The sequence below is a fragment of the Aplidium turbinatum genome, chromosome 16 (genome assembly GCF_918807975.1).
Source record: "Aplidium turbinatum chromosome 16, kaAplTurb1.1, whole genome shotgun sequence".
Taxonomy (NCBI): Eukaryota; Metazoa; Chordata; class Ascidiacea; order Aplousobranchia; family Polyclinidae; genus Aplidium; species Aplidium turbinatum.
The window spans coordinates 10883589-11027767 of NC_137487.1; the positions used below are offsets into that span (position 1 = coordinate 10883589).

A 144179-nucleotide genomic window follows, 5' to 3' on the forward strand; every position below is an offset into this window, starting at 1 on the left:
CTCTGCATTTCGCCATACGAAGAGCAGAACCCCATCTGACACAAGCTATCCAAAAGAAACCGCGATCGATTTAGATGGTGCAGTTGCACTGAAAGGCTGTCTCTGTAGTCGGCTACTGGTCGTTAACGGATGGCACATTTGTCTTGATGTCACTCTTTATGAGCCTGGCAGCTGCTTCAAGTAATGCTCTCTTCTGTGACTCTTCATCACCTTCTTGGTTTGTGCTTGCGAAGTATGACCTGAGGATGCTTCCCGATTTCTCTCTCAGCGTCACTATGTCCTCTAAACCTTTTCCTTCTGCAATAATTATGGAGTTTCCATACCGTTTCTTCAGGTGACTTTTTAGGTATTGATTGCCATAAGGGAGGGAACCGTCCTCAGATAAATACTCTTTCATTTTACACCTTAGATCAGAAACAGTCAGCTGTTCTTCATCATTCATGGCTAGGTACGCACACATCTTTGTGAAGGCTTGCTCTTGATCCTCATTCTTTGGCCTTCCAGCTTTCCTACGCTTTGAATCGCGATCAGTCTGAAACTGCAAGGGGACATCACGGCTACACCTGAAATGGCTGCTACATACTTTGTGATATACGCAGTCTGCAGCATGTAGATCACCACAATAGTATTCAATTCTACCTTTGACTTTTAAAGACCACTCATCATGGCGGTTTTCACTGCAATCCAATATTGCCTTTGCGAAGATATCAGTTTTCACATAACTATAGTCTTCACTTCCATCATGAACATTATTTCCGCAGAAAAGGCAATCAGTCTTGGTATTGAACAGACCCTCAGAGTCCCTAGTAGGCTACCGGTACTTCTTTTATAAGTGCTGGTGGAATAAATCTTTTCGACTTTAACAACGATAACTTTGCTTGCATTGTGATGCGACTATGCACGCATTCATGTGATTATGATGTCACAAACACAAGAACAATAAAAACTTGAATACCACCATCTACCCAATACGCAAAATTATTTAGAAATATGCCGTACATTTCCTTGAAAATGACCCCTTTTTGGGGGTCCGATTTTGGTAGACTTTTAGTATGTTATTTAGTATGCCCATTGGTAACAGAATCCGTTGAAAAACCTTTTGTATCAATTTTTTTGGGGTTAGGTGCCTTTTTTCCGTATATTGACTCGTCTAAGCGTCTTTGCCGAGACACAGCCGCAAACTCTGGAGCGGTGTCGAACCGAACTTCTTTGCGAACGTCGCGCAAACGTTTTCACCACTCAATCATGCAGTTGCTACATTACTATAAATTGTTTGTACTTAATTAGAGTTTTATAATGTTAAAAAGTTTACTAAAATTTTAGACAACAGTTAGTAGGCTAATAATTTAATAAAATTGTAGGCCTATTTGCCTAACCAAAAAGTATGGTATTGGGGATTCCACTTGCGCTGTAGTCCAATTTAAAATCAATGCGTGTGTGTTGCAAACTTGTGATGTGATTATTCCTATTTCGACAGAAAGTAATATTTGCCAAAAATACGGTACCCGGTCATTTGGTCGACAGGACGTTTGGTCGACAGACATTTGGTCGACAGGACGTTTGGTCGACAGGACGTTAGGTCGACAGAACGATTTATTTTAGAGTTAGGGTTAGTTAACTAACCATAACCCTAATCTAACCCTGACTCTAACCCTAACCCTAAAATAAATCGTTCTGTCGACCTAACGTCCTGTCGACCAAACGTCCTGTCGTCTGTCGACCAAACGTCCTGTCGACCAAATGTCTGTCGACCAAACGACCGTGCACCAAAAATACATAGGCCTATGCTGTCTCATTCTGTGTCAATATATTAATTCCATAAGAATAAAAGAAGCCGAACCAAACACAAACATTAAGTGGCTAGAAACCTGGAGTGACCAAAAGCATAGGGAAAGCTAGGACAAAAACATCAAGTAATAAACGGAAAAGCTGCAAGAAAAAAATATAAGTATAGATTCTAAATGAAATGATAACATGTTTAGGCTACCTACTTTAGTTGTTAACTCAAATTTTTTTGAAATAAAATTTATCAATGCGAGGTCCTTTTGTTCAGTGGTCCCGTGCAGTAGGCTATAGCGCTGAGCCGGCAGTAGTTAGGCCCATGGGCTAAGGTCCTGCAGTAAATTCAATTTTTTTCTAAAAATAAATAACTTAATTGTAATACTCAGTCAAAAAGTAATTTTAGTACAAAATGTAAGACTAAAATGCGCGATTGTTCGATCAAAACGTTCAAAAACTGTGCTTCACTACCACGACTTCAGTTCTTGAACTGGTTTGTTTTCAACGTCACGCTTCATTGGTTGGCTGCGGGAAAGGTCTATTGCAATTAGGTAGGTACATTTGGTAAGTTGCAGGCATCGCTATGTTTGCACGCATGATATCACTACTTTTGTTGTGCCGCTTTGGTTAGTGTTCAAAAAGGACTTCTACATTGCATCTTATTGTTCATCAAATGGACCCCAAATCATGATACTTTTAAGAATATCGCACTATATCCAAAGCAGATGAGGTGGTTTCTTTAAGTTTCCAGGCCCCCGTGGAAAGGTTATGGGCCCCAAAAATCATTCGAGCCGGGTGCAAAAGTACTCCTGGAAAATTTTTACGATTGCGAAAGTCAATTTACAGTCGACTCCGCTTAATTCGGACACTTTGGTTCCGCTCACTTTTGGCCGAATTAAGCGGAGAAACGGCTTTGTCCGAATTTAGCGGAAAACCAATTGTTCGTTTCATGGTATGCGTAAAGGCAGACAACGTATTAAAAATACCGTATTGTTGCGTAATAAATGAATTGCAGCTGCGCTATACTGCAGTAATTGGCACTGATGACATAAAACGCACAAGAATTATACCTTCTGGTTAGTTGTATTGTACAGTATTTCGATACCAAGCGATTCAACGAATATATTACCGTGTAACACACACATATAGGGTTGAAATAGTAGGCTACAGTAATTCTTCAAATATTGTGTCATGTGTCCGAATTAAGCGGAGAATTGTCCGAATTAACGGGAGTTTTTTACGTGCAATTTTTACTTTTGTTCCGTTCCCGAGCATTTTGGTCGAATAAAGCGGTTGTCCGGGTTATTCTTTGTCCGAATTAAGCGGAGTCGACTGTATTACATAACCTTTGACAGAGTCACGAAACCCTCGCTTCATCTAAGAAAATGATGAGAGTCGGTGAGCAGTTCGGCCGCACCCTTGCTCAGATCTGGTATTTGAAGAGCTGCAAGTTAAGAGGGATCTACCCAAAGACAGTTGAGAAAAAATAAATATTTTTGTTTTGAAAGTTGCTACATTTGAAATGGCTAAATTGATTCTTGCAAAGTTGCAACAAAACGATGTTATGTTTTGCTTGAGTTGACTTTCCTGATTGCCGTTGGTTGCGTGTTGTTTTTGATGGTGGTTTTTCACAAAAAAAAAAAAGAGTTAAAACAGAACATATTTTAAACGCATTTTTGTGTTTCCTTGCCTTTTGAACAATGGGAGTATTAAGTTAAAAAAGAAATGAATGTCTTTTAGACACGCCTCACACTTCATCTCCAGTGATTGGGCAGTTTGAAGAGGACTGCATTTACGCTTGACCGCTCTTCAACAACAGCGTCTCTAACTAGGCTATTTGCCAGTTGGTCACTTGACCAAGTGATACGAAATTCTGAAGACATTTTTTTTAAATTAACTAATGCATTTTTTGTTAACAAAACCAGTCTTCTCTTAAAAGGTATGAACGAGTTTTTAACAAAACTCACGAAGTATGGTAGCCTAGGATAGGCTATTTTCAAGATTTACTCAAACCTTTGTGGATAAATTTATTGCTCAAGGGCAAATCATTTTTGCTACAAACACAACCAAATTGAGTTTACAGATTGGAAAGAGCCCGTTTGTTATTGTCCGCTATTTTTATTGTGGCTTCAGAATCGTGATGTGTCCAGAGCCGTGTAAACCGCCCCCGTGCCCCCGGCCGGAGGAGGGCACGGCCGTTTAGGAGCCCACTTATTTTAGTCTGTGTAATGTTTTTTGGCAGTTTTAAAAAAAAGCGAAACCTACTACACAAGCTCGATAATCATTAAATGAAATCATGCAAGGCCCTATTTACTGTTTCCCAAAACCCAGACTGGGGGCCTACCTCTGTCTAATGGCCTACGCATAAATTTAGGTGATGCGGCGCTTTCCGGCTTGTAATTTGACATGATGTTATTTTCTTCTACTTTGCAAAATTTTTTCGCTCCACCACATTTTATTCACCTGATCGGAGACATTGGCCATGCATATAATTTTAGAAGTAAATTAAGTCAATAAATTTTTTTTGTGTCTCACAAAAAACAAACAAAATTGTGTAATATTTAGAAATAGATCTTGCGCACTCAAATAGCTTAGTTAACTAACAATTAAATTGATAAATTTCAGTGTTAATAGAGATAGGTTATCAAGTGAATTGTGCCATGAAAATACTATAGGTGAAACAAAGGTCAGGCAGTGCCGGTCTTAGGGTTTTTCGGGCCCTGTGCGGAATATGCTTTTGCGGGCCCCAATGACAATAATCTAATTCAGTGGCGTAGCTACTAGCTAGGTACTTTGAAAGGGGAGGCGTGACGGTGGCGGCGTGATCGCCAAAAACGACAACCAGCGGCGGGGGGTGTGGGGGGCCTACCCCAGAAAATTTTGAAAAATTACTTTGAATTTGGGACATTCTGAGAGCATGTTCAACAAAAATTTAGGTATGAATATTACTGTGAAATGGTGCTGTCCGGTGGCATAGCAAAAGGATAAGATCATGCTTTCTTTGGCATTTTTCGGAAATAAAGCTATGTCTCTACAGTATGTTGAGTCTGGATGCAACCTATTTCGTCCCCTGAAATCGTGTAACAAAATTAAATTTCGACTTATTTCGTCCCCTGAAAAGATCGAGAAATTTTGAAATGTTTGCGGCAACTCCGATCAGCGATTTCGGCTATGTCGTTTTTTTTTTCGATCTTTTCAGGGTACGAAATATTCAGGCGACGAAATAGGTTGAATTCGTTGAGTCTCTATATTTTCTTGCTGCGAATTCCTTTGCTGAATTCACTTGTTGAATTTTTCCTTTGAAAATGACAAAATTACTGCATTTTCTGAGTAAATTGCGGGCCCCCTAATTTGCGGGCCCTGTGCGATCGCACGGTTTGCACATCCCAAAGACCGGCACTGGGTCAGGACACCTCAGCTAGATTTTTGAAGTTCTAGCCTGCTGAAAGGCTACAATAGGCTATACTAAGTTATACAAATTAAAAAAAAAATATTGAAGTCCTACTGTCATCTTATTCGTGAGTGAAAGTTTTTAGAAATGGTAAGCTAACTTAAATCTTAAACCAAACCTTCTACACAAATCCGATTTTACTTTGATGAATTTGGTTAGCCTACATAGAACTAGCCTACATAGCGATCTATGGTTACCTACAAAGTGTGTGTCTTGAAAAATATTACTGCACCAAAAATGCTTAAAAAGTGAAAAATTTTGTTGCGTAGTTTTATGTTTATGTAAATGTAATAAACTTGAAAATGTTAAACTTGATCACGTTGCTCGGCTTCGTATGCCTATGGTTCAACAAGACAAACTCTCTACCGAAGCTCTATTTGCAAAAATGTTCCGATAGGAAAGCTAGCGTTAGTTAAGTTAGCTTTGTGTAAACCTAAACTACTGGTTTTCAGATTCAGAGAATAGGCCTACATACTTTCTATCGGTAATTCTAAAAGTAATAGGCTACAGATTTCTTTAAAATATTTTTTCTGATAAAGAATAATAAATGAAAAAGATTTATAACAAAAATGAGGACATAAGTGCAATTCGTCAAAGATTCTTATTTTTTTCTGAATTGGCAAACGAATTTGAAAGCTAATTAGCCTACAGTTCCTGCTGTATTGTCACGAATATGATATATAGGCTACTGGACGTTCAACTCGCTATATAGGCTAGTTGGCTAACTTTAGCCTATTTTGCGCCATAAACCTTAGGGTAAAAGGTTAAACCAGTGGCGTACGCAGAAACTTTTTATAGGGAAAAGGGGTGTGAGAATGAATTACATGGAGTTGCGCCAAAGAGAACCATCGTATAACCTGCTTTTACTGCACGGCAAAAACAAACTACGCTTATGAAAGATTAGAAAATGTAGGCTTGTAATTAAATTACAGTAGGCCTATATTCATAATCAGAGCTGCAAGATTGTTCAGTAAAGCCTTTCTTGTCGAGTAGTTAACAAAAAGAAATTTCCTTGGAGATACTTCAGGATCGCATCACAACACTTGTTAGTTATTGTACGGTAGAGATTTATTGTTACTCTCCATTAGAAAAAAGTTGCAGACAAATCTTCAAATGAACACGATCAAAATTAAACTAATTCACACTAAGTCTGTTGCGATAGGCTTATTTTGTTAAAAACAAATTTGATTGCTTTTGCTGAAACGTGATCAAATCACTTTCAACCAGGGGTGTTTGAAGCAAATCAGACAAAGGACTTTCTTGGTTTAAGACGTTTAAACTCCAAAAGAAAATCAAGACAAAGGAATTATTCCTACGGTAGGCTATGCCACAAAAAAAGCAAATTTTTTGAATGCAGCGTTTTGCATGAAACTTTCTTACGCGAAACTATGGTTTATAGGCTACTGTAGCCTATAGGCTATCTTGGTATCGCAACCAGAGCCGGATTTGGCTGATGGGGGGCCCGGGGCACTTTTAGATCGGGGGCCCCGTGCAAAAAATTTTTTTCAAGCCTACGGTGCGAAAAACCACCTCTACGTCTACAGTAGCTTCAGTCCAGTACTGCACAGCATTTTGCAGAAACTTTAAAGGCCAAAAGGAAAAAAATAACACAAAATCACATTTTTTTCCACATAGGGGGGCCCTTTAAAAGTCGGGGGGCCCGGGGCAACTGCCCCCTCTGCCCTCCTAAATCCGGGCCTGACCGCAACCACTTTGCATGGAAGCTCGCTCATTTTACACTTCGACGCTTTCTGCTTTTTAACAATTTCCTGCATTTTTTTTTCAAGCGAATTATGAAACCAAATTGCCACGATGTCCACATGAAAGAAGGGAAAGGATTTTTCCTTCGAAATACAACGAAGTTTTGTTGTAACTTCGGTCTGAAAGCTTTTCAACAGAAAACCAACTCACCAAAATCAGATCTCATTGAAAAGAGTTGGTCACGTTGAAAGTAAAGCGAGTAGTTCCAACACAAGTGAAAATTGTAGCGCATTAAAAATTATAGCCTATTAGGCTAGCCACAAGTGAAAATAGACTTAGGCCTATCAAGCTTATTTAAGCGGGTGGTATACCTGGGTCTACACTCTAGGCCTACAGCAGGGGTCCGCAAATAGTGGGTCGCGAGACCATCCACTGTGAGTCGCAAAACAGTTTAAACTTACTAACAATACATATGGAAAAAATAAATACAATCATATACCGTACTCTGTGATGTGGTAAATTGCATACAATTTTGTACAAGAAAATTTACACTTTCAATGGTAGTAGCCTAGTCGCCGCTTATTAAGCTTGTAGTTAATAGGTCCATCCGCTTATTAAGCCCAATTTGGTCCATTCCGGATTTACTGAAAGTATAGGAGAGGCAGAGAATCGTCCCTCGCTTAATAAGCCCAAAATTGTCCGGTCTGGATGTGGGCTTAATAAGCAGAGACGACCGTATTGGAATTGATATTAAATTGCAAAGTATTTTGCGCAAATTTATATGCTTCCGAAAAGTTTGGGTCGCGAAGCTTTAGAACGAATGATTTTTGGGTCGCGCTAACAAGTATTTGCGGACCCTGCTCCACAGTAGCCTAATATTGCTTCATACAACCCAGCTACGGTATTGTTCGAATTAATTGAAACTGTCAAGAAGATAGATTGAATTTGTGTATACGGTATTTTGTTTATTACGATAATTTAACAGATAGGCTATGTATAGTTAAATACTTAATGTGGCCTCTACCTTCTTTCAATATTGCACGAATACGGTTTGGCATGGATTCGATTAGTTTTTTGCAGTATTCTACAATTTTTAGGTCTCGAAACCACATCTGATTGATGACTTCCATATGGTGTTTTTTCAAACATTTCAAACCAACCTTATAAAAAAATATTTAAAAAAAATCTGTAACCTCAAAGTGATTGGGGGGTACGTGCCCCTTAGACGATACTGCTCAAACATATCCCATTATGATTGTTGGCAGTTTCTATGCCTGCCGAGACCACAAGAGAAAACAACGTAAAACAAGGAAAAGCTGTGTGGTTAGCGTCCAACCTGTTTGCGACGAAGATTCACATGCAAAGACAACGTCTGTCATTTGTGAAAATGAATAAAATAGCTTCCTAAATTATCGTTGAAACTGTAAATAAGGTGTTTTGTTTATTTTTGTTAAAACAGAAAATTACTCCTTCAAAGATAAAAATTATGTATTTTTTCTCGCAGTAATTCCATAGAAAATACGCGAAGGTACAATTGCAGTTTGTGACGAGGCAATCATAAACGGTACAAAATTTAGGTCATCAAAAAGTTGACCTTTATTCATCATCATGTGCCGTCTCCTCAGGTTGGCTGACATTTGCTTCCACACGCCACGTTCTTCCGCTACTCTTTTTGCTTCTCCGATGCTAGACAAGTCAGCGCACCGTTTTACATCATCTCCCCAAGTTCGTCTCATTATTGAACATTTTTGCGGTATCGACGAAGGCGAGATGAGTCAGTTTTGCAGCTGTGAATCGAGCAAGCGTAAAATGGGTTTTGGACTGAGAACAACTTTTCAATGCCTATAATTCCATACTAAAATTAGCTTGGTAGAAAGTAAGATCTTTTGCGTCCAGGAAAAAAAGTACGCAGACCGGCAGTTGAGAACCAATGGTCCACCCCACTGCTGAAAACTGTGCACCTGTGTGCATTACCCTTAGACATTACAAACGCCGCAGTTTGAGAACCTCAGGCTTTATGCAGCCTATTCCTAGCAAATGCAAAAATTATAGCGAAATTCAACATCGAAAGCTTTGCACAAAATCACATATATCATTCGGGCCTATTAAAAAAAAGCTACAGCCTAATAGCCGAGATATCGCATTTTGTCTAACTGCATAGGCTAATAATAATCACATATGGAAATCGGATGTTTGCATCAATGCGTGAGACCCTAGTAGCAGGTTTGCAAGATTAATTGCAATATTCTGTGAGTCTATGTAGGCCTATGAATGCTGCAAAGTCACCCACCAAACCACCAACAAAACCTTGCTTGGTCAATGATCATTTGGAACGTTGCAGTGGTATACGTGCTCAACAAAGCACGTCATGTCAGAGTTGGATCGGTATAAATTGGTAATTCGTCTACTCCTCTTTCCGTTACTGATTGAAAGTCAGGCTGCAAATGAGTTCGATATCAAATTTGATTTATTTGTCTGCAAAAACACAACGTAACTCAGTTATTGAAGATTGGTCATCTGGAGAAGTAATCACAATAACTACCACTATCAGAAAAAGAGCAAATTAAAACACCAACAAATTAAGAATGTTTATTGTTTATACTAAAACATCAATGCACCATGGGTAACAAAATAACATCACTTCGCTTGACAGTCAACTATTTATGTTTTAAAACAGGAGTGGGCAAACTACGGCCCGCGTGTAGCTTTTGTGCGGCCTGCGACAACATTCACAACTGCTCTGTGCATCCAGCCGGTCACCACATTAAAAATTGGTGTTTTCTTTCTGGTCGGGTGGATGATGCAATTTATACTGTATTGATCTATTTACAATTTTCTGCGCTTTTGTGCAAGTTTATGTTTTGGCTGTGTGGCTATAATACGTAGGCCTAGCCTACTTCGTTCAGCAAATTCAAGTTTAAGTTGTCCTTAGATTAAAGACGAAACACACTTGTGGCATTCTTTGAATATAGTTAGCAGCTGCTGCAACCAGAGGTCAAGTTTACTCCAGTTGTGTGAGGAGTGTCATGCTGTATGGCTCTGAAACGTGGTCTACTTTAGCAAGCACCGTCAAGCGCCTACCACGTAATGACAGAGCGATGGTACGATGGACCTGCCTAATCAAGCCTGAAGACAACATCCAGTTTGAGACTCTTCTATTAAAGCTCAAAATAAAAGACATCAGTGAAGTCCTCCGATTAGGCAGACTGAGATGGCTTGGTCACGTTGATCGCAGCTCAAGCTGGATCTCACAGATCAGATGTGTCAACATCGCAGCACAGCGGGGTCAAGGTAGACCAAAACTTTCTTGGGAAGAATTTGTAAAAACGTGACCTTGTAGGCCTGAACATGGACTCTGCCAACCCAATAAATCGCGAGGTGTGGAGGGGAAGACTTTGTTCTCGACAGACAGGCCACACCCTCGACATGAGGATTAATTCATGGCCTGTACAATCAAAATTGGTTGATTATGATGAGTTAAATACGCATACGTCTGATATGAGAATAGTTTGAAAAAATACGAGTTCAAATATTTGAAGTTAAGTTCGCCTACTCTTGTGTTACTGCATGAGCATCGTTGCGGCTCACCTCCCATTACCATTACTACATTTAGCCCGCGCATGTAAAAAGGTTGCCCACCCCTGTTAATCTACACATGAAAGTTGCTTTTCAGGGGCTGTGCGATTTCATTCACATAAGGTCATTTTTAAACTCTGTTACTAAAAGTATTTCAATTCAATGTACGGTGCATTACATAAAAAACATAAATTTATGGTAAATCAGCAAATTAAATGCGTCATTATTATACATCCAAGTAAAAAAAAGTAATGAAAGACTTTCGATGAATAGGTGGCAAATTGACTAAACCTTGGATTGAAAGCAACAACTATCGCAGTTGGTGCGTTTGGCATGATCGAATGAATCGGTGTCGCATTGCAACAGAAGCCAAATTAAAGCAGAGCGCTGAGAGTAGACTTTACATGATGACGTCATCCTCACACACTGCAAGTCTGAACACTTGCATGTGCAATACAGCACAGCAACTATCATAGCAATTATGTTTGTCCAACACAGCGAATCATCAATTGAAAGTAGCTCAACGCAATGGATAAAAGGACAAAATGGGCAAGTTTGAGATCTTTGGGTTCACAACCCTCTGGAAGGCACTCACAATCGTTCTAATAAATGAAACAGAGACAAAGCGAGTTATAAATGTCGATTTCGTCCGATGTGGTGGCGATTGATGAGTCATACAAGCATCCAAGTTGAATAATAATCGAACATTCGAACTTTAAAAAACTTGATGCGCACTTCCAAGTTGAAAAGTTACCACACTATCACTTGTTGAGAAGTTTAAATGAAACACAATCGTACTAGGGTATAACCAATTACAACGACAAAATAAAATTTATTAAACAGCTTAAACTTCAATTATGTTAAAACTACGATGTCTACGGATATATTATGAATAAAACTTCGAATAAGAAACAAAAAGTAAAATTAGAAAATTTTGAAAATTGTTAGTACCCTAAACAGGCCAACATCGCAAGCTTAAACGTAATGCTACGAAACCGTCCTGAAATGACTACGGTAAGCCTTACAGCAGCAAATATAGAGTTAATTACTCTCGGTCTAAGCATAGGTCAGCTTCATAAAGATGACATGATGAAAATACAAATGAACTTCACTTTTTAAAAGAGCAAGTGGTTGGTGGCCAAGTGCATAGTTTCAAACAAACAAAATACAGCTACTGGATTTTGATCAATCGTTCGCTGATAGCAAAGCAATAAAAGTGCAAATGCACGAAGGAAGAAATTATGAAATAGTGCAAAGAAGGTGTTTAAGTGTTTAAGGCACTGTTTCACACCTGATTCTAAATTGTTTTGAAAATTTCATTGCAACCCACAAAACGCGATCCAATTCCGCGTCAGTCATTGATATGGAAAACGCAACAAAGAATCAGTGAGCACAGCTGTTCGCTTGTTCCGCCATAAAAATATGCTGGATCATTTCGGAAAACCTGGGACAAAGTGGAAGTCTTTGTCCATGTTTTCCTGAAAGTCAGCCATCTGGTCTGTTCTGCTTGTGTCCAAAACACGCTTTACCTGTAATAGAACATCAATGATATAGTTTTCTTAAGTAGCTTTTCCTTCTGGAGCATCAGTTGTTAGTGCGGCATGCGATTAGAATTTTACCATATTATTAAATTCTAAGTTGTTTCTTGTGTTGTTACCTAGTACCATACGATACGAAAAGTCACACTGTAAACCTTAACATTACAAAGTTGAATCTCAATGGCAAAACGGATATTATCGACAACAGGTTCAAAGCAAATTAAACTAAAAAAAAAATAACTTGATTCTTCAATAACTCAATCTATGAACACCATACTATACAAAAGAATGGTGGCTTAATCATTCCAAAGCAAAGGTGGTTTAACGTTCAATGTTTGTGCTAGCATTACCAGGTTGAGAAGTTGATGCAAAAATTTTTCCTTAGCGTATAGCCGAAACACATTGATCAACGCGTAGGTGAAGTGAGTGACATGAGCAGGAGTGGCTGCAAATTGATAAAAAAAAACATATGAAACTGTCAGTTTAGGCCGAATTTAAAACGCAAAAGTGAATTGTTCTTTCATCTACTTGGAGACTGATAGAAAAAATACTTTCACACGTTAAGTTAAAAACATATAATGTATCCCGGTAGTCGACCATTGAAACTGATTTTGTTTACAATAAAAACACTTACAGCTTGCAAGCTATGACACAACAAAATAAGCGCGATCGGGTAAGACCTTGAGTAAGCGGCAACAAGTCCAGCTCGCCCGGCATCGTCAATGAAAATCTTCCACAATAAATACACGTGTTCGTCAGTCTGTGTGATGTCACACATTGACACAAACTTTTAAAAACTTGCATCAAAAACCACTCATTTGAAAAAAACTAAATCTGAAAACACAAATGGCAAATTATTAGCTGCAAAATTTCATTTTAACCACCTGTCTCACCGTAACAAGATTGCTACAGTGACAATTCAAATGTGGTGGCTTTTTTTTGCCGGGCTATGTGCTTCAAGTTGTAGCCTAATCTAAGTTAACAAAGTTTCACCTTCTTTTGTGGAATACACCACCATGATGTGATCGGTTTTGCTCCTTTGCGAAGGCATGGCACCGTCTCTAGTTCCAACTCTTCTGGTTTGCTGCTGTGGTGGGGATTCATCAGTGAAAATGCGATTCAGGACATCTACAGGATGAAACAAACAATTCACAACTACCCTCTTCTTGTCACAAACCAAAGGGTTGTTTTTTACTTGGAAATTTACATTAAGGGATGCAAAACTACATCCACGTTTGGCTTATATGCCTAAGTGGAAAGGTCATGTTTTCAGAGTTTTAAAATTCTGTACTTTTTATGGCCGATATAGACGCATTAGCAATAGATAGTATTAACAAAAGCTAAGGTTTTTTGTTAAAAGCAAGCTTGTAACAAAGGGTAATGTAAAAATGTCGAATTGTGAGTTTTAGTGTGGCGGACAAGCGGAGTTTCGCACACCACAATGCAATGTCCCAAGTTTTACGACAAGATATTTTTCATGGTACTACTGTATATAAAAAAATGTATTACTTTCTCGATCACATTTCATTTCGACAACTCCGCTCCCTTTGCACTAGATCAACTTGAGAATGCTTTTATTTTTCAGTATTGCCATACACAGGAAGAAAACTACACACCACTTTTACAAACCAGTCAAAACTCGTATGTACAAATATCACAGCAAATAATGGAACAAAATCAAGCCAGGCTCAGACTCGGTCACAACAAGTGATAATTGTCAAGCAAGGAAAGACAAATGTTTCACACCTGTAGGCGTCCAGTTTTCTTCCTCTTTGTGGTCCAAGTCTGGCTGACGAGTTTCTTTTGAAAAACAGTAAAAAATTTAATGCTTGATAACTCACCAAAAATTGCCTACAGAAACGAAGATAGTAAATACAGACGTAGAGCTTCGGCATGTGAGTTTGTAAATTGTAGTTGGACAAACACTCATTGAGAAAATTTGACACCCAGAAACATAAAGTTCTCTCAAGAGCAAAATTTTCTCCCGTTTTCTGTTGTAGAAATATTTCTAGTTTTCCTCTTACGTTAGTTCGTCTTTAAACTTTCTTTTGCAACTTGCATTTCATATTATTGCAACGTTCCGCGAATTGTCTGATGATTAAGGGCCGGATCGAACGAAAATGGAAGACGCCATACTCGAGTTTCACCCTTGTTTGAGACCATCAGTGGTTAATGTCGATGTGGTTTGAGCGGTAATTGAAACCAATCTTGAGAATTTTTACTAATTTACAGTGGAAAGTTAACTTGTTCATATAATATTGATTCAGAAACAACCAAACCAACAAATTAGTCCTGCAGGCGTTAAATTGATGTCAAGAAGAATTGATTTGCTGGCTGGGACTGCTGAATTCTGCGTGGCTGTTGAGTAGTGTTGCCAGATGCCACTCAACTTTACAGCAAAATTATAGTTAAAAAGTTATCTAATTTGCATCCTTGGAACTAAAGAAAACTAATGTTTGTACATTTTCGTTACTTACATAATATCATATTATCTCAAAAATCTTAGAGTAGTTTCACATCTTAACCAGCTCATTAAACTCTCAAACAAAAATTAACCCAATTTAACTGAACTGGCAACTCTAATATTGATCCTTCCCAGAGCGACGTTGACTAGATCTAATTCAGTTTGGAAACCGACAACGACAACGTGAAAAGAGGTTTCTAGACGAAAAATTTGCTCTTGAGAGAACCTTTGCACAAACTCTCTACTATTGTGTATACCAACCTGCAATTTACAACTCGTCTCCCATATTACCTGTATGCTCTCTATTCATTCTGCACATTTCAAGAAACAGAAGTTTTGGCATCGCGGACAAATTGTCGTTTGATTTGAGCTCATCCACAACATGTTTGACTGGTACATGGACGTCATCAGAACCAAAAAATCCATCCACACCGTTTCCTACAAACAAAATTTCTAAAATGACCAAGTAAACCGAGAAATGTGTTGTTCCGCAAAACAGCAAAGAAGGCTGACTCGCAGCATTGACGAAATGAATGTATATTAATACGAAGAAAATAAATTTTCTCGGGTCTACACAAAAATGAAAACAAACAACCGATAATGCTTAGTTCCAACCGTGCTTCTATTTTTAATGGACTGTGCGGTTCTCACATAAATGTATCTAGATTTACCGTATACTGCGAAGCCAAAGTGAGTGATAAAAAAATCTTATAGAATTGATTGTAAAAATCTTTAGCCACAGACTGAGAAAGCTCCATCACACTTCAGCACACTTGTAGATGTTTTGAACAACATAAAATTGACCTTTTGAGATTGACTACCGTTTAGAACCATTTGAGTTACTGAGATTGACAGCGTGAAGTTACCGCTTCACAAGAATATACTTTGACGAATCCTTCCTGGAGGCAAGAATTATACAACAGTGACAAGACAAAAATAGGTGCAAGGTGAAGTGTTGTTGATCAGAGAGTTGAAGATCAGATCAGAGAGTTGAACCAGTATTTATTGATCTTGTCATTTCTTTGTTTGCAAAGTCAGCTGCTGGTCTAACTGATCCATCGAGGTGGACAAAAACAAATCACATTTCAACAATGCACGGCAACAGATAACAAAGTCAAAGTTGTCCAAAAGTGTTTTGTTTACATTAGATTTAAAGACACAAAACGTATCTTGGTATTCACCCAACGTTTGCAGACATGCAGCTGATACAACTTTTATTGGTGTACTTACGTCGCTCCCCATGGCTCAATATAAACACCACACAGAAGTCATATTTACAACTGTTTTCTTCCTGGTCAGGCTCGGACACTTCATGCAAAAATGAAGTCAATCGAGTCTTCATGTCCTGTCAATGCGTACTTGTGTGAAATTTGTGTTGTCATCGTGTCGTTTTTAGATGATACCACCTCATCGGCAAATAAGGCTCAAACGACGACAATCACAAGTTATACGCGACGCCTTTTTGGTAGGTATACTCTATATAAGTGTGGTGGGTTCATCTGAGAGTTGAAGAGGCGCTAGGCATTGCCGAAAGTTGTAAAAAAGTATACAGGTATCATTGAAAGTTAACTTAAAAATATGTATTTATCAAACCCGCGAGTTGCAACCGAGAGTTAAGATCTTACACGCAGAAAGTTGTGAAAAAAAAAAACTTATGCAGAATCAAGCCGTCTGCAACAGCATATAATCCATCATAAAAAGTTAAAATGCAAAAAGCAGTTTCGCCTGGCATCATCTGTTACAATAATTAATAACGCAAGCTATTCAAGAAGATGCAACTATGATTGTGTGATTGCTCACGATTAAAGAAAATGTTTGCCACAAGCAGAATTAGAATGTACTTTTACTTACACAGGCTACGTAAGTAGTACCGTGTGAAGTGTGTACGTATACGCTAAAACAACGTTTCGCTTACCGCAGCAGAGACATCCATATTGAGATAGACTTTACATCCAAGCCCCTTGAAAAGCTTTTCTAAAAGTTCTCCTTCATGCTCGCCATCTCGAATAGGTTTCAACGTTTTGAAGTTAACGTTGTTCAAAATCAAAACACATCCTTTTGGTTTGTGAACAATGCGATAAACCTAATTGCAGTTTTGAGATTAGACACAAACTGTAGACCACATAGTAACCAGGACTGGGGTAACATTCTAGAAGTCACAGGACATGACAGAAGTGGGGTTCCACTTTAAGCAAAAGACTTGATAAAATAGTCATTGAACAACAAAATTCTGTGAAATCATTCTTTTCATTCACATTTAAAATTGAAACTTGCATTCCATTTTCACCTACAAGCATGCAACGAATTTGAGGGCATTTCTGTTGAGAGTCAAGCAAAGCTGTCAGATGTGTACTGGTGAATAAAAATTTAGAATTGAAGATATTTTCAACACTACAATTTAAACAATTTACAGTTTTCTGGGCGCGTCTATTGCTTGGGGGTTACGACTGAAAGCATGAAAGAGGAATGGGATAAGAAATAAAAGATTTACCAGAGTAAAAAATAAAAATAAAAACTTGCGTCCCATTCCATGGCATGCTATGCTTAAATAAGAAAGCAGTTACTGATAAGTTTATATTACATTCAAAACTTGACAATCCATACTTGCAAACAATTTTGTCATTTGTCAATTTTGCCAGCAATTGGTGCAACTTGTAAAAAGAGAATTTAACAGAAATCATCACGTTTAAGTAATTTATCTTTGGCTCTTACTCTCAAATAGTCCATAATACAAAGCCACTATGTTTCAAATAGGCGTTTTTTGACAACCTAAAAGACTTAGAATAAAAACCAGGATTAGTATATCATCTTACATTTGGATCTTTACAGAGCTCTTTATAGGTATCCTTCGAGGCTGGAAGGACATCAACATTATTCTGGTTGTAAGATAAATATTTAGATAAGTCTTCATCGCCACCATCCACAACATCCTCTGATAACAAAAAGTAAATACGACTGAGGATAACTTAGAATCTCAAACAGGCAGGAAACTGAGCAAGATAACTGATAAGCCTTTTCTGAAGGGAATGTGTTATGACAATAAAATGAAGCACTGAGTAGTTATGTGGAATCGGACAGTATTGTTTGTACTTTAAACATTTAACACCTCCCGTGTGATTGTAAGCAAAGAAAAATTTGAGAAATCACTTTAAAAAATGTTAACTGTCGTGAAAACTGATAAATGGTGATATGTTGATAATCAAAATGTAAATCTTTTCTTCTGGTTATTTTCATGGAAGTTACATTACTCATTTTCATGTTGTTGTTCTAGATTTGTGTAACAATGGTAAGACCAGTTGGGGTAAATTAACATACTTTTTGTTTTTATTTTTATCTTCTTCATTTGATCTATTATTCCTCTGGCTTCTTCTCGGCTGGCATCTACCAAAAAACAAACTCAACCATTGGAAACTTGTAATTGGTTTTGCTACGTCAGAACTAATGATGCGAATCGTTTTACGCTTATTATTTGTTAAGTAAAAAAAAAGTATTTTATCGGTGGCCGATGTGGATGAACGGTCTGCACGATCTGTCTTCGAGATATTGACACCGGGTTCGTCCGTCATTTTGTATAATTAAAGCTGAACTCGTTCTTATTAAACTGTCACTTCCACGAAGAAATAGAAATTTAAATGAGCGATTATTGCTTTTACACTGCGTACTGATTACTGCTACTAATTTAGTTGTTTTTGTTCTTTTAATTTACATACTTTTTTTTATTAGCAGTCAAAGCGCTCGGAGATAATGCTCCAGGCAGATAGCAAAAACGACAGTGAGACATTGATTGAGGACCTTGTAAAAACTTTAAAAACTTACAAAACATGAAAAATCTACTGACTACGACAGCACCGTTGACAAACTTAAGTGAATGTAATCAACATAAACTAAGCTGAAAACCAAGAAATACAGTGAGTATCAACTGGAGACGTTCATCGGTTTGTATTAGTTTTCGTGTTGTTCATGTTATTTGCAATCAGTTCATACAGTTTTCAAGCAACGCCGACTTTTAATAGACATTACGAAAAACTGTAACGCGAAAATGAAGACAGAGCTAAAAACCCTAGCTGCTGATTAGCCTGTTATAAATGATACAAGCAACACTGTGTGCGCACAAACAGGTGTCGGTTTACACATGTTACTCAAAATACCTGCATTGTTAGAGCTCGTATGAGCCAAACTTATTGCTACTAATTCCTGTACGACTCCTTTGTCTCCAAAATTCCAAGTCTTCGCTATAATGTAAAAGCATTTAGAGCTATCCCAGCCAACACAGCTGAATTTTTTCGGACCACATGTCGCGTTGCAAATGAATACATCATAATGTCAGTAAAAAAACGTAAATGGCAGTTGATAAAGCGTAAAGTATTTATGACTCAATTCTCATTTAAAATATGAAAGGTAAAACTTACTGCTTGTTGAGCTGTCCAAATACTCTTGAGCTTGGTTGGAATGTTTCGAAGTTTCAGTGGGAGCGTCTAGCAAAACATGTATGTACAAAAGTAAAAAAAATATAATGGTAAAGATTAACACAACATAACTTACAAGCAGTCAATATAGAAAATTGAGTAGCTGATCTAAAAATCATTTTTTTCGGTGGGAAGCACCAGAATTTTAACGAAACAAAAATTTGAACCACTTGCCTTCGTTTTTTTTGTTACACAACAATAACAACACAGATAACAAACACAAAAATATTGTACTCATCAGCACATCAGCAAGATGCATGCAAGTTCTAGTTCACAATCTATCTATGTCATGTGGTTCCATTTCAATTGGTGTTTTTTCAAATTCTTAGACTTTACGGCGATCACTCGCTCTGATTGCTGAGTTTCTTTCACCGTTTGAATAAACTGGGAAATTGTCGGGTAAGCTTCGGCATATTTGCATCGATAAACAACATAACGTGCGCATAAAAGTAAACAATTCAACAAATTAGCATTCACAGTTCCAAACAGAATCAACTGGTCATTAGCTATGACAGGGTATCTCAGTTTTGCTGATATCCAAGAAAAAACATCTTCCCAATAATTCTTTACAACATGACATTCGCAAAACAAATGAAAGGTATTCTCCGTAGCAATTTTGCAAAATGTACAGAGGTTGCTCTCCTTCAGACCAAACGCAAACAACGCGTCATTGGTCACAATTGCTCTGAGGTTCAACTGTATTTGGAATGCTCGTAGTTTGCTCTCTAGCGTGCAGTAGTGTACAGATTTGTAAATGTTTTCCCACCGCGTCAGGTTCCAATTCATTCCAGCAATGTGCTGCCATCTGTTTTGTTGCTTTGTAGGAATTAATTTGACTTTGTCAAGGTAAAAGTGATATGCAGTTTTTGTTGACTCGCATATTGTGTTTAGGTTGGATGTGAGTGTGGTAATGTTGGTGGTGTAGTTTGGGCGATTTAAATTGCCGTTGTCTCTATCCCAGGAAGGAGGTAATGATGAGATGAGTTCGATAAATTTAATAAATGTTTCGTTGCTGGGTGTCAAGTTGTAAGCTGAGCATATGTCATCGTAAGACTGGTACTGTCCGTTATGGTCTAGCAATTGGCCAAAAAAGAGAATTTGCGCCTTAGCTAATTCTTTATTATACAGAGATTTCCCATTGAGTTTTATTGACTTATTTAACCATAGGGGCTGATGCAAAGTCTCGGCGTGTGATGCGTTGTGGTGACAGTATAATATTTGCAGAGACTTCATGCAAGCAGAGGTTGACTGGAAGGGTATAATATTTTTGATTTTTTTGTTTATTGAAGTAAAGGTGTTGGTTGCTAGACACATGAGCATGGTTGGGGCTACCAAAGCTTGTTCAACAATTTTCCAAGGAGCAGAATAATCTTCATCGAGCAGTTTGCTTATCCATCAAGATTGGAACGCATAGATGTAAAACTGTATGTCTGGCATTCCTATGCCTCCTTCATGTATATCACAGCAAAGAGTCATGCGACTTACTCGTTCCCAAGACGAACCCCACAGAAATTGGAAAAGTTTTCTGTTGATGTTAGACAAAAGTTTTTTAGGCATCGAAACAGGAAGAGCGTTAAGTTTATACATCAACGTGGACGTCAACAAACTTTTAATGATTGTTTTTTTCCCCAATAATGTTAAGCCTCGCGAAGACCATATGTTTATCAAAGTTGAAATTTTCTGTAGACAAGGGTCAAAATTTAGAGTGCCAATAGTTGTCGGTGATGCCTGTCTGACTGGGACAATAATGCCAAGGTAAGTAAAATTGTTTTCTGCCCAAATTAGGTTCGGGCAAGCTAAAGGCTTGCTATTTCCAAAGTTTGTACCAATGTGAAAACCTGTAGATTTTGTTTGATTTATTTTACACCCGGAAAGTGAGCCGAACTTGTCAAACAATGTTAACGCATTACTTATCGTTTCTTCGTTACCATCAGTGTACAATAAAGTGTCATCAGCCAGTAAAGAGATTTTTATCTCATTGTCTAGCACTTTAATCCCCTTTATATCGTCATTGGATCGCACCGCTATTGCAAGCATCTCTATGCATAGGGCAAAAATTGTCGGCGATAAAGGATCGCCTTGTCTCACGCCTCGCTGAACATCAAACTTTTCTGAGAAAAAACCATTGTTGGTAATTACGCATGTAGGATTTTTATAAAAGATTTTGACCCACTCTATAACTTCGTTTTCAAATCCAAACGCTTTCAAGCATTCGAATATGAAATCCCATTCTAAGGTATCAAATGCCTTATAAAAATCTATTGAGAGTATTGTTCCGGGTATGCGTTTGTGTTCAGCGTAATCCATTATGTTAAACAATAAACGAATATTGTCTCCAATATATCGACCAGGAATGAAGCCTGATTGGTCACGAGCGACAAGCGCATTTAGATGCCGTTTTACTCTGTTATTGATTACTTTGCTAAGAATTTTGTAATCAGCATTCAAGAGGGTAATAGGTCTGTAACTATCTGGCAATAGTGGGTCTTTGTTTGGTTTGAGCAAAAGTGTTATAACTCCTTCGGACTGGGTAGGCGTTAATTGAGAATGCTGTTTTGTGAAACAGACAGATTTCATAAACACTTGCTTTATTTCAGGCCAAAACACCTTGTAGAACTCGATAGAAAAACCGTCTAAACCAGGAGATTTATTCTTTGCCATTTTTTTAATAGCACAAAAGCATTCATCTTCTGTGATTTCATTAACCAGCAAGTTGTCTCTGTTTACAGTTGGGATGGACAACGAGGAGAGAAATTTTGATTTTTTGTGTCATAGAAAATGTACTTTGTGTTTTATATAAATTTCCATAAAAACAACTTAGAGTTTTAAGAATTTCTTTTGGGTTAGTCACGTGTGAATCATTCGATTTTAGACACGTTATCGTTTTTTTGACGCCTTGTCGTCTTTCCAAATTTAGAAAATACGCAGTGTTTTTTTCTCCTTCCTCGGCCCACCTGGCTCGACTTCGAACAATCGCTGCGCGGGTGCGAGCTTCCGCAAATTTATCAAACTCAAGCTGCAGAGCCTTCAATGAATTCAACAACTCATCGTCGGGGCTTGCGTCAGAGATTCGTTGCTTGATGTCTTCAAGTCGTTTTTCAATGTCGGTTTGCTTTGCCTTTAATTGTTTTGATTTATAAGCACTATATTTGATGATATGGCCACGCAGACCGCATTTTAAGGCGTCCCACAGAGTGTTGGGATTAACATCTGGTGTGTCATTGTGACTAATGAACTCCCGAATGAACTCTTTTGTTTCAGTTGTAAACAAGCGATCGCTCAGCAGAGAGCCATTAAATTTCCAATATCCTCTCCCGCGCTGGTTTGGAGATACGTTCAATAATAAATTGACTACGCTGTGGTCAGATTTTACGCTTGATTGAATAGAACAGCTTTCGCACTGTTGGGTTAAATTCTTTTGATACCAGGAAAAAGTCTAATCTAGAGGCAGTGAAGGGATTTGCTTGTATTCGTGTAAAAAGCTTTTTGTTTGGGTGCTTAAGTCGAAATATGTCAAGCAGTTGTAAATGCTCCATGTGGTGAAGGAGTGTTTGACTGGAACGGAAGTTATTATGTTTTCGGGCACCTCCTTGCTTATCCAAATTTTCGTTTAAAACGAGATTGAAATCTCCACCTACGATTAAATTTTCGTGATCAATGCTTTCAAGAATTGAAAACAGGTTGTCGTAAAATTGCGGTTGGTCAAGGTTTGGGCCATAAATGTTGAATAATGTGAGCTTGCACTCTCCAAATTTGATATTGCAGATAACGTATCTTCCATTTGTATCTATAGTTTTGTCCGTAATGCTATTCAATTTGTCTGAAAAGCGTTTCGAAAATAGAATTGCGACACCTCTACTAGCTGAAGTACCGTGACTGAACAACACTTGACCCCCCCATTCCATTTGCCAACGCTTTTCAACGTCAGGCGTGCTGTGGGTTTCTTGAAGGAGAGCAACGTCACAAGTCTTATTTTTCAAATAATTAAAAACAATTTTTCGCTTCATCGTATCCCCAAGGCCATTTACATTATAAGTGACAATCTTTAAGTTTGACATAGCCATTTAAATTGTAATAAAAGTGCAGCACATAAAATCGTTAATATCAATCTTGTTTTTGAAAACACTGAAAACCGCATTGACACAGGAAAGGTTCCTTATCACATTCATAAACATGAAATTCTTCACATTTACAGTACAAAATAATTTTATTGCATTTTATATTTTGGCAAACTTTACTTTTAGATTTTTGTGGCAAGGTGTTCAGCGTGTTACAAAAGCAAACAATGCCTTGCTTCTTACATATACCACAATCAAAAGTGTTACCTTTTTGGGTCTCTGGAACTAAAAATGAAGTTGTAGGGTCACAGCATGCTTTCATCACCTTGAAGTTAGTTGAGCAGCTGGGGCAGTGGTAGGTCGAAGAGTTGTTCATCATCTTCCCTTCTACCTGACAGTGTGCGCATTTCATAGTCGTTTCTTGGCGTCTGTTTGTCAATTTGGAGTTCGGTTTTTTGTTATCTGGGCTTTCCAGGGGTCGTTTTGTTGCCTTCGTTGTATGAGACGTTGGGATAATTACTTCTTCAGGGCTTTTCATGATATCAGATTTTTCTTTTAACGGTAAGGATGGAAATCGTCCGTTGGATTTCTTTTTTGGACAGGTTATTAGCTTGTGACCTGTATCTCCACATATTTTACAGGTTAGCTCCTGACCAGGGTAATCCACGTACAGTTCTTCTCCATCAACATATATGTAACTTGGAATCGGTTTATTCTCTAAGTCTTTTTGCTGCATTTTGACTATTCTCAAACCTGTCAGCAGTCCATTTTGATCTTTCACGCAGTTGATGGAAATGGGCTTTCCAAAATTTTCTTCTAGATACATGGCGATATCTTGATTTTCTAATGGGATTGGCACCCATCTAATTTTCACATCGATTTGATCGTAGTGGTACAACCCCACTTTCAAGATTGCATCTACCGATTGAAGTGCACTGTGGAGATTGAGCACGTGCTGTCGTTCGGTGCAAGTAACCTCGACAAAACCTTTTCGTTCAGCTATGCCGACAATATTTGACTAAATTCATCCAATTAAAAACTAGATTTCTGTAGAAGTTAGAGCCACAAGCTTTGGTTTAAAATTTCATATCTTTTAAGGCCAGGGAAGTATCTTAATAACTTCGACAGTATTTTGACGAAGTCTGCCTTGTCTCGTATGGTATCATACTGTATAAGTCTTTCAGGAAAATTTCGAATCTCCACCTCCCCACATAGTAAATGGCCTACACAAGGCACATTTCACCTCATACGTTGACTACCTGTTTACTCTTATAAATGGTTAGTTTCTTACACTCATGCAAAATCTACTACCTTGTGTTTGTACATCCACATCGTCCAGTCGATTTGTCTCGTCATTGTCTACTTCAGTTACAGAGGTTGTTGTTAAAGATCTCAAGTTCTGTCCTACTAACTCCTTTTTCTCTGCAAAATGTAAAATCGTAATGTAATGTAACCGTAATGTAAAATCGTAATGTAACCGTAATGTAAAATCGTAATGTAATCGTAATGTAAAATCGTATTGTATCGCTAATAAACGCAACGTCAGTGAGTCAGCCTCCATTTCATTAACAAAAACTCATTTTGTTCTCACTGAATTTCAGAACATCTTCAGTTTTAAACATCAACTTTCAATTCAAACTTTGAAACTAAACTTCAACGTTTGAAACCCGAGAAACTTTCAATTGCACTGAGAGCAAAAATTTTTTTTTTTTGTTAATAACACTGAACTAACAAGGCCGGTAGGCTAGTGTGATCCTGGGTTAAATCACACTGATCAACACATAATTTAGTTCCTGGAATGTTAGAGCTATTTTGGGTGCATTTGGGATGTTAATTTTGAAAATGTGGCATCACTCCCGCGACATATACAGACCTTATAGAAATGACGTTTTATACATTGTTTCGTTCTTGATGTCTTTGCCTACTTTGAGTGGGCAAAAATAGTAACATATAATTATATTGATGATATACAAACACCATGCCTTAAAAACGCTCAAAACAATTCCAGTCCTGTTGAGGTAGATCAAAACTAGGCATAATCCAGCGTCACAGGTCCACGTCTTTTAGGTGCAGACAGTTAAGTGCCTGCCAAGTAGACGCACACACTGTGGCGTCAGCATACTTAGGTTCGCGCACTGTGGCACTCGGTCAGTCAAGACATTGCCCTATCATGCTTTTCATATTTACATACATAGGCGTCGATTTTTTTCTTAGAAGAGAGGAATACTGGGTGGGCGAGAGTTTTCAAACAGATTTCATTGAATGTGTGTGTTCGCAAATTCGCAATGGTTAGTCTTTCTAACGAAGACTGCGTTTAGCGTCGCTGCAGCAATTAAGCTTTAATAGGTTTGATGTTTGATTTATTGCGCCTTGCGATCTTATGAGTGCAGCTAAACTAAACAAACTTCTTTTATGTTTTCTTTGCGACCCACAAAGCGCGTGACTCGTGACCTGTTATCTTTAAAGTGGCGCCTTCGGATTTGTTGCAAAATGTTCAGACAGGTGACTGCTGACTGTGCGGATATTGCGGTTTTGTACCGCGCCAAGCTTACGTACAACAGGCCTCGAAATTCACGGCGGACAACCGAACATGTCCGCCGTCACAGCATGTGATGTCCGCCGGAAGTACCATCTAGATCGGTGATCGGTCATATTTGTCCGCCGAGAAATGACGATATAAATGGTCATTGCATAGCACGAACATTTGTTGCAAGAATATAATTTCCCGCGCATTGTAGCACGCATGTAGAAAATATAAATACTGTATCTCTTAGCTTCCGTTGAAGCAGAAAAACTTTCGATTTTTACGTTGCTTCAACGATTGGTGACATTGAATCAGCGTAACAAAGATGAATTCTTCGCTAAAAAGCAATGGGGGTACGGGTACTTCGACACTGATCACGCGCAACTAAGTTCAAGTCTTTCGTCACAATGTCTGGCTTTGATCTCCGAGTAATATTGATGGCAAGGTTGGTTATAAAATTAGATTATACGAGTAGGCTACTACAGCAAGATGCAGCAAAATTTGTTAAGTTTTGATATTACAGTAAGGAAGAAAAGGCCCAGGGAAAATTCACTTTCGCTCACATGACACACAAAAATTAACCCAAAGAAAAAAGCCTAGTGAAACTTTGCACAGCAGAAAATAGTAACGTTAGTGTAGAAGTTTTCCGACTCGTGTCCAGAGCATTGTGACGCAAGAAGCCAAACGAACTCGTTCGGTGGAAGTTAATCAGTTATGCGGCGCATTATACAGCTACACGGCGCTTTGACTCTTGAAATTCTAAAAAGCCTTCTAAACTGTAGTTAGGCTATAGTTCTCAAATGGCGAAGAATTATCAAGATAAAGTGATTAAGTATGACCATCGACGCTAAAACTGGTGCGTCCGCCGTAAGACTTAATTTGTCCGCCGAGATAGCAGCTCAGACCGGACACATTTGTCCGCCGTCAACAAAAACGAATTTCGAGGCCTGGTACAATGTGGTCATTCAAACACGCAGCACGAGTTCAGTTGTAAAGTAGTCCTGAACAGAAAAAGGTTTATTCGACCAACTTTTTCATATTCCCTTACGCCAGTGGTTCTTAACCTATGGGTAATTACCCACATGTGGGTAATTTCAGGATAGCAGGTGGGTAATCAGCTGAACCAGAATATTTAGAATTATAGATGTAACAAACAATGTCACAGCTGTAAGTGGTAAAGTTGCTTTATTGCTTATGCTTTTTTTATTATTTGAGTCCGTTCAAAACAACCAAACAAGCACAGTGATATTTTATCATTTTTAGAATTGTTTCGTCATAGTGATTTATTTTTCGCATCATTTTTGTTGCCGGTTTTATGTAAGCTAAAACCTCAATTGCTAAGGTAACAGGGATCAGTAAGTCAGTAGATGTAACAGAAAATATATTTCGCACTTGTTAGTTTATCGTCAGTTCTGATAAAGGGCAGTTAAGTTGTTATTAAAAACATTACTTGTAGGTTTTAACTGCCCTTTATCGGAACTGACGACGCACTAACAAATGCGAAATATATTTTCTGTTACATCTACTGACTTACTGATCCCTGTTACCTTAGCAATTGAGGTTTTAGCTTTCTAGATATGGAACAGGGATCGTTTTAGAACAAGACTAGGTCAGAAAGCGAGGCAGACTCCGACTCAGCTCAGCAGCAGCCTAGAGCAGTTAGCTACGGTTTTATGTATTTCATTTTTGCGACATAATAGTAAGATTTTTCTTGTATAATCAGTTCAGTTACAGTTGTTTTATAAGCAAGCTTGATGGCTGCGTTGCTGTTAGCAGTTGTTTGAAGTAGTTTATATAGCTAAGTGTACATTTAGAGTTAGTGTTGAGACGAGCGAGCTATATTCTTTTGAAGATGAAAACTTGGGAAAATGATGGGAAAAGCATATCCAAATGTTGTGCAAAACCACTAACATTGTTGACTATGTTCCCTTCCACTTATCTCTGTGAATCAGCATTTTCAAGTGTTGTTGCTTTGAAGTCAAAATTTTGAAACAAGCTGTTAGATCTGAAGTCAGATTTGCTTTGTGCAGTATCCAAAATCGCACCCAATATTGCATCAATTGTACACAAAAAAAAAGCGCAAATGTCTCACTGAAACTATTGATGCCGTTCTTTACGTTAAATGTTGTTTTTGTTGAATAACGCTGTTTTATATTTTTAATATGGTAAAATAGATAAAATTAGATTTTGGGTAATGGGACTTTGATCTGGACAGAAATGGGTAATAAGGGAAAAAAGGTTAAGAACCCCTGCCTTACGCTGACCCGGAACTGAAATTTGATTATGACGTAACGAAAGTGAGACCATTCGGAGAAAAGATCAAATCGTACCCAAACGATTTTTTTCAACGCAGCGTTGTTGCGGAATTGCTTTGTTCTGTCAGATACCTAGCGAGAGACATAGCGTAAAACAAGAAGTTGCGCTGCAGTTGGTTGGATAATTCAGCGTTTAACAAAAATGGAAATAATTGTAACGAACACTTTATAAAGAAATAAAACATAGTAACTTTAGCGGATTTAACATACTTTATTTTACACAAAATATAACATAATTAAAATAAATAAACTCAAACGTTTTCGACACGTACGTGTGTCCTCATCAGGAATTAAATCTGCAATACATAAAACGAAAAATCGTAAGATCAAAATCGTAAGATTTTCATTTTATGTATTGCAGATTTAATTCCTGATGAGGACACACGTACGTGTCAAAAACGTTTGAGTTTATTTATTTTAATTATGTTATATTTTGTGTAAAATAAAGTATGTTAAATCCGCTAAAGTTACTATGTTTTATTTCTCTATGGTTCAACAAAGCAAACTCTCTTCCAAAGCTTTAACACTTTATAAGTGTCATGAAAACAGGGTGGGAAAAACATATTTTGCCCACCCTCGTTTCACGGCTATTTCGACGCCCTATTTCGACGCCTATGTTTACATATCTAATAATTTAATGCGTAAATACAGTGACATACTCAAAGAGCATAACAGCAGTGATAAAATATTAAGAATCAACAAAGAATACTTTCTACAACCGCGTAAGGTAAGTTTAGAACATCATCAATCTCAAGTGGATTTCACAAATCACAACTAACCTGCGAGAGTTAAATCTCCCCATATTTTCTTTTGATCCACATACAGATACAACTCACAAAAGTCCACAAACTCTCTAAAACGATATAATCAGTGAAGTTTAACCAAACTTGAAGTTTTCTTTTTGATTCCTGCAACGTGACATTAAAGTGAAGAAAAAGGTTTGAATGGGGCTCCCCAAAAAAAGAGGGCGGACAAGGTATGTCCCACAGGTCTTGCCAATGTGCGAACCAGAGGCTGATGTAATTTCCATTTTAAACTCAAAGCTAAATTTACTTCATAATCTTTCAAAATGATAGTTTTGAGAATACAAGTTGTCAAAATGTGATTACTGGATCTCAAATCACTGCAAAACTAAATATTTCTATTAACAGTGTTGCTAGACGCTTTTTGGATTTCTAACTCAACTGCCAAAATCTAGACCGTTGTTGGTAGGGTAATAGCAAAAAAGTAGTTTACAATGACACAAAATATACAGAAAGACCATAATACAGGCAATTTTGGCTGCTAACAGATCGACCCCCAGTCAAATTTGAAGCTGTACGTTGGCATGGCCTGTGTATAAAGTTCGCCATGCGGCCATGGTATGTCCTTAGTTAGCACTTAGCAGGTAAATTATGACTTAGATAGCTTGACATGACTAGCAGACAATAACATGCACTAAGTAGACAATACCGTAGAAATAGCTTATTGCAGTACCTGTTTTTAATTTGATACATATTTTTCAACAAATTCAGGTCGATAGACTTGTATCTTTCCCATTGATCTTTCAAGTAACTTTCGAAATCCGAACACCTTCTGAAAAATTTTGAGTTGTATGAAAATAATGGTAATAAGGCATTGGGATTCTTAAACTAACGAAGCTGAAAAATTGAAAACCAAACTTCTTTAAAAAGGTTACAAGAGCCCCCCTCACATTGAAAGCGCAGAACAATCAACTCACTGTGGAGATGGAAGCTTGGGTTGAGCTCGCGTTTGATCATTGGTTGAATCTTCACTATGATATTGGTGCATTTTTCGCATCAGCAATTCTGGGGATGGTCTTTCATTGCTGTGATTCAATTCGTCTGAAAGCAAGCAATATTTTTAGCACTTGACAACAAGAAAGTTTTTCCATGCGGCTCAGGCACAGGCACGTATATGCTTAATAGAAAGGAGACAAACGCAAGGTCGAAGTATTTACAAAATGTATGTCTTTCGCAAGCCACATTCGACAACCAAATCAGTCACTTTTTATGATATTTCTGATTAGGTTAATGGTCAGGCATTATTAGATTTTCCTAGAACACAAATATAATTCCCACTGGAAATTCAATAAACTTAAGCACTGAACATAATAACTTACACAAAATTAAATACGATACATGAGTCGTCCATATGTCAACGATAAACTGTTTTCGTGGTGTGTACACGGAGCAATGTTCTTGTGAAGATAAAACACATTTTACACTTTAACATTGTCTCAAGTACTTACTGCACTAAAATATTTAATGTTTTTCCCAGAAAAAATATAATGCAGGTAATAAATTGCATTACATTTTTACATTACATTATGCAATTTATTAATCAAATGATAATAATATAATGATAATATTGATAACATCAATAATGAATGTAATTTAAAAATTGCATGCAAAGTGCATCATCATCGCCACATCATGGTCTTATTAATGTTCAGTTCACCGAAGTGGATAACACCATTAAACATATTGAACTATCGGATTGGACAATCTATCAAGGTTCAGTACTCAGTCCGTTGCTTTTTGTAATGGTTATAGATGCTTTAACAGATGAACTGGATAAGACAATGAAAGAATTTTTGTACACTGACAATTTAGTGCTTATGGGAGACAGTTGGAAAGAGGTGGAAGAAAAATATGTCGGATGGAAAAATGCATTGGAAAACAAAGGTTTAAAAGCGAATGTGAATAAAACGAAACCAATGAGAACAAGTATAAAATGTACAAATGAGGTATTGGCAGTCAATGTTATGGATCCATGCGCAATATGTGGCATGAAAGTAATGAACAATTCTATTCAGTGCATTAAATGCAAGTATTAGATGCACAAGAGATGTTTAGGCATTCAAGGAAGGTTGATGAGTGGGATGCGTTTTAAGTGTAGAAGATGTGAGGATATTGTAGCTGATGACACGTACGAGAAGCATGTGACATTGGGATGCGATGAGATAGAAGTTGTTACGGAGTTCTGCTATCTTGGAAATATGCTAGAAATACATAATTGCACAAAGCTGTGACGGCAAGGATACGTGCGGGTTGGAAAAAGTTTAAAGAGTTGTCAGGAACACTTTGTGGCAAAATGCTTTCTCGCAGATTGAAAGCAAGGTTGTACAAAACGTGTGTAAGAAGCGTGATGTGTTATGGAAGTGAAAGCTGGGCGATGAAGAGGGCAGATATTAGGAGAATGTAAATGACAGAAATGAGGATGGTTCGTGTGATGTGTAGTACAACAAAACGATCTCTTGAGGGAGTGGATTGATGTTGAGAATATTGAAGAGTACTTGCGTGGTCATCGTCTGAGATGGGTTGGACATTTTGAACGAATGGATGAGAACAATTTGACAATGCGAGTCTGGAACAAGGTAGTGACAGGAAAAGCTGAGAAAAGGAAGGCCAAAGGATGGGATGGCACCGAGAAAGATGACATGAACGATAGAAACCTGAAAATTGAAAATACCAACAACAGAAAGAGATGGAGGAATCGTTGCAGACAACTGGTTGACCCTGATGTTTCGGGATAAAGACCAGGCTTCTTTGAAGAAAAATGGATGATGATTGATGATTCATGATGATGATGGATTAGACAATCTAATATTTCCACAGTGGCCACTCACATTCTGCATTCAAACGCTCTTCCCATTTCATCACCATTTCATAACGTAGTCCTGCAAAGTCTCCCTTGTGATCTTCCTCTATAATTTGTATGTCATCTTTAGAAAGCTTCAACTTAGTTCGAGCAAAAGGTTTCCAATCTCTGACACCAATTATTCCTTTTCTCAACACTTGATCATATTGAAGAGGGGTTTGCCCTGCAAGAAACATTTTGAAAAAAAGTTCCAATGCAGTGTACTGTACGCATTTCAATGTACAAGTTCTTATAGTTAGAATAATGATATATAAATAAACTTTAATCATTGTGAATGGACTAGTTTGATATCTCATAGTCACCATAAACCTATGCAATTTTCACTTTACTATCCAGGTCCACGATTTTATAGTCACGACAAAGAAGTTTCTACATCAACCCACTAAAAATATTTGACCTGAAGTTATATTTTTAAAGCATGTTCCCATGCAGCAGACAGGTAACAAATACGTAGTATTTTGGGCATGTTTCATACCCACAATGCCGACACATAAAGCAAACTTAGTTGTTGTTAAGAAAGTAGTAGGATGATAATTTTAAAAATATACGCAAAAAATATAGCAAATTAGAATATTATGGCACTGAATATAACAGGAAAATGGTAAAAAGGCCCGGTCTGATTAACGATCGAAAGGCTAAATGCAAGAGGTAAACTCATGTATAGCAAGCGTTAGAAAAACCAAACCGTTGCCATCTTTAGTGCTTTAAGTTGATTAAAAAACTGTGCTGTGCAACCTTGCAAATTGAATAAGAAAATAACCGTGCCGTGCGAACTAGCACACATGCCACTTACCGTTTGAAGAAGCGGCCATGTTGGGAAGTGTTTTATCCGTTAGTAAAAGCAGTTTAGTCTCCAACAACACAGTTCAAGAACAACCTAGCATCTAACGAATCTTTGTAAGCCCTTCAACGAAGTATATCATTAATGTGACCAGTCGACAAAGCACTATTGTCGCCATAATAAAGCATGTACAATGTACATATTCCTATCGCGTCAATTCCACGTTAATAAATAAAACAATCGCATGTTCACGCTAAAAGGATGATTCAACAATGCATGTATACAAAGGGTTCACACGTGCAATTATATCAGGTGGTCACAAAAAGCAGGAAAAGCATCTCGGCATTTTAACTCTTATTACAATTGAACACTCATAGCACCAGCCATGCAATGATAAAAACACGCAAATTACAGAAACTTTTTAAAGCGATTAATTATCTGCATAGAATATAAAACTTCTTTTCAATTGAAACACAAACACATCTTGATGGAATGACATGGCTGTGTTTGAGAATTCAATTTCGTACACACAACAATGCATACAAATTCATTCATAGGAGAAATTTCAACTTGTAATTACTAACAGTGAGATTGTAAAACATGAAAAGAACAGATGAAGAATGAGGCGGTAAGGTCGGACAGAAGGTAGATGCGATGGACAGAATGAGATGGAGAACAGGAGTGAAGATAAATGCTGCAATAAAGGAATCGGCCGCACCCCCCACCAGTGGGGACAAAACCAAATTTGGATGATAATGATAAAAAAGAAACAGAAAACGAAACAACTTGCGTGCTGTTAGTGAGCGATAGTGCAAAGTTGTACGATAACCTAAGAGTTCTAAGTAGACCACAGACCTTTAATTTAGGCCTGAACGTTGCAAGCGATTTGAAGCCAGAAATGAACCCGACAGTTAAACTTTCTGGGTAAATAACGAGCGCTTTCTTATTTCGCTTTCATGAATCTGGCCTCAATTTTTTTAAGCTCAAACGAAGACAAATTTACAATCTTGCAACAGTAGGACTAAGACAGTTAGCGATATAAAATATAGAACATTAGTGATAACCATCCAATTTCTAGCGTCAAGTGCATAATGTTAGGCAAATATAGGATAATGAATTGTAACCAACTGCTCAGTAGTAAGGGCTCACACATATAACAAAACAACAAAAACACAACTGCACCGAGAACCAACGAAATAATGCGAAGAGAGTGTTTAAGGCACTTTTCAGCTGATTTCAATCGTTTTGAAGTTTTCATAACATGAAACAAAACGCGATACAATTCCGTACCAGTCGTTAACATGGAAAATACAACAAAGTAGCAGTAAGCTAGAAAAGAAACTGAAAACTGAGCTTAAACTATTGCTACAAAAGAAAGTAACAGCAAGCACGGCTGTTCTTTCCCGCCACAAAAATATGCTGGATTGTTTTGGAAAGTCTGATATAAAGTAGAAGTCTTTGTTTATATAGTGCTTGAAGTAGCACTGGTCTTGGAAAGTCGGTAGGTTTTTCCCTAAACTAAAATCTGCCAGCTTCTGTTCGTCCTCCAAGATCTTCAAGTCGATTCGTCTCCTCATTGTCTGCTTCAGCTGCAACGGCTGTAAATAAATAAACGCAGTTTTTATTAAAGTCGCTTTGTTTGTAAAACATCATGAGACAAGATTATGCTGATTGTTGTAATAGTCTCAATTATTCCAAACAATAGCTGCAACGCTCATTTGATACATGAAAAGTGTTTTATTGATTCACAGACGCTATTTACGCCAGGATTTTCCCTGACATGACAGGAAATTAAGGATTCAAATCTGTATCACGGAGAAATATTAAAACGTGCTTAAATGTCCGGGATTTTGACACTCGAACTACCAAGTGCGTCAGTTGACGCATTTCAAGTATTCATTTTCCTATATATCTGCCGGGCATCATTTTGCTGAAACTTCTTGACAATAGTTTTCTTCCTTCAGCGTTTGATTGCAGGGGAGAATAAACATTTCCCTTCGATATCTCTAGTCTAGAGGAAAATAAAGTCTCTCCCTCTTGTACAGAATACAGACCAACACAATAGTTTAGAGTCTGCTACCTACAAACTGTTTTTGGTTCTGCCCTTAAGCTTCAACTGAATGTCATTTGTTGCATTCTGTCACTTTTTGTTGCACTGCGCATCTTTAAGGAACCGTCAAACACACAACTAATGCATTTCCATGTTTTAGTTAACATTTGCTGATGTTATAAGTTAATGTTACTGCAAGTGCTGTTTGGTTTATGAAAAAATATAGACTGCACAATGGGGAATATGATGTGACATGGCTAAGAGCGAGAAACAGCAGTGAGCAAGGTTGCGAGGTTACACATGGGCCGCGAAAACCATTCCAGCAAAATAAAAAATGACTTTTGGGCCTCAGCGAAAAAGGAGAACCACTGGTCTACAGAACCATCACAACGTACGTGAGAAAAGACAACGACGTGGTAATCAGCTTTGTCTTAGCCTAGGTTTGGATGTGTCCTAAATTTATAGACTACCATAGATCATGGGTCCGCAAATAGTGGGTCAGACCATCCACAGTGGGTCGCAAAACGGTTTAAACTTACCATAGATATAACTTGTATGTAAAAATAAATACAATCATACAGTCTTTGATGTGCTGAGTTTCGTACGATTTGGTAGGCTACAAGAAAATTTATACTTTCGATTGCAGTACAGTAGTTAAGCCCACGGTTATATAGCCACCTTGAGGCAGGGCATGAAAACTCTCTCAACTTATCTCCAGAACTGGCGACTGAAACTCAGCGAAACCAAAACATTGGCGGCAGCTTTCCACCTACACAATCGGGAAGTTGATCGTGAGCTACAATGGATAACTTCTGTCCTTCTGCCCCGAACCAAAATATCTTGGGGTGGCACTATGACAGATCGTACACATACCACCACCATTTGGTGTCACTGCGCAAGAAAATAACATCCCGCGCTGCACTACTCAAACGCCTGGCAGGCTCCAGCTGGGGGGCGAGTGCTGACACTTTGCGTATAGCAGCCTTAGCTCTTGTCTACTCTTCAGCAGAGTACTGTGCACCTGTTTGGTGCCGCAGTGCTCACTGCCATAACATCGACACTGCCATAAACAGCGCCCTGCGCACAGTGACCGGATGCATGCGTCCCACACCATTGGACAATTTTGCCACTCTCGCTGGCATCCAACCTGCTGAGCTTCGTCGCAAAGAAGCCACTCTGTTTCTTGACCGACGGGCACTAGAGCCATACGCGCCGACTTCCGGGGGGGCCGGGGGGCGACGCCCCCCGTAAATTTATGGTTGAGGGGCAACAAAAGTGGCTATTACAAGTGGTGTTTCTTAGATAAAGTACTTCGCGAGAGATTTAGATCATTTAAACGGACTTATAGAATGCCAAAAACGAAAAACAGCCTGCGTTTCTCTTGCCCGCAAAACAGCAGCTGATCGCATGGCTTTCTCCGGAACGTGATTACTACTGAGATGCGCACGGCACGCACGCTCACAGTCACACACTGCTTATCTTACCGCGCGTGAGACGCAGCTTCAAAGTCAAAACGCGTGGTAGCGAAAAAGCGAATGCGAGGTTGAATAATTATTCTAATTTCACGAGTTATCCAAACCTCCGTTAGATTTTTTGTGACTTCAAACATGAAATCGATTTTAGCAAACTTTATCGAGTTGAAACTACGACACAACGAACAATTACGTGAATACAGCTTGGAAATCATACCGTATGGAAATTTCAAAGTACGTAGATGATAGAGTAACTTGCGCTGCTAGAATAGTCACGTAACTATTCACTGCAGTATTACGTAAACCAGCTAAATTAGACGCTCTATTTTCAACGAGGTCTTCCCGCTGTGAAATCAATTATGATTCAACAGCATTATTTTGTTCACAATGTGTGAGAATTAAATCGAAAACCGATAAAAGAAAAGGTGTTTAATGGTCTTGGTCGCAGATATTGCCTGCATTAACGACTTCTCTTAACGCTATTATCACCTAGCCAACCTGACATCATTGTTTTATGCGGCCACAAAGGTTTGACACCGACTTCAACGATCATGGAATGTTACGTACCGGTAATAAGAACGATTATATCTTACACGCAAAAATAAAAGAATTGATTTTTTAAAACAGCTCTTTCTGCTGTTTTGTCTCGTGAGCTTTGCATATTGCTCAACAAGTGCATAAAGTTTAGAATTGACAAGAAATCATTAAATTTGAAAATTAAGTTTGAATCACTGCAAATAAACGTATTCAAAACTTTTAATTCGGCCGACGCCATTTCACACTCCGTAATCTACGTCGGCAATGATTTTGCCGCAGCAAAAATGCTTTAATTTTTGAAAGCTGCCGAGCTGGGGACAACAGCTTGTCCCGTGTGTAAGTTGAACCTGTCTTTTTGAGGTGAAAATCACTTGCGAAAATCTCGATCTATACTCGAGTATATACGGTACTCGATAAAAGACTTTCGATAAAAAACATAAGAGAACTTCGCCGTTGGTAACGCTTTGAAGGTAAGTAATTAGCAAAACGAGCGAAACGAGGTTAATAAAACTGATAGCGGGTTTCCACTCTGCTTGAAATCATGATTTTTGCGTTTTATTTCGATAACTTCACTGTCTTGATCGTTGTTATTCACTCGCACGAAAAGGAAATGAATCGGCTTGTTTTCCAACTGTCCAATTATGAGCTAACAATATCAAAATTTTTACGACTAGGCGTACTGCATGCGTAAAACTAACCGTTTCAAGCAGCGGTTCTAATAAGTTCGGTTTGCGACCTAGGTGTCAATATAAACAAGACAGCAAATCAAAGACTATTTCGATTGAGTAAAATAGCGTTATGGTTATGACGCCATCACCTTTCTCGCCCCCCCAAGGTTTTTTGAAAAGTCGGCGCCTATGACTAGAGCCTAACCATCTTCTCCATCACAAGATCTCTGCTCCCCCAAACCAGCACCCCCATCGACTGAAATCAAGACACCCATTCGTGCCAGTCGCTCAACTTCTGATCAACGAAGCAGATGAACTTCATCTCTGCGGCTACTTGGGCGGACTATAAATGGAATTCTGAAGGGAAGTCAAGTACCACCAGACTCCATTCGTTCATCTCCGACGCCGACACATGCCCCATCGGCCTGACACTACAAAGACAAGCATGAGTGCGCCTCAACTGTCTTCGTACGGGCGTCGGGCTTTTCCGCTCAACCATATGCACCAATGAGGAATCGGCCTCTTCCTCCTCCTCCTGTGATTGTGGTGCCGATGAGGAACAGACCGCAGACCACATCATCAATGATTGTACATCTTCAAACCACCTAACGGAGTGGAAGGTCTGCGTGTTATGGATGATGAAACTAAAAACTGGCTGCTCTCTAGTAGCCTTCCAGTGTAGTCCGGGAACATCTTGAATCTGGGGCGGTAAAAGGATAGAGTAGACCCTCGGCCCAAGAGGCTTGCACGACGACGAAGCACACGGTTAATAGGTCCACCCGCTTATTAAGCCCAATTTGGTCCATTCCGGAATTACTGAAGGTAGTGGTAGAAAATTATTCCCCGCTTAATAAGCCAAAATCTTCCGGTCCCGATGTGGCCTTAATAAGCGGGGACGACCGTATTGGAATTGATATTAATTTGCAAAGTGTTTTGCGCATTCCGAAACCTTTGGGTCGCGAAGATTTCGAACGATTGCTTTTTGAGTAGCACCAAAAAGTATTTGCGGACCCCTGCCATAGATAATGAAGGTGTTTGGCATGCAAGAATTCGTCAACGTGATCGAGACAAATTTGTTAGCGATTGTGCATCAAATATAGTAAGTGGTAGCCCTATGCTAGAAATACCACATACAAAGTATTTTTGAAACTTCAGATTGTGATTTATTTGCATTGAGCTTACTTGTTTCCAATGTAGGCTATGCGAAATGTAAGCGAAGCAATAAAACAACTCGTAGCCTGTGTTTATGTCTTTTACTTTCTCATTCACAAGATGAGCATTGCAACTGTTCCTAGAAAAGTAAATAACTCTGTTGAACAATAAGTTTACAATAGTTTTGCCCCGACCCTTAACAGCTTACAATCGTTTGTTTTTAGCTTCCAGATCCTAACCAACCTGCATGAGTTAAACCTTCCCGTGATCTCGCGTGATTCCCACGTAGGTCAACAAACTCCCTAAAAATGAAACAAACAGTGAAGTTTTACAAACCTCAAATAATCTATACATTGTAAGTTGCTGCGAGGAGCTAACGCAATTGTCTGACATTCTGCATCGCATGCTTTATTTAACTGCTGCAACGTAACACTAAAATGAAGAGACATTTCTGAATGTGGTCCCTTAATAAAAAGGGACAAGTGACCTCGTTACTTCCTCAGGCAAAGTGATTATGCAACTTAATTTATTGCAAGCCTGGTGCTAATGTCAATCGTCTGGTTAATGGGTTTCTTCATAGACACTGGTCTGCAGAATGCGAATCGCTTCCGGGAAAGCAACATTGTCAATTCAACCCTAAGATTTGGGTATGACAGAACATTTTTTAAGCTAAGAATGACAGAAAAATGCACCAAACGCTAAGTGCAAACGCATGCACCAAATGCTGAGTGCATTTTCACGATACCATTTAAAGTTAAACAAGTAGCCTAATAATTTAATCAGTTTATTTTAATGGTAGAGTATATGCAGCAAACTCGAACTTTCAATGTGTCTTTGTAACAATGATGAACGTATTCTACAAAATTACTGATATACATATATATGAAAACAAATGGCACTGAAGCATAAGACTTCTTACACCAACAAAGTTTAAACATTTGAAATTCAACATTTTGACAAGTGTTACAAGAACAAGTTCATATGTCGTCTACAAATGCATATGGCAACCCACTTACTGTGGCGATGAAAGCGTAGGTTGACGAGCTGCACTCCCACCATGAAACTCGTGCATTTTTCTCTCAAGCAACTCGGGAGAGGGTTCTTCATTGCTTCGATTGGATGTGTCTAAGAGCAATGATGTGTTTCTAGTCAACTTATTTTGCATAACACAGCAAAATAACTTTCTGCTTGATCACTTTCGTTCGATACTTTGATGTTAATTAAAATTGCATCCATAGGCGTTGCTAAAGTTGGAGTATATACAGTACTTCTGACAACATTCTGATTCTGACATCAACAGATTAGGGATTAAACTAGGCAAAGTTCCTTTTGAAAAACGTCTTATTCTCGTAGCCTATTTGATAACAGCTGTATCCTTCGAAGTCAACTTCAGGCCGGAGCCACATGAAGGATAGCTTCAAGCACAGAAAAATTTTAAAAGTTATTGCTTGCTCTTGCTAGTATTCAGTTCACTAAACTGCATAGTGCATTCCATTAACCATATTGAGCTATCGGATTAGACAATCTAATATTTCCACAACGGACACTCACAGTCTGCATCCAAACGCTTTTCCCATTTCTCCACCATTTTAATACGTTGTTCTGCAAAGTCTCCCTTGTGATCATCCTCTATAACTTGTATGTCATCTCTAGAAATCTTCAGCATAGTTCGAGCAAAAGGTTTCCAATCTCTGACACTAATTATTCCTTTTCTCAACACTTCATCATAATTTTTTTCTGAAATTAACAGCATTTAGAATTTTTTTCCCAAAACACTGTACAAATGTCAATGTACAAGCTTTTCATTGTCATATTGATAAATAGATCAAATCTAATCATTGTTAATAGAGCAACTTACTAACTATTGATACACAGGGAGAATCTATTTGTCGTTTATAAAGAAACTTGATATCCAATAATCATCATAAATTTATACAAAAGATTGTAAATTACATTATTGTTCTAAGTGGACATGATATAGTGGGTGAAAAAAAACGAGAACACTTTCAATTTTGAATCTTTCAAGAAATACAAAAGCCATGATGCTCAAATTTGACCAACTTTTGGTAAATCTTAATGTTGCAATTGGAAAAACAAAGGAATACAGTCAGTTTGAAAATAAGCTACCAAAATGAAGCACCGAATGTTTGTCATACTTTCAGTGACGCACTTTTACTGTAATTAAAAAGATCATCGACGTGACAACGATGACATCGGTCCGGCAATTAAAAATCTACAACTTGCAAACAAAATTGAGTTGAGTGTGGGAAGCATAAACACGATTCATGGAGCGGTTTGGAATTTAAACTATCCTCAACAAGTGCTAAACTGACATACTTTTGGAAGAATTTTTTGATCTACATTTGAAAAATACATTTGCTATAAGCTACATTTGAAAAAGGACTACGGAGTCAAACTACTTTTTTTTTAACGAAACGAAATAGTTTTCGTCGTGCAAACTGCATGCAACTTACCCGCCATGTTGGAAAGTGTTTCAACAACAGGAAGGTGGTTTAGCTTTCAACAACACAGTTCAATAACAGCCTAGCATTAACGAACCTATATGAGCCCTTCAACAAAGTATCGCGTTAATATCATCAGAAATGTGACAAGCCGATAAAGCACTATCGTCGCACTATCAAATAATTACATTTTCAGGCTACAAAAATGATTCAACAAACATATAGCGAAGCGATTCCTTTACCTAGGTCCTAGGCACTAGTTTTTGTACGTGAAATACGTGATATTGAACAGCAAGGGATAAAAAATGGATTACCCGATCACGTAGCACAGTACAATTGCGATATTATCCCAAACATATACAATATTTACACTACTTACACGCGAGTTAAAAATCAATAAACAAAGTCGCGTTAAAATTTAAAAAAAATATATTTGCGCGGAGAAACAGCTTTACAATTTTACTGGATGCCATGAAGAAGCGTTGGACATAGTGATATGTACAGTAATTGAAAAAACGTAAGAGCAATGCATGCAACTGGAATCTTGATAGTTGCCCCAAAACAGAAAAGTGGTTGATGGGGTTAACAGCTGGTGTTCCAAAAGCATAACAATGCTTTGGTTAGTTTTTTGCAGGTCGAGTGCCTCGGTCAACGCAATACCAGCAAGTTATTCCTGAAGTTGCAAATTCAAATCTCACAACGATGTTTGCCTTTCTATTAACTGAACTGAACTTTTCTATTAACTGAAACTTCCGACAATAGCCAGTCCCTAAGAAAAAAGCTCAAAAGAGCCCAGCTCAAAAAAGCTCAAAAAGCCCAGCAGATGTCAACAAAAACAACAGCAGAAACAGCATCCATCAAGAAACTATAATACACAAGTATATCGTTGCCTGGGACAAGCAGATACTTTAAACACGAAATTCAACGAAGCAGTTCACAATGTAGATCTTAACGACCTGTTTTAGCCTGATGCTGCGAGTTTGCTGTAGTAATAGCGAATTGCACTAGCTTTCGGAACAAACTGAACAGCCAGCCCCCCAAGCCAAACAAAAGAGCCGCATTAAAGAACGACTCACTGATATCAACACCATTCGTCATAGCACATGACTAGGGAACTGTGTTCAGAAAGCCAGTGTAATTCGCTATTACCACAACTAACTCGCAACATCAGGCAAGAAAACAAGTCGTTAAAATCTACATTGTGAAGTAAGCAACGACCACGCTGCTAAATGCGAAACTCAATCAATTGGACAACAAAGCAAGTTAGAGAGAACAGATTTCGCTCGTTATTAAAAGAAAAGAAAAAGTTAAACAGGTGAGTTCACGATCACATACATTTTCTAAGCAATAATACATAACTTTCTCATAATATATGACCGATACATAACAAATTCAGCATAAACATCAGTTAAACAATTTAAATTGCGGCGATGGAGCGAAGGCTTACGTTGCGTGGTGACTACAATCATCACACAACCAGGATGCGACAAAGCTTACTTGCGTACGAGCACATCTTCATCGTGGCTAGTTCCACGACGTCTGTTCGTGATGCCTTGTTCATCTCGAGCAATTTGATCAGAAGCTTTGAAATATAGTCGGCTACTTCCACAGTTTGTCTTTGCTTGAAACCGCACATCGGCTTGCCAGCTTCATAGCCGAGTATTGAGAGCCCTGGCATACCACTCGAAAGGGCGCCGGTTCGACACTGCTCAAGAACATGCGGCTGTGTATTTGACAAGACACTTAAAGGGGTGCTTAATTAAACACATAAAGAAGGTGGACACGAAGACGGGCTTCATTGCCTTCTCATCGACTTAATCTAAATCTTTAACCACAGGGCGTAAGCCTGGATACGCGGACATCAATTAGAAAGTCAAATAAAAGAAGTTACGGAGATGCTTCGTCTCGATAGAAAGTTTTCTCTCATTTTCCATGAACCAAACAAGCACGATAGGCACTTTGCATTGTGAAACTGTACAATAATATTCTTCTAGTCAACTCATCCCCATGACTCTAACAACGCAGGATCTTGAGTGAATGCATAAATGCTTACGAAACTAACACTCACGAATGCATGACGTGAAAGTGGGATGAGTAATCGGTATACGGTCCCTGTTTTGTCGAACGCTGCATGCAGTAAGCGTGGGTCGAAATATCGCGGAATGGCCCGTTTCGGTGAGTCCGATCTCTATTAGGTGATTTTTTCAATTTTTTTTTAAATTATTGGGTACCGTAGCCTAATTATCATTACCGTTTTATGGTTAGGGGTTACAGGTTAGGAACTCACCGAATCGGACTCACCGAATAGTAGCAGACCCAAATATCGGGTATTGTTCAGATTCAATTTTGTTTTAGCAGTGTCAAACGACGAGAAATAACCTTAAGGATGACCAGGAAAGAAATAAACGTTTTTTAACAAGACATCTCGGATATCCGCCATTTCCTTGCACTCGTGTGTGTTGGCGTGATCGGTTGAGGAAACTCTCTCAGCCAAGCCTCGTTTCACCTGAAACAAACTTCAGTGAATCAAAAAAGTAAAGGTGATCTCATACTCAGTTACTGAGCTTCGGAGAATGACCTAATCATTAAGGTTCTCATCACAGCTACGCCCACTCAATTTAATACATCCTGGGTAGAGGTGAGCAGTGTTTATCAACAACCAGGTCTCAAGCCGGGTGTCGAACCAGGTTTGCATTATTACAAAGCCAACGATTAATTCGGTGCGCCATTCAACCGCCTGGGATTGCGTGGTGGATTACACTTCAGTGGATTACGAAGCAGTAAAAGTGGAGCTTGTTGTACATATCAGCATTGAGCACTTGAGCAGTGTACCGAGAGGAGGTTGAGATTTTCTTCAATCGTTCGAAAATTTTATGTTAAAATCTCACTGAAGACAAATGTCAAACGGCATAAGCACTATGAGTTTTGCAGTACATGAAGATAAAACAATTAAATGTTTCGTTTTCGTAGATTTCTAAAGATATAACGAAAATAAAAACCATTTCATGCGTTACCTCTTTAAGCATATCACACAAGTTTTTATTGTGAGCTTTTCTTGAAAACACATTGACGATGGCATTGGTAAACCATGATCGGAAGGAAAGATTTCCTGAATCAGAAATATCGTTCGTGATCGGAAATCAATAGGCTCTATACGGTAGACTGTAGGACACATTTCATGGAACATAAAAACAAATCAGATCATTTCAAGAAAAATAAATCTACGTTTTAGTTGTCAAAGCAAACAAAACTCTAAAATTTGGGGAATTTACTGTTTACTTGGCTGTTAATATTTTTTTAAATCATGATATTAATTAAAGGGAACCTGTAAAGTGAAAAATTTAATTTCTTTGATGGTTCTTTTGTATTAAAGTATCATCTTTTTCGATTTTTTTTTTGCATATCTTTCTGTTTGGTAAATAAGACGAAACGAAAATCGGCCATCAGATGGCGCTATGTTTCTTGTGACGTCATCGGGTGGCAACCAAGATAGCAGCTTCACGCGTTTGCCTTGGAAACGTCGCATAGGTCATTGTATAATTACAGAATGAGACTGTTCAGTCTTTACCAGACACTTCAATGATAAATTAATGTTTTGGGTTCTTCCGGTGACTGTAGACTGGACTATCACAAGATGTTGAAATGATAAGTAGCTTTTTATTTTCGACGTTTCGTCAGTCGGCACGACTGACTTTATCAAGGGGGGCTGAAACAGATAAAACTATACATACCTGTTTAATAGTAAATGGCACAACACAGAAGCATATTAAATGAAATGAAGAATTTTGTGGGATACCGTACAAAAGTTTAAAACGCACAAAATTGCACCGGAAATAAAAGCTAGTAATCATTTCAACATCTTGTGATAGTCTCCTCTACAGTCACCAAAAAAACGCAAGAAATTAATCTATAAGTCATTGTAGGCTCTATTGATTCACTGAAGATCTGACAGATGCTGACAATAATCAAGAGCGAATGTTGCCAGGAGAATGACGTCGTGGTAGCCAAAACGAACACAGCCCGCCAATGCACAACCCTGGCCAGCAGCTTTGAAAAGCACTGCAGTGACAGTGGCTTTCACATATCTTGAAAAATCAAACATAGAAAGAACAGCTTCAGGGATGAGCAGGTGTCTGGGTTTGGCACCCTGTAGCTCTGCTCGTAGATCACGTTGGTAATCGCTGGCAAGAAAATGATCGCTGCACCCCGGGCAGTGCTTGTTTACAGGTGGGTCTTTGGGTTTTATCGCCGAGATTCATGGATTCAGATTGTCTTCATTATTTCAAGGTAAACGATGAAAGGATACCCTTTTGACGATTCTCCGGTTAGTACAACCGGGAGCGTATTTATAATCTGCAGGTCGCTGCAGCAGATGGAGTATTTTGACCGATAGACATCAAATAATACGGTACGACAATATTATCCCTAAATTGTTTGCTGTATGAGTGTATATGTAGCCTCCACGACTTGTTTTGTGTGTTTGGAGGCGAAACAGAACACCTTGGGTACAGTGTCTCCACCCGATAATGACATTAAAATTTTTGACCTATCAGAATCATTTAAACCAAAATTAGTTTTTTCAGATGTTTTAAGTAATGACAAAACAAAAAATAAACAAATTGCTGAAAAACGCTTTATTTCAGAAAGATCAACAAATACAAAAGCCATGTATTTTCGTTGCAGTGCACCTTTAAATAAAACAAAAATTAAGACAGGCTTCTTTGAAGTAGATGCAGGAAGACAATTTCTTACGCATACCTTGCTGTGTTGCATAGGCTACAAGAACATCCGACCTAGTGGGAAGATGTACGTCTCCATCAGCAGCGTCTTTGTGCGGTAGCAGACGACTAAGAGCATCTGATACAAAACGTTAAACGCTATTTACATCATACTTGGAAGATTAGCTAGCTGACACTACCTACAAGTGATGCTAAACTAACGTGAATACACTGTAACTAAGAAAAGACAATATAATTTTCTACGCGTAGTTGCACAAAAAAATTGTACTGGGGTATGAAAACTAAGTTTTTGTTGTTTCGTATGACGCTATTAGTCCAAGCAGTTTTCGTTTAGCCAATCAATGAGGACGTTGTTGCATTAGTGGGCTGTGAGGTATCCTGCTTGAAGCTTGGTTACTGAGCACTTCAATATGAGATAATCTGTGGACAGATTTAGGGCGTTGCACGTTGGCCAGTTCATTATTACTAGACAACCCTGCACAAGAATACTGCATTACTGCTATATCTCGTGCGTTTAGTAAACTTAGATTAATTTGATGGACTGGCGATTGCAGTACTGAGAAAACGATTTAACCTCACACTAGCAGTTTGTAAAGCAGTGGTTCTTAACCTCTAGGTCGCAGACTTTTTGAAAATGGGTTGTGACTGGGTCCTGGCTAAGACACTGAAGGTGGATAATATTTTTATACCTGTTTTGTTCTATACGATACACTTGGTGGCCTCCTACCTCTACGAAATCGGAGTGTCTAGGGAGCTAAATTTGTTAAGCCCCCATCTCTATGAAGATGCAACGTGGTGTAGAGGTGAACCCAGGCTGAAAGATAGGCTCATGCCTAACAACTCCTGGGGTTAATAGACACACGCAAAAGTCCCCAACAGCAAATACTTTTTGGCGAGAGAGCAGTGCCTGACGGGGCCACGATAAACAGAGCACCCGGCAGCCCATTGCAACCAGTTCATCTGAAGCAGCAGGTTTCGACCTTGTTGGACCGCAGTAGACATGGTGCTGGCCAAGAGTGCGTGCGTAGACCTGGCGTAGCAATGACCACCTTTAACAACCATACATGCGAATGGCTTTTGTCTCAATTTGGACCTGGACCACACAAAGCCAAACAGCGATGATATCACGGGTAACGGGGGAAAGCTTGGTAGAGTTGGAAGCCTCCAGCCAGGTTTTACACATTGGCGGCGGATCTATGATGACTGTCTCCCAATGATCTGCGGTGACATTGGGTGTCGGTTGCAAGATCCGTATCTGGGCTAGCCTATCTAGGATTTCCCGCAGCCAACCCCACATGAGAAAGTCCCAATATGAAAGAAAAAGCTGGAAGTTGAATAAACTCATGGGATCATGGAAGTTGAATGAACTCATAGGATCATGGAAGTTGAATAAACTCATGGGATCATGGAAGTTGAATAAACTCATGGGATCACGGAAGTTGAACAAACTCATGGGATCATGGAAGTTGAACAAACTCATGGGATCATGGAAGTTGAATAAACTCATGGGATCATGGAAGTTGAATAAACTCATGGGATCATGGAAGTTGAACAAACTCATGGGATCATGGAAGTTGAAAAAACTCATGGGATCATGGAAGTTGAATAAACTCATGGGATCATGGAAGTTGAACAAACTCATGGGATCATGGAGGTTGAATAAACTCATGGGATCATGGAAGGTAACACACGGGCGAATCTGTTCTAACGTTTGTTTGGCAAATACCAAATAAGAAAGTAAGACTATAATAAAAAATGTTTGACAAAACTTTCATAAAGAAAAATCGAAAACAGTCAAACCCAACCGACAATAAAGATCAAGCAAGGTTGACAGGTTGTATCAGTTTAAAACAGAAATACAACATAGCAAGTACTCGAATGATAAAATACCTTTAGGTAATGACATAGGGGTGGATGGATCACAGGCCAAGTCGTGTTCGTCTTTGCTGGTCTTTACACCTTTGTCAGCAACATCTAAAGTAAATACAGCAGTAACAATCTCTTCGATGTGTACAGCAAAAAGTTGAAAATGGGATTTAAAAGGCACAAAAAGTATAGTCGTTTACTGACAGCTTGAACAAGAGTGCACAGTGGAACAGTGTATATACAAAAGTGTAATTTATTACAAGTAGTATGGTGCTATATCAAGAGTATGTAATGAACGTAAATTGATAATGTTCACAATGGCACACTTTATCTGAAACGCCAGTATGAGATGTCGTGCAAGGTCACTCAACAACCACAAGTCACACTCACAGCAATAAATAAGCACCTCCAGGGCTGCGATTTTTGCCTTTTTCAGTGACGAGGTCACTCGACACGCGCCATCACTATTCGACAAACGCCGTGCCTTACAAAAAAAAAAAAAGGAAAATAAAAAGGAAAAAAAACTGAGAGAGGACTAAACATCGTCAGGTCGAGGAACAATCAGGGGGGGGGCATCACGTGATGCAATCATAAGAGTGCTGACTTACGTAAACTTTCTTGCGCCAGGTACTTCAAAGCAAGATCTAAAAGCGACGCTTCACACGAGAAACTCCCAAGGCGTCAGCGCCGCCATTTTGAACACTGCGGGAGAATGCTTTGATCGAAGTTCCAACGCCTGGCATCAAACATTTAGCAACACACGTTTCGTGCTATTCGACACAACGGGTTTCTTTTATAGATGAAATAACCTAGGCTACGTTGACTTGTCAACGCCTATGCCAGTTTGTATTTCGCAGTTTGAGCTAATTAACAATATTGCTCTGGTAAAATGACTGTTGGATACTTGCTATGAAAGTTTTCCACATGTAAAAAACAGCCTAGTTTCCGACCAGACGTGCAGAAATACAGATGAAAAAAGCCGCTATTTTTATGGAAAGGAACATTTTGAACACTGCGGGAAATGCTTTGATCGAAGTTCTAACGCCTGGCATCAAATATTTCGCCACATACGTTTCGTGCTATTCGACACAACGGGTTTCTAACTTTCTTCCAAATAGGCTACTTTTACTTGTCAAGGTCTATGCAAGTTTGTATTTATGTCTGACTTATGCACTTGTTGTTCCAAGAATGGAGAATTTTTTTGCAATGTGAATAAAGAATAGTAGACAGATAAACACGGTTGCAACTCGACTTCCTTCCACTAAAAGGGTTTCTGTGATTACGTAATGGGCGATTTTGCACTTGCATTCACAAAAGCACACAACCTAGCTAGCAAAACCCGTCGTTTTTACATTGATTCAACGTCTACAGACGTGAAGTCGCAATGCAAAAATAACGAATTTTGATGCCTGCGTATCAATGCCCAAGAAGAAATTTACGTTTGTTTTACATTAATTCGACATCTAGCGACGTTGAATTGAATTATCATAAAATAACGTTAATTGTTCAACCAGGTACCGGTAACAAATTAATAGCTCACTGCGAGATGATTGCCTCGATTTACGTTTACACTAACATAATTTCGGCACAATTGGGATACTGCGAGCAAACACGAGTCTGTTTGATAAAGAACTAGCTGTCAGAATCGGAATTATCAGATGCTGTATCGGAGGATGAGGTTGTCGCGTCGTCACCAGAATACTGGAAGACGCGAAACTGCCCGTTCATGAACGCGCGATGCCATATGATCGGAAGCATTACTTTACTGCCCAAGAACCATTTATCGAATTTCGTACTACTTTTTTAACTTGATCCCGTAGCTTTTCTAATTCCAGTTTGTTTCCGTCATAAAATTCTTTACAAATTTTGCAAAATACCACACTAACTTTTCCTTCTGTTTGATAATCTATAGCAGGTAAATTCTACTTTTTAACTGTATCTTCTTTCACTATAATTTATATTCGCAACGACATCGGTAAACAATAAGCATTCGATGAAAAAATAACTTTTGCGTAACAATAAGCCGGTATCGCGATGAAGAAACGCATAAAATTTCGTTTGATTAAACATTAAAGCATACGGCAATTGCCGCCGTAATCCAAGGTTTGTTGATTTGGCGACGGCAATGTTTTTGCCGTCGTAGATACAAGCTAATTTCGAGGGCAATTAGTATACATGTCCGGTAGTACATAACTTAGCGCTTGATACTCCTTTGCAATCACTCAACCAGCGTGCGATTAAAAGCTTAAGTAAGTGACTCTGATACCACACAACTTGTGCGGTAACTCGCTGCCAAACGCTTATAATCTGACTCTTGTGACGTCATATTACTATTCGACAAACCAACGCAGAATTTTTGGTCGTTCGACAAGAAAGAAAAAATCGCAGCCCTGAGCACCTCATCAACCAATAATGAGCAAAGAGTCGAGCAATAATTATCTCAAGAGTTCAGAAAAACATGAGACTAGCTTTGTTGCGCCAACCGCAATTTTAAAGCACTTACCGCCGCGGCAGAATTGAAAGATGAAAATTTTTGGCTTCCCTCGTAAGTTTTGACACCTGTCGTTGTCAAAAAGCCTAATGACGTCTACAGTTGAAATATATTTGCCGTAATTTCCATAAAAACAGTCACCGACGTCCTTTACTGCAAATCAAAGTTACACAATTTACAATCTCATTTGATTATTTAAAAGTACAGCATAAAAAAACGAGCTTGTCACAATGGTTGAGTTAACTCATAGTTATCCAGTTTTAGTTTATCAGATCAATCAATTTTAGTAAATATTCAATAAGTTAAAACATAAAACAGCAGATGTCAACTGAGAGTGTGGAGCTATATAAAAGCTGATTGCTATATTATTTTATGGAAATTTATCATTTATATTATTATCAAGGGAATTATTATTTTGTAATCTTTTTTTGCATTTGTCTTTTGTGTTTTATGGTATTAACTCTGACAGGTTCACATGTTTGTAAAACTCGTGATTAGAAATGTGAGTCGTTTTTTTTGTTTTTCATAATTTTTTTAAAAAACACGTTTTTTGGGGGGAGGAGGAAGAAAAAAAACGGCAAACACTCTGTCTAAAATTTAAGTGCTGGAACAAAATTTGCATCTTTGTTTCCACGAAATACCTGTTCTGAAATAATGGGTCTGGTACTATTCGGTGAGTCCGATTCGGTGAGTCCGATTCGGTGAGTTTCTAACCCTGAAGCCCTAACCCAGTGGTTCCCAACCTGGGGTTCGCGGACCCCTTGGAGGTCCGTGAGAAAGCATTTGGGAGTCCGTGATAACCTTGATGAATTTGGAAAAAAAACTTTGTTCTATATGCACGGATGGAGCACCAGCTATGCTTGGGAACAAATCCGGATTTGCTGCTTTAGTAAAAAACGAAGCTCCTCGTGTGGTTGTGACCCATTGCTTCTTGCACAGGTACGCCTTAGCAGCAAAAACTTTACCAGCAAGTCTCAAAGAAATTCTGACGAATTGCGTGAAAGTCGTTAATTTCATCAAAAGCAGAGCTGTAAACCACCGTACTTTTAAAGCGCTCTGTCAAGAAGTAGGGTCAGATTACGAAGTGCTTTTGTATCATTCTGAGGTACGTTCGTTACCTAGAGAAGTTTTAAAACGACTGCAGCAGCTAAAAAATGAGGTATCAACTCTTTTGAAAGCCAAAGAAAGTCTCCTCTCAAAATTGTTGAGAGTAAAAGTTTTCTATACGGCATGGCCTACTTAGCCGATATTTTTGGTCATATTAACAATGTAATCGTGGCATTCAAGGACCAGGTGTGACAATAATTGATGCAGCTGAAAAACTGAAAGCGTTTTTAGCCAAGTTGCCGGTTCGGAAACGTAGATTGGAAGCAGGTAATTACGCCAAAGTTCCAACGTTAGAAGATCTTATCTTGATGGATGAAACTCAAAGAGAATGTACTCTTTTGATCTCTATGAAAGAAAAATTTTGCGCACACTTGGAAACCCAGCAAATCTCATTTCAACGTTATTTTAATTTAAGACCACCTGCCGAACGGAGTTGAAACATGGATTCGAAATCCTTTTCTTTTTGACTTGAACAATATTAGCGATGACGATCTCAGTAAAGATGACCTAATTGATTTGAGATCAAAAGAGTTATTACGCATTGAATTTCATTCAAAAACTGTGGAAGAATTTTGGTGCTCACAGCTGTAAACGTACCCATTCTTGACAAAGCAGGCGATTATTGTTTTGTTACCATTCATAACCACTAATAACCACTTACCTTTGCGAGGCAGGATTCTCAGATCTTGTTACAATAAAAACTAAACATCGAAATCGCCTGAACGTTGAAGATGACATGCGTGTTGCATTGTCAAAAACTCAACCACAGTTCAGTCGTTTAGTTTAGGAAAGGCAACACCAGCCCTCATTAAATTTGCGTACGTTGAAAAAGTTTCGGCATGGCACTTTGGGTCATCTTGACATTCAAATACTGCTGACATTTTTTGAACAATTCATTCATTTTCTTATTTGAGCAACTGTTTAATCTCATATTTACCGCAGGAGTCATAGCGGCAATGCAATATGACAAAGTACAGTAGTTGAGTAGCATAATTATTACAATACTTAATAGTATGTTAATTGAGTTTCAGGCAAAACTTAGGTAGGGGTCCGCAGAAATAATAATATGTCTAAAGGGGTCCGTGACAACAAAAAGGTTGGGAACCACTGCCCTAACCCCTAACCCTAAAAGGGCAATGATAATTAGGCTACGGTACCCAATAATTTAAAAAAAAAATTCAAAAAATCACCGCATGGGAATCGGACTCACCGAAGCGGACTCACCGAAACGGGCCATTCCGGAAACAATCAATACAATGGTAAATTAACCTATAGCCTATCAGTCGACTAGCCTACCGTAAACTGTAGATTCATCAATTAGATTTTAAAGTGCATTTACTGGCACTCAACATAATATATATTTCAACATAAGTTATATTTTGTGTAAAATAAAGTATGCTAAACCCGCTAAAGTTACTATGTTTTATTTCAAACTCTCTACCAAAGCTTTATTAACATAATATATACAATGAAAAAAATATGACTGAAAGGAATAAACAAACTACCGATGGTAATAAAGAAATTAAGACCAACAACAAACGAAGTTGACTGTTTACATGGTCACTACAAGGACAACATTTTCCAAGATTCATCATCTGAACAGTCCTCATCCTTATCATTGTTAGCACGAGGTTGGGTGGTTCAACGATACCACTTGCTTAGTATATGGCCACACTTCTGACTTAAACAACCACATCAAAACTACAGTAAACTAGTGTATAATAAGATATTCAGCAGCTCCAGTACAACAGTTTCTTTTGCAATTCTTTATTGTGATTAATGAAACCAGTTGTTACTTGAAACAATGTAGGAAACAATTAGAAATGGTATAAAAAACAAAAAAGCACAAAAATAAAACGATAAACAAAAACGTTTTTCAACATCCCTACTAGTGACACGTGCACACTTCCACAACTGCTAACGTGGACACCTAAAACTGTCCAATTACCATCCAACTGAATTTTTGTTGACAGAAATTTGACAGAGTTTGGATTAAGGTAATGACAGAAAAAATGAGTACAGAAAAATTAAAGAAAACATGAAAAGACACCGTGAAGGATGACCTGACAAAAAGAAACCTAAAAATTCAAGATGCCAACAATAGAGAAAAATGAAGGAGTCGCTGCAGACGATTGGTTTACCATGATCTTTGGGGATAAAGACCAGGCTTCCTTGAAGCAAAATGAAGAGAAAAAACTACGCAACCCATCAGGTACAGATAAATGCCACTAATGTTAGCCGCTCAACCGCTCACATTAAGAATTGAACCATCATTGTTCGATTTTGTCATTTTTCTTCCAAGGAGCTCAGACTTCGTCAATTTAGCCATAGGAAAGATCGAATGCTAGACAAGCAAAAATCATTTAGTTTAGTTTACGTGTTTGAGAATGTAGGTAAAAATAAAGTTTATGGCTCGTAGAAAGAAAACAAAAACGATCAAGACTTTAAATCAAACAATTCTTTACCAAAGTTTCCGTGGGACATTATAATCACAACGGACATGTCCGAATTGGCGTGGCATTCGTCTTTTGAAAACTTTTCCAGTAAATTCCACATTCGCTGTAAATATGAGAGAAAATGAATATTGACCACTTTTTGAACAAAATAAATAGACCAATTTAATACGTTTATCAGTTCCTGTTCCAAAACTGTGCAAAACCAGACGAATATTGCTCGTTGCTATATGTTTTAACACTAAAAAAAAATCCAACAAGAATATAACATGTAGTATATAAGGTCGCACAATAAGAATTAAACAATGTGTCTTAAATTATTTACACAACTAACTTCTGCAGTTTTGTTTTCTTCGACGTTGACATTTAATCCCAAACCGTCATTGCCAAACAACTTCGCTAACAACACACGATCCTTTAATGCACCACTTCTTTTGTATTTAGCATCCCAGGTAGGGAAATCTATGTTATTGAGTATTAAAACATTTCCTTTCGGATTGGACTTGACACTGTAAACCTGAAACATGATGCAATCGTCTGTAATTCCAATAGGAATTTTAATTAATAAAAAATTAACAGTAACCTCTCAAGTACATGTACCTCCACACAAAGTGAAATTTACATGACTTTTGACCCGTTTTTATTTCTTTAAAAGAAATGTCTAAAAAGATTAATGTCTTTTTAAGAAGATATTGTCTTTTGAGACATTACTTTTAAAAAAATAAAAACGAGTTAAAAGTTATGAAAAATTCACTTTGTGTGGAGCTACGTGTACTTGAAAGGTTACTGTTATTTCTTTATTCACTTGTTGATTTATTCATATCAGTTTGTATCCTCTGTGGATTCTTCTCTTGTAGGCTATCATGGGCCAATCTTATAGATGTTTGCTGGTACACACCTTCATTTTCTTTGAATTTCTAGAAATTTTAGCGTTGGTGTGTGAGTCGCTTTTTCTATGACAGAAAGTAATTAAGTTGGGGAAAGTTGGCGTCTTCAAATAATCTTCTGCATTGCGTCCAGTAACTATAGCGTATGTAATTGTAGCATTAACAATGACTAAGCATTTGTCTTTCATAAAGAGTGTAGTACACTAATGCCATGGCAGATGTATGTGATGTCATGTCATACATCCCACGTACGGTACCTAATTCCAGTTAATGGAAATCCTTAGTGTTTACTTTGACCAGTTCATCCTCGGCATGTAACAAAAGCTGTTGTATTGTACTGTTCAATTTTCATAGCAAACAAAGAGTTTTATCAGTGGTAACCTTTGGTGTAAATGATTGAGAACCAAGGACATTTAATATGATCAATCAGGTAGAAAGAATCGTCGCAGCGCTGTTGTGAGTTGTCCTGTGTTATTAACTTTGTGAAGAAGTGTGAACAGCAAGTTTCCCTTTGGTATTACCGATGTCCCAACTTAGTATTATTTCAAATTAAGGTCTCATGTGTGCCTATTCAGTCCAAAATATTCGCCACTTCTGGCCTAAAGGAAAAATGCCCAGTCTTGAGTAGGCAGCAGTGGGTCACAAACCTCGTCGAGTCAAATCAAACGGGCGAGACTATTCGACGCGGATTATACTTCATTTATTGAGCATATCTTACCTTATATACAAATACTTTTGCTTACCGATGTTTCATTATCATCACAATTTCATTTCTCATTCACTAAAGTCCAGCGTTTTTTAACCTTTTTAACCTCACGGTGACCTTGCAGACCTCTGAAAATGTGGTGGTGCACAAAGCAAACGCAAACATTTTTTTGGGTACAGGCTACCCGTATTTCGCTTGAATTGCTTGCAAGTTTTTTATTTCATAGGCATCACCGTTGCATTATCTTTAAAGTACCATATGCTCATTGAGATAAGCCAAAAATGAAAGCAAAAACTTTCATAAGAAATAAAGCATTTATATTGTAACAATTTCAAGCTAACTAACACACAGCACAACTTTTGGTTGAAAAATTTTTGTTCTGACAAAAAACTACCCATTTCATCGACTCAGGTTCAGAGAACACATACTTTCTATCCCTAATTCCAAAAATAATAAGTTACAGGTTTAATTTAATTTCAAGTCACAAAATATTTTTTTCAATTTCCCTGCAGCGCACCCGGCGACCTTCCACGGCGCACCAATGCGCTGTGGTGCACCGATTAAAAAATGCTGCACCAGACACTTGCTGTGATGCAAAAGTTATCCCACGTATTTGAAACAAGAAAACGCAAGCAACGCACACACAAAAAAGGCTACATCATCAACGCATTCTATTTTATGTTTGTTAGTAATATTGCCTTGTTTAAAAATAATTGGATAACTTTTGCGTCACAACTTTTGCGTTTGCAACAAGTGTCTATTGAAAACAATTGTGACGTGATTTCAACACTGGTAACAAATATATCTACACATTTGCAAGCTACGATAGAATTCGTATTAAATAGTCTCTGCGTAAAATGTCCCTGCGACAGGTCGCCCGCGTTAATTGTCTCGTTTTAAGTCAGAATGTCTTGATTCATGTCGTTTTTCTTGGAATTCAGAAAACCAACTGGTAACGCAATGTGTTCGGCTGCGAAAAAAATTGTTCGAACTGCATTTTAAAGCATTGAGAGTAACGCAAAGCGTATACGTCTGTTGGATGTAGGCTATATGATTTTACAAATAGTTTAGCTTGCATACTGCATAGCCTACCCAAGAAGGTATCTGACCTTAAATTCAACTTCTTCTATTATTAGTTACTGTTATCTATTTTTATTGTTAGTTATTAGTCTTATTCCAACCATGTAACTGTCGCTTACTTCGCTGTCGTTCTTGCGGCTTTCAAAAAAATCTTTCGTGGATGGAGTGACAGAAACATCCAAGCCAGAATAATTGCACATATCTTTCACATCAATATCGACAGCATCCACAGCTGCATATGACATCAAAACAAGTTGTTAATGTACTTCAACAAAAACGCTTGCCTAATGCTGTACAATGGTGGTTTGCTTGACTGCCGCATCCCCATTTTCTTTTCGCTGGGAACATAGTATTATCCTTGCAAGATAGACTAGACCAGTATGAATATTTTTCATTAACAGCGTGATAAAAATTGCGATTTCAATGATAATGTTTTTTCAATAACTGACTATTTTCTATGTTTGCGGTTATTCGCCAATCTTCTTTTTCTGTTGCCCAGGTCTCACATAAAAAAAGGCGTAGATTGGAGAAATGTGTTTCCGATCGTCTTTAACTTTCAGAGCAGTGTTATACAGCTTAGCGATCCTATTGTTCTCTTATTTTTCACAGACACAGCAACAAAATGTTACACATAAAAATTAATTGACATCTCCAAAAAAAAAAAAAAAACATTCACTGTTTTCTGCGTACAACCTAGTTCGTACCTTGAACCATTCGTACAGCTAGTTCGTACCCTGAAAAGATCGAGAGAAAAAATTAAAAAAGCCGAAGTCGCTGATCGCAATTTAATAGCACAAAGCCGAAGTCGCTGATCGGAGTTTCCCCAAACAATTTGAAACAAACTCGAGGGTTAGGGTTAGCGGAAACTGCAAAACTGCGGAAAAATGTTTGCGAAAACTGCGATCAGCGAGGGTTAGAGCATAGATTACTCTAAGGTTAGAGTTGGAAAAACCTAGAACATCACACAACTCAGGCGAAAGAAAAATTGAAAAAAGAAAACTAATCGGGAAAAAATGATGGTTTGCGAAAGTGAGAGAACTTGTATACCTGGGACTGGTATATAAGTCCCCCCCACCCCCCTTGGTAACTCATGACAAAGACAGGACTTAATGGACATGGCTCTTTCACCTTAGTTGTGTGATGTTCTAGGCGTTACCGTTAGAGTTAGGGTAAGCGGAAACTGCGGAAAAATGTTTGCAGAAACTGCGATCAGCGAGAGTTAAGAGCATAGATTACTCTATAGTCAGGGTAAAGGTTAGCGGAAACTGCGTAAAAATGTTTGTGGAAACTGCGATCAGCGAGGGTTACGGTTAGAGCATAGATTACTCTATGGTTAGAATTAGGGTTAGCGGAAACTGCGGAAAAATGATTGCGGACACTGCGATCAGCGACTTCGGTTTTTTTTAATTTTTTCTCTCGATCTTTTCAAGGTACGAACTGACGGTCCGAACTGTTCATGGTACGAACTGGGTTGCATCCCTGTTTTCTTACCTCTGGTTTCACCGGGCAGTTGGTTCGAAAAGGCTTGTGGATTTCCAGGATTAGTGGCCGAAGTATTATAATTGTTTACAATATAATTGATATGAACCTGTTGACCCTGTGCAGTACCTAGGGGTGCAATACCTTGGAGTGTTGATGCAACTGAGGCTTGGCCACCTGTTTAAAGACAAATCGATCAACATTTCAAAACAACAACATTAATTATTCTTTCTTTTTCAATATATACCTATTAGCAATTTTTTTTAAAGTTTACACGAGTTTTGCTCACAGCTGTTTTGAAACGAAACGCTTTCCTGAAAGCTTGCAATCAGTTTTATTAAAACATTACACCATTAGAATCAAGGTAACTTTTACTTCGTCGCCATTAAAGTTTCATGTACTGCTAGTTCTAGTTCTTGTTTTTACTGATATACGCCATCGTGTAAGGCTTCCAAATTCAGGGATGGCAACTGCTATTCTAAATTCCAGTATCCACCAGAATTTACGAAAATTGTACAATGAACAAAAGTGAGAGTTGGATCAAATTATTCAAACGAGTTTTCTGTGAAGGTTGGTGTACACCAGGGATCAGTTTTGTCACCTCTGATATTTGCTATTTTGGTTGACGTTGTAACTGAAGGAGTGAGGGAGGGCTTATTGAGTGAAATTTTGTATGCAGACGACCTGGTCTTGACAAGTAATAGTATGGAGGGAATGGAGAGAAAGTTTGAGAAATGGAAAGAAGCATTTGAAACCAAGGGTATGAAGGTGAATCTTGAAAAAACAAAAGTGATGGTGAGTGGAGCAAAAGAAACAGTTTTTGACAGCAAAGTAGATCCCTGTGGAATATGTGGCAAGAGAGTGATGAGAAATTCAATGCAATGCAAGGAATGTGGAAAGTGGGTACATGCAAGATGTGCTAATGTCAAGAGAGCCGCAACAAGATTGGCGAAATGTTTTGTTTATGGGAAATGCAGTAAAGGAAGGAATGAAGTGAAAGGCCATGATGATGAGTTCTGCCATGGCATCGAAACAGTGACAGACTTCTGTTATCTGGGTGATCGGATAAATGGAAGTGGTGGATGTGAAGCAGCGGTGACAACAAGGGCAAGATTGGGCTGGGCAAAGTTCAGGGAATGTGGGGAAAGGTTGTATGGCAGAAAATTTTCACTAAGGATGAAAGGAAAAGTATATCGGAGCTGTGTGCGGCCTGCAATGCTATATGGTAGCGAGACATGGGTATTGAGAGAGAGTGAACTGGCAATCCTGAGAAGAACGGAAAGGTCAATGGTGAGAGCAATGTGTGGGGTGAAAACGAGAAGGGAAAAAAGGACTGAAGAATTGTTGGATATGCTAGAGATGAGAGAGACCAATGACCATAGACCAACTGGCAAGGGCAAATGGAGTAAGATGGTATGGATATGTGATAAGGAGGGAGGAAGGAAGTTTTCTTAGAAAGGCACTAGATCTAAAGGTGGATGGGAAGAGGAAACGCGGTCGTCCAAGAAGAACGTGGAAACAACAAGTGAAGGATGAGTTTAAAAAAGTCGGACTGAAGGAGGAAGATGCAAGGGACAGGGTGAAATGGAGAAAAGGGATTAAGACAATTGCTGCGCGGAAACAATCGGCCACCCCCACTAGTGGGGAACAAACCGACGATGGATTATGATGTACAAATTTCAAAAGAAATCGGAATTTTTCAAATGCTCAAATATAAAAAACCAGGTTGAAAAAGTTCAAATTCATATAACAAATTTAAAATCTAAAAAAAATAGCAAAAAAGAAGTATTACAATGGTTGAGATGCAATCAATGCAATATCTTAACATCAGTATTTTGGCAAAAAAAAAGAAACCCCTCCAGCGTAATCTGAAACGCTATTTTCACAAAAAAATGTGTTTGAACAAACATTTTCAAGGTTATTTGTTAGTAGTAAACCGATATTTTTACACAACAATCAACCAAAAATTTAAGAAAAACAATTACCTCCATACCAGCACAAACAATGCTCAGCCTGATATTTTCTGTTCAGTGTTTATACACTTTATTTCAACTAAACGACGACGATTTCAATTTCATCAGTTTTTTGTTTTCTTAGTCGATATTTTATTTTCTCATCTTTTCTAATATTTCAAGCTCTCCAACGTTGGTTGTTTGTCTTAGTTGGAACAATGCCATTTAATTTGACGTTGTTTATCTGCATAATGATGCTGTTAATTCAATATTTAATTTTAAACCCATATTCCATGTAGTGGTGGTGCAGGTAGTCTAGTAAAAAATACATGAAATACTTAGCCGATTAAAATCAGGTAAATACGGTGACTCTCATCATAACTCACTAGGTGTATTTGTATCCTGCAACGACCCTCCTTTTTGAAATTGCTTTGCTAAATCTTGAACCATAGCTTCAGCAGGAGTTAGTTCTAAATATACAGCACAAAGCACGTTAAATATTTTCAACAACGTTTGCACGTGTACGTTGTGCAAGTCGAATTGCATTATTTGCATTTAAGGCAAATAATTTATTAATCAAATGATCACACTTTCGATTAGTACCATTTAGGACGCTAAATGAATAAAATATATACATGAGAACGTAAACGTAGTCCTCCCATACTTAAATATAAGTTTCAGAGAATAAGACAAGGTTGTCGGTATACTCCGCCTTCGGCATTAACCAGAATAAGGTAGCCAGTTGCTTTCTGTCGGCCGCCTTTCCTTCAGCAACTACACCCACCCAATTTATTACATCCTGGGTGGACGACTAGACGTGAACGTTTTTTATTTTCAACAACTAGCTTAAGCTGGGAGTCGAACTCGAATCACGTGATTGGAAAGTGAGTGCCTTATCCGCTTCGCAACTCCACCGTTACACACATGGGATGCCCCCCAATAAAAAGTTCGTGATCGCGTTCATGAGATGATGCTCACCACCAGAAGGAGTACTTGACAATGAAGCCACCGCCTCGTCTTCTTCGAACTGTCCTTCAAGCGTTTCGACATTTTCTGTTTCTGTAAAAAAACGAATTGTCCAATCAAAAGGCATTTTTGATTAGTTGGATAACTCGGATAAAAAGATGAATTTAAAGTGTTGTAACTTGTAATGGAGATATTTTGTGCGAAAACTTTTAGAAAGGCAAGGAAATCAACTTTTATCTTCCAGCACGTCTTTTCAAACAGTGGACAAGCGCCTTCACAAACCGACCATGAAAAATCAAATAATAAATGATAACGCTGGTCACTTGCAAGATTTGAGAAAGATTAAAACGTATTACTTCCAAGTTTATATGATAGAGAACTGGTTTCAATGATCCAGGAATCGAATTAGTTTCCGCGTTTGTAAATTTAACTCCCAGTGTGTCCAAACGATTCTAGCTGAGTAGACAGCGGCGGGTACAACTAGAAGAACTGGTAGCAAGAGCCATGACTTCCCTCTGGATGTAGAACTCTTCTTTTTTACTATAGTGGGTTCTAGTTCGAGATAATATAGCTTGGCTTATGATTAGTTGATTACATTATGCATACCTACTGTATTGGTAATGATCTTCCATAAATACAATTTGGGTAGAGAGGTAACTCTTTTAAACCATAAACAGACATAACTCAGACATAACTTGCTGAGTTATGTCTGTTTATGATCTTCCATAAACATCAAGTTTCGTAGTAAATAGTAACAAAATTTGGATTAGGTGTCGTTATAACCATGTGTACAACAACAGTGAAAATTGAAAAAAGTTACCAGTTTCCCTGGGAGCCGGCTGAGCGTCAACTACGTCAGTTGGCAAAGAACGTCTGTCTCGATCGATTATTTCACAAAGATCATTTCTGTCCAAGCTGTCCATGTAATGCCGAAGCTCAGTTAGTTTGTCTGCAAAACATAAACATGCTTTGAAAAGTGTTACACCAAATACCGGGAAAAAAAAACTTCAGGTGAATGTTCTCCACGATTGAAAAATTCTGGTACCGATAGTCGTCTAAGGAGAATATACTTTAAATGTGAGATTTTCTATGAGCTGACTTGTCATGCGAGCATACAAGCAGACTGTGCAGATATTACTTCATTTATTTACACATTTAGGCCAAGGTGCTGAGTGAATGAAAACTGCAAAAAGACTTTGCTTTGTTAAGTGGCCCATTATAGCTTGTTATTAGTCTTAGAACTTTACGTGTAGTTGGCATTATGGAGATCACATGACTAATGTCGGCTGCATGGTGGAGTGGTGAGAGCTCCTGCTCGACGGTCGAAAGGGCGCCTGTTCGAGTGTTCGATACCGCCCAAGAACATGCGGCTGTGTATTTAGCAAGACACTTAAAAGCATGTCTGAAGGTGGACATGAAGATTGGCTTCCTTGCCTTCCCGTCCGCTAAATCTAAATCTTTAACTACCGGGCCTGTATACGAAACATAACAAATGTAAACCGATGTGGATGTTCATTTGGAAAATTCTAAACACCGATAAACATTAAAAAAAAAGAGAAAAAGTTAAGAAACTGTTGAAAAAACATTCGCAGAAAAGCCAAAGTTTATAGAAATTCTCAGTTATTTTCAAACCTGCTGCTGATGTTCCCAAATACTCATTGTCTTCTAGATAAAAGATTATATCTGATTTGGTAAATTGTCTAAAAGTATAAGTAATATAATACAATTTACAGCAGATTTTTACTATGCAATGTTAAAACAAATTAATGTTTATAAACATTTTAATGTACTAATTTGTACAATAGGCTAGTGCAGTGGTTCTCAACCTTTTCTGAGTCATGGCCCCCCAGACTGTGGCTCTAAAAGAGCGTGGCCCCCTTGAGTGAAATAAAAATGTATAATATTATATTTGTTTAAAGAACAACGAACGAAACGAAATCAATGAAAACAGTTAACGAGTGAGTAAATAATTTATACTTTAACAGTAAGTTCAGTGCGAAACTTGCTTCCTTTTTCGTAATAGACTACACCAATATTGATTGTTAACGTTACAATCACAAAGGATGATGTAACATGCAGTGAGATAGACAGGGGTGGGCAAACTACGGCCCGCGGGCCGCATGCGGCCCGCGAGACCATTTTATGCGGCCCGCCGGCACTTGCAGAAACTCCTACTTATCACTTATTGTTTTAATTAAACAGGTTACATGACAAAATATTATTCATTTACGAGTGTGTTTTTCTCTTCACATTCAGTGCGTAAATACACACACGTCAGTCGCGCATGTATTGCAACATGCTCTCACGCATTGTTTGATTCAATTGTTTGATCATGAAATACAAACACGGTAGTGGCTACCGTAGGCCTACCAGTAGCCTACTCCTACTTTCCTCCAAATAGCTTTTCATTGTTATTTGAGACGCACAGTTTAATGTTTTCTACTTCGACAGGATTTTTGTTAAAAAATAATTGCCTGATTCACTGCCTGACTTTTACAAGTCATTGTCTTACGATTTGTTTCCAAACTTAAAAAACTTTGCTGCTAAGTTTTTGACACTGTTTGGATCCACAATTCCACATACATATGCGAATAAGCATTTTCTTGTTAAAAATAAACAAGTCGAAGAACAGGTCTTTGCTGACAGACACCAACTTGCATGATGTTATGAGGATATCTACCAGCAAACTTGCTCCCAATTTGAAGAAGATTGTGAAAAAGTCTGAACAGTTGCACAAGTCTCATTACCTTTTGTGATGATGATTGCATAGCTTTAAACGTAACTGAGTGTGAAATACAAAAATTGTGTTTAATATGAATATATGCGTTTATTTACACACCGGGTAAACTTTCCTACTTTGTAATGAGAGTGTGCGGCCCCCCGCTGCAAAATTTTTCAAATGTGGCCCTCAGTACAAAAAGTTTGCCCACCCCTGAATAGAACATACGACGAAAAAACAAGCTTTCAGCTAGCTATACGGATACTAACACCTACATGAGTGCTTTTCGTGTCACAATTCTACGTTTCTGTCAATTAATACATGTTGTAATTCATTAATGAAGCCTTTTTATCGTGGCCTCCCAGAGAACGCTCTATGGCCCCCTTGAGGGGCCGAGGGCCACTGTTGAGAACCCCTGGGCTAGTGTGTACTTGATCATTTAGGATATTTTTATTGAGTAAAAGTATTTGTTAGTTAAAAAAATGGGTCATTAAAGATTTGGATAAATCTTTTACCTGATTTGAAGGTGAGCCATCACAAATATATAAGTGATTTTAAGACTAATACTTGTACCGGTACTAATTATTTTTTTAGCGGTTATCGCATAGCCACAATCAGATTGTGTGGATGGCCGCATTTCTAATCGTATATCTAAACTTATCTGTGCACCAGTTTTATTTGCACAAAGTATACAAAAGCTTTTTCATACCGGTACCCTTGCAGAGTAGCCTAACATCGCAAATTTCAGGTAATCCTTTGTAAGGTAAACCAGTCAGTCTACAAACCTTCCTGTAAGTTGAAACATATTTTGCAACGAGGAAACGTTTTCTGGGGTGAGTTTATTTGACACTTTCATCAGCAATTGCCGAAACTTGAGTGTATCTCTAAAAATATAAGTTAGTTAAACTTTCATGATTCATGACATTTCTCATTACAGCATTCATACAATTTGCCATGCCACAGCCACCAAAAAACGCTTTTTTTCATCAGTTCAATGTCTAGAGACACTTGGCAGCAAAAGCGGGCTTGCAAGACGCAACTCTGGACAAGTAACCGAGTATGTGCAATCAGTAAGTAATTGTCAAAATGTCTTTACATGAGACACATCTTACCAAGAAAATGGTGAAATAGTTTAAGGGTAATTCCATAATCAAACACGGTGAAACACCCCTTGTAACCACTAGTCACAGATTTTGCTTATTTTGAGATATTTTGTACATTATATATATATGGTACTAAAAAATGATGAAACAAGCAAAAAAAAATTTTGGAATATCTTCATTGGGGCCGAGATAGAGCACTTTGAATTTTCGACCACTAGTAGGATTTTGGGAGCTGAGCACAGCCATTTTCTCATTTTGCGCCTTCATTTTTTGGCAATAACTCGTTACCTTGAATGATTTTCACAATAAAAACATGCATTTCACCAATTTAAAACCTAAGGAGTTCATTTTTGCACTTCAAATTATGCTAAGATGAACACTTCAAATGGTAATTTCATTTTTAAGTTTTTCTTAATTTATTTTAGATACGCTAACTTTGGGGGAATATTTTGGAACGTTGTGAAAAAGGTACAAAAAAAAATTTTTTTTTTTGAAATAAAGCTATTGAAGTATAATACTTTTACCAAATTTGGTTGTTGTAAGTTTTGCAAAAACCAAAATAATCAACATAGAAAACACCAGTAATTTAACTAAGTTTGTTATGAAAAAATGGCTATAAAGTTAAAACATCTAGGATTTAGAGCACATCAAATGCTCTTTGAACATCTTTTGCGCATATCAGGTAGGCTATGAAAACACCTTGTAATCTTAATGTTAAGCAACAGAAAGCAAGATTGTTAAAACTAACTTTTAAATTGGGTGATCAACTGATCAGTGATCACTCATTTATTTCTCTATTGTAAGCTAATTTCTTTCAATATACAGTGCATATGCTGCTGTGATTTTACAATGCTCCAAAAAGGCTGTCTCCGAATAGGGATTTCTCCGAATCGGATTCCCCCAATAGTAGCAGACCCAATAAAAAATAACCACGTCTCGCAACAAATAATCGTCAATGAATGGTTTAGCAAAAAACTGCTTATACTTTTTGTACATTAATGCAAACAGTTGTGCATACGGCAAACTACCAGACATCAAATAACAATAGCAACAATAATGCTTAAAGCAATTTATACAAAAGTTTATTTTAAAATGCTCAGTTACATGCACTATGCACTGCAGTACCAAATGAATTTTGTTTTCAAATATGATTCAGAGACCATCAGTGCTTCATGCAAGATATATGTTCTATTTTAAACACCTACGGTATTTTATTTTTAAGCCAAGATTTAATTACCGGTCCAATGGAGTTGGTCTGGCTGGCTGATTAGTCGATGGAATTGGTTGAGGTAATGATTGTTGAGGAGCACGAGAATCCGTTGTAGTTATAGTGTCTCTTTGTCTTTCCAAAAACCTATGCGCCATATCTTTTAAATGTTGTGGAGTTGCGCTTCGGCCTAAATGTAAAAACATCTATTAAGGACGGAAAGACAATACAATACAACATTCGGCATTGAATACAATATTTGTACTGTATAAATTAATACTCAAAAGTTTTAGAGATCCAATAGATTTAGCTTTCATTGGTTGGTTGTAAAAATCTTCATCCTAAGACTGACAAATGCCTCTGATAGATTACGGTATTCCTGGAAGTTTTGCATACTTGTAAAGGATTTTGACACAGCGCTGGTTATCCAGATTGGCAGAGTGAAGTTTCCACTTGTTAAAGCAATGCATAACTGGTTTCCACTTGTTAAAGCATAACTGTTGTCTGTGAATTATTTCTTTCACCAGGTGCCACTGCATGGACAGCAGTCGTGAAATGCATTGCTCAAGCATACACTCCATGAGCCAAACTAGTGCCACATGATCTTAAGGTTTCTTTGTGTACAAAGTCGGGCGCTTCAACAACTGAGCTTAACCATGACACAGGGGCAACTCGACACAAATCAAAACACACTAAATAGTTGAAACACCATAACATAATGCAATGTGACATTATTTAGTAATAGTTATTGTATATACGGTATATGTCTTTACAGTAAAATTACTTCTATATTGAAATTTTATAATATTCCTCATAGCCTATAGCCTGTCAATTCTTTGTTGGGAAACGTGTGAATATACATTTTATGCAGCTTTATGATTCCAACTGACAATCAGATAGTCTTTGTCCAACATTGTATCAAACTGTATATATACTTTTTTCATAACACAATACCAGAAACATCTACCGGACATAATGTAGTGTATTAATAGTCAAGAAGAAGAAATGCAGAAAATTGATAGAGGTTTAAAACAGCCAGTGTTTAAAATATTAATCAGCATGATTTTTTTACTCAAAAGTGACGATGCTCACAGCACAAACTGTAAATTTACCTTTCCTTTGTTCCCAGCAAACTAGCATCTGAAACTTTTGTTCCGATATATGATTGCTGTAATCATGCTGAATATCATCTATAATGTTTGACGGAAGACCTAACCAGTTTTCACCACGAGCAAACTCAATCCAGTCAGGCATTTTGATACTTCGAGTAACTTGATAATACACTTCTGTTCTTCCTTCTAAAAATACATCAATGCAGGACAATATTGATTGATTGTGGGAATGTTTAGTGGGATTAATAATAATAATAACATTTATATAATGCCACATCCATAGCACAAACTATGTTCCTGACCGCTGTACATGACAATGTTGATAAATAATATGGTATAATAATTGGTAATTACTTGCTCATTCCTTAACAAATAACACAAACAAACTTAACAGCATCATACTTCTGACTTAAGCCATGTCTAATGTTAATTTGACATTGCTCGAGTGTTGTTTCTTTTTCAGTACCGTATTATAAAACACTTAGTTGAAATAATAATCACTTTTTGATAACTGTGTTTGCTGTACTTCCCGCTGAGTGCTTCTTAATTCTACTGTATATACTACATGTTATAACAACAGGTATTCATACCAAATAAAATTATCATATCATACTGTGTTTTCTGCATAAAGATTTTTTCCTATGCTTCTTCAATAATGTTTAAATTTAAGAATTTCTCAAGCTGAAATTTTTATTTATATATAAAAGATCAGGTCATGTTGGGATCGAAATTGCACACAATCTTAATTGCACATTTAAGGTCAGAGGCTATGGCTTCCATATATGGTAACTATCGCCTTTGCCAAAAGAATTAGGTTAGATCATGGGTGGGCAAAGTTGTTCAAAGAAAGAGCCGCTTGTGGATAACGTTTATCAGCCACTTCTTCTGATAAACCATATAAACCCCGACGAGCCACAAAATCAGTTGACGCAAAATAACATAACAGCAATAAAAACACAATGATTGTTTATCCATATCAGTTTTGTACTTGACTCGCTAAACTCTGAAAATTTGGACGATAAGTTGTTGCTGTGCGAATTAATTCTTTCAAGCGTTCATTTGTTAAGGTTGCACGTTGCTTTGATTTTACAAAAGTGTAAGCAACAAAAATAAATAAGTAAATTCTGGTGCTACTTCTAAGCTTCAACTAATCGCTGCTTAGCGGATTATAATTCTTATAAATGATGATGAGTTCTGCCATGGCATAGAAACAGTGACAGACTTCTGTTATCTGGGTGATCGGATAAATGGAAGTGGTGGATGTGAAGCAGCGGTGACAACAAGGGCAAGATTGGGCTGGGCAAAGTTCAGGGAATGTGGGGAAATGTTGTATGGCAGAAAATTCTCACTAAGGATGAAAGGGAAAGTATATCGGAGCTGTGTGCGGCCTGCAATGCTATATGGTAGCGAGACATGGATATTGAGAGAGAGTGAACTGGCAATCCTGAGAAGAACGGAAAGGTCAATGGTGAGAGCAATGTGTGGGGTGAAAACGAGAAGGGAAAAAAGGACTGAAGAATTGTTGGATATGCTAGAGATGAGAGAGACCATAGACCAACTGGCAAGGGCAAATGGAGTAAGATGGTATGGACATGTGATAAGGAGGGAGGAAGGAAGTTTTCTTAGAAAGGCACTAGATCTAAAGGTGGATGGGAAGAGGAAACGCGGTCGTCCAAGAAGAACGTGGAAACAACAAGTGAAGGATGAATTTAAAAAAGTTGGACTGAAGGAGGAAGATGCAAGGGACAGGGTGAAATGGAGAAAAGGGATTAAAACAATAGCTGCGCGGAAACAATCGGCCACCCCCACTAGTGGGGAACAAACCGACGATGGATTATGATGATGATGATAAAAATAAATAAGTAAATTCTGGTGCTACTTCTAAGCTTCAACTAATCGCTGCTTAGCGGATTTACTAAACTTCCAATTGTTGCTGACTGAACGCAAAATGAACCAGGAGAGGCACAATGTTGCTTTTGCAACGTCACAATTCTATTGTTTAACAATGGCTACAGTAAAAGAGAGACTCCGTTTTGATCTTTGTATTGTATTGGGTGCAAATTAGATTTTGAAGTAAGTGTAAGCAACAAATTTTAATCTTTACCAACCGATTTTCACGCCCCTATCAATGTGTCGCCCATGTCTCGAGCCATGCCTGCCATACCCTAGGTACGCCACTGCTTGGTTGAATTCGCGAGATAGCATGTTTATAAGGTATAATCTTAATTTTTTGTAATATTACGATTCAATACAAGAGCCAGAAAATTTATGTTGACGAGCCGCAGTTTGCCCAGCATTGGGTTAAATAGCTTAAGTGAAATGTCAGTAGAAGTTGATAAAAATGCCACACTTGAGTCACAGTTTTTCAAACCACTGGAATAATGCAATTAATTAAGTGTTTTTCAAGTAAATTAAAGGTGAATGAAAATCAGAAACTTATATTTAGGCTAAATAATGTTAAATTATTCAAAGTGGCTATATCTACCACAGGTTGCATGGCTACAATCAAAGAGCATAGTTTTGTGACATGCGTTGTCAGGAGTCAGAGTTCTGCTCTGCCCAGCCCAGGACTTCAAAACTTCTCAGAGGTTTTTGTTCCTTATTTGGCAACACTACTGTAATGCTGTAGATATAACCACATACTAAATTATTTCTTACGATTATCGCTTTGAGGCATTCTTCAGCTATTGTGCCGGTATGGCAATGAGTATGATATTTTCCGATTTGTTTTGTAGTTCCCCCACTAGAAGACTAAACTAGCCTGAAGAAAAGAACAACAAAAAATTACGATTGATAGCCTAATTATAATATATTATAAAAGTTTTACGGTAACGTTTCAAAACAAATAAAGTAGGATATACGCATACAGTCAACCCTCGATTTAACGGACTTCGGATTTAACGGACTCAATATGCGCAGATCTATGAGTAAAAGAATGTACCAAAAGAACGGTTTTTATTGTTTTGGAATTCACCAGATTAGAAAGCTGTCTCTCACAACGTCACAATACGTATTGTGATCTATCAGCGTACTCTGTCAGCGTACTCTGTTAGCAAGAGCCTTCATTCGGTGCACCTTAGAATCAGTTAGAACCTGCCTGTGTTTAGTACGGTGCATTATGTCTAAGCCAAATGAAAAACGTAAACGTGTGAACTTGTCGGTGATGCAGAAACTAGAACTGATCAAAAAGCTTGAAAAAGGGGCCAGCGTTGCGAGTGTTTGCGATCAGTATGGTGTCAAAAAACAAACAGTCTCAGACATTAAGAAGAGCAAGGACAAGCTGTTGAAATACGCTACGTCTTATTGTGTTGATGCGGCGTCTTCCAAGGGTGGTAAAGTGAGCAACAGAAAACATATGAAGATGGGTAAGAAACAATCTTTGGACGCAGCAGCTTTGAAGTGGTACGTTCAACAACGGTCCAGTGGAGTGAATGTGCGTGGGACAGAGTTAATCGCAGCTGCTGCTAAACTTGCTACCAGTCTTGGCTTAACCGATTTTAAGGGCAGTGATGGGTGGCTTTGGCGATTCCGGAATCGCCACGGATTATTTAACGAGGTTCTGCATGGCGAGGCTGGTGATGCAGATACGGCAAGTGTGGCCCCTTTTCGCGAAAAATTAACAAAGCTGATTAGTGACACAGGCCTCACCCTATCTCAAGTATATAACGCAGACGAGACGGGAATTTTCTGAAGTCCGTCAGAATTCTCAAGTCCGTCAGGGTGAGAAGATCAAGGGAAAAAAGACAAGCAAGGAAAGGCTTTCGGTCCTGGTCGGGTCCAATGCCACCGGTACTTACCGACTGAAGCTAGCCGTGGTGGGCAAATCGAAGAAACCACGGACATTTAAGGGATTAAACGTCGAGCGTGACCTGCCAGTAGTTTACTACAACTCTAAGAAAGCTTGGTTTAACTCTGCAATATTCACTGATTGGTTTTTCTCGCATTTTGTGCCTGCGACTCGGAAATATCAAGAAGAAGTGCTGAAGATTTCTCCTGATGATGTACGAGCGATTCTAATACTCGACCATGCCCCAGCGCACCCTAGTGAAGAGAAGCTTGTAAGCGCTGACGGCAAGATAAGGGTCCTTTATCTGCCCCCTAATACAACATCGGTTATACAGCCAATGGACCAGGCGCTACATCCGACATTACTTGGATGAGGTCCTGGTCATTGTAGAGGACGAAACAGATGCTGAGGTCGACACCAGGAGCCAGCGGACCTTAAGCAACATAAAAAATTACAATATTTGTTCAGCCATTTATAACTTTGCAGCAGCGTGGCAAGACATTAAGGTGTCTGTCCTCGCAAATTCATGGAAGAAAATCTTAGAGGACAAAGATTCAGAGGCCAACTTTGAAGGAATAGAGGCAGGAGATTTTCTTCAAATGTTGCAGCGTGGTGGGGAGGTATCCACCTCCATCGATGATATAACAGACTGGCTGGACGAATTAGATCTGGACCCAGGGGGCCAGGGTATCAGTTTATGTCTGAGGCCGACATAGTGGCATCTGTGGTAGATGGTGGAGAAGAGGAAAGCAGTGACGAGGAAGAAGCGATTGAAGTCCCCAAGGTGAAGTCGTCAACTCTACGGAGTTATATCGATGCCCTCATTGATTACTCCGCCTACAGCCAACTACCTGAGATGGCGCACCAATATGGGAAGCTCAGGATGATCAGGGAGCATATCATCAAAGAACAGCATATGGGGGGTCGCCAGACAAAAATCAACAGCTTCTTTGCCCCTAGCCGCCCTGTTCAACATGGTGCTCCAGCCAACCCATCTGTGTCGTCTCCATCTCTCTTACGCATCCCACCTGCCCCTGAAAATCTGAACAATGATGCCCCATGCTGCAGTCATCGTCCCGCCATCCCTGAGGTTGATGTTCAGGAGGATGGACATGATGAGTTGATGATCATCTCTGACTCAGATTAATCTACATTTAAGTTGTGTACTGTAAATGTACATGTGTACTGTAGTCGCGCAGGCTATACAAAATACAAACAAGGAACGCATTTCATGTGTCTTTAAACTGCTACTGTGTTGTACTGTATAATACAGTATTTGGTTTATTAAGCGGTGACAGATGGTCTACGCTATAGCAGAGTACTTGACTGTACACTGTACAGTAGTGGGAGTACGGTATTTTCGATTAACGGACTTTTTCCAGCAACGGACTGCTGCTGGTCCGCATTTGTCCGTTAAATCGAGGGTTGACTGTATTTAACTTTTCTAGAAAGTCATGGATTGATAGCCTAGCCTCTGGGTGTCAATAAACAGAGAGAGAGAGAGAAACTTTTATTTCATCTGTTGCAAGAATAGCATGGTACATTGGTACAAATATACACAATGTGAATAAAATAGAACCATACCAATCTAGATACCACAACAGCCAGGAAGCAGTGAAACACTATATCAGTCATCGAGTCAGTTGCTTCCATGTACTTCAAGTGACAAATGTATAAAATCGACAAACTAAGTTTTAGTTACTTTTTCCAGTTTCCCTTTTGTTACTTTAAACGGAATGGCCCTTTTCGGTGAGTCCGATTCGGTGAGTCCGAACCCTTAACGGGGGATTTTTTCAATTTTTTTTTTGAAATTATCGGGTACCGTAGCCTAATTATCATTGCCGTTTTAGTAGTAGTAGTAGGCATCCTTCCATCTTTTCAGATGATGGTAGCACTCTGGGTACGGCAGCTTCTCATATGGCTCTGAAGTCCAACCCTGGCGTGGCAGTCTCGTCCACAGTTTGGACATATGAAATCAGAGGAGTTCTGAGGCTGTTGTCTCTCTTTTCTTCTTTGTCTTCTTTCCTCTAGTTGCTTCCTCCGCCTCGACTGACCCTTTGCTAGACCCGCACTGACTTTGTAGCGCCATCTGTTGCGATTTGCTGCGATCAGTTCCCAGCTGGCAGGGTCTATGTCAGTCTGCTTCAGGTCTCGTTTGCAAACGTCTCTGTAACGCAGTGCGGGTCGTCCTACTGGGCGTTTCCCTGTGGCAAGTTCACTGTACAGAATGTCCTTTGGATTGCGCCCATCCTTCATTCTGGATACATGCCCCAACCAGCGTAAACATCACTGGCAGAGGAGAAGGTGTATGCTCAGGGAGCAAGAACGTTCCAGAACAGTGGTGTTGGGTATTCTGTCCTTCCAGGAAATACCAAGAATGCGCCTCAAGCAACGAAGGTGAAAGCTTTCAAGGCGGTTTTCTTGTCTGGCGTAAGTGGTCCAGGACTCACTACCGTACAGCAGAGTACTAAAAACACTCGCACGGTACACTTTGAGTTTTGTATTAAGTGTCAAAAGATTATTGTTCCACACTCTCCTCCCGAGTTGAGTCATCCCACCTGCAGCCCTGGCTATCCGTCTGTCGATTTCCTTATCTAAGGACAGGTTGCTGGTGACCGTTGAACCAAGGTAGGTGAAGTGGTCTGTCACTTCGAGCACTTCTGGTCCTATGGTGATGACAGGTGGCTTGGGGACATCTTGGCCCATGACTACTGTTTTCTTGATGCTGATGGTCAGTGCGAATTCCCTACAGGCGTGTGCAAACTGGTTGAGCAACTGCAGCAGCTCGTGCTCGGCGTGTGCTGACAGTGCTGCGTCATCGGCAAACAGCAGTTCTCTGATCAGCACTGTGCGAACCTTCATCTTGGCTCTCAGTCGGGCCAGGTTGAACAGTTTCCCATCACTGCGGGTGTGTAGGTGGACACCTTGTGTGGAGTGACCGAATGCAAACTTCAGTAACAGACAGAAGAAAATCCCAAACAAAGTCGGCGCAAGGACACATCCTTGTTTCACACCAGACCGAATTGCGAAGGGTTCAGAGGTCTCCCCGTCGTAACTGACCACACCCTGCATGTCCTTGTGGAAGGAGATGATGATGCTAAGCAGCTGTGGAGGACAGCCAATCTTCTGCAGTAGCTGAAACAGGCCTCTCCTGCTGACAAGGTCAAAAGCCTTCGTCAGGTCAATAAAGGCGATGTATAACGGGCCTCTACTGCTCACAGCATTTCTCTTGAAGCTGTCGTACGGAAAAAATCATGTCTGTTGTGGACCTCTGGGCGCGGAACCCGCACTGAGATTCAGGGTAGACCCTGTCGGCCAATACCTGAAGGCGCCTAAGGACCACCTTGGCAAAGACTTTTCCCACAATGCTAAGCAGAGAGATGCCTCTGTAGCTGTTACAATCAGTGCGATCCCCCTTGTTCTTGTACAGAGTAATGATCTTGGAGTTGCGCATGGACTGCTGTACTTGGCCCTCTTTCCAACAAAGACGCAGTAGCTCGTGCAGTGGTTTTAGCAGGACAGGTTTCCCACACTTTATGACCTCGGCTGGAATGTTATCCTCTCCCGGTGCTTTCCCACTTTGCATAGAGTCAATGGCTTTACTCAGTTCTTCTAAAGTAGGTTCTGCATCAAGCTCTGCTATAACAGGTAAATCTTCAATGTTGTCTAGCACTTCTTGAGAGACTGAGTTTTCTGTTGAATATAGTCCCAGGTAATGTTCCACCCAGCGTGCCATCTGCTTGTTCTTGTCTGTAAGGATCTCGCCAGTCGATGCTTTAAGGGGGGCACACTTTTTGATTGGTTTTCCTGTTGCTTGCTTGATGCCCTCATACATTTTTCTTATGTTGCCACTGTCTGATGCAAACTGGATACGTTCTGACAGCAGAAGCCAGTGGTTGTTAGCACAGCGGCGTGAGGTTTGCTGAGCTTTGTGTCGGGCGGCTTTTAGGGCTTGTAGGTTCTGATTGCTCGGGTTTTGTTTGTAGCTGAGCAGTGCTTTACGTTTCAGGTCGATAATAGGTTCCAACATAGAGATGTGTGCTTCAAACCAGTCTGTGTTCTTTCGCTTCTTCTCTCCATAGGTCTGGACGGCTGCACGGTGGATGGTCTTACTCAGTGACTCCCACATGTGTTCTGCGTCCTGAGTCTGGGCAATGTTCAGGCTTTCTTCAAGACGTTCAAAGAACTTCTGGTTTTTGTTTGGAAGGGAGGTTTTGCTGACATCGATTTTTGGCTGGCCTTTCTTCTTGATGTGATGCAGCCTCTTGGGCCTTATTGATATCCTTGAGGCAACAAGAGAGTGGTCAGTGTCGCAGTCTGCACTGTGGTATGATCTTGTGTTGCAGACACTGTTAAAAGAGGTACGTCGTGTGATGACTAGATCCAACTGGTGCCATCGTTGCGATCTGGGGTGTCGCCAGGATGCTTTATGCATAGCCTTGTTTTGGAAGAAAGTGTTTGTTACACAAAGGTTGTGGTAGCAGCAAAGCTCGAGGAGCCTTTGCCCGTTGTCGTACATTTTGCCAATCCCATGGTGACCCAGCACATTTTGCCAAGACTCATTGTCTGCCCCCACCCTGGCGTTGAAGTTCCCCAAGACGTAGATGTGCTCTGATGCTGAGATTTCCTGAACAGCTTTGTCTAATTGCTCATAGAACTGATCCTTGGCTTCAGGTGTGGCCTGCAGTGTTGGCGCATACACACACACGAGGTTTGCAGGACCTTCATGCGTGGAAAGGCGCAGTGTAAGGATTCTTTCTGTGCCTCCCGTAGGGGGTTCTATCATGTGCAGCATGGTATTTCTAACGGCAAAGCCAACCCCATGTTCTCTGGTTTCATCCCTTGCTTTCCCTTTCCAGAAGAAGGTATAGGAGTCCTCCTTTAGGGACCCACTGCCAGGAAGTCTTGTTTTTTGCAAAGCAGCTATATCAATGTTCAATCTGTAGAGTTCGCGATCGATCACTGCAGTCTTACGAAAGTCCTGTATATCTCTTAAGTCGTCGGATAGACCAGTACGCATAGTTCGTACATTCCAGCTTGCAATACAAATGGCTGGAGTTTTCTGTTTACTTCTGTCATTTCTTACTTTGTTGTCTGGTGTATGGCATACAACCCACCTATCGAGTAAGACTCTAAGCTCCACACACCCAATGAAGCAGGTAAGTCGTGACGGGTCAGCACCTAACTGGCCGGGGGCTGCCCGGCTTAAAGCGGGCGGTAGCTGAACCAGTAGGATTTTGAGGATCCTTCCCACTGTCGAAGACAACCGGTGGCGTCTAGCTTTTACGTCAATTTAGCAAAGACTTATAACCCGTAGACTGCTGTCCTCCGGTTTGTTTTACGCACCCAGGAATGGGGGCGACTGGAGTGGCCTCTCCAGAGTGCTGGCCTGGGCGTCTGTATGGAGGTCTTGCGCTGCCCAAAAACACAACAGGACCCCCCTCTCTGCCTCTCCGGCGTGGTCCGAGGGAACGCAAAGCGTGACACTCGGCGACGGTTTGGCTGCAGGAGTTGCCGGAAGGATGTCAGAGTTTGACAGTCGACCGCCTCACGTACTCCACTCCGGATTTTCTGTCTGGGTTGACTCCCGTAGCCTTTTCCAGGACTGGATGTAGCCGCAAGACAGCGGAGGTTTTTGAATCAGGGTTTGCCTTCCCCTAGACGAACTGCCGTCCAAGGCTGACGGGCTCCGTCTGCCCGGCTGTTGTTGTACTGTCTTTTGTCTGACCTGTAACCTGTCCGACATGGTTAGACCTGCCAGGGGCTACGAGCCCCCGTCGGTATAGCCCACAGGATCCTTGAGGTACTCAAGCCTCCCCACCACGGCAAGGTAACAAGTACGGGAGATCATTGCCGTTTTAGGGTTAGGGTTTTGGGGTTAGGAACTCACCGAATCGGACTCACCGAATCGGACTCACCGAATAGTAGCAGACCCACTTTAAATGCCATTTACTACATGTTTGCGCCAGCAATGAAAAATAAAATTGAAAAGAAATTAAAAAATTACAAGTTGCCTAGACTTTTTATTAAGAGAGTCTTCAAAGGCATTTTTAAAAATGAATTGTGATGTCACAGAAGACTCCAAAAGGTAAAACATTACAGGAAACTGGCTCAGTGTGACCCACAACTTTAAATAATTTCCTCAGCGTAAATATACAAACCTTTCATTGCTATCAACCGAATAGTGAATTAAATGTTAAATGCATTTTTTCGATGTCAAAAATTCGCAACCTAGCGGCTTTGAAAAAGACAAGAGGCCTGAAATTGTTGCTTGCTTCTAGAGTTTTTTGTGGTGTCACATAGTCATTTTATAAGCAGAACATTGTTCAATAGACTGACAGGCATTTATGCTTCCTAAAACACCTTCAGCTACTTGCTCATCGCTTTAGCGACAATAAATCAATCACCAACTTGCTTTTTCTTAAATGGTTTTTTCAGCCATGTAGGCTAAACTAGCTGGACTAGGCTAGGAATACACATTATTGAATGGAATAATTTTTTTATATCATACTGTAGGAAAAGAGGAAGGAAGAAAAGTAACTTTCAGTGCAGGTGGAAATGAAACTGAAATTGACTTTGGGTTGGTATGCAGGAAAAACAGAAAACTGATCAAAGATGTGAAAGTAATACCATGCGAACTTCAGCATAGATTGGTGGTTATCGACTTGGACAAGAAAGGTCTGAAGAAAACTATAAATAAAAAAAGGGGGTTCAGAAGAAAAGTTTGGAAGTTAAAAGATGCCGACACAAGAGGAAGGTTTAAAAAGAGAGTTAAAGTCTTGATCACAACGTTGTGACTGATCTATGGAGATCCTTCAAGAATGGAGTTCTGCAAGAAGTTTGTGAGAAAACAAAAGGCAGGATAAATCGAGGAGATACGTGGTGGTGGAATGAAGAGGTGAGGGAAGTAATTGGGGAGAAAAAAGTGGCATATAGTCAAGTGGGGTAAAAAAACACCATGTTACATCTAAAATGAGTAGATATTCATCCAAATTTTTTAGTTTCTGTTTTTAAGTGGTCTCTGGTGAATAATTTGAGCTCTAGAGGGAAAACATTGGATTTGACAATGGAGAGATATGTTAAATAGAGTAAACATGGCCAGCGAAGGGTGCAAAAAAAGGTTCAGAGGAATTTATTAAAGGTTTTTGCTCAGTTTTAGTGATCAGTAGTATGAATGTTTAAATGTTATATTGTGAGTACTATGTTGCGAGGCTACCTGATACAACAAAAACTGGGACCTCCAAATGTTTGTGTAGATTATTATTGAGGTGTTTTTTACCACAATAAATTTCATTGATTCGCATTCATTGAAAAATTGTTTCAAAACCTCACAAAATGTGGCAAATGTTAAAGAGCTTTTGCTCTTTTGATTTTAAATTGTGTTAAAAGGCAAAAATCTTCGACGCGAAACATGCCGCCTAAGACGCTGTATAAGAAACTGAAGCTTTCAGTAATGCGAAAGAGGCATGGGGGCGACCTCCCAGAAGTATATGTGATGCGATAATCCATTAAGTCCCTGTCGTTGTCAAAACATCGTTCCCGCCCCTGCTTAAATTACTTCCCACTCTGAGAAAGTGTCCGAAGCCCTTGGCAAACATACATGCTCTCTATATTGTGACCAACTTTAGTGGTCACTGGTCATACTTGATCAGTGAAAAAATCTAGCACAGCCTTTCTGAAAAAAATAATTTTTTACCCCACTTGACTACCGTACAGGACTAGTGCCAAAATAGATCAGAAGAAACTAAGCTCAAGTACAAGCAATTGAAAAATCGAGCAAAGAGAATAGTTGCAAAAGTTATGAAGAAAGAAGCTGAGCAGGAATTGACCAAATTAAAAAACAGTCCCAACAAAGTACATACCGTAAAACCTCTATTTCACCGCCATGGCGCTCTATTTTTCAACTCTTGTTTAAAAGTGGGGTTCTATTAGAGGTGACGTTCAATTAGAGGTTGGCACTCTACTTTTCGACTAGCTGGTCAGAATTTTGAAATAAAGTTTATTAATGAAAAGAAAAAACACCAAACACATTTACCGGTATATACAGGTAATTTTTAGTTTAAAATTGAAGCAACCTGTCAGGTCCCAGGATTGGCAACACGGCAAAGTGGTGTTCTATTGGAGGTGGCGTTCAATTAGAGGGAGGTGCTCTATTTTTCAACCCTTCTTTAAAAGTGGCGTTCTATTAGAGGTAGCGTTCAAATAGAGGTGGCGCTCAAATAGAGGTTTTACGGTATATATATAAGTTTATGAAGGTTCTGAAGCGGGTTGGGAAAGATGTCGATGGTGGACGATGTATTAAAGAAAACAATGGAAAACTTGGTTTCAGTGAGAAAGATTGTGGAAGAATTTGGAAAGAACATATAGAAGTGATAATGAACAAGGAAAATGATTGGGATCAGAATATGGAAGCCGATGTGGTAGGAGGTCCATTAAAGAGAGTAACTAGACAGGAGGTGACGCAAGCAATGAAAAAAATAAAATCGGGAAGGCTCCTGGACTATCTGAGGCCACTGCGGAAATGATACGCGCAAGTGGAGAGACAGGATTGAAAGTAATGCAGGAAATCAGCCAACGTGTGTGAGATGGAAAAGCAGGACTCGAAATATCCGGCGGTCATGACCTCCGAAATGAACTCGAATGTCTGCCGAAGCCGACTCATTGGTCGGTCATAAATGACCGCCGCAAAATTCTTGACAAAAATAAAGCTAATGCAGCAAAAATACATTTTAAATTCGAATTGTTACAATTGTTTGTTTAACGCAAAAAAATACGGAGCTGAAACAATAATAGTACAGGCAATTGCTTTAAAGATCACATTAGAGTGGCGTGGTTAACGAGCTGATGGCAAAAGTAGCCATTTTTACATCATTTCAACGCCTTGCAATGTTGCCTTGAAATAAAGTTGTCTGAACTTTTCGGCAACAATGAGGATTATTGCGTTACATTGATCGTTTGTTGAAAAGAAACGTCACAGAGAAGCAAGTCTCAGCTGGGTTGCACACGTGCTTAGGCAAATGTGGCGACCTTATTCACGCTGATACTGATAGAAATAGTATTTCTGCACAGAAGGGAGGGTGTTAGACACATTTGTCTTAAAATTTGGATTGTTGTTTTCAATTATGTTTATTGCGTCATTAAACGACTCATTAACGCACTGATTTATTTGCAAGCAATCTGCTCCAGTGTACTTCAGGGTCGGTTAATTAAGCCATCAACCAATGCAGAGTTATTCTGTTGTAGAAAATCTTCTTCTACAAACACGACTACACAATACTGTAGTGTGATTTTGTGCAAAATTTACATGCAAAAAAATGTCCGGTTGAGATATTAAATGTCCGCTGAAAGGGCAAGTCCGGTAGGACATGCTTAACCGCCGGAAAAAAGTACAAATTTTGAGGCCTGGAAAAGGAATGCCAAATGAATGCAAGACGAGCGTGGTGATATCCATCTTCAAGGGAAAGGGTGATGCTTTCGATTGTGGGTCATATAGGGGAATAAAACTGTTGGAGCATGCAATGAAGGTAGTGGTAAGGGTGTTGAAGAATAGAAGAAGATCTGTGGTGAAGCTGGATGAGATGCAGTGTGGATCTATGCCTGGGAAGGGAACGACAGATGCTATTTTTATTTTGAGGAGATTGCAAGAGGAACATTGGGACAAGGGAAAGAACTTGTACATGTGTATCGTGGACATGGAAAAGGGATTTGATAGAGTTCCAAGAAGAGTGATGGAATGGGCAATGAGAAAAGAAGAAATACCAGAGACACTCGTGCAAGCAACAATGAGTCCTTATGACAGTGCAAGGATAAGAGTTCGAGTTGGATCTGCCCTCTCAGACAAGTTTTCGGTGACGGTGGGTGTACAACAGGGTTCTGTCCTCTCTCCTCTAATTTTTGCCATTGTGATTGATGTGATTACCGAATGTGTAAGAGAAGATGCATTGATGGAGATACTATACATGGATGATTTGGTTTTGTTGAATGACGCAATGGAAAATCTGATAGAAAATTTGAGAAGAGGAAGGAGTCGCTTCAATGTAAAGGTATGCATGTCAATATCAAAAACACAAAGGTCGTAATAAGTGGAACGGAAGAGGAAATCACAATGAGCAAAATTGACCCATGTGGTGTATGTGGAAGAAGAATGATGGAAAATTCTGTTAAGGTGTACGAAATGCAGGAAGTGGGTGTATGGAAGATGTGCAAAGATGAAGAGAGTGGCATGCAGATCCGGAGATGGTTTTGAATGTGAAAGATGCAAGAAGATTGAAGGAATGGTTGGTCCTGTTGAAAAGCTGAATGACGAAGTTGATTCAGTGAATGCCTTTTGCTATCTAGGAGATAGATTGAATGCCAGTGATGGTTGTGAAGCGGCAGTGACTGCAAGAGTAAGGTTTAGTTGGGTAAAATTCAGAGAGTGTCGAGAGTTATTATACTGTGGTAGAAGATTTCCGTTGAAAATGAGAGGAAGAATTTATACTAGTTGTGTCAGATCTGCAATGCTGTACGGAAGTGAGACATGGTGCTTACGAGAAAACAAATTGGCAATTTTAAGAATAGCTGAGAGAGCGATGGTGAGAGCAATGTGTGGTGTGAAGCTGATGGACAAAAGAAATACCGAAGAACTTATGAACTTGCTTGGGTTGAACTAATGACAGTGGAATAACGGGACGACTCGCTTTATTGATTTTTCTTGTGATATGGACAGCTGGAGGGTCAACGCAAAATCAAAAAAAATTGGCAGAACTGCAAAAAGTTTTGTTTGCTTTTACGCAAATTCATTTTTAACAAATGAAATGCTAGATTTTGCGCAAGGTTTAGGATGCTAGAACATCGACAGAACCAGTGGCGGCTCGTGGTATTTATAGCAGGGGGTGCTGCAACCGGAGGTAGCCTATACGTGAAAGAGCGAGCGCCAAAGGCGCGATGCCAAGGGGTCTAGGGACATGACCCCCATAAATTTTACCTCATTTTAGTGGTATTTACCTAAATGAAATGAACCTATAAATTAAATGAACCTAGGTTACATTTAATTTATAAAAAATCAACCAGGTTTGGTAACCACAAAAATTTATTGGTAGAGCTTTTCTTAAATTTAATTTAACAACACTAATGAAAACCTAGTCTAAGCTTTATCTTTTTGTGGAGAAAGCAAACCACATTAGTCTAACCATGTAACAGCATCAGTCGCAGCCACCTAATATCGTGTTTGAAAACAACAGTATTTGCAACAGTAGCTAGCCTGACCACGTGACCAGCAACTGCAAAATTTGCAGTTCGAAATTGTGGGATTTGAAGCAACCTGAGCCAAAATATGACGTCACAATTTCTCTTTGTTCTTCTTTTATAAGATCGCAACTGCAGGGCTTGCAGTTCAGAGCTGCCAAATACAAAACTTAAAAAATCATCATATTTTTTAAAACCCAGAAATTATGAAACTTCTAGTCGGTAGGATCTATAGAGAACACGAGAAAAAACGTGAAATTAATAAAAAAAATAAAATACTGAAATGTGCAGGGGGTGCTGCAGTTTTGCAGTTTCTATGGACGAGCCGCCACTGGACAGAACCTTGCTACAGCATTGTGAGGTTAACTACTGGGTCATTCCATGTCAACTCAACAGGGTGTGCAAGCTCGACCCTCTTAGATTTTCTTGAAATTCACACTAAAGTTTCATATTGATGTATAATGAACACAAAAAATATTTCAGCTCATTATCTCAAGACGTTTAGAAATTACAGCCCTTCAAAGTCACCAAGGTCCCTCAAAATGCGTTCGCATGTAAATTTTCCTCCATGTTTGGGTCTTCACAACTTTTCATGTAAAGCATTTACCAATCTGAAATTTGGTTTTCTGATTAAGAAGTAGCCCTAGTTTTCATATCTACCATCGAAATTGCTAATTTCAAATTAGTTTTAGATATAGAACCTTTCAAAAATTGAAATTTTTTACATTTGAAAAAATTACATCAATTTTTGATGTCCGCTATCTCCCAAACCAATAGTCCCAGAACTACCATTTTGCATATTATTGTTCTATACTAGTTGGTAATTAACCCCCATGAGACTTACACTAAAAAAATGTGAAATTATTGAAGTTTGGAGGGTGCAAAGATGAAGCGCGAGCAAAAAAGCGCAAAATGCGCCATCTTGTGGTTAATATTTGACCCTGTGGACAGTCATTCAGGAAGTTGAAACTTTCAGAAAAAAATCTTCTTTGCCTAAGCTATAAACAGTTCAAGTTTCAAATATGTAACCCAACTCCTTCAATAGTAAATGCAGCTGTGAAATCATGAGTTTGACCATCACATGCAAAAGTCTTGGGGGTGTAAGGTAGTGTGGCTTAATTGGCAAACATGAAAATGTTTTGAATTTTGCCGAGGACACCCTTTTAAATTGTGAAGTTGTCAGAAAAAATAACTCCTTCAAAACATTTTTGAATTTGAAATTGATTTAGGGGTGGCCCTCTCCCCCTGAAGTTCTGCGCCCTCCCCCAAAATACCAAATCTTCATATCTCAAAAACTGCTGGAGCTAGAGATACAGTTTTTGTGTCAAAAGATGCAGAAAACATGATTTCCTATCTGCTTTCTGAACAGCGATTGTGCCTATCTTGAGTAGAAAAGCAGTTATTTAAAAAAAAACTTGTTTTGGGTATTCTAGCACAAAACAGCGCTGAACAAGTATTGTGGTCCAAGCTATTCAATACACAAAGTTCATAAACTAACTTGTATATAACTGGTTAGTTTCAAGATAAAAATGAAACTAAACAAACAAGCAAGCAAACAAAGAAAAAAAAATCAAATGAATCAGTAATAGGTCACAACTCGCAGCTATAACTAAGTCAAAACAGGAGAGTTGTATTGTTTCATGTTTTTGTGAATCTCTGCTATTTACTGTTGACTTTTTAAGATCATAGCATGCATAACCATCACAACGGGTAGATGGCTTTTCCGTGTTTCAGCATAATTATCTTTAAATGCCTTGCTCTATAGCACATTGAGTTGGTAACAGTAAAATAAAGCAGCACTAACACAACAAAGCAAGTATGGTACTGTAGTTAGCAAAGCACATTCAACAGTATGAGGCAAAGAATATTGCACAGCAAAATAATATAATTCCATAAGTGTACAGGATATATTTGTCACAGGACATCCCCGGCCAGGAATAAAAAAAAAAATTAACACTGAGATTTGCAAGTCAGAACATCTTACATAAGACTTAAACACTGGAAGCAAAGTAACGGACACAAAAGATTGTGGCAAGTCATTACAATTCATTTGCAGTTTGATGGCAAAATAATCATAATTCGATCATAGTCCATTGTGTTTAATCTGTACTGTCTGCCACCATGCCCTTGCAACTGTAGAGGACTTATTATACACAAAATATCCCGGAATGGAACCCAGTACTCATTGGTGAGTTGTGAGAGCATTTTCTGATGTGATGCTGCTACTACCTATTGCTGATTCATTTGTTTTTTTCTTCTTTGTTTGCTTGCTTGTTTGTTTAGTTTCATTTTTACCTTGAAACTAACCAGCTATACAAGTTAGTTTATGAACTTTGTGCATTGAATAACTTGGACCAAAATACTTGTTCAGCGCTGCTTTGTACTGGAATACCCGAAACAGGTTTTTTGAAATAACTGTTTTTCTACTCAAGATAGGCACAATCATTGTTCAGAAAGCAGATAGGAAATAATGTTTTCTGCAGCTTTTGACACAAAAACTGTATCTCTAGCTCCAGCAGTTTTTGAGATATGAAGATTTGGTATTTTGGGGGAGGGCGCAGAACTTCAGGGGAAGAGGGCCACCCCTAAATCAATTTCAAATTCAAAAATGTTTTGAAGGAGTTATTTTTTCTGACAACTTCACAATTTAAAAGGGTGTCCTCGGCAAAATTCAAAACATTTTCATGTTTGCCAATTAAGCCACACTACCTCACACCCCCAAGACTTTTGCATGTGATGGTCAAACTCATGATTTCACAGCTGCATTTACTATTGAAGGAGTTGGGTTACATATTTGAAACTTGAACTGTTTATAGCTTAGGCAAAGAAGATTTTTTTCTGAAAGTTTCAACTTCCTGAATGACTGTCCACAGGGTCAAATATTAACCACAAGATGGCGCATTTTGCGCTTTTTTGCTCGCGCTTCATCTTTGCACCCTCCAAACTTCAATAATTTCACATTTTTTTAGTGTAAGTCTCATGGGGGTTAATTACCAACTAGTATAGAATAATAATATGCAAAATGGTAGTTCTGGGACTATTGGTTTGGGAGATAGCGGACATCAAAAATTGATGTAATTTTTTCAAATGTAAAAAATTTCAATTTTTGAAAGGTTCTATATCTAAAACTAATTTGAAATTAGCAATTTCAATGGTAGATATGAAAACTAGGGCTGCTTCTTAATCAGAATATCAAATTTCAGATTGGTAAATGCTTTACATGAAAAGTTGTGAAGACCCAAACATGGAGGAAAATTTACATGCGAACGCATTTTGAGGGACCTTGGTGACTTTGAAGGGCTGTAATTTCTAAACGTCTTGAGATAATGAGCTGAAATTTTGTTTGTGTTCATTATTCATCAATATGAAACTTTAGTGTGAATTTCAAGAAAATCTAAGAGGGTCGAGCTTGCACTTTTCCAAAAACCTGTTGAGTTGACATGGAATGACCCTACTGTTACCACTGTAGCGTGAAATCTATTGCTGCATTATTATGACTAGTACATAGGCTATAGCATTACATAAGCATGATATCACATATTTTCATACGTTTATTTTGGCAATACACACTTTGTACACTCGTAGACAGGTCAAACACCCTGCACCTGGGTGTGCGACATATAGCGGTAGACCTCAAGCTGTAGTTGCACCAAATTTTGTCATAACACTATGACCCTCCAGTTGTCCACCTTCTGTTTGAGTGAGCAATCCCCTACTTCTACCTACCATCCCTAGGTTGAATGAGCATATTGATAACTTCCCGAAAGCGAATGGAGTAAGGTGGTATGGGCATGTTTTGAGAAGGGATGAAATCGATGTTTTGAGAAAAGCGCTAGAGTTACAAGTGGAGGGTCGGAGAAAACAAGGAAGACCCTAGAAAACGTGGAAAAGGCAAGTTGAAGAGGAAAGCAGCAAGGTTGGCTTGACAAGAGAGGACGCGTTAGACAGATCGATGTGGAGGCAGGGTGTGAAAGGGATCGCGGCACTTGGAGGTGAATCCGGCCCCTTCGGTAACGGAGACATCACCAGATTAAAACTGGACTACTATTACTACTGTAGCCTACAAGGAAGACGCTGATGCATTCATATGAAAAATAAAACTGTACCGTAGATGCTATTGAAAGCGTTTTTGACGTTAGGCATAAGAATCTGTTTCTAGCCTATATTTTTCACACAATTACAGTCAAACATTTAACTAGGCTAGGCTATAGGTTCGGTTAGAAATGGACTGCATTATAGAACAATTAGTTGAACCTAGTTGAGTTGCAAAGTCAACAAATGTGCAAATACAAGTTTAAAATTCTTTTTTGTACTCTTTTCTTATTATCAGATTTAAGTTCGTTTTAAGGTTCGTATTTTGTCGCTTCTATCCTTTTTAGACCTCTGCTCCATGACCATGTATTGTTTTCGCTGTGATAGTCAGAAATAAAAACAAACGAATTACAGGGTATTTACGCCAAGGCCAAATATGCAAATTTTCCAAAAAAGGAACCAAACTCAGAGTTGCCAGACTCCAAAATATTTTCCAGCCAAAACCAGGTTTCAAACCAGCACAAAAACAACCCAGACAGTCTCTATATTGTCTTCTATATTATTAATATAGAGACTGTGCTTTAACTGTCTGGGAATCCAAATTTTTAGCACTCTTGAAATCAGTAAAACGCTTAGTAAAACAGGTTTCATTCATAAAACATTGCATACTTTCCATGAACATACGCAAAATTTACATAAAAATTACCGTAACTTGCGAAAGTTGGGTTCCATTTGTTGTTTACAGCTTGGTTTTAGACCGCCACTGTAGGCGTCAGTCCTACGTGATTCTATGAGAAGGTACTTACGCTCACTTCAAATGCTCTCTTCGACCCTTCTCCACAATGAACTAACGATTGCTGCCTTTTCATTGACGTAACACTCCGCAAGTTTCGCAAGCAGTACGGTATATTGTTGTTGTCTTAAATGCAGAAGCATCAGTTTCAAAGAGTGAGATATAGATAGGAAAAGAGAGAATTAAAAACATTGATTGCGATACCCTTATTCAAATAGAAACACAATGAGGTTAATTTTGTAAACATTAAATAAGAAGTAATACAAATTACAATCATTATTCAGAACTTTCACCTGCTCTACTTACAGCTTAACTTCGTAAAACTATAAAATATAAAGTACCATAAATTATGTTAACTTCAAACATTAGTAATGCAATAACTTCATGCATCTATTCTGACTACCACTTTCTGATTTTCAAGGTAAAGCGACAAGTATATATATATCGTGGCAGTTGTTCCCGACAATTATTCACCAAATCAAACGTCATATAAAAACCGTTATGGTCTACTTAAACTAGCTGGCATCTTACGTCATGGAAGTTGCTAGAAAATGAGCCAAAATTGCACCATCGTTCGTAAGACTTGTATCAAACCTGTTTTAACATGAAACATTGCATCACCACCTATGAACACCTGTTTGAATTGCGTGACAATGTCTTTCACTATTACGTCACAGTAGCCTACTGCGTACGTGAGTTTGAGATATTGATATCTATTCTGGTCATTCGTGAAATGGTTGCTTGAGAGTTAGTCGCACATTTAACTGTTTGCTTAGTGCTTGCTAGCTGGACAAAAATTCCGTCTTTATCTAATTAGTTTGTATCGTAGTGACAACTCAGACAGCCACTTTCTCTGGCCCAGATCTGGTAAAGATCTGGTCAGATCCGTACCTGATCTGATAAAGATCTGGACCAGATCTGGGCCAGATAAAGTGGCTGTCTGAGCAGTTTTAGCGGTGTACGGTGTTGCATCTCCATTTCGACAGCCAGGTGGCTAATTTTACAGAAATACAATTTTGAATAGACGTTTTATAAGAGTGTTTCTCTTTCGGTCATTACATACAGACGAACGGATTCGGGAATCTTATGTTACAATTTTCCCACGAAGAGATTATGGTTTACCGCTGTGACCAGCAGTTACAAAGGAAATTCATACATTGTGTTTGAAGTCTATTCCCAAGGGAAGAAGTTTACCGCAACAACAAATTGTGACGTCAGAAGTCTGACTTATGCACTTGTTCCAAGATAGGAGAAATAGTTTACAATAGGAATGAAGGATAGTAGACAGATAAACACGGTTGCAAATCGACTTCCTTCCTTTGAAAGGGTTTCCGTGATTACGTAATGGACGATTTTGCACTTGCATTTTCAAAGCACACAAGTCTGGACGTCTGCAGGAAATTTCAGGCAAGATGCCATCCTTTGAAAGATTTAACAATGATGGATTTATGTAGCCAGTGCAGGATGACGAAAACAAATTAAGATTTCCTTTCCGTTACATAACTTAGAGCAGGTGATTGATACAGGAGAAAATAATTGCTCAAGCACACAATACAAGAACACAATAAATTGACGTCTACAGCCACTGTTCAATAAACTCACCCAACTGTGGTTAAGATATTGACTACCGAGCATAGCCGTACGAGACCAAACCATTTCGGGGGGGCAGAACGTAAATTTTCATAAATCTGCACGCTTTTATAGAAATTACCCAAATATAGGCTAATGTATGCGGTGCATGATAACAGTGAAAAACTAACGTAACAAGATCACCAGCTAACTAGAATTTCTTACCAAAGTAATCAAGATAGAACAACTGAATTCATCTTTGAAGATACCTTGCTTGTGCATTGCTCGATGCTTCTGCACTTTGGCATGGTAGGGAGGAATAACATTTAGGAGTATTATATACTTCAGCAGTAGCATTTTAAATGTTGGTGAAATTAACATGGCACAGTTGCATACACAAACTAAATATTTATTTTTTACTTTGGGGCGCAGCTGCATCATTTTAATTTGGGTAGTTTTATAAAAGTAGGCTAACAAAGCTAAGCAACACCACAACATTAACATTTAACAGGTAGGCCTACAGTAGGCCTATAACATTTTTTTGTTAAATGTTGTGGTGTTGCTTAGCTATGTCCGTTTATGGTTGGAAACGTACTGTAACCTCTCCACCTGAATTGCTTTATAAAAGTATTCACCAAATTTATATAAATTCATATTTTGTAGTTGCCCAAATCAACACGATGCATTTATGGATATTATGAAAAAAATTAAAGACTTTGTAAATTTTGATGCCGAGGCAACTGCATCATGCCAATTTGGGCAGTTTTATAAATAGACTATGATCAGATAACTTCATATTTTTTTGTTGCCCAAATCTAAACGGTGCACGGTCAATTGGTCGACAGACATTTGGTCGACAGGACAATTGGTCGCAAGACAGTTGGTCGACAGGACGATTCATTTTAGGGTTAGGTTAAGAGTTAGAGTTAGGTTAGGGTTAAGGTTAGTTAACTAACCCTAACCCTAAAATGAATCGTTCTGTCGACCTAACGTCTTGTCGACCAACTGTCTTGTCGACCAATTGTCTGTCGACCAATTGTCCTGTCGACCAACTGACCGGGTAACATCTAAACGATACAGTTAGGCTATGTAAATTGGAAAAATCAATGAATTTGTTCATTTTGGGGAAACTGCCTCACGCTAATTTGGGCAGTTGCATAAACAGACTAATCAGTTTCATCAGATAATGTCATGTTTTCAGCTGCCCAAATCAACACGATGCATTTGTGAAAATTAATGAAATTAGCAATATAGCAAATTTTGTGTTTTGATTTGGGCAGTTTCACAAAAGTATTAGAGACATATTTTGGTGGCTGCCCAAATTGGCATGATGCAGTTGGTTAAATGCATTTCGTAGGCTACTACACTTTGATCACCATACAATACATCAATACGGGTGTGCCAAATGAAAATTTTGCAGCACATTTCTTGTGCAAATAAGAGGTTGTAGCCTACCGTAGCCTACTTAGTTTGATAGGTGAAAGATATTAATTTGTAGTTTTTCTTAATTCATGCAATTTTGAAGTTTTTCATATAGCAATTTTTGCCCTAATAATTGCAAGATTTTGCCCGAATTCGCGACGTTTTGAAACAACAGGAGGGGGCAGCTGCCCCCCTGCCCCCCTGGTAGGCCTACCGAGTAGGCCTACCGATGTCTCCCATATATTGTTTAATTCAAATTTCAATTTATTTTTTCTGTCGGAAAACAACAGCAATGATGAAGTTACAAATAGTGAACGGGAACAAAACCAACAAAAGGAATATTAGCCATAGTTCAGGTCAAGTTACCCCTAAGTCCGGCCAAATTATCCAGGCCATAAGTCGCGTCAAACTACCCATAAATTCGGCCGAATTACCAATAAGTCTGTCAAATTACCAAATGAGTAGCATTATCCATGAGCATCCATAAGTCACGTTGAATTACCGTAGACTAGGCCTACCGTAAGCTAAGTGGGGTAATTCCGACGGACGACTCGACTTCCGATGGACGACGACGTAATTCCGATGGACGACGAATTACCCATAGGCTAAGTCGATGCGACACGTCTGGGGGAGGCACTTTCAGACTACTTTTGATTATACTTGATTATAATCTGATAAAAAAACTATTTTTGATTATAATCTGATAAAAAAACGCATTTTATTTTCACATGCTTTTTCTTGAAGGGGCGGCAAAATCTGAATCCGCCCCGGGGCGGCACATTCCGGCACATTCCCTAGCTACGCCACTAATTTAGGCTAACTTAGGCTATGGGTAATTCGACGGACTTATAGCAGTGATGGGCATTATCGGCAATAATTTACCGGCGATAATTATCGACGATAAGTTTTTATCGCCTATCGTTATCGCTCAATTATTTTTTTCGTTTATCGTTATCGCCAAAGGCAATATTTGATTATCGCCGATATAATCGCCGATAAATTTTATTTCGGATCAACACACAAGTGGAAAGAACATGAAAATTAATATTTTTACTTGCCACGTAGTTAATAAAACTAAAATTGAATACAGATTGAATCTTAATACAGTATAACCTTTCTCATTTACTTATGCGACATAGCCTACCCAGTGGCGTATCCTGATTCATTTTCGTAGGCATACAATGGAAGGAGGGTTATAGCCAGTGTAGGGGGGTCTGGGGGCATGCCCCCTCCCCAGGAAAATTTTGCAAATTTGCCTTAGGGTTTATAGCTTTTCTCGCAATCTGAGCCTTACTTAGCTGATAATTGTTTGAGATGTTTTGCAAAAAATGAGGTTTGGAACGCACCATGAATCCAATGTCTTAATTTTATATCTTTATCCTGCACTGCAGGAAAGCGGACTTGAAGCGCTATGCAGCGGTGTATGGGCTTCAGCATACACCCAACCCGTTTTCTTGATGATCTTTTAAACTACCGCTGTGCTTAGGTCTCAAGTGAACTTATATCATACTATCTACAGTAGAAAACCGCAAGGACTAAAACTATGAGGACCAAAAGAAAAAAGGCCAAACAATTGCCAATCGGAAAACTAAAAAAGACCAATCGTTCAAACAAAAATAGTCCGGCCAAACATATTTTAAAAACCACGAATTTCTGAGATTTGGCCTTAAAAAGACCAATCTGGCAACTCTGTCTCGAGATCGTGATCTTGGTTCCATTGGTAGGCACTTTTACATCACCCACTCGTCGAAGAGCGCCTGCTTTTCAATGTGAAGTTGCTTTGTGTTTTGTTTAGTCACAATTTTCCTTATAAACTCCATTGATTGCAGTCATTAAGATCCTTCTTGCACTCAGTTCAGTTGCAGAAAAAAAAATAGTATTAGCAGAGGGTGGGAATCGAACCCACGAAATCGAAATTACTACTCCTCTGCCCTAACCATTAGGCAACGGTGGTTGTGGCAAAGCATTCAGTTAAATTTATTTGTATCAAAATTTTTCGATTAGAATATCACGTGTCGAGTCACATGACTGAAATCAGCTGAACCGCGAGTGAACATGTCACGCATTATTGCGTACCTCTTCGACGAGTGGGTAATGTTAAAGTGCCTACCGGTTCCATTTGCGCCATGCTCTCAGCATGCAGAGTTGCCAGGGTCAGCAAATTTGCCAAATTTTGAAAACGAACAGTTGTTTCGAATATTGAAATTAAGACAGCGAGGTGGTTCTGCTATCAACATTTTCAATTTCTACGCATAAATTTGTTGCTTCTGAAAGATTTCTGATTTCATCAGAATTGTAAGGCATGCAGTGCATGCATGGAGAATACGCCATTAACCTACCTCAACTCAGCGTTCTGCCATTGCTTTTATGATAGCGTTCACAAAGAAAACAAAAAAAATTATCTGAAATTATCAGTAGCCTAAGTTTACGATAGCGGGATGCGCAACTACCGTACATCCTCTTTTGGCTATCCGCAACACTAGAAGGGTTACGATTTTTTCTGATTTACAAAATAATGTACATTTTATAGGTTATATAAGAAGAATGAAGTTGGTTTTAAAGTAATTTAAGGTTTTTAGTTGAAAACAAGCGAACAACAAAGCGTGAAAAAAATGTCAAATTGGCAATTGACCCTTCTAATGTTGGCGGAACAACGGAGTTGCGCGTTTTTCTCAATTAGCCAATTACTGTATAATTAAGTTATCGTTGATGAGTTAAGGGGTGGCTGCTTGACTTGAAGACCTTGAATGGTCGCTTCGCGGCCTCCCGCTGTTGTGGTGCTTTCATCAGTTTCTTTCTTTTGCTATGTATACATTGTGTTTTGATTCGTTGTGCATCTTTTTTCGCAGCAGCCAATAAACATCTATCTTAAGTTTACGATAAATATGTTATTGATCTAAAACAAACACGACTAATTTCAAGTAGTTTGACAAGTTTGATGGATTTCACAGTAAGCACATTTTGGAGCTGGTTTACAAGCTTCCCACTTGGTTAAAAAGGCGATGACGTCACGGAGGAGGTATCCACCAAAAAAATATTAAAAAAGTGGGGTGAAATCAGTCAATCATGACGATAAAAAGCATGCAAGTGTCCGCCTTTAGTAAATTAGTTGTGATTTGCTTGTTTCTGCTTCAATTTTTACAATTGAACCAGTCTTGCAAAGCAGAAGATCTCACCTATGCAAAGCAATGTAACACAGGCCCGAAAAACACCACATATCTCCTTAGAAAAGAGTTAAACTTGACCAAGTTTAACTATTTATCCGAAGAATATAACAGCAATTAATAAAGATAACAGCATTTAATCAAGAACATATCTCTGTCGTTTCTGCTTCGATTTTTACAATTGAACCATTGCTGGAAATCACAAGCTATTGTCTACCCAAATAAAGCTAAGCCAGGCTCTAAAACTTAAAAATATTTCCTAGGTAAAGAGTTGAACTTGACCGAGTTTAACCATTTATACGAAAAATAACTTTAAAGATACCAGCATTTAATAAACGCTAATTTAAAGAACATATCTCTGTCTATAAACAACCAAAAGTTGAGGTTGATAGCTTTTTCACAAAGCGAGCAACCGGGCTTTAAACACAAGCAAATAGCGCCCGATGACTCGTTGCATTTCTGAATCGAAGCAAGTATACAAGTCTCCCCTGGTCTGCGATCATTTTATGCCTTTATTAAATTAGTTGTAACTTGCTTGTTTCTGCTTCGATTTTAACGATCGAACCATTGCTGGAAAGCACAAGCTATCGTCTATCCAAATGAAGGTGAACCAAACTCTAAAACTTAAAAATGTTTCTTAGGTAAAGAGTTGAACTTGACCGACTTCAACCATCTATCCCACAAACACTTTTTAAGATACGGTACTAGCATATATTAAACGCTAATCTAAAGAACATATCTCTGTCTATTTACAAGCAAAAGTTGAGGTTGGTAGCTTTTTCACAAAGCGAGCAACCGGTCTTCAAACGCAAGCAAGAAGCGCCCGATGACTCGTTGCATTTCCGAATCGAAGCAAGTATACAAGTCTCCCCAGGTCTGCTATCATTAGCCTATATGGCTTTATTAAATCAGTTGTAAGTTGCTTGTTTCTGCTTCGATTTTTACAATTGAACCATTGCTGGAAAGAACAAGCTATCGTCTACCCAAATAAAGCTAAGCCAGACTCTAAATATTAAAAATATTTCCTAGGTAAAAAGTTGAACTTGACCGACTTCAACCATTTATACGAAAAATAACTTTAAAGATACCAGCATTTAATAAACGTTAATCTAAAGAACATATCTCTGTCTATTTACAAGCAAAAGTTGAGGTTGATAGCTTTTTCACAAAGCGAGCAACCAGGCTTCAAACAAAAGCGAATAGCGCCCGATGACTCGTTGCATTACCGAATTGAAGCAAGTATACAAGTCTCCCCAGGTCTGCGATCATTATATGTCTTTATTAAATTAGTTGTAAGCAGTGGCGTAGCCAGAAAAATTTTTTGGGGGGGGGGCCAAATATTTGATGAAATGATGAGAACGACAAAGTGTGTTGATTAAGCCATCGCCACCTGATGTGCAGTGGCGTATCCTGGTGGGTTGAGCAAGGGAAGCAATAAAACTGGTGGGGGTTAGAGCGTGCCGAAGGCACGCGTATTGTAGGGGGGTCCGGGGGCATGCGCCCCCGGAAAATTTTTGCAAATTTACACTTAAATAATGGATTATAGCGCTTTCTGGAAACACTTTTAGGGTAATATTTGTATGAAATTTATTAGCAGATAAACAGCTATTAACTTATTAAAGGTAGCTCGTGCACACGAACGGGCAAAAACTGCGGCTAAAATTAGAGAACACCAAAAACTCAGCTACATAAAAACTCAATAACTACACAAAAACCCAACAGAGTAAGCCATTGTGAAATTGCTCCACAAATTAGTTAAAAGAAACGTAAATCTTTTGCGCGATTTACGATTTGCAAAATTCATTGGTGTCTTTCTGTGTGTCTAAAACAAATCCTTGCGGGTGTTAATAGCCAGATGTCTTGGAAAACGTTATAAATTTCTACAAATTTTATTATATTTTAAACAAAGGGCTCAACTTCGGACTCCAAACTTTGAAAATTTGGGGGGGGCCATGGCCCCTTTTGCCCCCCCCCCCCTGGCTACACCTATGGTTGTAAGTTGCTTGTTTCTGTTTCGATTTTAACAATCGAAGCATTGCTGGAAAGCACAAGCTATTGTCTATCGAAATGAAGGTGAACCAGACTCTAACAGTTAAAAATATTTTCTAGGTAAAGAGTTGAACTTGACCGAGTTTAACCATTTATACGAAAAATACCTTCAAAGATACCAGCATTTAATCAATGCTAATTTAAAGAACATATCTCTGTCTATTTACAAGCAAAAGTTTAGGATGATAGCTTTTTCACAAAGCGAACAACCGGGCTTCAAACGCAAGCAAAAAGCGCCCGATGACTCGTTGCATATCTGAATCGAAGCAAGTATACAAGTCTCCCCAGGTCTGCGATCATTATATGGCTTTATTAAATTAGTTGTAAGTTGCTTGTTTCTGCTTCGATTTTTACAATTGAACCATTGCTGGAAAGCACAAGCTATCGCCTATCCAAATAAAGCTAAGCCAGACTCTAAAACTTAAAAATATTTCCTAGGTAAAGAGTTGAACTTGACCGACTTCAACCATCTATCCCACAAATATTTTTTAAAATACCAGCATTTAATTAATGCTAATTCAAAGAACATATCTCTGTCTATTAACAAGCAAAAGTTGAGGTTGGTAGCTTTTTCACAAAGCGAGAAACCGGGCTTCAAACACAAGCGAATAGCGCCCGATGACTCGTTGCATTTCCGAATTGAAGCAAGTATACAAGTCTCCCCAGGTCTGCGATCATTATATGTCTTTATTAAATTAGTTGTAAGTTGCTTGTTTCTGCTTCGATTTTAACAATTGAACCATTGCTGGAAAGCACAAGCTATCATCTACCCAAATAAAGCTTAGCCAGACTCTAAAACTTAAAAATATTTCTTAGGTAAAGAGTTGAACTTGACCGACTTCAACCATCTATCCCACAAACATTTTTTAAGATACCAACATTTATTAAACGCTAATCTAAAGAACATATCTCTGTCTATTTACAAGCACAAGTTGAGGTTGATAGCTTTTTCACAAAGCGAGCAACCGGTCTTCAAACGCAAGCAAAAAGCGCCCGATGACTCGTTGCATATCCGAATCGAAGCAAGTATAGCCTACAAGTCTCCCCAGGTCTGCGATCATTATATGGCTTTATTGAATTAGTTGTAACTTGCTTGTTTCTGCTTCGATTTTTACAATTGAACCATTGCTGGAAAGAACAAGCTATTGTCTACGCAAATAAAATGTAGTTTGGGAATTTAATGACAAAAAAGTTCGATGTATTTCGTTCTGCGAAATGACAAAGGTAATACAGGATCGCGGATACTTGTTTTTCTACGTAAAAGCTAAAGACTGAATATAGCAAAAGAATCCGCAGTATCCTACTCGATTTGCTGAAAAAATGTTTAGAAGTTTATGTTGTGCTCAGAGAATACAAATTATTCTTCATTAACTGATACCTACTACATAGCCGAGTGGTGACGTCAGCTGCATAGCCCAGTGGTGAGAACTTGGAAAGGCAATCGAAAGGGCACCGGGTTCGATACCGTTCAAGAGCACGCGGCTGTGTCTTTGGCAGGACACTTAAAGGCATGTCTGAAAGTGGACCCGAAGATTGGCTTCATTGCCTTCGTGTCTACTTAATCCGAATCTTCAACCACCAGGTGTAAGCCTGGATACGACAAACAAACCTAGTGATTTCTAAATTAAATCATTGTAGATGCAGTAATCTATTAAAACTTAAAAAAATACCCATTCGAAATGTATAGCCTATAATCGCTTTCTAGAGAAATTTAAGGTTTCAAATTAGGATCTCTTCAATTTACACATCATTTTGTCAAATTCTGAAAAGTTCAATATTGATGAAGCATTAACTATTCTGTACAATTTTTTTGCACTACTCAAGATGTGCTGTATAGGCAGGTGTAATATGGCTACTGGCGACAGGTCCTGCGTTAACAAAAAACCTAACGACCGCATAAGGTTGCCTCAAAGGTGCGGTGGGAAAACCTTACAACAATACAGAACTTAATCAACAAATGTAACACAAGGAATTTATTTTTGTACAGGTCTTTTCCATTATTTTCTGTAATTTCCAATTTTTCAACTATCTTTTATAAACGCTTAATTTAAGGCTTGTCAAAACGTCAAAATCCTTATTTAATTTTAAATACGAAAGACATTTCCCCCATTTTTAAATCATTCTGCCCCAGTTTCCTTCGTCTGCCCCACCACCAGATTGCCATCCCTGGAAAGGAAATTTAATTCTAAACACGATTCAAAAATAAAATTCCAAAAAATATTTCGGGAAAATATTTTTATAGACGCCTAATTGAAGGCGTCTATAAACGTTAAAATCTCTATTTAATTTTAAATACGTAAGACATTTCCCCCATTTTTAAACCATTCTGCTTGCGTTTCCTTCGTCTGCCCCACCACGAGCTTGCCATCCCTGGAAAGCAAATTTAATTCTGAACACGATTCAAAAATAAAATTCCAAAAAATATTTCGGGAAAATATTTTTATAGGCGCCTAATTGAAGGCGTCTATAAACGTTAAAATCTCTATTTATTTTTAAATACGTAAGACATTTACCCCATTTTTAAACCATTCTGCTCGCGTTTCCTTCGTCTGCCCCACCACGAGCTTGCCACCCCTGGAAAGGAAATTTAATTCTGAACACGATTCAAAAATAAAATTCCAAAAAATATTTCGGGAAAATATTTTTATAGACGCTTAATTGAAGGCGTGTATATACATTAAAAACTCTATTTATTTTTAAATACTTAAGACATTTCCCCCATTTTTAAACCATTCTGCTTGCGTTTCCTTCGTCTGCCTCACCACGAGCTTGCCACCCCTGGAAAGGAAATTTAATTCTGAACACGATTCAAAAATAAAATTCCAAAAAATATTTCGGGAAAATATTTTTATAGACGCTTAATTGAAGGCGTGTATATACATTAAAAACTCTATTTATTTTTAAATACTTAAGACATTTACCCCATTTTTAAACCATTCTGCTCGCGTTTCCTTCGTCTGCCCCACCACGAGCTTGCCATCCCTGGAAAGCAAATTTAATTCTGAACACGATTCAAAAATAAAATTCCAAAAAATATTTCGGGAAAATATTTTTATAGGCGCCTAATTGAAGGCGTCTATAAACGTTAAATTCTCTATTTATTTTTAAATACGTAAGACATTTACCCCATTTTTAAACCATTCTGCTCGCGTTTCCTTCGTCTGCCCCACCACGAGCTTGCCATCCCTGGAAAGGAAATTTAATTCTGAACACGATTCAAAAATAAAATTCCAAAAAATATTTCGGGAAAATATTTTTATAGGCGCCTAATTGAAGGCGTCTATAAACGTTAAAAACTCTATTTATTTTTAAATACGTAAGACATTTCCCCCATTTTTAAACCATTCTGCTCGCGTTTCCTTCGTCTGCCTCACCACGAGCTTGCCATCCCTGGAAAGGAAATTTAATTCTGAACACGATTCAAAAATAAAATTCCAAAAAATATTTCGGGAAAATATTTTTATTGACGCTTAATTGAAGGCGTGTATATACGTTAAAAACTCTATTTATTTTTAAATACGTAAGACATTTCCCCCATTTTTAAACCATTCTGCTTGCGTTTCCTTCGTCTGCCTCACCACGAGCTTGCCATCCCTGGAAAGCAAATTTAATTCTAAACACGATTCAAAAATAAAATTCCGAAAAAATATTTCGGGAAAATATTTTTATAGGCGCCTAATTGAAGGCGTCTATAAACGTTAAAATCTCTATTTATTTTTAAATACGTAAGACATTTACCCCATTTTTAAACCATTCTGCTCGCGTTTCCTTCGTCTGCCCCACCACGAGCTTGCCATCCCTGGAAAGCAAATTTAATTCTGAACACGATTCAAAAATAAAATTCCAAAAAATATTTCGGGAAAATATTTTTATAGACGCTTAATTGAAGGCATGTATATACGTTAAAAACTCTATTTATTTTTAAATACGTAAGACATTTCCCCCATTTTATACCATTCTGCTTGCGTTTCCTTCGTCTGCCCCACCACGAGCTTGCCATCCCTGGAAAGCAAATTTAATTCTAAACACGATTCAAAAATAAAATTCCAAAAAATATTTCGGGAAAATATTTTTATAGGCGCCTAATTGAAGGCGTCTATAAACGTTAAAATCTCTATTTATTTTTAAATACGTAAGACATTTACCCCATTTTTAAATCATTCTGCTCGCGTTTCCTTCGTCTGCCCCACCACGAGCTTGCCACCCCTGGAAAGGAAATTTAATTCTGAACACGATTCAAAAATAAAATTCCGAAAAATATTTCGGGAAAATGTTTTTATAGTCGTTTTTGTGATGCTTATTTTTCTTGCCATATCACATATCGCAATCTTAATAGATACGATTTTATGTCTAACTTTTCGCAATTGCAGTTGCTTTATCTTTGACAAGTTGAGTTTTTTATTTAAACTTCTGTGTTCACTGTTCATTTGGCTATGGAAAAAATATAACATTTGCTGTGATGTGGTAAGGAGAAGTGATTTTATCAGCTTCCGAGTGTTGCTACTGTCATCGCATTGTTTATCGCGCAAATTTTTACGGATCATTTTTTTAGGCGGATCGCACAGAATTATTCTGCCAGAATGACGGTGGTATTTTTACTACCAATAACGCTTAAGATTACTGATAAATTTTCAAGCATTTTGTGTTTTTTGGACTTTTTTCAATTAGCCTATTGCTGACTTTGCTGTAAACAGCCCTGCAGAAAGCAAAATACGGTACAAAGTTTGGAATTTTTTATGGTATTTTCATTTGATTTAATTATTTTTCCTACTGCACGTAAGCGGCAGTGTAACTCAATTGATAAAAGCATCCAACTGGCATCTGAAGGTATAATTACAAGCACGGCGGTTACCTCAGTGGTTTGATCCTGGATCAAGAGGTTGAAGATTCGATCCCCACTGCCGCTGTTGCGATTCTATTCATACATAACTTACAAAAAGTTTTGTCCCTTTACAGTATATTATGTTCGATATGAATACAGTTCGTTCTGCATGGGATGGGGCAGCTCCAATCAAGAAAAAAAAATGTCATTATCGGCGATAACTTTATCGTTATCGCTTAACTTTTTTTTGATTTATTGTTTATCGTTATCGCTTTAGGCATTTTTCGATTATCGTTATCGCTTAACTGAAAAATGAGTTATTGCGCCCAACACTGGTCGGTGCTCTTCCACAAGACGCCCTGTTGGTCAACCGGAAAAAATAATGACGTCAGACACATTGGAATGGACTATTATGAAGGAGGAAGTGCGGGGTGGAAATGCAATGAAACACACCAGAAGGAAATTGTCTCCCATTTATTGATTTGTTGTTCAATTTAAACAAATTTGCGATCGTTGAAAAGCACAAGCATAGATCTAACCAACTAAGTTAATACCAAGTCCCAAAATACTACTAGCTCCATCTGGTGGCCACTTAAACTTGATCAAATTCAAACCATTATCAAAAGTTTATTTGCAATGATAAAAACATTAAACGACAGCTAATTAAAAGAACATGTTATTGTTTATTGAAGTGCTAACTTTCATTTTTATATCTTATTCAATATGCGTGCAATCGTTGTTCGAAGACAGCCCCCCAACGAAGCTTTTGCCCAATGCATTTCAATGGCGAATCGATCGTCTTCCAGTTCAAGCCCTGCATGTTCACGATAATTAATTGTCTCCCATTTATTCATTTCTAGCTCAATTTCAACAGATTTGTTATCGTTGAAAAGCACAAGCTTAGATCTAACCAACTAAGTTAATACCAAGTCCCAAAAAACTACTAGCTCCATCTGGTGGCCACTTAAACTTGATCAAATTCAAACCATTATCAAAAGTTTATTTGCAATGATAAAAACATTAAACGACAGCCAATTAAAAGAACATGTTATTGTTTATTGAAGTGCTAACTTTCATTTTTATACCTTATTGAATATATGAGCAATCGTTGTTCGAAGACAGCCCCCCAACGAAGCTTTTGCCCAATGCATTTCAATGGCGAATCGATCGTCTTCCAGTTCACGCCCTGCGTGATCACGATAATTAATTGTCTCCCATTTATTCATTTCTAGCTCAATTTCAACAGATTTGTTATCGTTGAAAAGAACAAGCATAGATCTAACCAACTAAGTTAATACCAAGTCCCAAAATACTACTAGCTCCATCTGGTGGCCACCTAAACTTGACCAAATTCAAACCATTATCAAAAGTTTATTTGCAATGATAAAAACATTAAACAACAACCAATTAAAAGAACATGTTACTGTTTATTGAAGGGCTAACTTTCATTTTTATACCTTATTTTAAGTTATTTAATATATGAGCAATCGTTGTTCGAAGACAGCCCCCCAACGAAGCTTTGCCCAATGCATTTCAATGGCGAATCGATCGTCTTCCAGTTCAAGCCCTGCATGTTCACGATAATTAATTGTCTCCCATTTATTCATTTCTAGCTCAATTTTAACAGATTTGTTATCGTTGAAAAGAACAAGCCTAGATCTAACCAACTAAGTTAATACCAAGTCCCAAAAAACTACTAGCTCCATCTGGTGGCCACTTAAACTTGATCAAATTCAAACCATTATCAAAAGTTTATTTGCAATGATAAAAACATTAAACGACAGCCAATTAAAAGAACATGTTATTGTTTATTGAAGTGCTAACTTTCATTTTTATACCTTATTGAATATATGAGCAATCGTTGTTCGAAGACAGCCCCCCAACGAAGCTTTTGCCCAATGCATTTCAATGGCGAATCGATCGTCTTCCAGTTCACGCCCTGCGTGATCACGATAATTAATTGTCTCCCATTTATTCATTTCTAGCTCAATTTCAACAGATTTGTTATCGTTGAAAAGAACAAGCATAGATCTAACCAACTAAGTTAATACCAAGTCCCAAAATACTACTAGCTCCATCTGGTGGCCACCTAAACTTGACCAAATTCAAACCATTATCAAAAGTTTATTTGCAATGATAAAAACATTAAACAACAACCAATTAAAAGAACATGTTACTGTTTATTGAAGGGCTAACTTTCATTTTTATACCTTATTTTAAGTTATTTAATATATGAGCAATCGTTGTTCGAAGACAGCCCCCCAACGAAGCTTTGCCCAATGCATTTCAATGGCGAATCGATCGTCTTCCAGTTCAAGCCCTGCATGTTCACGATAATTAATTGTCTCCCATTTATTCATTTCTAGCTCAATTTTAACAGATTTGTTATCGTTGAAAAGAACAAGCCTAGATCTAACCAACTAAGTTAATACCAAGTCCCAAAATACTACTAGCTCCATCTGGTGGCTACCTAAACTTGATCAAATTCAAACCATTATCAAAAGTTTATTTGCAATGATAAAAACATTAAACGACAGCCAATTAAAAGAACATGTTATTGTTTATTGAAGTGCTAACTTTCATTTTTATATCTGATTCAATATGCGCGCAATCGTTGTTCGAAGACAGCCCTCCAACGAAGCTTTTGCCCAATGCATTTCAATGGCGAATCGATCGTCTTCCTGTTCACGCCCTGCGTGATCAATGGCGAATCGATCGTTTTCCAGTTCACGCTCTGCATGATCACGATAATTAATTGTCTCCCATTTATTCATTTCTTGCTCAATTTCAACAGATTTGCTATCGTTGAAAAGCACAAGCATAGATCTAACCAACTAAGTTAATACCAAGTCCCAAAATACTACTAGCTCCATCTGGTGGCCACCTAAACTTAACCAAATTCAGACCATTATCAAAAGAAAAGTTTTCAGTAGGGGTACGAAGAGTCATTCCGGGCCCCCTCTCACTCCGGGCCCCCTTTGTTTTTGGCAAAGCGCGTGATTTTGCTTAGGCGTATTGCACACCATACAACATTTTACTGCAGAATTGGTCATCTGTGCGCAATAATAGCATCAGGCTGCAATAAAACTATTATTTAGTGTTTTGTGTTGTGCATAGCCTATCATGTGATCTGTCTCTCGCCAATTTGCGTAGGCTATCCTGCATTGAATTTGTGTGTCAGTTGTTGATGCCGGTGCTGTTGAGAGGTGTCGCTTGTAGCTTACGGCTTTAATGCAAAATTTTCAAATTTTTTCATTTATTTCTCTTAGATGTAGCCTATAATCAGTCCTGATGAGGACACTATGATTTGGTGTCGAAAACGTTGGATTTAGTAGTTTTTTTCTTGTTTTTTTGTGTGTTAATAAAAAAATGTTCAATCCACTAACGTTACTGAGTGTTATATGTATCTGGTACTACAAGTCCAGCTCTCTACCAAGGCTCAAACATAACATCTTGTCAAAACATCATCAAATTAATCGTCTGACCGATAAGCTTTCTTCATTAACTTTTGTATTCACCACATGCCTAGCAGAGGTGAACGAAGTTACTTTTTTTTGACTCGGTTCCGTTCCTGCTCCGAAAGTTTTGACTCCGGCTCTTGCTCCAACTCCAAAATTCATTTTGAAGTGAAATAAGCGTGAAACTACCTTTTTCAAATAATTTTTAAAAAACACAAAAAAGCCCAAAAACATCCGAGCTTTTTTAAAAAAGCCCGGGTGTTTCTCAACCTTGCTTTTGCTTCCCTATGTCCTCCTCCCCAGAACAGGAGAAAAACCAACTTTTACGATTTTATTTTGGTGCTTTAAAACGGAACATTTTTGCACGTAAAGCAATAAATCACCACTTTGGGCCCCTAATTTGCGCGCAATGCACTCAATTACTTTTCCGGGCCCTTTTGCTACATTACCGGCCCCCCAGGACTAAAGGATAACAACTTTTATGCTTGAATTTAGTCGTTTAGGGTGGTTTTAACCATCATTTTTTCGCGTAAAGTATAAAATCACAATTTCGGGCCTCCCAACAATTACAGGCCTGGGCCCTCAAGGGTACGCCGTACCCTCAGTACCCCCCTCTCATAGGCCCTGGGTCTCCAAGCAAAATATTCAAACACAAACGGTTTTGGAACAAGAAATATTCGTGCTTGTACGAAAAGCACACTATGTGGCTTCAGGCCACACCATCACTTTTGATAAACACGAATATTCGCCATTTGTTGATAACGTACAGATCTGTTCGGAGGATTTGTTGAGGAATCAGCATCGAATCGGTGGACCTGGCCACATCGTCGCTATCGATGAGTCCTTGGTGGCCAGACGAAAACGAGGAAATTCACAAGGGCGCCCAGTGCCACAGCAGTGGATTTTTGGCGGGATTGACACCACAACAAAGTAAGTTATATATTATGTGCATGTTTACGCACTACAACTATACCTACGCCTAGTCAACTACGTTCGAGCAGGTGAGCAATATCACTTGGGCTTGGGATTTGAAGGAATATTTGACAACACTTTTATTTAACCCACCCTCCTTAGGGCACGTTCTTTTGCTTCTCAATGCCTGTAGATGTCCCTAGTGAAATTGTGCTCATCGTAATGGTATCGCGGCGGGACAGGGCTACACTGGAGGCAGAAATTCTACGCCACATCGCACCAGGAACAGAGATTCATTTCGATGAATGGGGTGGATACTCCAACTTGTCTAGTGAGTGTTTCTTGTAGTTCTATTTTAAAATGACATACAATAACATGTAAACACTTAACGTAGATTATGTTAAACATTAAATGGATTGGATGAAGTACATAAAGTGCATGTTGATTAAACATTTGTGTAGACTAGGTGTACTGAGAGTAAAAATGTGTAGGGGAGATGTGGCACCTATGAGACGAATACGACATTATTTCTAATAAACGTTATTTTAAAGCAAATCATGAACTTAAGCAATTTTATTGCAAAGTTTAGTCATTGTTTCATAACATGAAATTAAAACAGTGATGACAGTAGGCTAATATTCTTTATTGTTTTTTTTTCATTATTAAAAAGTGTCAGATAACTGTCCCATAGGTTGCTTACATGCATGATCAATGGAACAAGGGGCTATGTCCCAGGGGACACTTTGCTAGATACATCAATTGATTGTCAAGGGTATGATGGAATGAAAGAGACTCAAGAGAAAAAGAAGCAGAACTTGTTTTCTTGGTTTTCATCAATAAATAGACCCGCTTTTCTTTTCAGACATGATAAAATAAGACACTTTAAAGGTTCAATGAATTGAAATCTAAAAAGGTAGCCTATATACTTTTGCCATGATCTATAGCAAAGTGTAGTGTAATAAGGCTTTTCAAGATTGTACAAAATAAAGCAGTAGCTCTTATCTACATCCCTAGTGAAAAATACTTTTTAAGTGAAAAAAATTCCTTTCAGCCTTAAAATAACGTAGGAATGTAGGAATATGTCCCAAAAGTGATTGCTTGCACAGCCCATTGGTCATTCAAACACCAGTTTGTGTTTAGCTTGTCTGAAGACATATCACAGTACAATATGTGCTTTTCTGTTGTGATAGCATCAGACCCAACCATATGGCTTAAACTGTCATGCCAGGTCCCACTTGATACAACTTATTCATAGTGTAAAAACTGTTAACAACAGTTAACCATTTAAAGTTACTTTGGGAGCAGAAAAAACAATCAACTGACCTCGCCACTTAACTGCACAGCTCCTTTTCAAAAAGCACGATGGCTCATGTCAAAAGAATTATGCATCCATTAAAGATAAATTTACCAATTTAACATGTTTTTGTTATTTCTATTTGGAAACCGTAGCAGCAAGCATTTTACGCTGAAATTTATTTAAAGTTACTTTCGTATTTTTTTAGATCTTGGATATCGCCACCAAACGGTCAACCATCACCATCATTATGTTTCGGCCACAGGGGTTCATACGAGCCACATTGAAAACCTGTGGCTGAATTGTAAACGGAAATTTCAAAGAATGGGTGGCACCACAAGGCACATGATACCTGGGTATCTTGATGAATTTATGTGGCGACATCAGTTTCCACGGGGACGACATTTTCCTGAAGTTCTATGCGCCATAAGGGAGTCCTACCCCTTACTGTAGCCGCCACATCGTCCATTTTCCAAAAAAAAACAGCCCTTTTCAGGGCTACCTAATGATAAAAAAGAGTTGCTGCCCACATACTTTGTGATATTTATTCTATAACAAACAAACTAGGCTAACAAAAGTGCAATGTCAGATGAAACAAAATAATTTTTTTAACTTACGTTTGTAACATGATTTTTGTGTGTCAACGTTTAAAATTTGGACCTATGAATCATTTTGTTTACACACACGGATGCCTTTGGGAAAATGACTTCGTGTGGTAAAGAAAGAACACGAGAATGCAAGCCCAAGTCATTTCATTACGGTTTCGTTACTTTCCTTTGATCCATATTTAAGCCTAGGTTTATTAGGCTTAGCCTGTGTGTTGTGAAAAAATTTCTTGGCTAAGCATTGAACAAAACATAAGGATCCGCACCCACTGTTTCGCTGGTTGTTGTTGCTTTTTATTATTTGCAGAGGTTTCTCCATCCAAATAGGAACAATTTTCTGGCTTCTGCACTTGGAGCTGACATCACTTGCTTCCTCAACCGAGCTTTTCCAGTTGATTTCGACTGAGGGCCGAGTGACAAAAATTCTCCCACGACCTCCCAAAGGATCAAAGTTCTACACCGCTCTAGAGCACACATCGCTTTCCTATTGATCAGTGTTTATTACATTACTTCATTCGGACAAGCCATTACACCACCAATTAGGCTATTTGTGTGCCTGATCCTAATCCTTTTTATGACTTTAGCATTTTTTCAATATAAATGGGAGACAATTAATGCATTGTGCAAAAGCTTCGTTGTGGGGCTGTCTTCGAACAACGATTGCTCGTATATTAAATAAGGTATAAAAATGAAAGTTAGCCCTTCAATAAACAGCAACATGTTCTTTTAATTGGCTGTCGTTTAATGTTTTTATCATTGCAAATAAACTTTTGATAATGGTTTGAATTTGGTCAAGTTTAGGTGGCCACCAGATGGAGCTAGTAGTATTTTGGGACTTGGTATTAACTTAGTTGGTTAGATCTATGCTTGTGCTTTTCAACGATAGCACATTTGTTGAAATTGAGCAAGAAATGAATAAATGGGAGACAATTAATTATCGTGATCATGCAGAGCGTGAACTGGAAAACGATCGATTCGCCATTGAAATGCATTGGGCAAAAGCTTCGTTGGGGGGCTGTCTTCGAACAACGATTGCGCGCATATTGAATAAGATATAAAAATGAAAGTTAGCCCTTCAATAAACAATAACATGTTCTTTTAATTGGTTGTCGTTTAATGTTTTTATCGTTGCAAATAAACTTTTGATAATGGTTTGAATTTGGTCAAGTTTAAGTGGCCACCAGATGGAGCTAGTAGTATTTTGGGACTTGGTATTAATTTAGTTGGTTAGATCTATGCTTGTGCTTTTCAACGATAGCAAATCTGTTGAAATTGAGCAAGAAATGAATAAATGGGAGACAATTAATTATCGTGAACATGCAGGGCGTGAACTGGAAAACGATCGATTCGCCATTGATCACGCAGGGCGTGAACTGAAAGACAATCGATTCGCCATTGAAATGCATTGGGCAAAAGCTTCGTTGGGGGGCTGTCTTCGAACAACGATTGCTCATATATTAAATAAGGTATAAAAATGAAAGTTAGCCCTTCAATAAACAGTAACATGTCCTTTTAATTGGTTGTCGTTTAATGTTTTTATCATTGCAAATAAACTTTTGATAATGGTTTGAATTTGGTCAAGTTTAGGTAGCCACCAGATGGAGCTAGTAGTATTTTGGGACTTGGTATTAACTTAGTTGGTTAGATCTATGCTTGTGCTTTTCAACGATAGCAAATCTGTTGAAATTGAGCAAGAAATGAATAAATGGGAGACAATTAATTATCGTGATCATGCAGGGCTTGAACTGGAAAACGATCGATTCGCCATTGAAATGCATTGGGCAAAAGCTTCGTTGGGGGGCTGTCTTCGAACAACGATTGCGCACATATTGAATCAGATATAAAAATGAAAGTTAGCACTTCAATAAACAGTAACATGTTCTTTTAATTGGTTGTCGTTTAATGTTTTTATCATTGCAAATAAACTTTTGATAATGGTTTGAATTTGATCAAGTTTAAGTGGCCACCAGATGGAGCTAGTAGTATTTTGGGACTTGGTATTAATTTAGTTGGTTAGATCTATGCTTGTGCTTTTCAACGATAGCAAATCTGTTGAAATTGAGCAAGAAATGAATAAATGGAAGACAATTAATTATCGTGAACATGCAGGGCGTGAACTGGAAGACGATCGATTCGCCATTGATCACGCAGGGCGTGAACTGGAAGACAATCGATTCGCCATTGAAATGCATTGGGCAAAAGCTTCGTTGGGGGGCTGTCTTCGAACAACGATTGCTCATATATTCAATAAGGTATAAAAATGAAAGTTAGCCCTTCAATAAACAATAACATGTTCTTTTAATTGGTTGTCGTTTAATGTTTTTATCATTGCAAATAAACTTTTGATAATGGTTTGAATTTGGTCAAGTTTAAGTGGCCACCAGATGGAGCTAGTAGTATTTTGGGACTTGGTATTAACTTAGTTGGTTAGATCTATGCTTGTGCTTTTCAACGATAGCAAATCTGTTGAAATTGAGCTGGAAATGAATAAATGGGAGACAATTAATTATCGTGATCATGCAGGGCGTGAACTGGAAAACGATCGATTCGCCATTGAAATGCATTGTGCAAAAGCTTCGTTGTGGGGCTGTCTTCGAACAACGATTGCGCGCATATTGAATAAGATATAAAAATGAAAGTTATCACTTCAATAAACAATAACATGTTCTTTTAATTGGTTGTCGTTTAATGTTTTTCTCATTGCAAATAAACTTTTGATAATGGTTTGAATTTGATCAAGTTTAAGTGGCCACCAGATGGAGCTAGTAGTATTTTGGGACTTGGTATTAACTTAGTTGGTTAGATCTATGCTTGTGCTTTTCAACGATTGCAAATTTGTTTTAATTGAACAACAAATCAATAAATGGGAGACAATTTCCTTCTGGTGTGTTTCATTGCATTTCCACCCCGCACTTCCTCCTTCATAATAGTCCATTCCAATGTGTCTGACGTCATTATTTTTTCCGGTTGACCAACAGGGCGTCTTGTGGAAGAGCACCCACTGGTCAATGCTCATGGTCACACTAAGCTGGTTTCCTGAACTTTTAACTTTGCTGAGTCTTTATTTTGTGACATTATAATTTCGTTAAACTTTCAAGGTGCAAAGTTCAGGACACTTGTGTGTAGTTCTGTAAAGTTTAAATCGCCCTTATTGCAAGTGTTCATTGTACAGTAATGTTCGGCCTATTTTTTCTTTTGTTGAAGAGAGGGATTGGGCTTGTTATGTTTAACTTCAGCTGGTGGTTAAAATCGCATTTGTTGCACTGGTAAGTGTTGATTGTAATTGTAGCCTATTTTTGTAGTATTTTTACATAATTTTTTTTTATCTTTATCATCTCTTTTCTAGGTTTGGTGGCTGTGCAAATTAAAAACAGTGACATCCAAACACTGTTTTTGCATATTTTAAACCTTTTTGTTTTGCCATCTTTCCCTTTTGTTGGTGCAAATTCGTGTGTTTACTTTGCCGTTCTCTACATGTTCGCGCCAGCAATGAAAAATAAATTGAATTGGATAGGCCTACAGATAGCCTAACCCATGTTGATGCGCAATCTGCTTTAAACGGAGATAGCAATTGAATATATACCGTATAGGCTTATAGGTGTTTTTCCCTTGCATTATCAGATTTAGTTTATTCAATGGACCAAACATAGCAACCAAATAAGCAAGTAATCCAATCTTCTTCTTGCATTTGAGGCCGCCGCAGATCACGTTGTTTCATCCAGGCGCATCAGCCAATGGATTGTGTGATTGAATGATCCATCTGTCATTATTCAGCAATGAAACAAATTCCAATTTTATTTAAAGGTCAAAAAATAATTTAAGCTCGTCTTCGTCTCTGAGCTCAAACACTCGCTTGGTTAGGCTACGTTTCCTCTTGAAAGCCATTGAGTATTTGCATGAAACAGAAATAGGCTAGGCTACTGTAGGCTAGGGTGCATCATCTCCCCCTTATTTTGGAAATTGAATTTGTTCCATTGATAAATGGTGTCCATTTAAGGTAAAATGACACCAAAAAAATTTTGGTGGTCAGGGGACCCTCCCTACCACCACCTCCTGACCCCCCTAAATCGGCTTTTCAAAAATTGCCATAACTCAAAAACCAAACAAGATAGACATATGTTGTTTGGTACCAAATTTGCTGTACCTACTTGATTTAATTCAAATCTGCAGAAAAAACTACATTTAAAAAGTCTCACGAATTAGTTTCTTAGGAGGCTAGGCTACCAGCACAGATGTGTAAATAATTGTAGTGTACAAGAAAACTCACATGCAACAAGCAGTTGATAACTCGTGCTATTTACTTTGAGGTTTGTGCTAATTTACAGCAGACACAGTGACCATAATTACTTGAAACAGCATGAAGACTTTTTCAACAAAACTTTCATTATTACAACAGCTGATGCATTAACCAAGCCATTTCCATTTGATGCTGATAGAAATTTCTTGATTTCGATGTTTGGGGATCATTCAGCAACTATTGGAAGTTATGACCGATCAAATTTTGTAAAAAGTAAGCAAAAACAGCACAAAAAGACTAAATCAAAGAAGGAATGCTGCAGTTAATGACATCAGGGGATGATAATGTGCAAAGCTGTAGCACAGAATCAGATGCACACAGGAGAACATTGAAAACTGGTGCACTTCTGGATGTGCCTTATAATATCCTGGCAAGAAATTCAGTTGTTGAAGTTATGGCGAGATGCGGGATTTCACCAGCAGCTGGATCAGCTTTTCTACAAAGCTTCATGAATGGAATGCACATACTCAGGAACAGAAGAGCTCACTGATTCACAGTTGTTATCAAAAATTTGCATTGTCATACACGGCATGTGATTGATACAAAAGAATTATAGCATGTCGGAAATCATCAAAGAAGACTGGACACCACTGTTGTTGTATAACATACATTGGGATTCCAAGCTGCTTCCACTATTTCAAGACAAGTATAAGAAGGATGAAATAATGCCAGTTTTGATATCAACAGATCTTGAGACCAAACGGCTTGGTGTGCCAACGTTTAGCCCCGACGATGAGCAGTCAGTTGGGAGTATTGTTGGGGACTTCACTTCTGACTTACTAAGTGACCGGAACTGTTCTTTAGATGGGGCTGTAAGTATGGTTTTCGATACCACATCTACAAACACTGGTCTGTGATCAGGAGGCTGTGTGGAGCTGCAAAACAGATTAGACAAGCCACTGCTATGGTGTGCCTGCAGAAAGCACATTGGAGAGCTGATTGTTGGCAGTGTGTTTGACGTATTGTGAATCAAAACCTCCAGGTCTCCAGAAATTACAATGCTTAAAAACTTTCGAACTTACTTTAGTCAATTAGTCATGTGTCTCAAGAACAGTTTGTGCCTTCCTCCTTGCTTAAATGAACCTGACTGCATTTCACCTGACGGAATAAATTTTCTAAATGTATTAAAAAAAGATGCCCACAGATCTTGCTACTCAGCTGCTTACAAAAAAAGATAACAATGACATACCTAGAGAAGACTATAACGAGCTCCAAATAGTCCCACCGAGTGCATTCATATCAACAGCTGATGCTCTCATAGAAGCCATGATGCACAGCTTAACTAAGCAAACACTCAAGTCTGTACTGAACTAAGCACTAGAAATAGGATACTTTATAGCAATTAGATAATAAGATACTTTATAGCAACTAGTTCTGTTAATGAAAAAACGTTATATTATACTGTATTGTTATAATACTTTCTAAATAACTAGTACTGGTATATACCTAAACATCACTGATTAACATGAAAATCTAACTGACTGGAATTTAACTTTATGTTAACAACATGGCTTACTGCTGGGAGAACAAAATACAAAGTCAAGAAATAATTCCAACTGAAATGTGGGAGGACTGAAATGATATCACTGCCCTATCACTTAGCTAATCACATCAATGGAAATTGCATTATGGAGAAATTATGTCAGTAATTATGGTCACTGTGTCTGCTGTAAATTAGTACAAACCTCAAAGTAAATAGCACAAGTTATCAACTGCTTGTTGCATGTGAGTTTTCTTGTACACTACAATTATTTACACATCTGTGCTGGTAGCCTCCTAAGAAACTAATTCGTGAGACTCTTTAAACGTAGTTTTTTTCTGCAGATTTGAATTAAATCAAGTAGGTACAACAAATTTGGTACCAAACAACATATGTCTATCTTGTTTGGTTTTTGAGTTATGGCGATTTTTGAAAAGCCGATTTAGGGGGGTCAGGAGGTGGTGGTAGGGAGGGTCCCCTGACCACCAAAATTTTTTTGGTGTCATTTTACCTTAAAGTGCTACTGCACGATGACTTTGACCGCACTTTATCTGAAAGAGCATGTTTCAATCTATAAATACCAACCTCGCCCTTACTTTTTAAGGCTATAATTATCTCAATAAAAATTATCAAAACTATGGTTTTCCACGCGCTTGTATTTTTGGCCACGTTCCGCCTGCATTGCGCAACACGCAGATTATGACGTCAGTTGGAGTCAGTCAGATCGAAGCGACAACTGGTTTTACAAGTCTTTTACTAGTTTTAGTTTAGCTAGTTGTGTTTGTCCTAGACTAGACCTAGAGGAAGGAAGTTTTTTTTCGCTGCTTCGATCTTGTTGCACGTGCTTTTTATGTGAAGACAGGTAGTATAGGCTCTTTTTGAAAAAAATAAGCCAGGTGTGTTGACTTATCCATTGAAATTGTTGGTGAAGGGACAGACCAAAGCTGTCATAGGCCATGCAAGGTAAAGTACGGTACATCTTAACCAATGTTATGTGACATTCTTGTAAGCTTCAAGTCTTTAGTTCAAATATATAAAACTTTTAAAACAAAACATTTCTCTTGCAACTTCGTTTCTTAGATTATTGTAGTTCTGAGCCAAACATTTAAAATGGTGAAAATTTGCTCTATCTATCACACAAAATTTGTTTCTGGTGCAAAGGTGACATTTTTTGCCTTTCCTAACGATTAACGTTTGCGAATTAACTGGTGCAAGTTTGCTCATCAAGTCCGCAAATGGAATGGACCCTTCCCTACCAGTCTTATCTGCTCAAATCACTTTCTTGAGCAGGATTTTGAAAATTATTTTGAAGTTAATATGGGATTTTGCAAACGTTACATTCTGAAGAAATCTGCTGTTCCCACCATAAAATGTACTTCTGCTACCGGTACGTCTGATGCTACTGCATCTAAGCTGGATAGAGATCATTGAATGCAAAAGCGGACAATAGTGAAGGTTTGTAGTTACACAATAGAAGCTATAGAAATAGGCTGCATATCCTATGTAATGTTTTTAGGCCTACTTGTTTTAAATTTTATGAACATACAATGTGCCATCTGCTCAAAACGATTAAGTAGTTATGTAATACCGGTACCACTGTTATTATATAGTCTAATTACAACAGATCACAACCTTGCAAAACAGCAAGGTTGCAAAACTTACTGTGTTGCTTACGGTCGGTACTTACTTTGACATAACACCTTTTATCTCTCAATTGGGATTAACAACTTTGGCTCAGAATATGTGGCTTAGCAATTTTTTATACAAATTTGATGTCCAGATTGTTTTCTTTCCTAACTTTTACAGAATGTAGCTAGTGGGATTCATAATCTGATCATAATTCAATGTTGCCCAAACTACAATTGTGCTACCCAGGTCTTCATATGTGTTCAGGAGGTGCGTGAGACATACAGTAATCTGATATTAATTGTCAATTTTTTGTAGGCCATGAATGATGAAATGGGTGCGGGTTCGACCAAGAAAAGTAAAACCACTGCATCTCAACAAGCTGTGCCGTCTGCTGCTGAAGATCCCATTGACGTTGCTATGCATGATGAGATGACAGTATGTAGCCTTGCATTGTTGTATTGATGAACCAACATAATTAATATAGGCTACAGGTTCAATCTAATGTGCTGCTTGTATTCAGTTACGGGTGATGTCCTCCTCTTTTATCTCTGGTGGTGGCCGAGGGGTTTATCGTTCAATCATATTTCATTCTTTTTTTGTAAATTACCCAGTAGTCAAAATCACCGCATAATGCTGTTGCATTAATCTCTTATGTACAATTCAAGTGCATCTAATACTGGCATGGTACCAATTTCAAAACGTTATAATCTTCAATGGTTGTTAATAAAGCAAAGTGTACTTTACAATACATATTAGGTATTGGAGGTTGCGGAATGCGGATGTTGACAAACAAATGGTTAGCTGCGAGTTTTCAAGTGAGTCATTCGGATGTTTCCACCCGGTGTGAAACAGCATCTTTCCAATCCAAGGCTTGTCAGGTTTCATTAAAACAGGAGCAGACTACAAAGCGATCTGTTGGTGAGTCACATCAATAAGTGCTTATCTGCTATCTTTTTTTTAAAGTTTGATTGATTCTGCAGTCAATGTTAAAATGTTTCTTTTTGTTTATTTACAACTACTCATAACAGTCTATTGTGCCACTACTACAGCATTAGTTCTCAACAGGTACCCAAACGTGGTTTGGACGAAATACCGTGGGCACGAACACTGAAACAATGTTGCTTTCCGGTCTGGTTAAGCCAGTTGCATCTTCTACCCCACTTAAAAATAGAGATGCATCTGCTCATTTTTCTATCTGTCGTCTGAATATGAACTATCCGAGAAGTCGTGGGACACAACAATTGAAGGGCAGCAATATTTGAAATAAAATAGTCAAAAAGATTGGTGGAGTATTGTAGAGTTACCTTAGTAGTGTAACAATTGCATGTTATAACCGGCATATCTAGTATGCTCTTAAAACATATCCATTTGCATATGGGTGGAACCAGTATATGAAGTATATTCCTTCATTGCCTTGTAGGCTATTAGGTTTACATTTCTATTGACATCTCTTTTTCTTATGAGTGCGTTCACTTGAGCTTGTTTACTGTTCATTGTTCAACAGCCTTTCAAGAGCTGGTTGCGTAATTGTTCCATTCATTATTAAACGACTTGCTGTTACATTTCCCAGGCAATTCAGGCTGGTCGCCTATAGGCAGGTGCTGGAGTGGCTGTTGGATGGAGAAGTTCTGGGCAAGTCCAACAGAGTCGTGCTGCCATCCTGCATTGTGTCATTTATCCGCAGAAAGTATCCCAGTGACGATGGAGACTATGCTGGGTTCCAAAGACCAGTGTTAACATTTTAGTCTTGATTTAACCTGGTTTATTGCAACCGTTTCGTTTATTTTTATTTTTCGATTTGGTGTTTTTTGGTTTGGTTTGTTTTCGATTTGTGTGTCGTAATGTGATTTGTCATCAGTATTGTATGTTGGTTTATCCTTTTACTTTATTTCTGCTTCAATTTGGCTTATTCTAGTCTTTTTTTAGCTTCATCTAGATTATTTTTATAGAACGGAGATGTCAACACCGCCGAAGACAGTCCCAATGAATGCTAAAGCGTTATCGCATGATAGTCGACTGTACTATGTCCTGCAATACCGTACAATACAACATAATAATAATGTTATGGTTTTATTTATTGTCGCTCTACAACAGCTAAGGTCTTTTAGCGACAGGGCTCATTTTTAATTTGTATCAGGTTTACGATGTTATCACATTATTACCCGACTCATTCTCACTGCGCTATGCAGGATAGAACACAATCGGTACCGTTTTTAAAGTCTTCGGTTTGACCCGACCTGGAATCGATCTCAGATCTACCAGCACCAGAGCCGAAGGCAAAACCACTCGGCCACTGAGCTGGTGTACAATACAACATATTTTCGATATAACCAAGTTTGGCTGTTGTAATCTACGAAACTAGCCTTCGGCGATGGGCTTCGCAAACCACTCCTGGCACACAAGCATGAACAACTAAATTTGTATAATGCTGGCTGAAAGATGCGTCTTCACTATGGAGGCCTTATAAATTTGCGCATTCAGTAGCAACCAAGCCTATCTCGGCTAGTTTGGTCTCGACTCCAACTGACGTCATATCGCTAGGTGGCGTTGACGAGTTTGCTACTTCCAGGTAGCGTGAGAGAGAAGCGCTAGAGAGCGTGAGAAAAGGGTCGGTTTCTCGACTGTGGGCCTCAATTGTAAGGAAGTGAGTTATTCAACAGGTTCCAGATGTCTTGGCAATGGATTCTAGCCTATGTTAATTCAATCGTGCAGTTGCACTTTAAATGGACACCATTTATCAATGGAACAAATTCAATTTCCAAAATAAGGGGGAGATGATGCACCCTACTGTAGGCCTACGTGATGGTCTGCATCCATGTCAGTGCATAGTGGTTAGCGCGTTGGGATCGCAGTCGAGAGTCTGCATGTTCGACTTCAGCCACCCGCACTTGCTGTTGTTTCTCTGGGCAAGAAACTTTACGATAATTGCCTCTACCTAGTGATCTATTTCGAGTAATGGGTAGTACCAAATTTAAGTCATAATTAGAGTAGACAACCGGAAACAGACATTGCCGTCGGCTGCAGCGTGGGTCAGGTGTATGTCGGAAGGCGTACACCGATGCATAGCGCTCAAGTCCGCTTTCCCGCAATGCAGGATAAAGATAAACAAACAAACAATTAATAGTCAGTGCACAATTCTGAAACTAAATTCCCCTCTAATGGGGAATTTCCCCCGGCAGGGAACCACTGTCTTAACTTATGACCAAGGTTGCCAATTTGGCATATTTTGTATGAAGGTAATCATTTGAATGAAGGGCCATTCCGTGTCAATTCACACAGTCAAGAAAATCAACCCCTTCGATTTTTCTTAAGTTTTACACACCTTTTCACTATCCTATATGATGAACAACTGCAAAATTTGAGTGAAATTTATTGAGAAACACGAGAGTTATGAAGCATTTAGTTTGGGGGGGGTCTGTCAAGGGGGCACATTTTTTGTATTTTTGGCCATGTTTGAGGCCCTATTACTGCTAAACTAAATTAGGTAAGAACCCAAATTTTTTACATGTGATAATACTTCTGCCAAATATTGAAAAAACAACATCGTTCACATTGTCACTCTAAAAGGTCAAAGGTTATAGACATCCAAAGTTGGCCGTTTCCAGCTCTCAGCTAAAATTTACCAAAATTTTGAAACCTTGCCAAGACCCTATTTTTGATTGGTTTTGGCTAAAATTTAATAGAAATGTTGTTTACAGGATTCTCTATGAACTGAGAAAATTTTAGTATAAAATATTAAAGATTTTGGGAGGTATTTAATGTGAAACATGGGTTGAAATGAAAAAAAGCAAAAAGTGGGGTCCTTTTAATACCCCGGTTACCCATGACCCCAGTGAAAATTTGCACTGAAATTTTTTTCACATATTCACTAAGATATGACAAGTCTACCATGCAAAATTGATCCATGGTTCTCAATGTTTTCTTATAGAAAGTATTTGTCAAAGTTTGGACAAAAACGCTAAAAATTAGAAATGAAAAGTTCAAGGGGAGTAGGGGTGATCATTATTTTATCTTGCTATTGGCTATATAAAGTGTTCTTGATGACAGCAGCAATATTATGTGCTTGACAAATGACAGTTGTAGACCTATGAATAATTTTGCAAGACGTTTTATTTATCCATAAAGTTTAAGACATTATTATCTTTATGTGTTTTAGCTGCACTGTCCGATATCTTTTTGTTCGATCTTTTGGTATTAAATTTGCTTTAATTGCATGAAGAAGAAGAAGTATATAACATCAGAATGCCAAGTTAATGCAAGCCGTAGTACCTGATAAGCTGACATATACAGCAACCGAAATTTTGTTCACAAATTCACTAAGATGTGACAAGTCTACCATGCAAAAATTGATCCATGGTTCTCAATGTTTTCTTATAGAAAGTATTTGTCAAAGTTTGGACAAAAACGCTAAAAATTAGAAATGAAAAGTTCAAGGGGAGTAGGGGTGATCATTATTTTATCTTGCTATTGGCTATATAAAGTGTTCTTGATGACAGCAGCAATGTTATGTGCTTGACAAATGACAATTGTGATTGTAGACCAGGGGTGGGGAACCTTTTTAGTATTGCGGGCCACATAAAATGAGAAATAACACACGCGGGCCACTAAAAACTTCGAAATTTTGTCCGATCTTTCTGGAACATTCTGCCTTCATCACCCATCTTTCTTTTCTTTCCAGAAGTCATTATACAACGTAAAATTTTGCGAATTTGAGAAAAAGGCTACTCTGCAAAACACTTTTCACGAATGGCATAACTGACCGATTAACAATAACTGGTCACATTGTGACATACACATTGTTGTTACAAATGGCCTTCTATGATGGATTAACTAGTCATAGAAGGCCATTCGCAATATACCGAGAATGCAGACTGCCGAGCCTACTCTTTTTTGAGGTTGCGTTGTTGTTTCAATATATTTTGGGTAAAGAAATTTTGACGCGGGCCACATGGAACAGTCACGCGGGCCGCATTCGGCCCGCGGGCCGCAGGTTCCCCACCCCTGTTGTAGACCTATGAATAATTTTGCAAGACGTTTTATCCATAAAGTTTAAGACATTATTATCTTTATGTGTTTTAGCTGCACTGTCCGATATCTTTTTGTTCGATCTTTTGGTATTAAATTTGCTTTAATTGCATGAAGAAGAAGAAGTATATAACATCAGAATGCCAAGTTAATGCAAGCCGTAGTACCTGATAAGCTGACATATACAGCAACCGAAATTTTGTTCACAAATTCACTAAGATGTGACAAGTCTACCATGCAAAAATTGATCCATGGTTCTCAGTGTTTGCTTACAGAAAGTATGCGTCAAAGTTTGGAGAAAAACGTTAAAAGTTACAAATGAAAAATTAAAAAAAAATGTAACAATATTGAACTATATATACTAGAAAACATTTGAAGTGTATTTTTGATTGTGTTTTGAGCAATTGTTCACAAAGCAATTATTATACATTTGACAACTGTAATGTACCATGTGGACGTGGTTCTCATTGTCAGTGGACAAAATGGCAAATTTTGTCATAATCTTCATTGCTCAGTTTGTACTGTTGTCCGGAAGAACCATGGATACTCGGCACAGCAATTGAACAAATAAATATTGAAATGGAATCCAGCATGTTTGTTGATGTCTGAGCCAGTTTAAACATTTGTTGCCTTTGTTAAGTATCATAAACTGAACATTGAAGTCTTGCTTTTCATAGCTTTTTTCACTAATAATGCCAATGTACCTTATCTGCAAGGTACACATTGGCCTATACTTGCATCATCTTCTTGGAGTTGTGATTGACCTCGTGCCACATCCACAAGGGTATGTGAAATATTATTTGACAGTCGACGCATTTTCAAAGACTGAAATGATTGTGGAGTAAAGCTATGATGTGATCTCGTGTCTGTTATTGTTTTACACAATGCATATCGCTTTTCCAATTCAAATTTTGTGTTGAGGTCTTGAATTTCAATTGAAGAAACCCAAATATATTCAAACCCAGAAATGTGATCTTGCTCCCATTGGAAAAGATTTGTGGTGTGAGAATTTGGTGGTTGGTTGCTGCGTAAAGACTTGCACGACTGCACGTGCAGCTAATCTTTTGGTGGTTTCACCAACTCCATCACATGAACTTTTGCCATGAGATGTGGCAAAGAAATGCCGCTCAGCATCAATTCCAAAATCTGATGAAATCAGATGGCAAAGATTAATAAAATTTTTACGGTTTTTGTATTGTGAAGCAGCACCATCGCTGAAATAAAGTATTTTTTTCACATTACCAAGTGATTTAATAATTGGAATTATTTGGTTAATGAATGCATGCACTGTACTTGTTGAATGTTCCAAGTGATCTGATATTGCAACCAAACTTTTTAATGTTAAAGCTCCATCTTTTTTGTAGTGTATTACAAAAGGGTGAAGGGTTGCCTGAGTGTTGTCCCAATGGAACCCTTGCACGGCATCTTGGACACTAAATGAGTAGTTCTCAGCAAAATCAAGTAGTACTACGACTTCATCATCAGCTAAATTTTGTTTCAAGTAACTTGATTGTGATTTGCTAATGAAGTGATGGGTCTTTAAAGCTGTATTTGGTACATTACAACTCAGCTCTTCGGAGTTGAGTATGCTTTGTTTCTACTTTTTATGTTTGATTGTAATAATATTGACCATCTTGAGTTGAGTCTGAATGATGTAAATAAATAAAAGCAAGAAAGGTGTCACACAATGATTCAATAAAGTCATCCAGGCTTTTTAGCTGCTCAGTTAATTGTCGTTCTATCAGTATGAGCCCATTGCTTGTCCCTTATAGTATCATCAAGATCATATTCGTTGCTGAATGTATCAATTAAGTAGCTTTTCAAACATTCTCTGCAAGAGCAATTATTGCACAAACTCATCATGTATTCTTTGTTAGAATTATGGAACACACCAATTTTCCAAATAGTCTGTGTATCAGGTATCAGCTTATCAGGTACTGCGGCTTGCATTAACGTGGCATTCTGATGTTATATACTTCTTCTTCTTCATGCAATTAAAGCAAATTTAATACCAAAAGATCGAACAAAACGATATCGGACAGTGTAACCAAAACACATATAAAGATAACAATGTCTTAAACTTTATGCATAAAACGTCTTGTAAAAATTATTCATAGGTCTACATTGTCATTTGTCAAGCACATAATATTACTGCTGTCATCAAGAACACTTTATATAGCCAATAGCAAGATAAAATAATGATCACCCCTACTCCCCTTGAATTTTTCATTTCTAATTTTTAGCATTTTTTTCCAAACTTTGACAAATACTTTCCATAAGAAAACATTGAGAACCATGGATCAATTTTGCACAGTAGACTTGTCATATCTTAGTGAATGTGTGAAAAAAATTTCAGTCCAAATTTTCACTGGGGTCATGGGTAACCGGGGTATTAAAAGGACCCCACTTTTTGCTTTTTTTCATTTCAACCCATGTTTCACATTAAATACCTCCCAACCCCTTTAATATTTTATACTAAAATTTTCTCAGTTCACAGAGAATCCTGTAAATAACATTTCTACTAAATTTCAGCCAAAACCAATCAAAAATAGGGTCTTGGCAAGGTTTCAAAATTTTGGTAAATTGTAGCTGAGAGCTGGAAACGGCTAACTTTGGATGTCTATAACCTTTGACCTTTTAGAGTGACAATGTGAACGATGTTGTTTTTCCAATATTTGGCAGAAGTATTATCACATGTAAAAAATTTGGGTTCTTACCTAATTTAGTTTAGCAGTAATAGGGCCTCAAACATGGCCAAAAATACAAAAAATGTGCCCCCTCGGCAGACCCCCCAAACTAAATGCTTCATAACTCTCGTGTTTCTCAATAAATTTCACTCAAATTTTGCAGTTGTTCATCATATGGGATAGTGAAAGGGTGTGTAAAATTTAAGAAAAATCGAAGATGTTGATTTTCTTGACTGTGTGAATTGACACGGAATGGCCCAAAGATAAATAATTTTGAGTTGTTTACTCTGAATTCTGAAATGTATCACACATTACGTGAATAAATTTGTGTTCTTTTTGAAGTTGATTATTTGTAGTTGGCGCAGTTCACACAATTTTTTGATAATTGTAAATATTTTGTTTGAATTTTTAATTTTTTTTTATCTAATTTTGACCTTGAATTCTTGCTAGTTGTTGAATTCTTGATAGTTGTAAATATTTCTTTTGAATTTTCAATTGTTTATCTCTAATTTTGACCTTAAATTCTTGCATTTCTAATTTGGCATATTTGAGGCTTTAAAATCTGGCAATTTTGCTTATGATAGTTACGATAGTACAATGAATCTGAAGTTAAACATCAAAATTCAAAAGTGGGCACTTTTGGATTACAGTTCTTTTGTGAAAGTGATTCAACATAAAATTGTCTTTCTAATGAGGTATAAAAGATCAATTTTAGGCGATTTTGAATTTTTGGCTTATAAATGGGAGGTGCTGCCATTATGGAAAAATGGCCAAAACTCACTATTCCCAAGGGGGAATCATGGGGCTTTTTGTGGAGACTCCACCTCATCAATAGAACCACCTGGTAAAGTTTCAGCTTAAAAATATTTTTTTCCGTGTTTGACCATTTTTTTAAGTTTAAGGACTACAGGTGTTTTTAATTTTATTATTTTAGTGTTATGCTGTGCCTTTATACCAATGATATGTAAGCTCTAGGTCAGGGGTTCTTAAAGGGATAGTAAAGGAAAAACCTGACTTGGCGATTTTCCACGTTCTTTGTGTTTAACATGCTACCATAAAACGATTTTCAATAAAATTTTGCCCCATTGCGGTCTGATCAGCATTCCGCGCCCGCTTTTGTCAGAGCTTTCAAGACGACAATAGGCATGAGCAGCGAAGCGTGCGACTGTACAGTCTACGTCACTATAGGTGAGCAATCAGTTGATCGCGCAATGGTTGTTACTGCGGGCGATTTAACTGTAGGTTATGTATGTATGTACATTAGGATGGCCGTTTTTGACTTTTTTCGAAATTCAAAAACGGCTAGTCATAAAAAGTGGCACATGCATGAAAAAATTACGTGTACAAAATTTTGTCAGTTTCGGGGTGCATCTTCTGCCCCCGCAGGGGGGTCAAATTTTCAATGTTTTGAAAAAAAAGGGGAAATTTCACTTTCCATTTTAACATAATTTTTTTTATAATTTTTCCACTGGCTAGTTATAAATTGTAAGTGGGATGTACCCAGAACTTTCCTATGTAAAGGCATGTTCGAAGCTTAAGGTTTACTGCCCCCGCATCGACGACCAAAATGCTGAATTTTCACCAATTTGAGATGCTATTTTGTCATTGCTCAATAAACAAACTTGTCTCAAAAGGGCGAGATGGTGTTAACGCTGTACACTCATTTATGTTCTGACAACTAACTTTGCAGGATGTTACGAACTGACAAACTATAAGACGTAGTCTTGCTTAACTTAAAAGCAATAGTAGCCTACGTTTGATCAGTTGCAGCTATAAAACGCAACCTATAATTTACTTCAGAATAAAAGCAATATGATCTGCAGGTTCCGTAAATGGAATGTAGCCTACTGTACAGTTCCACGTAAATTGTTATCATGATTTTGTTTACACAAATTTGTCATTTACAAACATTTACAAATGTTTTCAGGATGGGCATAAAACGCATTCCTCTATATTACTTTGTTGAGGATATTGGGGGTTTATTCAATATCTTCTGAGCAGAGTGTTGAATTTTAAAGAAATGTTTTTGGCCATTGGTGAAATTGCTTTCCTTTATAATGTCAAACCATACTGGAATATAAACATTCATAACATAGTCCACGCGTTCCACCAATACAGCTGACGCGTTAGATGCAACATATAAACGTAGAATTCTATTGGCTGTGTTCAACCATCTTGAGTGGTTCATGATACCTGGACTCATTATGCGAAATGAATTGATATATCTCCAATTTTCACTGCTCTGCGCATGTGTAGAAGATATTTTTGATCAGTCCTGAGGTCATTTTCATCACTTTCAATCTCTGGTGCAGGAACTGCTTTATATTTTACAACATCTAGTTGTGTGACAGTGGCTAGCTGCTTTATAATGGGCCCAGTGAAGCTATCAGGTCTGCTAGTATTGCCATATCTTTTATAAGATGCCTAAGAGGCAATTCATTACTATGGAGTAGGCATATTAACCATTGAAGTGGCTTTTGGAAATGATCTTCCAGGAGCTTTATCACGACACCTTTTTGACCTGTGTTTATTGAGGTTCTATCGCATCCAATTGCCATTACATTATCGTAGCTAATTTTATTGGATCCAAGATATTCAAGAATCCCGGTAGCTATTGACACATTAGATCAGTTGGCTGCAGTAAAATGTCCAATGAAATGAGAACTTGGCTCCTCAAGTAAAGTAATGTGTTCTTCAACTGCAAAATGTTTTCGAAGTCGCCCAGCAATTTCATTTTGTTTGATGGTTTAATTTTTTCGGCCATCAAAATATATGCTTTGCGAATTTATGCACATGATAGGCCTACTTTCTATTTGAGTTGTAAACCTCATTTTTTTTCTTGCTCTTCTCACTTTGCTTTTATCTATGACTGATTGAGATTCTCTATCCGTTACAACTCCCGTATCTTGTAGAAATGATGAAGCAATAAGTGCTGCAGACCTATCTAAAATACCAGTACGATCGCATGATTCAGCAAATACTACTAAACTGGAAGTAACCTTGCTTTTTCTGGGGTTTTCCGTGGCAAAACTGGATTGATAATCAAAATCTTCGCAGCGTTCTTCATTGGATGACAAAGTTTCTGAGCTTGAATAATTTAAAGGTGTTTTAACCAAAGAGCTACTTGTGCCTGCTCCTGGGTCTTCACGTAAAGAACGGAATTGTTTGATCTTGCGACTCTCCTCGGAAAACGTTTAAAATTAGATTTTGTGGCCGATTTATCATGTTTATCAATCACCATTATGCGAGTTGTTCTTTGATCAAGAAGGAACTGTTGTTCTGTAACAGGGACATGATTTTCCGGCGGGCAAGTAGGCTACATTGCAGAAAATTGGAACACTTAGGCTACAACAACCGATTTCAAATATTTTTACTCTGCAGATTCTTTCATTTGGTCCAAATTTTACTGAAAGTTAGGCCCACCTCTAGAATTTGACTTCAAAAGGTTATTCATTTTTTTTTGTAACTCTATCATAAATATGTACTGATGTTCGTTGTTCGTACCTCATTCGTATCATCCTGCAAAGTTAATGGACAGAGCATAAATGAGCGTACAGCGTTAACACCATCTCGCCCTTTTGAGACAAGGTTGTTTATTGAGCAATGACAAAATAGCATCTCAAATTGGTGAAAAATTCAGCATTTTGGTCGTCAATGCGGGGGCAGTAAACCTTAAGCTTCGAACATGCCTTTACGTAGGAAAGTTCTGGGTACATCCCACTTACAATTTATAACTAGCCAGTGGAAAAATTATAAAAAAAATTATGTTAAAACAAAAGGTGAAATTTCCCCTTTTTTTCAAAACATTGAAAATTTGACCCCCCTGCGGGGGCAGAAGATGCACCCCCAAACTGACAAAATTTTGTACCCGTAATTTTTTCATGCATGTGCCACTTTTTATGACTAGCCGTTTTTGAATTTCGGAAAAAAAGTCAAAAACGCCCACCCTAATGTACATCAAAACAGCAGATTTCAACATCAAAACAACAGTTTGCTCAAAACATCAGATCTGATGTTAGTGTTAACGTGGCTTTTGTTATTGCTGTCTATAGTGACGTATTCTCGAGCAGTGTTTGCACTTTTTGGTCATTTTGAAAAAAAAAAATAAATGAAACATTGAACTTTGGGCTGTGCTAGTGCCATTGAAAACAATTGTTTTTTGGTAATTCTTTTTGAAATGTATTCTTGAATGTTCAGTTTATGCATTTTAATGCTTAATTCCCGTTTGAAAATTTCATTTACTATGCCTTTAAACTGGAGTCCGTGGACCCCAAGGGGTACGCGGACTAGTTTTAGGGGGCCCATGACGGCCCAATAGAAATCTTAGTGTATTATTTCAAAAATGGAATAAATTTTTCAAAGGAAAGAGATTAAGTTCAAACAACCCTGATGATTTTTAGTTTGGCGTTTCCAGATAATTGTTATCGCATTGTACTTTTTTTTGTTAGGTATTATACGTTTATTACATCACTTTCCACATTGTTGTTTTCTCCGCTAATTTGAACATTGCAAAATTTTATCAGTTGTAGCTAAGCTAGACATCAGGTAGGCTAGGTTAAGATTGTGAAAGGTTTATGCATGTTTATCCTCTTTTGGTAGAGAAAGCCATAGCTGCTATAATCCCTTTTGCGACTTCCGGTACATATTTATGTGAGTCAGGGTTTTCATCCTTGGTAACTATCAAAACAAAGAGTCGAAACCGGTTGGATGCAAAGGATGACATGCATGTTGTGGCAACACTGTTGCCCTATCAAAGATGAAACCACAATTTCATGTTCTTGTTGAAGACAAACAGTAGCATCCTTCACATTAATGAGATTAAATCGAAGATATTGAAAAACAATCTGCATTTGCTATTTCTTAAATTTGATAAAACATAAATTTTGTTACCTCAAATCAATAATAATAATAATCGTGTTTTTATTTGTTGTTGTTGGTGTTGTATTTGTTGTTTTATTCGTGTTGTTACTAAATCAAATATAGTTACTACTCTCTATAAAGTCTAAACTCTTGACAGCCTGTTTCACCCTAAAAGGAGGATCATCAGAAGGTACTTATTCAATAAGAAATAAATTTTGTTACCAATTCATTGTAATTTTATTGCGTTATGTCCAATTCATGCTGATCAAAAAAGTTTCTCGGACTAGGCCATAAAGGGGGTCCGCCGGTCCACGCAAACCAAAAAATTTTTAAGGGGTCCGCGTTAAAAAAGTTTAAGAACCCCTGCTCTAGGTAGTATTGACTCGTTTTTTTTGATGTTTTTTTCTCTTGTTTATGACTTCCTTGTTAGTAATATATAGGGGTGTTCAATTTCGATTTTCGATTCGATTTCGATTAAGGTGATATTCGAAATTCGTTTTTCGTATCGGACATATTCGAAATTATAGCAGCCCTTTCGGCTGAACGCGGTTGAAAGTAACGCGAGTGGCGCGAAATCTGTCTTGTCGCATTTTGCAAGCGAAAAAAGACTTCGAGGCATGCGCATCGTCGATCACGTGACTACCACACGCTCTCGCGGGTCCAACGGGCAGTCCTGCATCAGGGATGCCAGGTTGGCATTTTTAATGCCAAATTTCACAAATTTGTCTCAAGAATGAAGATAGCTAGGTTGTGCAATAGCAGAAAGTGAAGGCTGAGCTTTGTCGCAGTTTTATCCATTTTTACCGAATCCATAGGCGCCTAAGCCGTGGGGGCAGGGCCGTAGCCAGACCGCAGAGCAAGGGGGGGCAACTTTTTTTTAGGGGGAAGAAGGCGAAAAAATTTAAATGGGCAAAATCATTATAATTGTAGCTGTTGCTCGAGAATGTTGAGATTTTGCCAAGAGGGGGCAAAATTTTTTTCAGGGGGGCGAGGTCCCCCAGGCCCCTGGCTGGCTATGGGCCTGCGTGGGTTCTGTGTGGAGGCAACTTTTTATGCTGTATTGAATATTGATACATAAAACAATAGATGAACTAGCGATCGGCAGCAGGAAAACACTTTTTGAATGCAAACCGCAACAGCTTTGCGATAAATAATCACTATGAACGAGTTGCGATGCTACAATCCAACACCAGACAACAAAATCTGTCATTTTTACATTGATTTAATGTCTGCAGACGTTGAATCAATGTAAAAATGACTGATTTTGCTGTCTGGGACATAGCAAACATCTACCATTTTGTGTCGATTCAATGTCATCAGATGTTGAATGCATCCAAAAACAACATAATTTGCTACGTAGACGGAGCGTGCGTTTAGCTTTATGCGCTTGCAAACGTACTCGATGTCGCTTTTGACTCGAAACCTCTGCACTCTGCAGTGAAATGTCGCGGCAGTGAATCGCTCGCTGTGAAGATGAACTTGAAGTGTTTGGGATCCCAGCGACCTCGGCTCCAGTGGAGCGATCGTTTTCAAAAGTTGGCCTGACCGTCATGAAGCTGAGATCCCGACTGACGGGTGACCATGTCGATCAGCTTGTGTTCATAAACACCAACATGGGCCTGGAGCTGTAGACGTTATTTTGTGTTATTTTTTCGCAAATTTTCATGGCTTTTTTTCGCGTTTTCTAGCAAATTTTCATGTCGTTTCTTTCAATAAAATCACATTTTGCAGTTTAGTGAATAGTTGTGATATTCGAATTCGAAAATCGAAAACAAATTGAATTTCGAATTTCGAATATTCAAATAATCGAAATTGAACACCCCTAGTAATATATTTCATTTTTTTACTAGTTTTGCTACGTTAGTTATCATAAAGGTACGTAAGGGCCGCCGGTGGTTGGTGTGGGAATGGGAGGCATTTTACATGGCCAAAAATGTGCTAGGTCAGCCGAAATAGGTACCGGTTGAAACTTAATTAGTTGTAAAGTAAATTGCTTTTAGACGATTGTCTGGTATGTGACAGACATTTTTGGTAATGGAGGATTATGACAGACAAGTTTTATAACCCCAAAATGCGCTAGGTCAGCTAAAAAAGTTACCAGATAAAACCAATTGATTGTTAAGTGTTAAGCTTCACAAAAATGTATGTGACAGACAAATTTGATGGTGGGTGCCCCTGACAAACGACCTAAAGTAAATCCCCCCTAACTTGAGCTAGGTCAGCTGACATAGTTACCGGATAAAATCGATTGAAAATTAATCTGTGAGTGTAATGCTTTACATAAATGTATGTGACAGACAAATTTGATGGTGGGTGTCTCCTGACAGATGATTTGACGTTGGCCTGTGACCGTAGTTGACCCTCAAGTTTGCACTAAATCAACCAAGCATTTTTGTAGCTGCATTAATTAATTGCCTCTGCATTTGTTGATAACAATATCACAACTTTCAAGCTCTCATTCGTAAAAAATTATATATATATATAGGTGGCCGGTCGATTGGTCGAAAGACATTTGGTCGACAGTCATTTGGTCGACAGACATTTGGTCGACAGGACGTTTGGTCGACAGGACATTTGGTCGACAAGACATTTGGTCGACAGGACATTTGGTCGACAAGACATTTGGTCGACAGACATTTGGTCGACAGACATTTGGTCGACAAGACATTTGGTCGACAGGACATTTGGGTTACAGTTAGGGTTAGGGTAGGGTTAGGTTAGAGTTAGGGCTAGGGTTAGGGTTAGGTTAGGGTTAGTTAACCCTAACCCTAAAATGAATCGTTCTGTCGACCAAATGTCCTGTCGACGAAATATCTTGTCGACCAAATGTCTGTCGACCAATTGTCTGTCGACCAAACGTCCTGTCGACCAAATGTCTGTCGACCAAATGTCTGTCGACCAAACGTCCTGTCGACCAAATGTCCTGTCGACCAAATGTCTTGTCGACCAAATGTCTGTCGACCAAACGTCCTGTCGACCAAATGTCTGTCGACCAAATGACTGTCGACCAATTGTCTTTCGACCAATTGACCGGGTACCATATATATATCAGTTTGTTACCTGATGTAACTAGTCTTCCGAACAATGGATTTATGAACTAATGCGAACAGACTGTTACTATCAATCTTTGTATTTGGTACATTACGACATTGGTTCCCAACACATGGGTCGCCTCAATAAATTTTTATAATGACATCGTTTTTATGCTCATTTTGGTGTCACAAAGTGCTTTCTACTGTATGTCAATTTAAGATGGAAGTAGTGGCAGTGTGCAATTTTTATCGATGGTAGCGGCAGCAAGCGTTAGTTTAGCCCCAGTAGCGGGTAGCGTGCTACTTTTAAAGTAACAAATCTCCACCTCTGCAGTAAACCACGGCAAATATGTGATGATTGTGTGTCAGTATCTAACAAAAGTCGATTTGAAGTCTCAAGTTCGTTTGATCAATGTTGCCATTTCAAAATTAAAAAAGCCTGTAAGTCTTATTTGTCATAAAGAAATAAACCTGTGCATATATTTTTTGTTGGCATATGCCAAAAATGACTAAAAATTGTTTCATATTTTTGTAGTTTTGTCAAGATGCGTATGCTTAATGATCTGTATCTTCAAAACTGGTGATCTTGCCCATCTCTGTTTGCAGCCAACCAAATGAGTAATCCAGACAAACCACTTTCGCCAAACTTGTTTGTAATAAATATGCTCAGTAGGCTAATACTTTTTTGTTTTGTAGATTTTCAATTAGTTTTAATTTTCATTGCAGCAGTTGCATTGAAATGCATTTAATTAACTTTGATATTGTTCCTGCTCTTGGTCTTGGAACATTTCAACTTAAGGATGAAACAACAATGATGACAGCACTAGATAGTGCTTTTTCTTCAGGTTACAGACTTATCGACACTGCTTCAGTGTATAAAAATGAAGTTTATATTGGGAATTGCATTCCTCATTTACTCGAAAAGTATTCTTTAGAACGAAAAGATATTTTTGTAACAACAAAGCTTGGGCCGAATGACTTAGCTTCAAAAACTATGATCGATGCTGTCAATGCATCATTGGACAAATTAAAACTGGATTTCATTGACCTTTACCTCATACATTGGCCTGGAAAGCAAGGTATCAAAGCTGACAATCCAATGAACAAATCGTATAGAAAAGAAACTTGGCAAGCTTTGGAAGAAGTTTACAAAAACTCATCTAAAATAAGATACATTGGTGTGTCAAACTACACTCATAATCACTTATCAGAAATTCTTGATTATGCTACAGTTTTCCCCACTGTGTTACAAAGTGAATTTCACCTTGATCATCAAAATGACGAAGTCATGGATTTTTGTCGTAAGCACAACATTCATTACCAATCATATTCTTCTTTAGGTGCATCTAAACTTGTAAGTGATGAGCGATTGTTGCCGTTTGCTCGAAAGTATCAGAAAACTATTCCACAAATTTTGTTACGATGGTGTTTGCAAAAAGGCTGTAGCGTTATACCGAAGTCTCAAACTCCTGCTCACATTGCAGCTAATATTGACGTCTTTGATTTTGAGCTTTCAAATTCTGATATGGCCTCCATAAGTAATAGTGGAAAAAATATAAAATATTGCTGGAACCCTGAACACATTGTATAGGAATGTTTGCACAAAGATTGTATATGGGTGGATATCAAATATTTTTGTTGAATTTTGAAATGTTGTATCCACACGTGTTACATTTTATACTATTTGAGTCTATTGATTGCCTACAAAATAGCATTTGAAATAGTTCATGTATGGTCAAGATGTCGTTTTTATAGCTCTTGATTATTGAAGTAGTGTTTCTTGCACATTTTACTGAAAAATTTGTAGCCTTTTTTCATTTTTTTTTTCTTCATATTTTGGGGTAAACTGTCACTGTATTTGCAAACGTTGTGGAAGCTACCGAATTAGCTTAAACTGTCACAACACACCATATTGACATTGGCTTAAATTTTTGATTCGAATTTTTTTTTTCATTTTTTATCGTTTTGTCTCATTGCTTTTACAGTACATCTCTTACTCTCAATAAGCTGCTCTGACTTGTGAACTATTTGTCTTTTGTTCACAAACATGTACTTGCATTGTTGTGAGAATTTTGATCTTCGGTTTGATCAAGCCTTTTTTTTGAACTTTAGTCCTGGCAGCTTCGCATATCAGCTTTGCACTGATCACTGTGCTTTAGTTGCAAGCATTCTAAATTTTATGTGTGCAATTGAACTTTTTGTGGTAAATGGGCAATGGCAATAAATCCTGCATCACTTTTGCTGTCTGCACGCTTAAACAATTGTGTTGATGGTGTCCGGGTAGCAAACTTTTTTCCCACGAACTTTCTGTTTCATTTGCAAATTTCTGCCATGTGTAGCCATTACTGGTAACCGCCGGAATGGTCCGTTTCGGTGAGTCCGATCCCTTAACGGGGAATTTTTTCAATTTTTTTTTTAAATTATCGGGTACCGTAGCCTAATTATTAGAGATGTACCGATATATCGGTGATATCGGCCATTTTTTTAGTATCGGTATCGGCAAAATTTGGCCGATACTGTGGCCGATACTAAACATGTAAAATAAAAGGCGTTTGCTGCGGATTTTCTGCAGAAGCAAAGATATAGATTTTTTAAAGTAGTACTAGTAGCTAACGTTACATTGAAGTAGAAAAACAACAACCTGTTCAAATTTTTGATAAGTCACACTCCCATGACTTCTTGCACGCACCTTTTAACATTGGTTGCTTACAGTGATTCTTTCACTCAAACAAAACGTTTTGTTTCAGCAGTTTTGCGCTGTTCGATTCTTAAGTTGTGAAGGAGACTCAATTTCTCCAATATTTATCATTTGGCTTGGTTGTTTTTGGTGGGCTGGTTCTGTCAGTTTGTGATTTGGTTTCCGCCTTTCGTTGTGGTGGACTCACCAGGCTTGAACAATGTCGTGGCGGAGTGGGTGGGCTCGGGGTGGAGGCGGTGGGACTGCGAATCCTCACTGAACTAATCAATAAGTGGTCTTGTTTCGCCTGGGATGGCGGCCTCATTGTGGGGGAAGTGTCCTTCCCGGCTGTCGGCACGAGGCTGGGCGCTCACTGGTGCGACAGGCTGTTGCGATTCGCTGGCCATAACGGTGTAGCTTCCACGCTAGCCATTTAGACCATCCAATCAACTAATATGTTTCCCTCCTTTCTTCGCAACGAGGTTGTCATTTTGGGCGCAACGGGACCATTTTGATTGGTTTAGTGAGGATTCGTGGTCCCATTGCTTTCATTTTGGGCCTACTTATTCTGCCGTGACATTGTTTGGGCTTGGTGAGTTTGTTGCGGCTAAGGACGGAAGTTGAATCGCCGACTGGTGGAGCCGAGTTGCACAAGTTTTTTGAGCGTTTGGCGGGGTGGAAGCGACGCAGAATTGTGCATTTTTGCTACCTGGGTTGTCTTGGCCTGGCAAAAGCTTTTTAACCAAACGACAAGCGCCCTTAGGACTTAGGTTGCACATTACTTGTCGAATAGTTTTTGTACGACTACACAAATCACTTGGTTTACATTTTACATCTTATTATCAATTATGATAGCACATTTGGAGAGTTTGCGCAAACACTTTATTAATTTTTTAGAAACCCCAATTATGATGTAATGTTTCTTCCCTTACACCCCAATCCTCAATTACGGTGACCTTTCATTACTAAAACCTACTATTATGACACAACAATATGCGGTTGAGATTGGATTCTTGAATCTTTAATAAATTATCCCAATTGAAAGCTTTTTTTAATAGTTTTATGCAAATAAGGTAAAACTTAGCATTTGATATAATTCCTTGCAAGTACCAAAATTGCTTCTTTTTGTAACACCAAAGTATCGGCCAAAATATCGGTATCAGTATCGGTATCGGCTTAAAAAAGTGATATCGGGATCGGTATCAGCCAAAATATTGGTATCGGTACATCTCTACTAATTATCATTGCCGTTTTAGGGTTAGAGGTTAGGAACTCACCGAATAGTAGCAAACCCGGTAACCGCGCGCGGTAATTGTTTTTACCGATTCCTTTTTCGAAATGTCCAAAATTTTCAATCTTCATGTTTAAGGGGGTAAACGTTATTTGAGTAAGATTTTTGGTGTTTATACAAGTCATGTGTCTCCATATTTTGAGAGGGTTGAAGCTAAACGTTTGGTCTAACTTCCCTTACTTTTAATGGGCTTAGGTTGTGCATGCGACCTAACCATGCTGCCCTAATTCAAAAACTTATTGTGCGTTGTTTGATTCTGCAATCACAATAAAAAATAAGTTTACAAAGGGCCTACCGGTACTTTCTTTGAAAAGCTCTTGTGCACCGCAAAAGTTAATTTAAAGAAAAATAATTTGCCTTTGATGGGCGTCCAACCTTTGTTCTCACGAACATTAGGCACAAGATGAAACCACTGAACTAAACAAGCCAACGAAAAAATGCTTGCATTGGGGAAGGTTGGGACTTGCGAGCCACTTTTTTCTTTTAGATGCATATCTTCTACGTTTCTCAATATTTTTCTCTAAAAATTGGTTTTGCAATGTCTTATAGTGCTACCTACTTTACAACAAAAGCACAAGTTATTATTTCAGCAATTGTTTAATTTACGATCAAAAACATAAGCACGCGCCAAGCGTCTTATCGCACCCCACATGTGGGGAGCGAAAAACCACAATTGCGTTAGGTACGAAAAAATGTAGTATTTTTGCAAAGAAATTACTTCACCATATCAAAAATACAATTCCAAAACATGGTTGTATTATTTATATGTCAAATCAATCTTCAAGCCAGCTTCCAAGTTTTAAATTTTGAAATAAGCGATGGAGAATTTTCAAATGATTCCTTGGGATGAGTTGTCAGAATTTTCATGTGAAATAGCATAACTAATATTTGCAAACGAAACAAAAGTCAGAATTGTGATATATCCTAATGGAAAGGTGTGAAAAGCAAAAAAATGATGTCATATGACACTTTAACAAATACTATCACAAGCACTTGTCATGGCTTGCAGGTCCCAACACTAGGTGACTCAATAAGGCTCCCTACCTGATATTTCAGAAATGAAACAACAGCTGAAAAAAAACTAACATTGCTATCTAAAAAACTTTCAGCTTGATCTCATCGTAAATACATCACCTACTATTACAAAAAAGTTCATGAACATTTCTTGCATAACAAATGAGTTATTTTAAAACACATTTAGTCAAAAAAAATTACTTTTTTAACACAAAACCTATAAATCCTCATTGCACCTTCATTTTTCAGTACAATTTTGACCAAAGGATTGTAGGAAAGTTATCCAAGCATAAAAAGTATGATGACATCAAAAAATGCAAAAAGAATACTTCATATTAAAAAAAAGGGGGGTGGATTATGGCTCCCACCATGATCATAGGCAGTGATGTACGCGCATACAAAAAATATTGACGCCGTCAGCGCAAACGCAAACGTTCGAAAAAATATACGCCGCATGCGTCAACGTAACTTGTAAAAAAAGTAGGCGGCGTTAGCGCAAACTCATTTTGTTTGCTAGGTGCCAAACATTCACACGGTATAAAGCACTCGGAACAACACACTTTTCAAGCCACTTTGCGATTTCTCGTTACAAGAAATTATCTTTTTGCCGGAAGGCACATCTGGCATTGAAAATATAAGTTTTTGCCTTTCGAAGAAGAGAGCTTAAAATACTTTTCCATGTAGGGCCATGGATTTGCATTATCATGCTCCATTTCACTTGGGTCTTGGAGATTAGTATTACCGTAAGTTATTCCCTGAATACAATAGTGTAGTGTAAGAAACTGTAGCATGATATGCCTATCAAGAAAATTCTAGTATTATAGGGGAAAGGTGTGTATTTTGAACCCCTTAAAGAAAAATAAGCACAACTCAGCCAACTTCCGGTCAATGTGTATTATTTTTCACCCAGATACAGTCTAGGTACTTGCAAACCAGTGTAGAAAATATAAATCACATACAATAAAAAAATACAGAATAATTAAGCAATAAAAAATGTTCAAAAACGGTCCAAATTACACATATGGTGTGTATTTTGGACCATTGGGGTGTGTATTTTGGACCATTGGAGTATGTAATTTCAACTGAAGTTGCTTGAGGTCTTCGAAATGAAATTTCTGGATGACGGTTCAAGAATTCCTTAAGCCAATCTTTTTCAGCCAGACCTTTTTCACTGTTGAAGCGGGTATTGATATTATTGGCAGACGCAATGTCATATGCAAGCTTTCTTAAATCTATGGCCCCTAAACCATAAAATCTTCACTCCATTTCCAAAACATGTTTGACCAGTTGATCTTCAATATTTTCGGGAAGATCAAGTTGTCGACCAATGGTTTTTGACACTTGTGTAGCATATTTATTGGTAGCCTGTTATGGACATGTTTTAACACTACAGCTTTTGGAATTTTGAACTGACGCGATGCTGCATAGGTGAGATGACTGGTCCAAATTACACACTGTCATGCACTGTTAAAAATTACCAACTATGACTTCCACACTTGGTTACAAGTCTTGTAATTGAGCACAACATCTTCTTATAGGTTAAAGATAATACCAACATCATATCAGACTCAAACATCATGCCAATAACGTCTCAGCGCTTAGCAATCAACTCCCCAAAATAACATCAGCATACCCAAAACCACAAATTCCAATCTCCCGTCCACGTTTCTAAACCTAATGAGCTGAGTTTTTCACATCCGGGCTATTATTATTTTTTCTTTCAAGCTGTTCAAAAATACTGACAAAACGATTTTTATTTTTTGAGTTAGGGGACTGGTCCAAATTACACACTGGTCCACGTTACACCACTTTCCCCTACTAACTGTCGCTCCTAGTAATATACTAACTGTCGCTCCCTAAAAATCCATTATAAAAAACACTATTTTTAAAATGATTCCGTTTGAATAAGGCTAATGTTGCTTTTAATGCCATAATTCTCTCAGTAAGCTCTATGCTTTTTCTGATAAGATTTTTAAAAAGTGGGTTAATGGAAGACAAAACTGCCAGACACAAGCAAGTTTAGATTCTGAACTGCACAACTCTTTGTTATTAGCATTTAGGGATAGTTAGCATTACTAGTGTTATTAGCAGTAGGCTACTCAAAAGCCTTTCACAATTGGCCCCTGGATGCATGTTTTGCTAAACTGCTCATCAAGTTACAAAACATATATAATTACTTACTTGCGCAACAGAATGTATAAATTGTCAAGTAAAAGTTACCTTAGCTTGATAGCCTACTGTAGCCAATGTAGGCCTACACATTACTACGCTACATAGCCTACAACAAGAATAACCGGCAAAGTAATGTACTACATATAGCCTAACATACAGAGTACAACATCATGCAAGCAATCACCGTCGGAGACCAAATATTTGAGTTTGTTTAGATACATAGGCTGCACTGCTCATTGCCTGAGAAGTTTCTGATTTGCCCCAAAATGCAAGACTTAACTAATATAAATTAAAGTGCTCACAATTGCTTACAAACGCCTTCAACACTGCTTGACTAAAAAACTTCACACTACGAAGCCAAGTCATTGTTTACATTTTACATGGAGCGACATTATCAACCTACCTACTTGCTTGCTTACATTACATTCCTGTTCTGACCCGTAATTTACTAAGTAATTTATCAGTAGGCAGTGCCGGATTAACCATTAGGCAAAGTAGGCACGTGCCTACAAGGCCAGTCAAAAATCCAGGCCACTTTAAAATCAGTAGAAATTTGGTCATGTTTTCAAAATAATTATTTTCTAAAGTAAAAAGTATTTATCTTAATTGCTCTGTATTTCCAGATGAAGTAAAGGTCGCAAAAATCTTTAAAAAAAGACGAATTGAAACATGTTTTCACTTCAAAACAATATTTTGCAGCGCTTCAATACTAGTAGCAAGTTGCTTCAAAGTTCCACTATCGAACTGACACTAGCCATTGGTGGATAAATTCTTGGATGAGTGCAGAGAGAATTTTGACTGTTATTGGCAGCAGGCACGTGATTGCTGTGGCAGCAGCATATATAAATCTGAAAGTCGGCGAGCACCAAAGCGACAGAAGAATGTCAGTGATGGAGCTGCTACAGATGATGTGGACAGTGGAAGGAATGTCGGGCCAGCAAAAATTTAAAATCAACACGTTTTATGTGATCATCGACCAACTAAAGAGCGACTACAGAAACGTATCGATGCATATTCCATGGTGCTGCAGAGGTTTGGAGTTTTGACAGAGTACGACTCCATGTCTGTTAAAGACATCGATGTTGCTGTTGCAGGTCTGGTTGGTGTGTATTCAAAGGACCTTTCTTCCGGCTTCTCATCAGAATTTCGTCAGTTTATGTGCTGGTATAAAGACTATAAAGAGCAAAGACGCGATGAAACAGCAGCAACAGGAAGGGCCCAGAAGATGTTTAAAATGCTGCACACAACTGGTGTTTATAATGCACTTCCGAACACTGAAGTAGCACTTAGAATGCACTTGTCTCTAATGGCTACGAATTGCTCGGGGGAACGCTCGTTTTCACAACTGAAACGAATTAAAGACGTCAAACGATCAACAATGTGTCAACAACGTCTTGGTACACTGGCACTTTTGTGTATCGAAAGCGATCTACTCCGTAAGATTGACCTCCAAAAACTAGTTAACGTGTTTTCAATTGCAAAAACGCGCTAAGTTGTTATTTAGTTAGGCATATGGCCAAGTTTTTGCACGGTACCCTGTGTTATAGTTGCAACAACGATCTTTGTGACAATGATTTGGCAACACTGATAATTTCAATATTTTAGTTGGCAACCCTGATTTTCGAGCCACTTATAAAATGTGCCTACAGGCCAGCAGACCCTTAATCCGGCACTGTCAGTAGGCCTAGGCCTAAGTTGTTTTAACTAATTCTTTCTTTTTTTCTGCAAGACTTCAGTCTCCACGTGGGACTCTAGCGTCAAAGGCAGTAGTGCGATATACAAACAAACTCCAGCTGACTGAACAATAGATGACACTGTGACACAACACTAGAACAATGGGCAATTGCAAGACGTCAACATTTCGCAGTTTGACAAAAAAAAAATTGTAAACAACAACTAAGACATTAAAAAGTATGCGTTGACGCTATGCGCTAAAAAACCGCGAAAACTGTACGGCGCATCCTCAAGCGCAAACTATCCAAAAAAATGTGGCCGCAAGCGTTAGAGCAAACAAAAAGTCTACGCCGCAAGTATGCGGCGTAGAATTTGCGGCGCATACGTACATCTCTGATCATAGGTTCCGACCTTCCCCTTACACGGTATTAATACAAACTCTAAGCAAAGTAACCGACAGAAAATTTTACCGCACGCGGTAATCAATATAGCCTAGGCTAATGACTACGCTTACCGAAATATGTAACAGAGACCGAAAGTTCGTGTGAAAAAAAAAATTCGCGACCAGGCCTGCTTCAGTAATTCATAAGCTCTGCAAGAAGCTTTCCCAGTCCGATGATAAAGATTCAGTCAATCAATACGATTAATTGTGAGAAAAGCTTAGTCTAGTCCTGGCAGTGTTGCATACTATCAGAAGGCGTGGCGTAGCCAAAGGGGGGTTTTGGGGGTTACAACCCCCCCCCCCTTTGGCACGCGTGTGACGTCACGATATTGAGAATAATGCTTTCAGTCTAAAAAAAATTGCCTACTTTTAAACTAAATTGCATTAAAAGAACGAGTTTTGCCAATACCAAACATCTCAGCCAGGAATTAGCAACAAGAAAACATAGAGACTTAGCTTTATTTCCGAAAAATGCCGAAGAAAACATGATCTTATCCTTTTGCTATGCCACCAGACAGCACCATTTTACAGGAATATTCGTACCCACATTTTTGTTGAAAATGCTCTCAGAATGCACCAAATTCAAAGTAATTTTTCAAAATTTTCTGGGGGAGGCCCCCCAGACCCTCCGCCGCTAGGTGGTCAAACCCCCCCCCTTTCAAAATTCCTGGCTACGCTACTGTCAGAAGCTATGAATAATCGACTCAAGGTTGACGGAGTAAACTATCGCTTGGTAAATATTTCATCCACAAAGTGCCGCTAAGAGCTGTCAGTGACAGGCTACTTTAAAATGGCTACATTGTCATGTATTCGAGCGTACCCGGACGCCATTAACACCTACTCCTTTCATCCCTAATTAAATTCGAAAGTTTGCGTTTCTGCACGAATGTCTTGTTCTTATTGGTGGAAAAAGGTTTTTGCTTGTCAATTCAATAAGTTGGTAGCCTATAGCCAGGGCCGTAACCAAACCGCAGAGCAAGGGGGGCCAACTTTTGTTAGTGGGGGCCGAAAAAATTGAATCATTATAATTGTAGCTGTTGCTCGAGAATGTTGGGATTTTGCCAGGGGGGCAAAAATTTATTCAGGGGGGGGGGCGAGGCTTCCCCTGGCCCCCGGCTGGCTACGGGCCTGCCTATAGCCTACCTAAAAATAAATGTTAGAAGTTTTTTGTTGATTTCTAAAGCAATGACCGGATGGCTTTAATCTTCGTCTTTTGATTGTGTCACTGAGTAGCCTATATAGTGGCAGGACCCTCTAAAAATTTTCATTGATAGGCTATAGTGATGTTAAGTGTCTCTTAAAAGTTTGACACAGCAGACTTTGAGACGATCCTCCCTAGGCTACTTTTTGACTTGTTAGGGCTCAACTTTCACTACACCACCAGTAAAAACGCTTTTAACTGCTGGTCAAAAGAATTTTTGTCATGTTAAACAAGGAAATCAAGAATGTGTTGAGAAGAGCAACTTACGCCATCAAGTAGTCTAGCTCAAAAGTCAGCCATTGATGTCTAATCAAGCCTCGACCAATATTTACAACAACTGTAGGCTACAAATTATCTAAAATTCTGAAATGATCTATTGTCAACTTATCAATTAGGTGACAAGCAATTGCTAAGTTCACTGACAAAAGATCGACAAACGCGTTGGATAGAAAAAGTAGAAAACCTAAATTTCACTCACAGAAGCATGGAAACTACTAGAAGTCTTGACCTAAATTCTACCCAATTCGAATCTCAAAAACTTCCTGTATCAGTGGATGAAATTGCAAAACAAAGAGGAAACCAGCACTCACCTGATTACAGATTCGAAGCAAAAGTTAGAAACAATTGCTTACCGACATAGCTTATCACGAATGTGAAGAAAACGACGATACTAACCTTACTCAGGCTATTACGGTACAACAGAAAAGCTGCAACTCGGCGAGTAAAGCCGCTGGACCAGAAGGCATATTTTCTGAAATGCTAAAGCATCTCGGCAGCCCTAAAATGGTTGGTTCAAGCCTTGACAGATGTCATCCACACAAAATATAGTAGGCCTATCCTAAATCTTGGAAAAAGATCATATTGCTCAAACCAGAAAAGCCCAAATTGGACCCTTACCAGCTATCGTCTGATCTCTCTGCTGAGCTAAAATTATCAGGCCCTTACAATATCCCGAGCCCGGGTCCAAAATAGCCTAGGCTTACTTCCTCGATCCATCCGTCAACGCTACTAAAGTCAGCATTTACACACCGCTCGGAAAGAGGTCGTGCACCTCTTAGTGGTGCGTGCACCCAGGGCCGGATTAAGTTGGAGCTGCAACCGCAGGCCCACCAACAACATAGGCCGATTGAGAAACACTTAGGCTACTAGAGCAACTAAAGTGATCTCAGTAGCAAAATGATAGGAGTGGGAGCGCAGAAAATCTCAGAGTTTTAATTGTATTTTTAAACTTTAATCTTGGGATTTATTTACATTTCAAGTATTTTTATTTGTGAACCACAAAACGTACGGTAACGAGTTTGCATTGTTTGAGGGTGTAATTTTATTTCGAATAAATTTTACCTGAAGATCGTGTGATGTGGTTAAGCCGTGTAGCAAATAAAATCGTGTGATGAAGTCCAGATAGGCCTGCTATATTTTCATCGCCTAAAAAGAGGACCAGTTTCTCCAGCAAGTGAAATGCAAGTAGAATTTTACGCTTAAAGAATCTTTTAAGTTAGCCTACTCATTTTTTTATTTCCCAAGTTTTCTGATTCCGTCACAAATTCCCTCACCTCTGACTGCCATTATTATGATCACCGCAAAACAATGATGTTTAACATGTTACAATAAACGTCTAAAATTGTTTACAACAGGGGTGTGCAACCTTTATTACAGGAGGGCCATATATAAATATCTGGGTGAAACCGCGGGCCGCACATTTATTTAACATTTTAACATATTATGCTTTATAGTAGTTGCAGGCACAAAAGAGTAGTTTGTTTGTTATTCATGTTATTCTTATGGCATTATTAGAGGTTATTCCTTGCAGAAATGATAAGATAAGACGCATAAATTTCTGAAGAAAACTGCTAACTTATTCAAATTTATTGTCACACCGACTACGAGTTCAGTGAGAAATTTGCAGCTGGTTTCTTTTCCCGACGACTTTTTTCAAATTTACTTTAATGGAAGTGCTCGCAATTCGAAGTCCATTTTCCAGGTATTCGCCTGTCAGAACCGATCGATAGGGATATTTTATGACGCCAATTTTAGAAAGAAATTGTTCGCACAAATAGACTACGTTGAGCCAAAAAGAGCCATTTTGAAGTCATGAATTTTTTCAAATGTGGAAATTCATCTTGGTTGAGATGTTTTCGGTAAAAATCAAAAAATGCACGACTTCTTTCAGCAGTTCATAAAATCGTTGCAACATGCAGCTCTTGCTTAATCAACGCACCTCGGAAAAGTACAGTAGATCTTTATGTGCCGTGTTGAGATCATCCAGAAACTTTTGAAACTGACGATGGTTGAGCCCTCGTGCTCGAATGAAATTACTGCCGTAATAACCGGACTCAAGACGTGTTTGAACTTCAAGGATTTTGCGCACAGGTTTTTCTAGTGAATGATAACTTGCAATAAAAAATTGCTATGTCATCATTGATTTTTCTCTCCCTCAAGGCAGACTTCAAGAGACCTATGAATCCAATGCTAGTTCCGGACATGGATCAAGCACCATCAGTTGCGATTCCGCATAAGCAGGACAAGTCCAGTTCGAACTTGTCAAAAGCATCAATTACTTCAGTAAAAATGTCAGCACCAGTAACTTGTCGTGCCTTTCATTGACTGTAGTGACAGAAGCTCTTCCGTTTCGTTCAAGTCTTTGTCCACTCCTTTTACAAATATGGCCAACTGTGCTATTCTTCTGGTCCGTATTTTCATCGATCGCAAAACTCCATGAAACAAAGTTCTTCACCTTATCTCTGAGAGTGTCACTAATATCACAAGCAAAATTATCTATAGCCTACGCCTCGCTATCGTCCACCGTGACAGACTTATTTTCTCGAACTCACTCTTCATTTTAGGGCACATTTCTTCTGCGACATCGATAAGACACTGCTTTACAAAATTACTGTCAGAATACGGTTTCATAGTTCAGCTATTCTCTGTGCAAGCTGTGCCTCTGATATACTGACGTTCCAAATAATTAAATACAATCGGATGAGCGGTGGCCGCTGGGAGATTTCTAAAATAGTTAAGAGAAGGTGCGAAATGTACAATAATCCACTCTATAATGAATTGTTCGCACGTGCCAGACTAAACTAAATTATAAACACGTTTTGCGGGCCGAACACAATTCAAAATTAGCACATCTTCGCGGGCCACACAATTTTTCTTCGCGGGCCACATTTGGCCCGCGGGCCGCAGGTTGCACACCCCTGGTTTACAACAACAGATCAACAATAGGTAGGCTACGCCAATTTCTTTGAGAAGCTATGAATCAAGAAAGTGGTAGATTGGTTGGTTTTGAATCTTTATTCTCCAATTGGCAAAGCCTTTTATAAGTTATTACTGCCAGTTTCACATACACTTTTTTGGTTAGAATATCACGTGTCGAGTCACATGACTGAAATCAGCTGAATCGCGAGTACGGTACGCTTTTCGACGAGTGGGTAATGTTAAAGTGCCTACTAAAATGTGTTGCTCATGCACACACCCCGAGAGCCGAACCAGCATCGTGTGATCTTGAGTCGGGCGCTTAACCACTGACCTAACGAGGCGGCATCCGGGCAGAAATTTTTTTTTGGAAATTAAATAGCAGGCTACAAGTCGTCGCCGAAAAGTCACGTAACAATAAAATCGTGTTGATAATAACAAGCAAGAAAACTCAAAATGTTAAAAACGAGGAAGTCTTTTTTTTAATGTTCTAGGAAGACAGTTTATTTTTCTTGAAAAAAGAAGACAAATCCTCCTAAAAGAGGACATATAGTAGTTAGTTGGTTGGTAGCTCTAAGTAGGTGTCGAACTGGAACTGAACATGAACCACTGAAGATAAAAAAGTAAACCGAAGTTAAACATTTCTCGATTTATGGCCGCAGCTTATTTTTTAGTGCAGTCATAAGCAGGCCCGGATTTAAGGGGGGGCAGAGGGGGCAGTTGCCCCGGGCCCCCCGACTTTTGAAGGGCCCCCCTATGTGGAAAAAATGTGATTTTGTGCTATATTTTTCCTTTTGGCCTTTAAAGTTTTCTGCAAAATGCTGTGCAGTACCGGACTGATGCTGCTGTAGACGTAGAGATGGTTTTTTGCGCCGTAGGCGCGAAAAATTTTTTTGCACGGGGGCTCCCCGATCTAAAAGTGCCCCGGGCCCCCTATTCGCTAAATCCGGCCCTGGTCATAAGCTACTTCATTACTTGTAGACTTTCGGTCGACTTTTAAACGTAAAGTCTCAAACTAAATAACATTAACTTCAAATGAAATTTCTTGGGCTGACAACCCAGACAGCCACTTTATCTGGTCCAGACTTGGTGGAGATCTGGTAAGATTATACCCAATCTGGTAAATATCTGGACCAGATGAAGTGGCTGTTTAAGAATGTGGTAAGTTAATTGGGGGATAAGTTTGAAAATTTTGAAATACAGTAGCATTGAGCACGCTAATGTCCAAACCGGATCTAGAACGAACCGTAGCCTGAATTTGGAATGAAGTCAATGTGTTAACACGATTTAAACCGGAACTGGTGTAGAACCGATAAAATGATTTTTAAAAGATGACCCGGAGTTAAACCGTTGTCAACAGAATTTTATTTTTTCTGCAGTTTTGTAAGGTTTTTGGAACTATTCTTTTTTGTATACAGATGCCTTTGTGTTTCGAATATTATCGCGAGAAACGTAGGGTTATAGCCATGGCGAGTGCAAAGGTCATTGACAAAGTGCAGCTAAAAAATTGACAAGGCCGATCTGTTAGTAGCCAAAATTGCTAGTATAAGTTGATAATTTGAGTAGCCTATTAGCCTACGTAATAAATATATAGTCTTTGTGTATATTTTGTGTGATTTTGAGTTACTTTTGAGCTATTGTTACCATTCAAATAACGGAATAGATTTGGCAGGTGCTGGAAATCAAAAAAACTGGTAAATGAGAAAAATTTGTCATTTTTTAATGTAACAGTTCACTTCAGTTGTTTTTATTTCTGACCATCATATCAAAAACAATAGCCTACACGTCAACATAGCAAAGGTCGAGAAAAAGGTAGAAGCGACAAAACTCGAACGTTAAAACGTGC

The 144179-nt window shown here is 38.4% G+C and overlaps 6 protein-coding genes and 1 pseudogene across 10 annotated transcripts; 3 read left to right on the forward strand and 4 right to left on the reverse strand.

The window, feature by feature from the left end:
* Positions 1-9380: 9380 nt before the first annotated feature.
* Positions 9381-32469, reverse strand: LOC145785518 (uncharacterized). Of its 4 annotated transcripts, XR_014291184.1 has the most exons (18): positions 32329-32469; positions 31504-31698; positions 29593-29716; positions 29349-29447; positions 28652-28725; positions 24345-24455; positions 18919-18984; positions 18658-18741; positions 17825-17890; positions 17323-17441; positions 16425-16592; positions 15740-15854; positions 14801-14947; positions 13792-13845; positions 13039-13173; positions 12680-12775; positions 12396-12490; positions 12023-12036 (listed from the first exon to the last, which is right to left on the reverse strand). XR_014291184.1 is itself a non-coding variant. In XM_082597176.1 (17 exons), exons 1-17 carry the CDS (start codon positions 32345-32347, stop codon positions 11938-11940), a joined length of 1761 nt encoding a protein of 586 aa, XP_082453302.1. In that variant the 5' UTR covers positions 32348-32469; the 3' UTR covers positions 9381-11937. The 4 variants fall into 4 exon arrangements, 3 of the variants coding, with proteins under 3 accessions (XP_082453302.1, XP_082453301.1, XP_082453303.1); XM_082597176.1 differs by lacking the exon at positions 12680-12775 and having other exon boundaries at positions 9381-12036; positions 15740-15845; XM_082597175.1 differs by lacking the exon at positions 12680-12775 and having other exon boundaries at positions 9381-12036.
* Positions 22909-24330, reverse strand: LOC145785867 (uncharacterized). The gene is made up of 2 exons (XM_082597574.1): positions 24325-24330; positions 22909-24051 (listed from the first exon to the last, which is right to left on the reverse strand). Exons 1-2 carry the CDS (start codon positions 24328-24330, stop codon positions 23080-23082), a joined length of 978 nt encoding a protein of 325 aa, XP_082453700.1. The 3' UTR covers positions 22909-23079.
* Positions 30418-31148, forward strand: LOC145785869 (uncharacterized; annotated as a pseudogene).
* Positions 32440-40768, reverse strand: LOC145785520 (uncharacterized). The gene is made up of 5 exons (XM_082597178.1): positions 40670-40768; positions 39747-39932; positions 39212-39320; positions 38439-38497; positions 32440-33914 (listed from the first exon to the last, which is right to left on the reverse strand). The coding sequence occupies exons 1-5, from the start codon at positions 40674-40676 to the stop codon at positions 33835-33837; spliced, it is 441 nt and encodes a 146-aa protein (XP_082453304.1). The 5' UTR covers positions 40677-40768; the 3' UTR covers positions 32440-33834.
* Positions 40766-69285, reverse strand: LOC145785517 (uncharacterized). The gene is made up of 17 exons (XM_082597174.1): positions 69183-69285; positions 66525-66710; positions 65443-65602; positions 63888-63986; positions 62016-62083; positions 61204-61332; positions 60396-60476; positions 59804-59887; positions 57478-57642; positions 56106-56218; positions 53648-53830; positions 53326-53419; positions 49766-49906; positions 47287-47370; positions 45416-45514; positions 43672-43766; positions 40766-43163 (listed from the first exon to the last, which is right to left on the reverse strand). The coding sequence occupies exons 1-17, from the start codon at positions 69199-69201 to the stop codon at positions 43038-43040; spliced, it is 1926 nt and encodes a 641-aa protein (XP_082453300.1). The 5' UTR covers positions 69202-69285; the 3' UTR covers positions 40766-43037.
* Positions 69286-112866: 43581 nt separating this feature from the next.
* Positions 112867-115261, forward strand: LOC145785693 (uncharacterized). 2 transcript variants are annotated; one of them, XM_082597386.1, is made up of 5 exons: positions 112867-112889; positions 113379-113498; positions 113820-113981; positions 114129-114311; positions 114634-115261. In XM_082597386.1, exons 3-5 carry the CDS (start codon positions 113837-113839, stop codon positions 114798-114800), a joined length of 495 nt encoding a protein of 164 aa, XP_082453512.1. In that variant the 5' UTR covers positions 112867-112889; positions 113379-113498; positions 113820-113836; the 3' UTR covers positions 114801-115261. The 2 variants fall into 2 exon arrangements, with proteins under 2 accessions (XP_082453512.1, XP_082453513.1); XM_082597387.1 differs by lacking the exon at positions 114129-114311.
* A 14115-nt stretch (positions 115262-129376) lies between these two features.
* On the forward strand, positions 129377-130893 carry LOC145785761 (glyoxal reductase-like). The gene has a single exon (XM_082597469.1). The coding sequence runs from the start codon at positions 129407-129409 to the stop codon at positions 130256-130258; it is 852 nt and encodes a 283-aa protein (XP_082453595.1). The 5' UTR covers positions 129377-129406; the 3' UTR covers positions 130259-130893.
* Positions 130894-144179: the final 13286 nt, after the last annotated feature.

Excerpts from the sequence above, each read along its gene's own strand:
- LOC145785518 (XM_082597175.1), bottom strand. Across the intron at positions 14,948-15,739 it reads ATTGAGCCATGGGGAGCGAC|GAAACGGTGTGGATGGATTT; the intron begins GTAAGTACACCA and ends TTTTGTTTGTAG. Across the intron at positions 12,037-12,395 it reads TGCATCAACTTCTCAACCTG|GTAAAGCGTGTTTTGGACAC; the intron begins GTAATGCTAGCA and ends GTTCTATTACAG.
- LOC145785520 (XM_082597178.1), bottom strand. Across the intron at positions 38,498-39,211 it reads CCTACGCTTTCATCGCCACA|GGAGTTTGTTGACCTACGTG; the intron begins GTAAGTGGGTTG and ends TTTCATTTTTAG. Across the intron at positions 33,915-38,438 it reads GGAAGGTTTAACTCATGCAG|CCGTTGCAGCTGAAGCAGAC; the intron begins GTTGGTTAGGAT and ends ATTTATTTACAG.
- LOC145785517 (XM_082597174.1), bottom strand. Across the intron at positions 57,643-59,803 it reads GCAGGATACAAATACACCTA|GTGGCCAAGCCTCAGTTGCA; the intron begins GTGAGTTATGAT and ends GTCTTTAAACAG. Across the intron at positions 45,515-47,286 it reads CCCTATGTCATTACCTAAAG|ATGCTCTTAGTCGTCTGCTA; the intron begins GTATTTTATCAT and ends GTTTTGTATCAG.
- LOC145785693 (XM_082597386.1), top strand. The coding sequence starts at position 113,837 with ATGCGGATGTTGACAAACAAATGGTTAGCTGCGAGTTTTCAAGTGAGT. Across the intron at positions 113,982-114,128 it reads GACTACAAAGCGATCTGTTG|GTACCCAAACGTGGTTTGGA; the intron begins GTGAGTCACATC and ends AGTTCTCAACAG. Across the intron at positions 114,312-114,633 it reads TGGGACACAACAATTGAAGG|GCAATTCAGGCTGGTCGCCT; the intron begins GCAGCAATATTT and ends TACATTTCCCAG.
- LOC145785761 (XM_082597469.1), top strand. The coding sequence starts at position 129,407 with ATGCATTTAATTAACTTTGATATTGTTCCTGCTCTTGGTCTTGGAACA.